Raw genomic sequence first — 144179 nt, 5'->3', positions numbered from 1 at the left:
GTGGTACCTCATAATTGTTTTGATTTGCATCTCCCTGATGATTAGTGATGTGGAGCATTTTTCCTGTGCCTTTTGGCCATTTGTATTTCTTTTTTGTCAAATTGTCTGTCCATTTCTTCTCCCCATTTTTTGATGGGATTAGATGTTTTTTACTTGTAAAGTTCTGTCAGTGCTTTGTATATTTTGGATATTAGCCCCTTATCTGATGGGTACTGAGTGAATAGTTTCTCCCACTCGGTGTATCCTGGGCACTATTTCCTTTGAGGTGCAGAAACTTCTCAGCTTAATGTATTTCCATCTGTTAATCTCTGCTTTCACTTGGAGAGTGCAGTCTCCTCTTGAAAATGCCTTTAGTCTTGATGTCATGGAGTGTTTTACCTACGTGTTGTTCTATATACCTTATGGTATTGTGCCTGATATACAAAGCAAAAGTTATCAAAATGGGGCCGGGCGGTGTCGCAAGAGGTAAAGTGCCTGCCTTGCCTGCGCTAGCCTTGGACAGACCACAGTTCGATCCCCCGGCGTCCCATATGGTCCCCCAAGCCAGGAGCAACTTCTGAGCGCATAGCCAGGAGTAAACCCTGAGCGTTACCGGGTGTGGCCCAAAAACCAAAAAAAAAAAAAAAAAAAAAAAAAAGTTATCAAAACATCATGGTATTGGAATAAAGACAGACCCTCAGATCAGTGGAATAAGCTTGAGTACTCGGATAATGTTCCCCAGAAATACAATCACCTAATTTTTGATAAAGAAGCAAGAAATCCTAAATAGAGCAAAGAAAGCCTCTTAAACAAGTGATACTAGCATAACTGGCTAGCCACTTGCAAAAAATTGAACTTAGACCCCCAGCTATCATGTAGAAAGGCAAAATCCAAATGGATAAAAGACCTTGATAAACCATGAAAATCTTAACCAAATGTATTCCACAACTTCCATCACTTGGGAACCAGTTTCCTTTATTCAATCAGGTAATATAAAAAGAATAAATAAGTCCATAAATGTTAAGAATAACTAAATTTATACATTAACTTTAAGATTACTGTAAATTTCTTTGTATTTCTTTACTCTCCCACCTGCAAACTTTTTTCTCTTCATTTTTTTCTTTCTTTAAACATCTTGATTACATAAATGATTGTGATTAGATTTCAGTCATGTAAAGAACACCTCCTTCACCAGTGCAATATATCCACCACCAATGTCCCAAATCTCACTCCCTCCCATCCCACCCCACCTGTAAACCAGACAGGCTTTCCAGTTCCCTCATTCATTCACATGATTATGGTAGTTCTCTGTGTAGTTATTTCTATAGCTGTACTCACCACTCTTTGTGGTGAGCTTCATGAAGTGAGCTGATGTTCCAGCCCTCCTCTCATTGTCTCTGAGGATTGTTACAAAAATGACTTTTATTTTTCTTAAAACTCATAGATGAGTGAGACAATTCTGTGTCTCTCTCTCCCTCTGACTTATTTTACTCAGCATGATAGATTCCATACACATATATGTATAGGAAAATTTCATGACTTCATCTCTCCTGACGGCTGCATAATATTCCATTGTGTATATGTACCACGGTTTCTTTAGCCATTTGTCTGTTGAAGGGCATCTTGGTTGTTTTCAGAGCCTGGCTATTGTGAATAGTGCTGCAATAAATATAGGTGTGAGGAAGGGGTTTTTGTATTGTATTCTTGTGTTCTTAGGGTATATCCTGAGAAGTGAAATAGTTGAGTCGAATGGGAGCTCAATTTCCAGATTTTGGAGGAATCTCCATATCGCTTTCCATAGAGGTTGGACTAGACGGCATTCCCACCAGCAGTGGATAAGTTCCTTTCTCTCCACATCCCCGCCAACACTGATTGTTCTCATTATTTGTGATGTGCGCCAATCTCTGCAGTGTGAGGTGGTATCTCATCATTGTTTTGATTTGCATCTCCCTGATGATTAGTGATGAGGAGCATTTTTTCAGTGCCTTTTGGCCATTTGTATTTCTTTTTTTATCAAAGCGTCTGCTCATTTCTTCTCCCCAATTTTGATGAGATTGTATGTTTTTTCTTGTAAAGTTCTGTCAGTGCCCTGTATATTTTGGATATTAGCCCCTTATCTGAAGGGTATTGGGTGAATAGTTTTCTCTCACTCGGTGGGTGACTCTTGTACCCTGGGCACTATTTCTTTTCAGGTGCAGAAGCTTCTCAGTTTAATGTACTCCCATCTGTTGATCTCTGCTTCTACATGTTTGGAAAGTGCAGTTTCCTCCTTGAAGATGCCTTTAGTCTCAATGTCATGGAGTGTTTTACTTATGTGTTGTTCTATATACCTTATGGTATCAGGTTTGATATCAAGGTCTTTAATCCATTTGGATTTTACCATCATACATGATGTTAACTGGGGGTCTCTGTTCGCTTTTTTGCAAGTGGCTAACCAGTTCTGCCAGCACCACTTGTTGAAGAGATTTTCCCTGCTCCACTTACGATTTCTTGCTCCTTTGTCAAAAATTAGGTAATTGTATGTCTGGGGAACATTCTCTGAGAATTCAAGCCTATTCCACTGATCTAAGGGTCTGTCTTTATTCCAATACCATGTTCTTTTGATAACTATTGTTTTGTAGTACATTTTAAAGTTGGGGAAAGTAATGCCTCCAATTTTCCTTTTCCCTAGGAGTGCTTTAGCTATTCGAGGGTGTCTATTGTTCTAGATGAACTTCATAATTGTTTGATCCACTTCTTTGAAGAATGTCATGGGTATTTTTAAGGGGATCACAATTAATCTGTATAATGCTTTGGGGAGTATTGCCATTTTAATGATGTTAATCCTGCCAATCCATGAGCAGGGTATGTGTTTCTATTTCCGTGTGTCCTCTCTTATTTCTTGGAGCATGGCTTTATGGTTTTCTTTGTATAGGTCCTTCACATCTTTGGTCAAGTTGACTCCAAGATATTTGAGTTTGTGTGGCACTATTGTGAATGGGATTGCCTTCTTGATTTCCTTTTCTTCTCTATCATTATTGGTGTATAAAAAGGCCATTGATTTCTGTAGGTTGATTTTGTAGCATGCTACCAAGCTATATGAATCTATTGTTTCTAGAAGCTTTTTGGTAGAGACCTTAGGGTTTTCTAAGTAGAGTATCGTGTTGTCTGCAAACAACGAGAGCTTGACTTCTTCCTTTCATATCTGGATTCCCTTGATATTTTTTTCTTGCCTGATCGCTATAGCAAGAACTTCTAGTACTATGCTGAAGAGGAGTGTTGAGAGCGGACAGCCTTGCCTTGAATTTAGAGAAAAGGCTTTTAGCTTTTTTCCATTGAGGATAATATTTGCCATTGGCTTGTGTTAGATGGCTTCAACTAGATTGAGAAAGCTTCCTTCCATTCCCATCTTGCTGAGAGTTTTGATCAAGAATGGGTGTTGGACCTTATCAAATGCTTTCTCTGCGTCTATTGATATGATCATGTGATTTTTATTTGTCTTTTTGTTGATGTTGTGTATGATGTTGATAGATTTCCAGATGTTAAACCATCCTTGCATTCCTGGGATGAAACCTACTTGGTCGTAGTGTATGATCTTCTTCATGATGCATTGGATCCTATTTGCCAGGATTTTGTTGAAGATCTTTGCATCAGCATTCATCAGGGATATTGGTCTGTAATTTTCCTTTTTGGCAGCATATCTGTCTGGTTTTGGTATCAAGGTGATGTTGGCTTTATAAAAGCTGTTTGGGAGTGTTCCCATTCTTTCCATTTCATGGAAGAGCTTGACTAGGTTTGGTAGTAGCTCCTCTTGAAAGATTTGAAAAAATTCATTAGTAAATCCATCTGGTCCTGGGCTTTTCTCTTTGGGCAGATATTTGATTACAATTTCAATTTTCTCAGTAGTGATGGGGGTGTTTATATATGCTACATTCTCCTTATTTAAATGTGGAATGTTATAAGTGTCCAAGAATTTTTCCATTTCTTCTAGGTTCTCATGTTTAGTAGCATAAAGTTTCTCAAAGTAGTCTCTGATTACCCTTTGGATCTCTGCAATATCTGTCGTGATCTCCCCCTTTTTATTTCTAATAGGATTTATCAGATTTCTCTCTCTCTCTTTTTTCGTGAGTTTTGCCAATGGTCTATCAATCTTGTTTATTTTTTCAAAGAACCAACTTCTACTTTCGTTGATCTTTCAGATTATATTTTGGTTTTCCACTTCATTGAGTTCTGCTTTCAGCTTTGTTATTTCCTTCTATCTCCCTATTTTTGGTTTCTTTTGTTGGTCATTTTCTAATTTTTTTGAGCTGCATCATTAAGTTATTCAGGTATGCCCCTTCTTCCTTCCTGATGTGTGCTTGTAGAGCTATAAATTTTCCTCTCAGGACCGCTTTTGCTGTGTCCCATAGATTCTGGCAGTTTGTGTCTTCATTATCATTTGTTTCCAGGAAAGTTTTGATTTCCTTTTCGATTTCATCTCGGACCCTCTGGTTGTTCAGTAACAGGGTTTTAATTTTCAATTGTTAAATTTTTTCTTTTGTGTGGCTTTGTAGTTCACATCTAATTTCAGAGCCTTGTGGTCAGCAAAGGTAGCCTGCAAGATTTCTATCCTCTTGATATTATGGAGGTATGTTTTATGTGTCAGCATATATTCTATTCTGGAGAATGACCCATGTACATTGGAAAAGAATGTGTATCCAGGTTTTATGGGATGGAGTGTCCTGTATATATCTACTAGTCCTCTTTCTTCCATAACTCTTTTCAGGGCTAGTATGTTTTTGTTGGGTTTCAATCTGGTTGACCTATCAAGTGTTGATAGACATGTGTTGAGGTCTCCCACAATGATTGTGTTAGTATTGATTTCTTCTTTCAGATTTGTGAGTAATTGTATTAGATAATTTGCTGGTCTCTTGTTGGGTGCATATATGTTTAATAGTCTGATTTCTTCCTGTTGCACATATCCCTTGTTAGTATATAGTGTCCATCTTTGTCCCTTACCACCTTTCTGAGTATAAAGTTGGTGTCATCAGATATTAATATGGCCACCCCAGCTTTTTTGAGGTTGTTGTTTGCTTGAATGATTTTCCTCCAGCCTTTGATTTTGAGTCTGTTTGTTCTGACTATTCAGATGTGTTTCCTGTAGGCAGCAGAAGGTTGGATTCATCTTTCTGACCCATTTTGCCAATCTGTGTCTTTTAATTGGTGAATTTAGTCCATTGACATTGAGGGAGATGATTGTCATAGGATTTAATGTCATCTTTGTAGATAAGTTTGCTGTGTTTGTTGGTCTCTTTTGTCTTAGAGTAGACCTGTCAGTTTTTCCTTTAAGGCTGTTTTATCATCTGTGAAGTTTCTGAGCTGTTGTTTATCCATGAAGCTATGTCTTCTTCCTTCAAACCTGAACATGAGTCGGGCTGGGTGCAGTATTCTCGGCGAGGCATTCATTTCATTCAGTCTTGTCACAATATCCCACCACTGTCTTCTGGCCCTGAGAGTTTCTTGTGACATGTCTACTGTAAGTCTTAGGGATCCTCCTTTGAATGTAATTTCCCTTTTTGATCTTGCTGCTTTCAGTATTCTATCTCTATCTGTGGGATTTGTCATTGTAATGAGGATGTTTCTTGAGGTGTTTTTCTTTGGGTCTCTTTTAGCTGGTACTCTTCAGGCATGCAGGATTTGATTGCATGTAGTCTTTAACTCTGGGAGTGTCTCTTTGATGATGTCTTTGACAGTTGATTCTTCCTGGAGATCTCCTTCCTGGGTTTCTGGGACTCCAATGATTTTTATGTTGTTTCTGTTGAGTTTATCAAATACTTCTATTTTCATCTGTTCACATTCCTTGAGTACTTTTTCCATTGCCTGTTCATTTGTCTTAAGGTTCTTTTTCAATTTCTTCTGTTGTGTTGAGTTTTTCTGCATCACATCTTCCAGTACTCCGATTCTCTCCTCAGCAGCTTATATCCTGTTGGTGAGGCTATCCATTGAGGTTTTCATTGAGTGTTTTCAGATCTGTTATTTCAGTTTGGAGTTTTCTGATTTCTGTCTTGTGTTCTGTTAAGATCGATCTATGCTTTTTTTGAGTTCTACGAACATCTTCCATATTTCTATTCTAAACTCCTTATCTGAGATGTTAATCAGGTGGTTGTAATTTATTAGGTCATCCGAGCTTTCATCTTCATTCTCTGTGGATGGTGTTTGCCTGTGAGGTTTCCCCATTGTCACGCTTGTAGTGTGGTTTTGCCTGCATGTTGTGGTGGGGTTCATTGGTTAGAAAGAGTGCACGACTCTTCTGCTGCCTCTAGTTGACAGTCCTCAGAGTGAACAAAGGCACAGAAGGGCAGAGCCTCCACAGGCCAGAGACCTCAGCTTATTGGACAGCAACCCCCGCAGCCAGAATGTACTTACTGGGCAGCTTCAAAATGCAGTTTTTTTGGAGTGTGCTCCCTAGGCCTCTGAGGAAATCTTCAGGGATTCAGAAACACAGGCAGATAGGCGCAGAAGAAGTTTCCCTTGAAGTCCTCAGCGTGAACAAACCTAACATTTTAAAAAATAATGTTTTGGGGTCGGAGCAATAACACAGTGGGCAGCATGCTTGCCTTACACAAAGCCAAACCAGGTTTTTTCCCTGGCATCTCATATGGCCCCCTGAGACTGCCAGGAGTTATTTCTAAGAGCAGTGCCAGGGGTAATCCTGAGTACCACTGCATGTGGCCAAAAAAAATAAAAATAAAAAATAAATAAAAAGCAAAAACCAAAATCAATGTTTTATATGAGAGTGAGCTAGCAAATATATGGTAATTAGACTATAATTTTCAAGAGCCACTATTTTGCAGACAGCAGCCCTCCAAATCCAGTCATCAGACAGAGCACCTGTATTGGTGGCTGGTGGAGAGCCAGGTATGGTAGAGAATCTGAACTTTCAAATAAATCTAGGTAAATGTGAAGAAATTATTATGATGATTTTAATATATAAATATATTTAGTCAGATAGGTTACTTTGCCTCTTTCCCAGGAGGAATTCAATCTCTAATACTTCATGTTCTCAGTAGAATGCATTTTCAATAGCCTTTTATGGCATAAATTAAGAGAGAAAAAAAAAACCTGACAACAGTTTCACATATGACAATTCTAGGAATTATGAGACAACAAGCCTACATAAAATGAAGACAAAAGGGAGAGCAATTCAATGACATCAAGTTCCCTATACTTCAAAGAACCATGCAACCTGTTCCAAAAGCAGCTCTACTTCAGCTTACTTCAATTCACGTCTCACTGTCATATTTGAGTCAATACACAAGGCTAAAACAAGTACTCACAGAAAGAAATGGTCTCATTGATTTTTTTAATCACAACTTTTACTCCACTCATTGCACACCAAATAAAATACCATAGGAAAAAAATAAATGAAAACTAACTTCATAGTCAGTATACTTCATAAGGTATACCATTGGAGAAAAATAATTCATAGAGCACATTGGTAATTAATGATTTATCTTCCTATCTAAATACAGCAAATACTGTCAAATAAAATCAGTCTGTCACTCAAATCTCAACTCTGACAAAAATGCACAAAAGCCACATAAACAAATTAAAATCCAAATTAGGAGCTAAATTCTACCACAGGCCATCATGTAATAAATATGTTAAGCCTGTGAATAGCCAATTAAATCATTAAGAAAAATAAATATATTCAAAGCAGATTAATAATAATACCCGTATATAATAATAATAATTTTAATACAAATCTTCGACAGCCCAGACAAAATGATTTCAGCAAATATTTAAAGAGCATTCTATGAAGCTCATTGGAACCTGAGAGATAAGATAGCAGGTAGGTGATTTGTTTTACATATGGATGATTCTCGTTTGATGCCCAACATTCCCACATGGTTCCAGGACTCCACCAGGTGTAATCTCTGAGTATAAAGCCAGGAGTAAGTCCTGAGCACAGAAAAGTGTGGCCCAAAATCAAAACAAAACTAAAAGTTCAATGAGTTTCAACTCAGACATCACCAAGGACCCTTGCTTGCCATTTGTCTCCTGTCTCCTCTTCTGTCCACTTGTACTCTACTTTTACCTGATGATGCATTATCATTAAACTTGGTTGACATGCCTCAAATAGGCATATAGTCATGGAAACATTACTCTCATGAAAATACAAGTGGACCTGTGTGTGAGATGCCCACATTTTTATCCTCAGGTCATTTTACCAAATTTACTTTAATGATTGCAACCACTCCCACCCCAAAAAAAGTAATTCACAAGTTGGTAATGGTCAGATAGAGTCTTGCTGCTAATTGTAGGATCTAACTCTCTCAAATTAAATGGAAATGGAGACTGTTAGGGAGAATAGAGGAGAAGAAAGGAATGGTTAGAATGACAACAAATTCCACCATGCCCCATTGCTCTTTTCTTCCACATCTGGATTTTCTCTGTATAAATTTTTCTGGAAAGATTCCACATTCCAGGACCACTTAAGTGCTCCATCTTATAAAGACCACAAGGCATATTTTATTCATTTAACTGAAGAGGCTTAAGTCCACAAAATTGTGGCATATTTTATTCAATAGCTGTACCATCATCAGAGTTTTGAAACCTGAAGTGTCCTCATTTGGCTCGGGAGCATGTTTTATGGCTGCAGAATCCCAGATAAAATATGTCACAGCAGTTTTGAGATTTGTGCTCACTGGACTGGAACCATTGCTAATCAAGCTTGGAGATTCAGACACAAGATGTGAGACAATAGCTGGGCTAAGTTATGAATTCTAAGCCAAACTGGCATGTGGATAATTTTCACTCAATTTCTTTGATTTTACTCAAAGCCCTCTGAGCAGAGCAGTCAACTAGTAGAAAAACCCAAGAACGGGGGCCGGGCGGTGGCGCTCGAGGTAAGGTGCCTGCCTTACTGCGCTAGCCTAGGAGACGGACCGCGGTTCGATCCCCCGGCGTCCCATATGGTCCCCCAAGCCAGGAGCGACTTCTGAGCGCATAGCCAGGAGTAACCCCTGAGCGTCACCGGGTGTGGCCCAAAAACCAAAAAAAAAAAAAAAAAAAAAAAAAAAGAAAAACCCAAGAACATGTTTCTGTCTGACCAGCCCCTAGCTGTAGCCCAAGACCAAGTAAAAGATTCAGGGATCCCCTCTTTCCAATGAAACATCAAGAATGGAAGAAAAAATGTGTAAACCATGACTAGTGGTCCAGAGAATGATCCAATTCTTATATGCCCAGCCTACCACATTCAATGAGTAACAGCAGCTGTCATTGAACAGGCTTGGTTTACTGTCTATGGAGGCTCACACTGGACAAATCACTCCAGTACTGCATAATTGGCTTGGGGTCTTCTAAGACTCAATTTCCTTCTCTGTAAAATTAGATAATAAAGCTATTGACATGAATTGCCTGTGCAATTCACAATTACCCCTCCAATCTATCTTCATTATGAATCTAGAAGATTCTTCTACCATGATCACAGTGATTGGACCAAGACAACTATCTGACAAATCCTGTTTACTACATTCTTCTCCTTGTCAATGCATGTCTGCTGAGCTCTCAAGAACATTTGAAAGAAGAAGGTGAATAACAAGGTTCTCTGTTTGTCAACCTACTTGCACCATTAGTAGATATACAGGGAACCTAGAAGAGAGAAGTCTCTCAACATTTTCCAGGTTTTTCACTCTAGCTCATCTATGAAGAGGTTAATTCCTTGTTCTTATACCAATCCTTCTCTCCCTTTTCCTTGCTGAAGTCCTGTTGGTTTTTCTGACTTGTATGTCAAAAGTGTTTATAAGCTCATACTCTCTAACTCACTGGCCCTTAACCCCCAAAATAACCTATAAATCATAACAACATAATACCTAAAGTCTAAAATAACATTTCCACAGGTGAAAACAAAAGGATAAGATAGTAAGTAATTCTAGGAAGGAGCCAATAGAAAAGGCCACCTTAAAATCAGTACCCCACACTATTTTGGCTTTTTGCTATGGTCACAAAACTTGGGAAGCAATCACATAACCTAAACTTTTTGTTGACTTGTTTGAGTCACACTCAGAAGGGCTCAAGGGGATACTCATGATGCAGTGCTCATAGAGCCAGGTGTTGCTAGGGATCAAACACAGGCCTCCCAGCATGAGTCCAGCCATTTGAACCATCTTCCTAGTCCATAACATGAGGATAAAAACCAGAGGATCCCTTTTTTATTAAGCAGATCAAATTGACAACACAAATATATTCAAAGCAATGGTTGACAAACTTTTTGTTACAGACCAGAGAGTAAACATGTTAAGCCTTTGGGGTCAGATAATTTCCTACAACTGTTCTAACTCATATTGTGTCAAAGATGCCGCCATAAATAAGTGTGCAAAAAGACAGGTGTCGTTGTATTTAAGTAAGCACAGATAGATTTAATGTCAACTTTATCCCAATTTACAATTTGCAAAATAAAACTATTCTGCTATTTTTAACCATCAAAACCACAAGGCGGGGGCCAGAGAGATAGCACAGCGGCGTTTGCCTTGCAAGCAGCCGATCCAGAACCTAAGGTGGTTGGTTCAAATCCTGGTTTCTCGTATGGTCCCCCGTGCCTGCCAGGAGCTATTTCTGAGCCAGGAGTAACCCCTGAGCACCTCCAGGTGTGACCCAAAACCAAAACCAAAACAAAACAAAACAAAACTAAAAAACACACAAGGCATTAACTGAGATTCTAAGCTTATACCTTGACTGGTAATTAGGAAATGACTCTGTCATTTGGCATGATTGATAAATGTATCAAAAGTTGCTCCATCAAACTGGAGGCTTTCTTTAGGGGATGTCTCCAAGTAATGTATAATTCTGGGGATATGAGAAATGGGAAGAAAGGCCTACAGCTCCCCTCCTAGAGAGACCACACTAGGATATTGCTGTTCATATAATGGATTTCTAAGTCAGTTCTGACTGACTCTCCTTACTAACAAGCAAAATTTGGAAATTCCTGCTATAGTTAGAAAAATTAATCAATAAAGAAAATGATAGATTCTAACTCGTCTTTTTTTATCAGCTGTGTTATCTTAAACAAGTCACTAAACTTCTTTGAGACCCAATTTTATTAATAAAAGAGTATTGAGTGTGATTAGATCATGTTCTGATTCTCACACAATTTTATTTCCTCATTTTAATCAGAATCCATTTTTTTTCTTTCTGCTTTGTGTTTTTCCCCTTGGTTCATTCTAATTTCTTTGCAATAAGCATGTATTTTTAATAGAAAGAAAAGAGTTATTTTCAAATACATATAAATTAAATTAAACTAAAAAATCCCTCCCAAGTATTCTCTGTATTTGCATGGCTTTTAACAAAAGCTAGAAGAGATTTTTCCACATTCTCACCTGGGGAGAAGAGAATGTAGAGTCATGCTGTAGGGAGAGCTGAAGCCTTCAAAAGCAAGTAATGCTTAATCTGTTCTATTTATGAAGCACAAAATAAAGCCAAACAAAAAAGAAAAATAAGCTACCGCTTGGCTGCTGCCAAGTTTCCTGATGCATAAATAGAGAGCCATCCAGAAAAACAGCCTTCTCAGTCGGGTGGGACAAATCCTCCTGTGCTTTTGTGGAAAATTCCCCAGCACACTGGCATCAAGGACACTGTCTAGAGCTGCCTCCAAATGTGATCAGAAAGTCCACAAAGGTTGTGAGATGTTAGAAGCTCTGCTGGAAAAGTGCTGGAGAACAAATGGGACCCAGCCACAGCCCATAGAGCAAGCATGGCTGATGTAAGTACTTGAGCTGATGGAAGACCAACCTGAGCAAGAACAGTTGGAGCTAGACAACTATAACCAATTTCAGTTCTTTTGTGTGAGTGGAGAGTGAGCGGGAAAGGATCCACACGCAAGGATCAGGCTCCAGGACTTTATGCATGCTATGCATGTGTTCTAGCACTTTCATCAATTTCCCATCTCTCATAATTAAAAAGATGTTTGTGGGAAAAATACTTCCAAGTTAAAAGAAAAAGACAAAAAGAATGATATTTGAATCTGATTTCTCTTCTACCAGATTGGGAAAAAACTTGAAAGTTTGGTTGACAGCACACTATGTTAGTAGGGTTGGGGAGCACCCATTGCTGCAGGGAATGCAAAAGATAAAATCTTTATGTTGGGAATTTTGTCAGCCTACCCACATTCTATACACAGTTCCTTTCAATTTCAGAGTCAAAACACAGAAGAAACCAGCCTGCACTTCCTATAGGCTCTTCAGAGTCTGGACAAATCAAAAAGCATAAGATAGAATGAGAAGAGATGGTATGGAGAACTTTACTAATAGCATGAATACCTCTCAGATGCATAGGTGAAAGCAGAGCAACCAACCACTGAGACACAGGTTTTTGGTACTCTTTTTGTTTTTTAGGGTTTGGGAGCTACATTCAACTGTGTTTATGGCTCCCCTGGCTCTGATCTCAGGGCTCACTCCTAGATAGTCGATTCTGGGGACCATAAGTAGTGCTGGGGTCAGATGTGTTTAGATGCTCTCTTAAATGGTATAACAAGTACAGAGGGCACTTGTAAGTAGAGAAAGGTCTGTTAAAGAGGTAGTCAAAGATAGCACAGTAAATCAACCTGCAATCCAGTTAGAAGAATGTAGAGAGGGACACAGTGAGAAAGAGAAAGAGAGAGAACAAAACGTTTAAAGTTAGTGACTAAGTAAATAATACTGAATTTCTTATGTACTAGTACTTTGTAATTATTCTAATTCTAGTAAATGTATTGATTTATTAGATGTAATGTATTTATTCTAATAGTTTTTATGTTGTTTTTTTGGGGGGCCACACCCTGATGCTCAGGGTTTTCTATTAGTTTTTAAAATGTAGGTTTCTATTTGAGGTGACCTAATGAACCCCTGCGATTGAAATAGGAGAACGTATTTTGAATCTCTCAAACATGCAAGACTTTAACCAAATCCAAAAGTGATTTCTATAACACAACAACACCCCAAAACACATACAAAAAAGTCAAAAGCTAAAAATAGACAATATCTATAAAAGAATTGATCCCAACAGCTACTCTTATGTTTGAGGAAGTTAGAATCTTTCATTGGTAGTTGTACAAAGGCAAAATTCAGAGAAAACAAAATGTTACTTAAACTTCTGTACTGAAAAATAAATTGGAATTCTAAATCATTCTAAGAATTGGTAGAATTGTAGTAATAGAACAATAAGAGACTGTTAACAACTTCTAACCAACATAGAAATTGTGGACAACAAACTAACATTACTTCATCAAATATGTGTTCAGACTTACAGAGAAATAAAATAAATAGAAACATCCTCCAAAAATATGAGGTAATAATTATGAATAAATGAAATAAGCCATAAGATCCATCATTATTAGGATACTGAAGTTGCCTTACTAAGGGTCCAACCTAATGCAAGTAAAATTTTGCTCATAATAGCAATGTTTCTCTTCAAAACCTGGCTGGGATTCCACGCATGTTACCAGGGACCTCTCATTACAGTCTCTGGTGTCTGTAAAATAAAAGACAGGTATTTTTTAAAATAAAATAAGATGAAAAATGAAAGGAGGGTCCTCTGCAATTACTGCCTCACTGGCTCTTGTTAAAGTGATTTCCAATCCTTTACTTCCTTCAGTGAATGATATTTAACTACTGTATATTGTCAGCACACATGTTTATTTACTATTAATGAAATCCTCCCAATCACAATCACTTTGGTTTTCATTTATTTTATTGTTATCAGTATTATTATATTATTGTACTTTAGGTAACATGGTTACAATATTGTTCATGTTTATGGTTTTGAGATACAAAGTGACTATATGCCCCCCCATACACACTCTACTACTTATCCTTATGTCCTTATATCCTTAGTCCACCTCTTCATCCCCAAATGTTTGGTAATCGAAAATTGTAATGGGAGGTCACTGTTTAGTCTAGTCCAGTAGTGGGCAACCTTTTTTTTCAACTGAGCTAAATCTCGCCAAAACCACGATTGAAATTTATTTTGAGAGCCACATTTTTAAAACTGAAAATACATAGGATGGTACACTGTTTTTAATTTCAATAAGTTTTTATTGAGAATATTCTGCATCCACATAGGTTGGGAGGATACAAATAACACAACTAATAAAACAAAAACTGTAGAACGATATTCTTTATTGATTATTTAATGTTATGTTAAATTCTGTGAAATTTGCCTTACAATGTCAGTCTTCTGAGGGCAGCAGGCAGAGAGAGGATGCTGCCTCAACACCACCACACAGAAAGTCATTCCCCCCCATACCACATGACCCGACTGGAGCTGTGTGGAGCTGGCCGCAGGGGCTGCACACAGGGCCCGCACTGACAGAAGCTAGGAGCAGAGTCCTGATTCTTAGAGCGGCCGACCGGCCCGGCACACAGAAGAGCCATACAATGGGACCTTACACCATGAACATTGGCATAATGACCTGGCACAGACCTCCAAAGAATGGGCATTCTCCATACACCCCTGAACCAGGGAAGCCATCTACAAAACATCCAAGTTTGTCTATAACATCACCTGGAAGACCCTACCGCTGCTCTGACATAGACCTGCTTCCCTTAATGCGGGTGTCCTGTAAGCCCCCCCAGGGGGCCCGACCAGCGGAGAGTGGATGAGAGGCTCAGGGACAGCCGCACCTTTATTTTGCGAGGCTCAGAACACAACCACACCTGTAAGAAATCTGAGAGAGGTTAATAACAAATGACCCAAGACAGAAAAACCCTTCAAAGGCACTTTAATGTAATTTTGCATCTTCTTATATAGACAAAGAAAAGAGGGGCAGGCAGAAGGCAATGTCAATCATTCTTTTGGCACACAGGCCACTCCATTATTCCAAATAAGGTATAAACACAGCACAGGTTGGGTGGAACAAAGAAAGTAACATCATTTCCCAAATATGGAAAAGCGGGCAGTGGGGCAGGGGGCAAAACAACTTGCAAGTCATGCTAGATTAGCAGTTTCCATGGAAACACCCTGTGACCCTAGGTAGGGTCTGCTGACCACATTCCCTAGCTCTTAACAGATTTATGATGGAGCAAGCTCTTAAGAAATAACTTTGTAAAAACAATGTTGCACAGAACAATAATGAATACCTTGTTAACTCAAGTATGCGGGCCAGGGGAGTATAGCTCCATTCCTGGGAGTGGTACCAGGCTGTGTTCCTCTCCCCTGGGCTAAGAAGTTATTTATTACTTTTGTGGCTGCTTTTTTTCTGCCAGCTCAGGGGCTTTGTAGCAAAACAGCACGTAGGCAGTTTGCAGGTGCAAAACTGGAAAATGGCAGAGAGGCTATTGCAAAAATGGCCACTGTCAAGTCACGGTAACCAACATCTTAACACTGAGAAGACTTAACAACAACAACAACAACCTGCTTACAGGACAGGGCTCTCTGCGTCGCCCTATAATTGTGAGGTGAAACTAGAGAATGCTCCACACCATCCTGACTTCAATGTAGGATATGAAGATTCCAGGATCTTTAATACAGAAACATGATACAAACAACAGAGACTGTGTGAAAAATAAAAGTGTACTGGCACTACACACAATGACTTGGATTGGACAAACAAGTTTGCCTGGAGCCTACAGTTGGTCTTATGCCAGGAAACTTCAGGGGTAGGGTCTCCTTGTATTTAGGCCAAGGCTTTTCCTTTCCATGTCCCCCATATTTTGATGAGCCTATGCAAATAATAATTGCCACTCTAACACCGTTTTTACTGTGCTTCTTTGACTCTAATCTTTAAAAAAAAAAACCCGCTTAAACTTTTGAGGTTAACTTAAACTAATATGCATGTGCATGGAAATGTAAAAAATACTATGCCTTCAATGTTTAAGGAGTTACATAAATTTTATGGCTTCAGATTGTTTTGTGTACCACTAAGAAATATTATAATGTATTACAATCTGGGGAGTTTAGGGACAAAGTAATTGTACATGGGTTCTGTTTTATTTTTCTTAAAGTTCTTTGGCTGAAAGTTCAAAATTAAGGTGTCAGCAAGGGGATTTATTCTGAGAATTCTGTTTATGGGTTATTGTCCTTCCACTGTAACTTTACCTTGTCCTCTTTCTTTGCATCTTTGTTCTCATAATTAAAAATTAAAAAAATACAAAAAATAAAACAATTTAAAATAAAAATAAATAAAAGTCTACTTGTGGGAAAAAAGTGTAAAAAACCACATGTGGCTCGAGAGCCATGGCTTGCCGACCACTGGTCTAGTCCTTTTTTTTTTCTAATTACTACTAGTGAGACCATCCTATATTGCCCTTCTCCCTCTATCTTATTTCATTTAACATGGTGCCGTCCAGTTCCATCCAAGTTACAGCAAACTGCAAGATTTCATATTTTTTATAGCTGCATGATATTCCATCATGTGTAGGCAAGAGCACACACACACACACACACACACACACTAAACTTTCCTTAATCCATTCCTTGTTAATTGGGCGTTTGGATCATTTCCATACTTATTGTTTTAGGAAATATAGTAGTACATATGTTTCCAAATTAATGCTTCATGTTTGAGCAGAATGCCAATAAGTAGAATCATCAGATTATATATAAGTATAATTCTTAATTTTTTAGAACTCTCCACATAAAAAATTTCTCCATCTATAGAGACTGGCTCTCTGTCTTTTGAGACTAAATTAGACAATATTTCTATCAACTGTGATTGAGGGTTCTCTGCACTACCAGCTGCTTATCTTCTTTTTTTATATATGCTATTATCACTGATAGTTTGCATTTTCCTGGTAATGTATAATGAGAAACACTTTTTCATTTGCCTACTGGTCATATGAGTATGATCTAGCTCTACCACTCCTAGGATAAATCTTAGGAACACAAAAACACAATGTAAAAATGCCTTCTACACACCTATATTCATTGCAGTGCTATTTACAATAGCCAGAATCTGCAAACAACCCAGATGCCTGACAACAGATGAGTGGCTAAAGAAAGTGCGGTATCTATACACAATGGAATACAATGCAGCCATCAAGAAAAATGAAATCATGAAATTTTCCTATACATGGAAGGAAATGGAAACTGTTATGCTGAGTGAAATAAGTCAGAGGGAGAGAGAGATACAGAATAGTCTCACTTATCTCTGATTTAAGAAAATAAAAGACATTATTGTAATAATACCTAGAGGCAATAGAAATGAGGGCTGGAAGGACCAGCCCATGGTATGAAGCTTACCACAAAGAGTGGTGAGTTCAGTTAGAGAAATAACTATGCTGACAACTATCATGACAAGGCAGAGAGAGAGAGAGAAATAGAATATCTGTCCTGAATACAGGCAGGGGTTGGAAAAGGAGAAAGATGGAGGAATTGCTGGTGGGAATGTTGCACTGGTGAAGGGAGGGTTATTGTATTATATTACTAAAACCAAAATACAAACATGTTTGTAATCATGGTGCTTAAATAAAGATATTAATTTAAAAATTAAAATGATATCAATAAAGAAAAAAATTCCTGTTTAGTTGTCATTTTCATAAACTATTTTAAACATTTCTGTCATTTTTATTTAGCTATTGGATGATAAAAAATAAAACCAACTAAAAAAGGGGGAAATCGTACGAATAAAAATGAGCTCCTGTCTACTAGGGATAGGAAGTCATACTTGTTTTCAATATAGGTGCATCTTCCACCTTGAAAATATGTCGTATGGGCCCAATTTTGACCCCAAGTGATTAGACACCAACCATCCAGCCTTGAACCCTGGATCCCAGACCCCAAAATTTAATGTGCCTGTGCAGAAGGGAAAAAATAAGGCAAAAAGCACAAAACATTTTTATTTTATTATAATTTTTATATATTTATCTAGTTTTTGTCAATTTGTTTTGGTGTGAATATTGAAGCTGTTGTCTCCATTTTTATTTATTTTTTTCCTTCTTTTTTCTTCTTCCTTTATGCGCTCTGCCATGTTTTTCATCTCAAGACCATGGCTTTTATGTGGTGCTTATCTTTATTGTTGGAGTGCTCATTGGATATTTTATTTGACACTTCTCTTTTTTACTGTTGTGGTGTTTCACCTTCTTTTTCCCCTTCGTCTCTCAAACCAAGGATGAGAGCCTCTAGAAGGACTCTGCCCATTTTCGATGTTTTTGATTTTTACCCCAGTTTATTACTTTTCTTCAAACAAAACCACATAACTTGAACTATCTAGTCCCGCCTACCAATTAGAGGGGGAAATAAGGGAGGTACCAAGACCAAACAGGTGTAAGATCACGAAGTAGTAAGCTAGGCACAGAGGGAATCACTTATCTAAGCAGCCCTGGGGATGAGGGTGGAGGATATGGGAGGCAGAACAGGAAAGGAGGTGGAGGGAGGACAATTTAGTGATAAAATTCCCCTGATTTTATGTTAATATGTACTAAAATATTATTCTGAATAATATATAAGCCACTATGATTAAAATAATATATTAAAAAAATAAAATAAAATAAAACCAGGAAGACTCCACATGCCAGGACTTCTGGGTGTCTTCTACTGGTATGTTGGGAGCTCTGGGCAGGACAGCTAGCCATAGGCCCCCTGGGCTGACCACTTAGTCCAGGGGACTGAAATCACCCACAGCAGACTGGTCTTCAGGGCCGGGCCTTGTCAATCAGGCCCTGGGTGTTGGATGGGGGAGAGAAACCTCTCCCCTATGCATACACAAACTACAGAGGCAGGGGCTGCACTCAGAAGACTCCACATGCCAGGACTTTTGGGTGTCTTCCACTGGTATGTTGGGGGCTCTGGGCAGGACAGCTAGCCATAGGCCCCCTGAGCTGACCACTTAGTCCAGGGGACTGAAATCCCCCCACGCCAGACGGGTCTTCAGCGATGAGCTTGGTAAATCGGCCCTGGGTGGTGGGTGGGGGAGAGAAACCCCTCCCCTATGCATACACAAACTACAGAGGCAGGGGCTGCATTCTGAAGACTCCACATGCCAGGACTTCTGGGTGTCTTCCACTGGTATATTGGGGGCTCTGGGTAGGACAGCTAGCCCACTGGGCTGACCACTTAGTCCAGGGACCTGAGATCCCCCCATGCCAGACTGGTCTTCAGGGCTGGGCCTGGTAAATCGGGCCCTGGGGGGAGGGTTGGGGAAACAAACTCCTGTTGTATGCATACTGGACCCCATTCAGGGGTAGTTTTCTTACTAGTATTCATTTTCAAAAGCCCATGGGCTCAAATGGGCCCGTGCGATATATATACTTTTTAACTTCACCCAAAAATGTTCTTAATTCTTGATTGTTTCTAAGAAAAAAAATGGAATGCTCTAGATTTGGAGGATAACATTCAAATAGGTTCCTAAAATCAGTGTATATGTAGACGTGACTTCCCTATACAGTGGTCCTCTCTGACTGCCATGCCTAATCCATAAACAATTCAGCTATACAATGTATATAGCCCCTCTGATATATTTCCCCTCCCCCACACCAGAGCCCCTTCTATTCCCTCATCTCCCAATCTGGATTCATTATCTTCCCCTTAATTAACCCTCTTTACCCTCAGTTCTTAACTTGTTAGGCACCAAAATGGACCTTCTGCCCCAACAGATTCTGCCCTTTTGCACACCCCTACAAAGCTCATTATTACTCCTGAACTCTCTCACCCCCAACCATCATTACCCCACATTTACTCTTTTTAACTTGAGTATTTTACAGTCTAATCACAGACCAAAGTTGTGCATTGGATTTAACAACCCCCAACTATTTCAAAAGACATAAAATGGACACATATGTCTTTTGAATATTTTATGTGTATTTTCTTTGACAGCTATAACACTAAGTATTCACAGTGACGATTCTACCCACTTTTTATCTTTTCTTCTCTTTGTGAGCTGTTCAATAAGGAATTTTGGTGAAAGAGTTCCTCAGTTTAATGCTTATGATTGAACCATGTCATGGGGATTGTTGGACTTGTTCTTATGGCCCCCATATGCGCCGATAACGCCACGTGGCATTGTTCCTTGTTTGCATTAAAATGGGAAAATACTATACATATAAATAAGTTCTTATCTAATAGAGATTGGAGCACACAAATCTTGCAATGCAATGGGACCTTACACCCTGAACATTGATATAATGACCAGGCACAGGCCTCAGAAGAATGGGCCTCCTCCATTCACCCCTGAACCAAGAAAGCTATTTATGAAACATCCAAGGTTTTTATAACAACACCTGGAAGAAATCCTCTACCAGGGACGACACTGCCACTGCTTTGACATCGACTTCCCTTAACACTAAGACTTGACAACAACAACAACCTGCTTACAGAAAAGGGTTCTCTGCACTGCCCTTTGTGAGGTGAAACGAAAGGACGCTTCGCATCATCCTGACTGCAATGTATGATATGCAGATTCCAGGATCTTTAATACAGAAACATGATACCAACAACAGAGACTGTGTGAAAAATGAAAGTGTACTGGCACTATACACAATGACTTGGATTGGACAAACTAGTTTGCCTGGAGCCTACAGTTGGTCTTATGCCAGGAAACTTCAGGGGTAGAGTCTCCTTGTATTTAGGCCAAGGCTTTTCCTTTCCATGTCCCTCATATTTTGGTGAGCCTATGCAAATAATAGTTGCCACTCTAACACTGTTTTTACTATGTTCCTTTAACTCTAATCCTAAAAAAAAAAAAAAAGAAAACACTTAAACATTTGAGGTTAACTTAAACTAATATGCATGTGCATGGAAATGTAAAAAAAAAAAACTATGCCTTTAATGTTTAAGGAGTTACATAAGTTTTATGGCTTTAGATTGCTTTGTGTGCTGTTAAGAAATATTATAATGTATTACAATCTGGGGACTTGAGGGATAAAGTAATTGTACATGGGTTCTGTTTTATTTATCTTAAAGTTCTTTGGCTGAAAGTTCAAAGTTAAGATATCAGCAAGGGGACTTCTGAGAATTATGTTATGGGTGATTGTCCTTCCACTGTACCTTTACTTTGTCCTCTTTCTGTGCATCTTTGTTCTCATAATTAAAAATAAAAAATTAAAAAAATCAAACCAACTTTTGTGTATTGATTTTGTAGCCTAAAATATTGTATTAATTGTTTTCAAGTACTTGTCAAAATATTGTCAAAATATCAGTTGATATTATCATATTTTTATCTTTCCTTGTTTTGATATGATATGTTACTTTAATTGGTTTGCATATATTGAACCATCCTTGTATCTGTGAAATGAATTCGACCTAATCAAGATAGATGATCCTTTTGATATATTGTTAGATGATTTATATATTCAAAGTACTGCAATTTTATAGAGGTTATTCTATAGGTTATCACTCAGATTTGATAAATCAGTGGAAAAAAACATTCTCAGACATGTAAAAGACGAGAGCATTCTTTTCATTAGGTATTTTGAATATATCATCCAATTATTGATTTGAGTTTCATTTGAGAACACTAATGCGAATATTATGGCTTTTTGCACCTGTATCTAAGTTCTTGCTTTTTCTACCTGTTTTAAAGTATTCATCTCTTTAATTGTTGGTAATCTGGTCTTGATGTTTTCTGTTTGTATTACTTTGGTATTCTATATGATCAATGTACCAATTAACATGGAGAAGATCTTCTTTTCTATTATTTCTCCAACTAGCTATTCTTTCCATTCCCCTTTCTCTATCTCCTCTCATTCTGGAGTTCCTGTGACTGATATAATTCCTCCTTACATTGTTAACAATAGCTTTTAGATTTGCTTCATTTTTCCCAATTTCCTTTTTAGTATTTCTATATGGTTGAGTTGTGCACCCTATCTTTAAAGTCCCTGATTCATTTATAGCTTCATACACTTTGCTGGTAAGACATTACTGTATCCTTTATTTCTACTTGAATGAACTCTTTAATTTTTTTTGCATCAGAGTCATTCCATGCTTATTCAATCTCTGTTGAAGTGATTCTTTCAAATCATTTAACATTGGGAGGATTGCTGTTCTAAACCCTTCTCAGGAAGTTTAAAAAAAATCAGAAGTAGTTGAGAATCTTCCTAGACTTTTCTCACCATCCACTGATGCAACGAAATTCTTTCATTTCTTCGGTGTTCAATAGAATCTGCACTCTGTGGATTGAAGCACAGACCACTGGTATCTCTGGTTCCAAAAATTTCTCTCCTGTTTGTGTGTGGAGGGATCTCCCCCAGGGTTTGAGAGACAAATCCTGGAGGCCTTGTGTGGTCTGTCCTCAGTCAGGGTGAGGAACTGCATAGGTGCTGGCATCTCCAGTCCAGAGATGCCTATTTAATTTAAGTTTTGTGTATCACACATGGTTGGATTCAGAGACTTGTCTTAGGTTGGTTCTTTGAGGTCATTCCTGGCAGTGATTAAAGTATATATATATATATATAGTATATATATATATATAGATAGATAGATAGATATAGATATATATAGATATATATAGATATATAGATATAGATATAGATATAGATATAATATAGATATAGATATATAGATATAGATATATAGATATATACCGGATCCTTGGGTTTGATCCCTGATCCGGTTTGCAATGCATATACTCATCTCATTGATTTTTTTTATTTAACCAACTTTATTACATACATGGTTGTATTTGGGTTTCAGTCATGTAAGAACACCACCCATCACCAGTGCAACATTCCCGTCACCAATGTCCCAAATCTCCCTCCTCCCCACCCAACTCCCGCCTGTACTCTAGACAGGCTTTTAACCAAGTCCTTCCTTCCTTCCTTCCTTCCTTCCTTCCTTCCTTCCTTCCTTCCTTCCTTCCTTCCTTCCTTCCCTTCTTCCTTCCTTCCTTCCTTCCTTCCTTCCTTCCTTCCTTCCTTCCTTCCTTCCTTCCTTCCTTCCTTCCTTCCTTCCTTCCTTCATCACTCTTGATGAGATTCAGGTAACCATATGTGCTATCAATGATCAAACTTAAGTTGTCCATTTACAAGGTAAGTACCATATCTGCTCTACTCTCTAGACTCAATAAGTTTCTTTAAAATATAAGCCATAAAGTAATGAGTGTACTGTCCATACCTTTTTGTTGTTTTGCAGAGAATTACTTTATTCTATAAACATGTTAGAACAGAGGTCTCAAACTCAATTTACCTGGGGGCCGCAGGAGGCAAAGTCGGGGTGAGGCAGGGCAACATAAGAAATTTTTCAAGACACATGAAAAAATGTTCCACATCACTAATCATCAGGGAGATGCAAATCAAAACAACGATGAGATACCACCTCACACCACAGAGAATGGCACACATCACAAAGAATGAGAATCAACAGTGTTGGCGGGGATGTGGAGAGAAAGGAACTCTTATCCACTGCTGGTGGGAATGCTGTCTAGTTCAACCTTTATGGAAAGCGATATGGAGATTCCTCCAAAAACTGGAAATCGAGCTCCCATACAATCCAGCTATACCACTCCTAGGAATATACCCTAGGAACACAAAAATACAATACAAAAACCCCTTCCTTACACCTATATTCATTGCAGCTCTATTTACCATAGCAAGACTCTGGAAACAACCAAGATGCCCTTCAACATACGAATGGCTAAAGAAACTGTGGTACATATACACAATGGAATATTATGCAGCTGTCAGGAGAGATGAAGTCATGAAATTTTCCTATACGTGGATGTACATGGAATCTATTATGCTGAGTGAAATAAGTCAGAGAGAGAGAGAAAAATGCAGAATGGTCTCACTCATCTATGGGTTTTAAGAAAAAAGAAAGACACCCTTGTAATAATAATTTTCAGACACAAAAGAGAAAAGAGCTGGAAGTTCCAGCTCACCTCAGGAAGCTCACCACAAAGAGTGATGAGTTTAGTTAGAGAAATAACTACATTTTGAACTGTCCTAATATTGAGAATGTATGAGGGAAATGTAGAGCCTGTTTAGGGTACAGGCGGGGGTTGGGTGGGGAGGAGGGAGATTTGGGACTTGGGTGATGGGAATGTTGCACTGGTGATGGGTGGTGTTCCTTTTATGACTGAAACCCAAACACAATCATGTATGTAATCAAGGTGTTTAAATAAAAAAAAAAAAAAAGAAAATGATTCTACAGCAATGCTCCAAATTAAATACATAAATAAATACATAAAAAAAAATTTTGCTTACCAAATATTCGCAATAAAAAACATCGCATTAGTAATAAAAAAATCGCAGAAAATCACATTAAACATTTGCATACCCCGAACGAAACTGCTTGGGGTATGTGAATGTTTAATGCTATTTTTTCTTACTAATTCTATTTTTATTGCGAATACTGCGATATTTGAAGGCCGGCTGTGGGCCACAAAATGTTGTACGGAGGGCCGCAAATGGCCCGCGGGCCACGAGTTTGAGACCCCTGTGTTAGAATAAATGAAAAGTGAACTATAAAAATGACCCTGTACAAAATAACTGTTAAATGAATAATATAATGAAGAACAAGGTGACAGGTGTATGAGCATCTGGTGTGGAGTTATCTTTATCACAAAAGGTAAAACAGACTAGTCAGCTAAAACAGATCTCATTGTACCAAAAATGCCAAGATTTCAATAAAAAAATCATTCCATCATAATAGTAACCATAAAGATATAAAATTGGAAACAAAAAATCAATTGTTTTCATGCAGTTTCCATGAGAGTCCCTTGGGTGGGTGATTATAAACACATGTGAAACAAATCACAAACTACAGACTTTAAGAAAATATAAAGCAGATAGAAAATGCCAATAAAAATTTAAAAGTTCATAATATATAGGCAAAATATATATCCTGTCCAATCACAGAATTGACAGAACAGGAAAATGTAAGAAAAACAAAGTAACTAGTAAATTAATAGAGACAAAATTCACTTAATTTGAACCACTGGAGAAAAAATAAACTGAAAACAATAATCAGAGTTCCATGGATTTATGCCGCTATAGAAAATCTCATAATAATTCAAAAAAAAAAAGGAAAGAAAAAGACATAAAAACTATATAATAGTTAATAGAAAATAAAGAAATATACATGTTTAAGTGAAGCAAGTTAGTTTTTATTGAACAAAGGTTGTTCAGTAAGATGTGAGAAAAGAAAAGGGGGAGAAATGTGTTCAAGAGAGAACACAAGCTTCTCTACAGTGAAAATAAGCTAGCAGAGACAAGCAAGTAGGATACCTGTTCAAGGTAGAATACAGGCTTGAAGAGAAAGCCAAGCAGTACCTATATTAATAAGAATTCTTGTTACTCTATTCACAATCTGAAGAAAAATATAGGCTAAATAAAACAGGGACAGGACTAGAGAGATAGTATAGTCAGTAGGGTGCTTGACTTACATGCATACGGGGCCGGAGAGATAGCATGGAGGTAAGGCATTTGCCTTTCATATAGAAGGACTGTGGTTCGAATCCTGGCAACCCATATGGTCCCCTGTGCCTGCTAGGGGCAATTTCTGATCATAGAGCTTGGAGTAACCTCTGAGTGCTGTCAGGTGTGACCCAAAACCAAAAATCAAAACATGTATAACCAATCTGGGTTCAATCCCTGGCATCTCATATGATCTCCTGAATTCCACCAGGAGCAACTCCTGAGCTCAGAACCAGGAGTAAGCCCTAAGAAGTGCTGGATGTAACCCCAAAAGAAAATACAAGAAAAAATAGGACAGAAAGAGACAAAACAAACAAACAAACAAAAAAACACCATCGGAAAAGTAAAGGATCCTGATCATGAGCAAAGTCTAGAGTTGATCCCATGACAGTATGCTCCAAGGACAGAGAAACCCCGTATCTCTTAGGCCAAGTGAATTCCTTTTCGAATGACCCCAATATTTACTGTGCCAGGGCAGGAGGGAAAAAACAAATACAAAAAGCACAAAATCTTGGTTATTTTTTATTTAAATATATATTACCTTTATTTATTATTGTTATTATTATTTTTGATTTATTTATCTATTTTGGTCGATTTTTCTGTTTGGGTGCGATTATTGAAAGTGTTGTCCCCAATTATATTTTTTTTCTTTCTTCCTTTCTTCTCTTTCGTTATGTGCTATACCATGTTTCTTAATTCAAGACCATGGCGTGATTTTTGTTTGTTTGTTTTAGTTTTTTTTTTGTTTGTTTGTTTGTTTTGTCTGTTCTTTGAGGTGCTTATCAATATAGCTGGAGCCCTCCCTGGATATTTAATACTTCTTTTGGTACTAGCGGAGTGTTTCACCTTCTTTTTCTCCATCTCCCAAATTGATGATGAGAGCCTTTAGAAGGACTCCGCCCATTTTCGGGGTATTAGATTCTTACCCCAGTTTATTATTTTTCTTTTTTTTTCAAACAAAACCACGCAACTTGAACTAACTAGTCCTGCCTCCAGTTAGAGGGGGAAATAAGGGAGGCATCAAGACCAAACAGGTGCAAGACTACTAAGTAGTGGGTTAGATACAGAGGGGACCACATATTCTAGCCGCCCTGGGGTGAGGGAAAAGGAAATGGGAGGTAGGACAGAAACGGAGGTGTAGGGAGGACAATTTGGCGATGGGAATCCCCCCTGATTTTATGTAAATATGTACCTAAAGTATTATTGTCAACAATATGTATGCCACTATGATCAAAATAAAAAAAAAGAGACACTATACAGTGGTAACATCTTAAAATGATAAAAGACCAAATGAAGGGGCCAGAGAGATAGCATGGAGGTAAGGCATTTGCCTTGCACGCAGAAAAATGATGGTTCGAATCCCAGCATCCCACATCCCATATGATCCCCCGAGCCTGCCAGGAGTAATTTCTGAGCATAGAGCCAGGAGTAACCCTGAGTGCTGCCAGGTATGACCCAAAAGCAAAAACAAAAAAGAACAAATGAAGATATAGCAATTCTAAATGTATATGTGGAAATATCACAAAAATGCAAAATATGGAAGGAAACAACAGAACTGAAAAGAAAAAAATAGGTAAATCCACAATTAGAGTTAAAAATTTTTAATTTTTCTCACAGGAAGTGATGTAATGACTAGACAGAAAAATTAGATTAGTTGTAGAAGAATTCAACCACATCAACAAGAGTCTAGTTATTTATGGGATGGTTCATCCAACAGCCATACAAAGCCTCTTCAAGTGCCAATGAAACACATGCATGCCCAGAAAACAAACCTTCGCAAATGTTAGAAGTATTTAAGTCAGAAGTTAAAAGCAGAAAAACAGATGGAAAATTCCTAAGGAACTTAGAATTAAAAAACAGACTTGTAAATAAATATCAAAGAGAAAGGTTAAAGAAATATAAAAAACATATTGAGTCGAATAAAAGTGAGAATCTAATATATCAAGTCTGTAGGGGCACGTTTAAAGCTATACTATGAGGGAAATTTATAGCATTAAATGTGTTCATTAGAAAATTGGATAATGTTAAATTTCTAGCTCAAAACCGAGATAGAAACACACTCCAAATAAGCAGATAACAGAATAAACCAAAAGGTGTAATATACAAAAAGCAATAAAACTGATAGTTCTTTGATAACAATAAAATTAATAAATGTCTATTAAGACTGAGACACAAATTACACACACCAGCAATAAAATTATCATTAAAAACAAGCAGACATCAAAGTGATTAAAACGACAGATATATAAATCACTCACTTTATTGACATGGACCAGTTCCTCTAAATATTCATACTACTATGACTCATCAACATGGAAGAAAAGTTGAATATCCCTTTAACTACTTAATAACTTATGATTGAAATAACAAATAGAAATGTTCATGCTTAATTAGCTTTACTGAAAGATCCTACCAAGTGTTCAAAAATTTTCTCTAGAGAATGTACAATATTTAATATAAGCTAGGCATGTTTTGTTGTTGTCTTGAACTCCTGCGTAGAATTTTATGTCTTTACCTCATTTAATTCTTTGAGAAAATCCTACAAAATATGTTTTCTATGTACTCCTTCCAATAGGAAGAAAATGAAGCTCAAAGAGCTTATGTATGAGCAAGGACATGGCAGACCAGGTTTCCAAGTTTAGCCATCTAGGTTATATTTGGGTTACTGTAAATCAGATGGCTTGTATTTTAGTCTAAATTTATTATTGGATTTACTAACCAGAAAATACTATTTCAACAAAAAAAAAATTGAAGAACTCTTAGAGCCTAGAGAGATAGTACAGTGAGGAGGGCAACAGACTCAGGTCCTCTCCCTAGTACCCAAGATGGTCCCCCAAGCATCACCAGGAGTGATTCCTGAGTACAAAGCCAGAAGTAGTAATCCCTGAGCATCATTGGGTGTGGCCCTCAATATTTTTAAATGAGGGATTACCAAAATTGGCATTCTTAGTAAGATAAGCCTTTAAATAAAATTAAAGGTTATTCCTGCTAGCAACTGGCATACAATTTCCATCTAGATGACAGTTAAAGTATATCAGAGAGAGTAAATCAGAAAAGAGGGAGGTTGTTATTAGAAATAGTAAGAGCTTGACTATAACAGAACTGCCGCACCACTATAATTACAAGAATCAAAACACTACTTCATTAATTTTTCCTTCTGTTTGTTATTTTACTCATCAAGACTAATTATACCCCTTTCTACTGACTTTACCACGTACCCTGGAAAAATACAGGCTGGTAAGAGAAAACTGTGGTTTAGAGGTATTTGAATCGCCTCCCCTTGGGAGAAACAAATGACATGTTAAAAGCATTATACTAACAAATAAAATTTTCCTGACTAAGTGCTTTCTCTGAACAATAGGGTGAAACCTGTCTGTTCACCCAGAGCAATTACAGAGGAAAACATTATATTTTAATATTCCATAAATGCTCTTCAGATATGTGTACTCCCTTCACATAACTAAGTCTCAAAACATTTCACAATGCCCCAATGGCAAGGCTTGTCCCACTTCACAGACTGCCTATTTTGCATTATAAGCTTTTAGCGGGCAAAAACCATATTGCTTTACTGTGAGACTGAGGCATGTGAGGCCAACTCTGAGGGACATGAGAACTGAGAGTTTTGAGGCTTCTCCAACTTTTCTTGGAGGGACCTGACTCCCTCAGCAGAAGAGGTCTTAAGTCAGTTGACATATACTAAGTACAAGTGTTGGGCTAAAGAAACATAATTGTTTTTCTTTGGTATTTCCATTCAATTCAACCTTATGCATGACTGATTATATATCACACTAGGCAGCAAGTACACTTTGTTGCACAGTATTTCTTTTCTTTTCTTTTTCTTTTCTTTTCTTTTCTTTTTTTGTTTTGTTTTGTTTTGTTTTGTTCTTGGTTTTTGGTTTTTGGTTTTTGGGCCACACCGTGTGATGCTCAGGGATTACTCCTGGCTATGCACTCAGAAACTGCTCCTGGCTTGGGGGACCATATGGGATGCTGGGGGATCAAACCACAATCCGTCCTAGGCTAGCATGGGCAAGGCACCGCCTTACTGCTTGCACCACTGCTCCAGCCCCTGCACAGTATTTCTTGCTTGTTGTGTTTGCAGTGCTGGAGACAGAACCCAACCAAGGCTTCACACATTTGAGGCAAGTGCTATATGGCTGAGCTACATCCTCCTCCCCTGGAAAGTGTTTTCTTTAAAAAATGTTTAAGGAGTTATTCCAATTTTGCATCCTACAAAGGATGCATATTTACTTTAATATAAAACAACTCTTCCTAAGAAACTTCCCAGAAACCTTCCTACAAAACTTGGGGAAATGCTCTCCAAGAAGAACATTGTGTATCTCCAACTTCTCAGATATGGCCACATATTTCAAGGCCACATGTACCTTGTTTTGAGAATTGCAGGTGACATACACCAAGAAGAGATTTCAAGGGCAAAAAAAGGAAAAAATAATGCTTGACTCTTTTCCCTTCCCTGACTCTTTGCTGAAAAATCTTTCTAATAATGCTCTAAAACATTGTTAGTGGTTTTTTTTTTCCCCCTCAGGAAAGAAATGGTTCTCATAGCATTTGACAGAACAATTAACACCTATGGAAACAAGTTATAATGCTAGCTTCTGACTTCACACGTACAAAAAGACTACTTTCCATACTGGAACAGTTCCAATAGTAATCTGGTGCAGAGTTTAATCCAATTTAAAACTAAAATTAAAATTTGTTGCCATCTAATGCCTCAGATGTGACTCCAATTTCTCCAAAGGCTTTAGAGCCAATTTCCAAGACACCAAAGGAAAGGCTGCATTGAAATTTTTCTGTTATCTAGTGCTATATAACAGGGTGAGAGCAAAAGCAGACATGAATAAACACTCTAAATCTCCAAATAATATAATATATATATCCTCCAATTCTCCAATCTTTGAAAAAGAAATGTCAGACAATAAAGAAAGGTCTCTTCAGTCACCCCAACTCATCTGTGCTATGTATGACCTTGACAGCTCTTACCTCTTCTTTCTCCCCCTGCTTCCTTGCTTTATATATTCTATTTCTACTTACAAATAGAAATAGAGGTAATCCATTCATTTTATTCTTTCTGGCTACTTTTTGTAAATCTCCTCTCTAGAGATTGGGGAAACTTTTTGACTTATTGATAAGAATAACTTCTATATTGAAGAGAATATGTATTATATCCTTAAACAAACACAAATGACATGAGGCTTTCCGTCTCAAAAATCATTTTCCTCAGATCTCAAAAGAGCCTAGCAATGTGTTATTGTCAACATTTAGACAGTTGATGGACTTTAAAATTCAGGAAGCACCCTAAATTCAAAATGGGAAAACAAAAACATACGATTGGACAGTTATCATTTTCTCTTTTGTCATTAGATCTAAAAGTTCATTCTGGCACCAACACAAAGAAGTAATGATTTCATCAGCAGCCTAACAGATGGCAAGTACGAAATGGCTCTAACCTTCTCTGAGAAAGCCAGAGAATAGCTCCGTGGAGCTTAATTTAACAGGATGGTGGCTGCTGTTTTCTTCCTACTGCCTTTTGCTCAGCACGTCTGTCCAGAGTTTGGAGAGCTACATCTTCAAGTCCAGCAGTGCAGTTGCTGCTCATGTTAACCCTTTAAAACAAGCAATGGTCTTGAGTTATAGTGAAATCACTTCTCTGCTTGGGTTCAGTCCCAACCAAGGTGATTCTTACTAATCGGACTACACAGGGTGAAGTATTTCTAGCACATTCCATTCCTCTAACATTTAACAGCATTTAACAGACACCAGAATATTATTTTTTCCCTTGGACAATGGCTAACATTTTTCTGATGGATAAAATGGAAAATACTAGAGAGGGGAGATCTCTAGAAGGACATATGAAAGGATATGTACTACCAACATAGATATTCCCTTTTTCAGCCAGCTCAAGCTTTGCCACTATGGTGAAGGAAACATCACTTCAGCTTCTAAGTTCAGGATCTTCTGGAAGCTTTATAAAATCCTGATGCCAAGGCTATAAACGAGAATCTCTGAGTAGTAGTATTGTTTTTTTTTAAGCTTATAAGGAATTTACATTGGCATTCAAAAAATAAAACACTACACTTAAAATGTTAAATACCACATTGTAAATGCTTTTAAACTATTTCTATAAATAAACCTAATTTCTATTGAGTTCCGAATGCACTGGATTTGTCCTTCTTGGACTGTGACCCTGTGCCTTCCTTATTCCAAAACCTGTGATAAGAAATTGGGAGGAGGGGTGTAGGATGAACCCACACTACTTAGCTCATCCCTCAAAACCAGCAGAAAAACATTATGTTGATATTGTGGCCTTGTGCACATGTCCTCAGACAAGGCTGTAATAGTCAGTATGGTGTGAAAGGACAGTCATTGAGCCCTGGTGGTTCATGAGGTTGGTCTAAGCAAGTCAAACCTCTAAATGGGGCTGGAAAAAAAGGTAAATCATCTATCTGTCTTATGCAGGCAACCACAGTTCAATCTCATATGGTCCCCCAAGCATTGCCAGGAGTGTTCTTTGAGCGTAGAGTCAGAAATAAGCCCTAAACACAGTTAGGAATGACCCAATATTCACATAATAAAATAATAAAAATAATAATAAAAAATAAAAGTAATAAAAACAAAGAGCTCAGCAATGGATAAAAAGGCTACAGGAAACTAGCTAACATTTCAAAGGCATGATGTGGTCCACATTAATTCAGGTATTATCACACACAACCATGTGATCTGCTGGGGAGGCAAGGGACCACTGAGGGTTGCATTTTCTCCTAATGTCTCTCCTATGCATTCTATGCTATGATCTGTATTTTTTTTTCATGTTTTCCAACCTGATTTGTTTTTTATGTAATTGAAACTATGTGATTTAGAAAGTCCTTCATGGTGGATTTCAGATATACAATGAATCATGGCCATTCCCAAACATCAGTGTTGACATGCATTTTACACCACCACCCTTTGACCTCTAGCCTGCCAATACAACAGGCCCATTTTAAGTTTAGATTGCTATAGTTTGGGTCTCTTGATTCTATTGTTGTTGACTTTGACTTCGATATTTAATTGCCCCCCTTTTTTTTCTACACCAATGAACCTGAGACCACTTGGCCCCTGCCCTCCATCCTTAATTTTTTCTTTCTTAATTTTATAGAAAAATGTAGAAATATAAGGTAAAACAAAATAATCTATGTCCCAAGGTTCTGTGGAAAAGGTGGGAGCTCCTATCTAAAAGATATAAAAAGCAGGGGATGGCAGGTTTTTTTTTTTTTTTTTTTGCATAGGTGTAGCTAAAGTTGGGTAAAATAGAAAGATAAAACTTTTGGCCTAAAACAGGGTCACCCAGGCCAGATAGAGCAGCATTAGCACATTTTCCTTGCACTCGGGTGATCAAGAACAGACCTTGGTTCGATCCCAGGTGTCCCATATGGTTCCCCAAGCCAGGAGCGATTTCTGAACGCATAGCCAGGAGTAACTCTCAAAGGGGGCAGGGAAATGGACTGGAATTATTAATACAGATAATAAAGACAAACTCCACAGAATTAGAATTCACACATAAATATGAATTGTGCCACCTTTATTTCACATGACTGTAAAACATTGGATTTCCTAGGTAGACACCAATTTATTGGTCTACATAATAATAACACTAAATCCTGTACAAAAACTTGGTCTGAGAAATAGTCATTTGAATTTTTATCGGCTTACTTTTTACATTTTACAGAAATATAAAGATAAAATACTAGCATGGCTAGAGGAAGACCATGATTTACATATCAAAAGATATCAATCATCTGCAACAACAGCTCACTTATCTTGAGACCAGGATTCTGGTAACTAACAGCAGCTGAGGATAAGGAAGAAAGTGAGAGGAAGATAGTTGAGTCACTCTAATATAATGTCACCAAGTCAGTAAAGCAACATTCATTGATTTTACTGCTGAAAAGGCCTCTCAAAAAGTCATACTCAGGTCTATTTATTGTGTGCTGACATGGAGTCTGTAGTAATATGAGTTCTTAATCCCATGCAGCAAACAGGAGGGAAAGCTCTAAGAGGCAGGAAGGGAAAAAGACAGGCCAGAGTGAGAAATGAGAAAAGCTACAGAGACTAGAGTTACCAAACTCAGAGAGCAGAGTTATTCAGGGGACATTAACAAATCTGAAGAAAAGTATCTAATAGAAAAATGTCTGGATATCCCCTAGATGTCTTCCTTATCTTCATTAGATTTTCAAAAGCAGGGAACTAACTACATTACAAGAATTTCAAGTAAATGGTTGATGTAAAACAAACAAAAAAATGTGTTTGACTTCAAAGAATAACGGTTGTCTTATACCATACACCCACAATGTCTCATAAATGATGTATGATTATATATACTGTTCATAAAATATGAAAAGCAATTTTTATAAAAAAGACAACAGTACCTTTTTTAATCCACATGATTGAAAAACCATAAAAGCCCCTGTAAGATAAAAGCACCTCAATCATGTAGGGTGAGCTTAAGTCAGCTTCTCACTGCTTGAGATTTTATATTGTGTCTTGAGTAATCAACTGTATAAATCAATGACTACAAACCCTTCTTAAGTGATGAATAACACAGAGGGTAATGGCACCTTCCCTTCATCAGTGTTTCTCAGAATAAGGATTGTGGAACAACCACAAACAAATTTCCCAGTGAATATGTTTTAAAATATTGACTCCTTGGGCTGGAGCAATAGTAAAGCAGGTAGGGCATTGCCTTACACATAGCAGACCCAAGTTCAATTCCCAGCATCCCAAAAGGTCTCTTAAGCACTGTCATGAGTGATTCAGGAATGCAGAGCCAGGAGTAACCCTTGAGACATGCTGGAGGAGGCCCCACAACAAACAAAAATTAAAAAAATATATAAAACGTGGATTCCTACTCCTAGCTAACATTTCATGAACCAGAATCAAAGCAGGAGCCTGAGAAACTACAGGTTCTCAAGGGAGGTTTAAGAATCACATCCCGGGGCCGGCAAGGTGGCGCTAGAGGTAAGGTGTCTGCCTTGCAAGCGCTAGCCGGCATCCCATATGGTCCCCCCAAGCCAGGGGCAATTTCTGAGCACTTAGCCAGGAGTAACCCCTGAGCATCAAACAGGTGTGGTCTGAAAAACCAAAAACCAAAAACCAAAAAAAAAAAAAAAGGAATCACATCCCACAAGACCAGACTCTTAAATGAAAAATCTGAGAAAATAAATGTGTATAAAATGTTTTATTAAAAAAAAAAAAAAAAGAATCACATCCCAGAGATTTCTGTTCAAAATAAAAGTTTAGGGATCACCTCAGGGAACCAAACCTTTAAAATGAGATTCAGGAACCTGAGGAGGAGATAAACCTGGGCTGTGTGCAAGTCTTTCCAAACTTTGGGCCTCAGGTGTCCAGAGTCTGAGCACCTGGTTCTGGAATTTCTGACATTAAACCTGAATAAAAGAATACAGCTTTAATGGGAAGTCCCCATGTTTTATCACTGTCAAATAATAAAAATAAACTTGAACAAGACCCAGTTAATTTTTAAAGTAGCTTAATATTTCTTTCCTACAAAATGTGAAGTGAATACTACAAGAAAAAAATTAAAACACTGAGTGAGGAACAGTGTTTGGTGCAAGTCCAGACAATTATATGGGAATGGAGAAAAAAAATACATTGAAAATCATGTTGGAGAGGCAGAAAACCCATTTTCAGATGAGGAAAAGGAAAAACCTATTAAACATTGGCTGGGATGTTTTAGGCTGGTCCTTAGCTATGCAAAGTCTGAGAATTACTGGCAAATAGGTTTGGTTTGGCCAGCACAATGTTTTAAGCAATTCTAAGTTCAATGCCAAAATGAAAAATTGGTAAATATCTCCTCTTTTTAGTTCCTTCTTTTCCTGGAAACCTGAAAATTGAAATTGAAAAACAAAATAAGACAGCCACATAGCACTGCTGGGCAAAATCTGGGAAACTATGCAATCCTTTCAGCCCAGTGTTCATCAGTTCTGCCAGACTCCCACAGACATTTGCATCAGTCATTCCAGCTCCCTCTTTGGGTCTTATGTTCTATTTCAAGCAAACATTATTGTCACAAAAATCTTTTCTTAGTGAAGGAGTATTAAGAAAGAAATAAGACAGGTATAATCTCAAGTGAAAAAAAAAATGCTGCTAGGCTCATGATATAATCTCAAGTGAAAAAAAAAAAAGAAATAAGACAGGGACTGCAGAGACAGTAACAGCAGGTAGGGAGCTTGGTTTGTATGCAGTTGACCAACTTTGGCCTCTGGCACCACATATGATCCTCTGAGTCACACCAAGAATGAACCGTAGGGACAGAGCAAGAAATAATACCTAAGCATCACTGGGTATAATTCCCCAAAAACAAAAACATTTAGAAAAGAAAGAAATCAGTTTTTGTCTTCAGATTAACTAGAATTTGGTAGGCTTCTTAGCTTCCTACTAGAATCACCTGAGGAACTTTAAAAATAAGACTTCCTGGATTCCACTCCCTGAAGTCCAAGATACTGGGCATCAGGATGGCTGTCAGTTGACCATAATATGGAGAGTCAACATTGAGAAGTCCTGATTCCAAGGGTTGCAGTTTGTTGAATATAATTTATTACATTGTCATCCTCCAACTAGAAATGTCTTGCCTTCGTCTCCATAATTCATATACCATTTGCTTTTAAAAATGGGCTTTTAGTCTTCCAAATGCAATTTGCAAACTGGAAAAGGAAGTCTAAGTGTTTTCTGATTTCTATCACTCATTTTTCTTCCAACACAGGTGGAAAAAAATGAAACACTAAAGAAATTAAGGGAAATTATCTTAAGAGACAAAATTCAGGCAGCATAAATAGCTCAAATACAATAAAAGGCTCAAAGAAGCAGGCATGTTTTTTAAAAAAAATACAGCTGCTTTGAAATTCATCAATGGAATAAGTGGGAAATGTTTTATTATTAAAAAAGAACAATTTTCCTACAACTTTCCAATAATGGCCCACTTTTTATCTTAAAAAGATGAATTCCAAGCATTCTTCAGTCTCACAGGTAGTGGCACTTATATTTTGGCTCCTGATCATGATAAATGCAAACTACTGTCATCTAATTTTGATACAGTAATACTACTTTACTTTACATTTTAGAAGCACATTTTAAAAAATTGTTCCACATAATAAGAATGGCTATTAATGAACTTCTATAATGAACCAGGTTGCATGCCAGGCACTTTACACATAAGGTGTCAAATCAGTCTGATAATCTCAGAAAGTTTATTCCATCGCATTTCCCATTCTACAACTTTAAAAAATGGGCTTAGAACAACTGAGATGTCTCTCTCAAAAAAAATGTCAAAGATTATTGAGTTGGCAGAATTTGGCACTTGAGTTCAAACCAAGGTCTGTCTGTTTGATCCAAATCTGTGATTTTTTTTTTTCACATCAAACCTGTATAATCACCATGACACAGACAGGAAGCTCTCACCCTACTTCTGTCCATTTGTACAGCAAAACCACAAATGGTCAAATGTCTCAACACAGGAGTTGGTATGCTTCTCTTCCCAACTCTTAATTCCATTCTTTTTGAAGACTCTCCACTTCATGTTCTCTCAAGAATCCTAAAGCATGGAGCCAAAGTGGTAACACAGTAGGTAAGGTATTTGTCTTGTACACAGCCAACCCAAATTCAATCCCTGGAACTCCAGATGATCCCCTAAGCCTTACCAAAAATGATCTCTGAGCACAGAGTCAAGAGCAATACCTGAGCACCGTTGGGTGTGGTATACCACCCCCCCCCCAAATCATATAAGCAATGATGCTAGTGACTTAAGAACATACACATAAATTTTCAGTTCTTTCTTTGTCCTTGGCTGACCTGACATGTTGTTAGGAAGTTAGCAGGATATCCTGAAGAAGGATGAATTCAGTTTGCATGGATATTTGCTTTATTTAGAAAATCATAAAGAATCCAGATTATAAAATTCCAGCTGAAGTGAATGCTGCTGTTTGAGGCACAATCCAAGGTAGTTTCTTATTTCAGTCCTGGCACAAGGGTTCCTCCTTTCCTTTATGCTGCCAACACTGCATCTTTAAAAGTGTATTTGCAAAACTGGATCTATAACGTAAGTGGCTGGGAAGTGATTCTTGAGCCTAAGTAGATATACCACATATATCTCCTGCAAGAGAAAACAGAGTTTATCACCTAACAGTGTCTCTAACCAATACTTATTTGCCTCTTCTCTAAAACAACTCTTAAAAACTCAGTTGAATTCTAGCACGATGGATAATTCTTGAAGAAATTGTATTTCTGCTTCCTAATAATCTCCAAAGCAAGCAAGCGCCTCATTTTAGCAAGTCCCTTTTCCCAGAGAAGTTGATTCAAAGAACAGTTAGGACAGAGCTAAAATTGAAGTCTTAATCATTCCAGCAGAAAGAACACAGCTATGATATCAAACTTAACCAAGCCCCATTTCCAACAGCCAGCAGCAAGAACAACCAGACATCAGGGCCATTTGTTTTATTCAAAAAATGACAGGAAATCAAAAATCTATCAAGTGGACTGGCAGCAGAAACACAAGCATATTGGTTAGTGAGATTTATGCACCTCTACTTTAGCTCAGGATAAAATTCCCTTATAAACTTTCTAATTTCAAACACACACAAAAATATACATGCCAATTAGTTCTGGTGAAGATCATCAATTCTCCATCTAGTGTAGTCACATTCTGTATAAATTTCAACTAAGATCAGGTATATATGAAAGACTAAATTCTGTGTACTTAAGCACATCTGGACCAGTCCCACAAAATGTGTCATTAAAAAATTAAGAATTGGGGACTGGAATGATTGCATAGTGTGTAGAGTGTTTGCCTTGCATGCAACCAATTCAAGTTTGATCTCTGGCATCTCATATCGTCCCCAAAACCTGCCAGGAGAAATTTCTAAGTGCAGAGCCTGTACATGGCCCTGAGCATCTCTGGGTGTGGCACAAAAGCCAAAAAGAAAATTAAGAATTGTGGAGCCATAGCAATAACAGAGAGAACTGGGATCTCGCCTTGCACATAATCAACCCGTGTTCAATCCCTAGCAACCAGTGTGGTTCTCCAAGCCCTGAGTATAGAGCCAGGATTAATCCCTGAACACTGTTAAATGTGGCCTTAACACAAAAACAATAAAAACAATAAAAAATTATGAATTGTAAGCTTCAACCTTAGCAATTTGTCTAAGTGTAGATCCATCTCTTCTACCAACTGTCATACCTTGGGGCATTCCCTAGTAAACAAATGCCTACATATATTTCTCATGTTTTTAACTTGGTACATTATGATCATCTTAAATTTTTGTACCTTAATACAACATCATCCAAGTAATGATGCTGAAGCCAGTGCTGAAAAGTAAGCTGCCACCCTACTGTCTTTAGAAAAGTGGAAGGGTGTGATCTTCCGGCATTATTTAAAAGATAAATAATGGCATAAGACTCCCTTGATGTTCATTTAAGAGACACTATCCCCTGCTCTAACACAGGGGGTAGCACTTTTCTTAATGGATGAAGCAGAACGTATTTTTGGCTTTGGGGACTGAAAGCCTCTGTCACAGCTGGTCACTCTGCAGTGAAAGCTGTTGCATGCCTGGACACTGGTGCATACAGAGAAAACCACATTCACAAAGCAGGCAGTAGGATGAATTTGGCTTGTGGATTAGAATTTGCTCAGCCCTGCTCTAGAGCTCATTTCACCCTTTTATCTTAATATAGCATTTTACTCCACAAGAAAGCCATCAATTCAGGCCAGAGAGATAGTACAGAAGGGATGGTGATCGCCATGCATGCAGTTGTAGGACTACTATGACCTGGTTCCAATCCCCAACACCACAGATGGTTCCATCAGAGCTAGGAATAGCCCTGGCTAACTGCAGGGTGTGCCCTGCAGTTCCCACAATTCCTTAATAAAATAAATAAGTAGATTCCCACACCTACAATTAGGCTTCTATTTTCCAGACTACTAACTCTGAAGGGAAAAAAATGTTTAATTCCATGAAAACAGGCACACAAGTTGGTAAAGTCTAAAAATAGTTGAAAGAAGGGGTGAAAATAGAAAGAAAATGAACTGGCAACTACATTACAGTATTTCCAAAGTCTCAAAACTTTCTTTCATTTCTTTTTTTTTTTGGTGATGCTTATATTTCATTATTTCTCAAATAACTATTTCTCAATCACTATTTCTCAAATATGCTTATAAACATATTTCTTATACTTATAAGAGGCAATTTAATCAGATGTAAATAATAACATGCAAAAAGACAGATTTAGGGAAAAAAATCAAGCCTCTTCAACAGCATCTAACTTTCAGTAATTGTATATATATTTAGGTAATAAGAGAATGTACCTCTTACATTTTACCTTTGCTGTTCTAAGAAAATTCATGTTAAATTAGGGGTTTGGAATATTCAGTCTTGTGGGAACTCAATCCCATTGTTTGTCACTTCCCTTCACTGAAGTCCTGACTCTGTTCCAGACCTAAACTATTTTACAAAAGAGTGGAGAAATAATTTTCAAGGTCTTGAGTTCATTGTTTAGCTCTCAACCACAAATCGAACAGTGGAACAAATGGAACAAACAAATAATGGGTCATTTAAGACAACATAATACTCATTTTCACCATCAACACCTTCCATCAGACTCACAAGCTAAAATTTAAAACAAAAGTAGGTGTCTATTTACAATAGTCAGAATATGGAAACAACCCAAGTGCCCAAGACAGATGAGTAGCTAAAGAAATCATGGTACATCTACACAATGGAATACTATGCAACAGTTAGGAAAAATGAAGTCATGAAATTTGCTTATTCCATGGATGGATATAGAGAGTATTATGCTAAGTGAAATGAATTGAATATATGGGGATAGACAAAGAATCATCTCACTCACTTGTGGGATATAAGAAAATAAAAGATAATATGGTAATAATATCCCAAGACTATAGAAATAAGGGCCAGGAGGACCACTCCATGTAGGAAGCTTTCCACAAAGAGTTAGGCAGAGAAGGGTCCACCATGACAATGATAGTTGGAACTGATCACTCTGGACAAAAACGGGATGCTGAAAGGGGATAAAGTGATATACTTGGTAGGACTTCATTAATAATAGTTAAAACCATAGTGTCTAAAAGGGGAATAAATGGTGAGAGAGAGACAGAGAGAGAGAGGGCAGGCATAGGGGAAAGTAAAAGGGAATTTGGGGACATCGGTGATGGAAAATCTGTACTGGTGAAGGAAAGTATATGTTGTTTGACTGAAACTCAATCATGAGCAATTTTTGTAACCACAATGTTCAAATAAAGTAATTATTAAAAAAATTAGACATGAGTCCCTTTGCTTCCTTTCTCAGTAGTTTTTAGCTCCAGTGTGGTGCTTATCAAGATTCAAGAAGCACAGAGGCAAACATAAGAGGCTGTGATGATAAAATCAGGGGAAAGTCACACAAAGACAATCAGTTCTCTGATTAAAGTCATCAAATATGGGGCAAAGCCCCAGCGATTAGCTTCCTATGCCCTTGCACTAATCTGTTTCCATTCAGAAGTCAAGCCCCATGTCATGAAATAGTTTTCCAGGCGCTGGAGTAATGGCACAAGCAAGAGGGCATTTGCCTTGTATGCACTAATGTAGGATAGACTGTGGTGCGATCCCTGCATCCCAAGTGGTCCCCTAAGCCAGAGGTGATTTCTGAGCACACAGCCAAGAGTAACCCCTGAGTGTCACTGGGTGTGCCCCTCCCAAAAATAAGCAAAAAATACTGTATTTTCCGGCGTATAAGACGACTCCCTACTTTTCCTGTTAAAATATAGGGTTTGGGCTATATTCGTCATATAAGACTACCTCTCTTAATGCACACAAAGTGGAAATTATAAAAACATAAGAGAAAAAAAAAAGTAGAACCCTCAGAGATTAACAGTATATAAAGCTAGACTCTGGAGTGCCAACAATCATTTTACATTTGTCATTTGTAGTAAGTGTGATTTTTTTAATTGTGATATACATTGAGAGCAGGGAGAGGGGGCTCCTCCAAGAGCAGCTGGCTGGGGTGCAGTGATTAATAAGACCTCTAGAGGCTCATAAAAGCTGAAATAAGGACTGAGCACTGGAAAACTGCATACTCCTTGGCTGGATGAGATGCGGCGCTCAGTAATTCAGCTCCTCTGTGTGGCCTGAAAGATGAATCAGGACAGGCAGAGGACTGAGCATCAGAAAGCCACATACCAGCGATGACACCCAGCAGCTAGATGGGAAGCAGCACTCAGTAACTCAGCTCCTCTGTGTGCCCTAAAAGATGAATCAGAACAAGCAGAGGATTGAATGATGACGCCTGGCAGCTGGATGGGATGCAGTGGTAAGAGGAGGGCAGATCACTCACTCATCCCTGAAGCTGGAGTAAGTTTCAGCATACCATATACCAGCATATAAAACGACTCCTGACTATTAAGACATTTTTCATGGATTAAAACAGGGGTGGCGAACAAGTTTGCCACAAAGAGCCAAAATTTTAAGCTGTGAGAGTCAGAGAGCCACACCACGCAGTGACCTGCCAAAACAGACACACACTCACACAAAAGCATATAATTTTAACAATAATATATTAAACACATATTGCATTTTGCCATTTTGAGTGAGGGTTAAAAATCCTGTTCACCACCCCTGGGTTAAAAAGTTGTCTTATATGCTGAGAAATATGGTAGTTTTCCACATACTATCTCCAGACTGGCAGTAGCAACTCCTGGGAACTTATTTTTAAAATTAATTAATTAATTAATTAATTAATCAAACAAGTTCTTGCCTCATTCCAGACCTACAGAATCAGGGACATGGGCATGGGCACTTCAACAGTTTCCTTGCCACCACCAACCTGTTTTATAAATTTCCCCTTTACTACAGTGTCAAAATCACAATTCTAAAGTTTGAAAACCAGTAGATATTTGTAAGATGAGTACCCTCATTCTCTTCTTGTACTTTGTGATGACTTTGGTTCTCACTCTTCAAGGTGAGATGAAATCTGTTCCCTGGTGTGTGCGTACTAGAGCTACTTAAAGAAGAGACTGGGAAAAACAAATGTCTCCAAGTTCTACAAAACAACACAACAGTTCTGCAGCACAACAATCTTGACAACATATTTAAATTCCACTTCTATTTTTTCTGATCAACTACTGTGCCATGCCCGTGCTAAGTGAAATTATCTTAAATAGAAATGAACAAATCTATCAATATATTAAGTATACAGAGGCTTAACATTTATTAGAATGTTCGGTCTAGCCTGTGAATGTGAATTTGAATTTTTTTTTAATTTTTTTGTTTGCTTTTTATTTCTGGGCCACACTCAGTGGTGCTCAGGGGCTACTTCTGGCTCTGAGTTCAGAAATCATTCCTGTCAGACTCAGGGGACCATATGGGTCTGGTCAGTGAATGAAGACACACTTTCATATAAAGTTCCTTATAACTTCTAATTATATCACAATTAGATCTAGGGTACTTACAGCCAAAACATGTGTAATTCTATAGATTTAAACCAGCATGGAGAAGCTTAGGGCATTTGTGAATTAAGACATTATTTGCTTTTCTCACAGGTTTCACCTACTTCAAGATGTTGAAAATCTAAGGTCTATAAATTTTGTAAGATACAGGTCAGCTAGACTCATTTATTTTAGGTTTTGTTCTCCTTGAAATAACTTTGCACTGCCCTTTTCACTATAAAGACCAATCCTTGATGTAGATAATAAATCTTAAGGATCAAATGAAGTAGTTCTAAAATCCCCCTGCTATCTACCCATTCAACTGTTAACTCTACATCATATGGCCTAAATTAGAGGGGACAGGTCCTATCTTTCTTCCATTCTGCCACTATGGTAGATATTATCAATCAATCGAGACTGTTAACAAAATCTGAAAATTCTTCATAAGTCTTAGAATCCTTCTCCATAGCATATCAGGCAATCTTTCCCAAAAGAAGGTGAATACACATATGAGTGAAGAAAACTTTTTCACAGTAAATCAACATGTCCATTTCTTTGTTTTCCTTCCTGCTCTAACACAACTTTTAGGATATCTTTCATTATGCTGGGAACATTCTAGTTAAGTTTCAGTTAATCCTGAATTTTTGACCCTATGACTCTATAGCATCTTGAGACTCAAGATCATGGTGGAGTGTGCTAAAAAGTTTAAACAATTTTAATATGGTTGTAACCCAGCACAGTGTAGAAAATTACTCTGAAAAAGCAAAGAACAAAGTAAATAAAGGTACCAAACAGACAAGAAAATGTATGTGAGACAGGACACTGCATATGGCTGGGCAAAGTCCAGCACAAATAGCCCAGAAAGGCCCAGTACATAATACCTGGTTTCTAACCACGAAAACAGGGCTTTTGTAAATAATTCCGGTTTTGCTTTGATACTCACTGATAATTTTTATTCCACTAAAGGGGCACCACACTGTTCCTTTAGCAGCATCTCCATTATTCGAATTCCCTGGGGAAAGAAGAAAAATCAAAATGCCATATTTCATGGACAAGCCTTTCACATTTATCACAACCTTTTCACTCCAAGAAATCCATGATATTCATTGCAAAAAGTAGGCTCATAGCCATGCTTTAAAATTTTTTTACAATATTTCACTCAAAAATTTTACATGCATTATCCCCGCAGGTGTTCAAAATATTCAGTGAGAAAAGCAAAGAGAGCTTAGGATTTCCATTTTCCACACAAGAAAACAGTCTGATACAGGTTCATGCCACCATAAAAGGTAATAAAACCATGGCAAAATATGAATAAGTAAATAAAACAAATGCACTGACCAAACTAGAAGGAAAATAAAAGGAAGAAAGCTTGAGAGAAGTTATATAATTTCATGAAAGTGGTCCAGCTATTAAGTCCCATTGCCAGATCAAGCAGCACAGCAGAAATAATTAATATTTATTGACCACTTTACAACAGTGCAACATTCATTGCTATGGCTTTTATGTTCATTAAACTGGGTAGTGGGTGCTGGGACACACTATGAAAAGTCTTTAGCATGCAGACATCCATTCTTCATCTACCTAAATTAAAGGCTGCTGCTGGCAATTATACTCAACCAAAGCAGCTGCCTTCCCAGACATTAGGCTATCTCCTCTCTGGGATAATCCACAATCAGCAATTGGAGTATATCGAAAAGCGCCCATGTTTCTACTCTTATTTCATATTGACCTGGAAGGGCATCCATCATCACAGCTGCCCATGACTTCAACAAAGACTGTTCCTGGGACTGCATTAAATTTGGATCCTATCTTCTGCCTAAACCTGCTCGCTCACTCCCTTCAGAGGAGTGAGACCTTTCCAGTAGTGTATTGCATGTTGATGGCCATTTCTGAGTCTGTCCAATCAGAAAGCTGGCCACAAAATCTGATCTCAGACTAACCTTGGTGGTTTTGTTCTATTCTTGCTTTTTCTCATGTTACTTACTGATGAGGATACAGAAATTCAAAGGGGTGTAAGTAATTTGTTTTGACAATTTTATTTTTCCAAGATACATTGTATTTTTTTTAAAAATTTAATTTAAACCATTTTTATTTACAAAGTTATTCATCATTGGGTTTTAGACATACAATGTTTCAGGGCCAATCCCACCATCAGTGTCAATCTCTCTCTACCAATGTTTTCCTCCCCAGCCTAACATCATATCAGGCCCATTTTTAATTTTGTTTGTTAAAGTTTAGGTCTCTTGATTTTATTGTTAACTCTGACTTAGATATTTAGTTCTGTCCTTTTTTTTTTTGCTTTTGTTTTTGTTTTGGGGCCACACTCAGAAATCACTCCTGGCAAGAGAGATCATATGGGATGCCAGGGATTAAACCTAGGTCTGTCCTGGGTCAGCTGCATGCAAGGCAAATGCCCTAGCACTGTGCTATCGCTCCAGCCCCAGTTCTGTCCTTTCTTTTTTAACACTACCATTGTATCTGTGACCCTTTGGCCTTTCATCTTTCATATTTGTGTTTCTCCTTGCTCACTCAATTTCTTTTTTTCCTCACTATACTCTGGGTCCTAGAGTGTTCTCAACAACCCCCCATTAAAACCATTGCATTTCTTCATGCAGTTACTCTAAATACCACATATAAATGATATCCTTCTGTATTTATCCTTCTGGATTACTTTATTTAACATATCTTCCAGTTCCATCCATGTTGTGGCAAATTACATTATTGAATCATTCCTTACAGCTACATAGTATTTCATTGAGTGTTTGTATCAGTTTTTAAGAAATTAGGTCAAGAAGAAAACAGGAGCCTTCTACTCAGGTTGTAGAGCACCTTTCTAACATTTCTTCATTACCGTAGCTACCAACCTTTCTACCAACTTAGTCCAGTCAAATTCTATCCTGGAAAAAAAAAAGGCAGAAATTCCCACTTTCCTCCTTCTAAGACAAATTCTGGACTCCAGAGAATCAACATTCTGATGGAAGGACAGAATTTGAATGTAATTTTGAATGTGGGTCTGAAGGAAATCCACATTGAAGGGGAACAGGGAGTTGCATATATTCACAGAGCATAAGCATGATTTAGATAATAATGCAATCAAAGCTGAGACAGTGCTGCACATAAGACTCTTACTTTGCAGGAAGCCAAACCCAGATCAATTCCAGCTCTACGTATTCCCTTATATCCAGGGTGATTCATACTTGAGCACAATCAGGAATATCCTAAGAGTGATCCCAACACCTGCCTTCCCAAATAGGGTCACTGTCAGGAAGGTTATTTTTTAATACGTTTCAAACCCTTCAGTTCTGTACTTTCAATAAATACCCCAGTAGTACAATGATAGGACAAGATAGGAATTAATGAATGGGTTAGAAGGATAAATAGAGATTTTACTCGGGGTTGGTATTGAGCTTAGGGATGGAGAAGAGCCGTAGATCTCTAGAGAATATAATCAAGTCTACCAGATTTAGCACTGAAGAACACTCAACACAATGTAGCATTTCTTGAGATTTCAGAAAAGTCTCAGAGCCTGCATAACCATTCCCACAAATGTTGTCACTCTCTTCAAAGGAAAACACACCAATTAAGGCAGAGGTTTACCACCAGTCAGCAGAAACATTCTGCCAGCCTGTGAAAAAGGTATTGTTGCTTAATGACACCTGGTATGTCTGGATAATTCTTTTTTTAAATATTAAGTTTAAAATGAATACACCAAATGCTATTATAAATAATGTTTTTTATTTCTGCCTTAACAGTCCATAAAATTCTTCTATTTTTACCATTTCACAGGTGTAAAACGTTGGAAACTACTGAATCAAAGGATCATACAGATGCCCACAGAGTGCTGTGTCTTGGCTGATCAAACCAGTAAATAACTGGCAAGAGTCAGAGGCCTGATTCTGGTAACCACCCTGCCCGTCACTGTGCTGGGTGCCTTGGGCTGACCACATTTATATCCAATAAGCATTATACTCTTGAACTTTTATTTTTTTTGTCCCCCAATTCACAATACAGACAGGCAAAGGGCCTGGGTTGAGGTGTATATGGGGTGCATTTACTGTACCTCCTCTTTCTATACAGTCAGGGTAAAGAACTCAGCCTGTGGTAAGAATTGGGAGGCCTTATCTTTTCTTTTCTTCTTTTTTTTTTTGATTTTTTAATACACACACACACACACACACACACACACACACACACATATCATTCACCACTGCAACATTCCCATGACCAATACCCCACACCGGCCTGTACTCTAGACAGGCTTTCTACTTCCCTCATTCAGTCACATTTTGTTATGATAGTTCTCAGTGTAATTATTTCTGTGACTGCACTAAACAATCCCTGTAGTGAGCTTCATGTCAGGAGCTGGACCCTCCAGTCCTCCTCTATTTTGTCTCTGAGAATCATTACACAAATGTTTTTTCATTTTTCTCAAAACCCATAGATGAGAGAGACCATTCTGTGTTTATCTCTTTTCCTCTAACTTATTTCACTCAGCATAATAGATTCCATATACATCCATGTATAGAAAAATTTCATGACTTTATCTCTTCTGATTATTGCATAATATTCCATTGTGCATACGTACCATAGTTTCTTTAACTATTCATCTATTGAAGAGCATCTAGGCTGTTTCCAGAGTCTGGCTATTGTAAACAACGCTGCAATGAATATAGGTGTGAGAAAGGGATTTTTGTATTGTATTTTTGTGTTCCTAGGATATATCCCTAGGAGTGGTATATAGCTGGATCATATCGGAGCTCAACTTCCAGCTTTTGGAGAAATCTTCATATCGCTTTCCACAAAGGTTGGACCAGACGGCATTCCCATCAGCAGTCAATAAGAGTTCCTTTCTCTTCACATCCCCGCCAGCACTGCTTGTTCTCATTCTTTCTGATGTATGCCAATCTCTGTGGCATGAGATGGTACCTCATAGTTGTTCTGATTTGCATCTCCCTGATGATTAGTGATGTGGAGCATTTTTTCATGGGCCTTTTAGCCATTTGTATTTCTTTTTTGTCAAAATGTCTGTCCATTTCTTCTCCCCATTTTTTGATGGGGTTAGATGGTTTTTTCTTGTAAAGTTCTGTCAGTGCCTTGTATATCAATAGACACAGAGAAAGCATTTGATAAAGCTCAACACCCATTCTTGATAAAAAACACTCAGCAAGATGGGAATGAAAGGAATCTTTCTCAACCTAGTCAAGGCCATCTATCACAAGCCAATGGCAAATATTCTCAATGGAGAGAAACTGAAACCCTTCCCTCTAAACTCCGGTACAAGACAAGGTTGCCCCCTCTCACCACTCCTATTTAACATAGTACTGGAAGTACTTGCTATAGTGATTAGGCAATAAAAAGATATCAAGGGAATCCAGATAGAAAAGGAAGAAGTCAAGCTCTCACTGTTTGCAGATGACATGATACTATACTTAGAAAACCCTAAAGATTCTATCAAAAAACTTTTAGAAACAACAGATGCATATAGCAATTAGCAGGCTGTAAAATTAACACACAGAAATCAATGGCCTTTTATACACCAATAATGATAGAGAAGAAATGAATATTAAGAAAACAACCCAAAAAAAAATAAAAAAAAAAAGAACAGAAAGGGCCGGGCGGTGGCGCTGGAGGTAAGGTGCCTGCCTTGCCTGCGCTAGCCTAGAACGGACCGCGGTTCGATCCCCCGGCATCCCATATGGTCCCCCAAGAAGCCAGGAGCAACTTCTGAGCGCATAGCCAGGAGTAACCTCTGAGCGTCACAGGGTGTGGCCCAAAAAAAAAAAAAAAGAAAAGAAAACAACCCCATTCACATTAGTCTCACATAAACTCAAATACCTTGGAGTCAACTTGACTAAAGATGTGAAGGACCTATACAAAGAAAACTATAAAACCCTGCTACAAGAAATAAGAGAAGACACACAGAAATGGAAATCCATACCCTTCTCTTGGATTGGCAGGATTAATATCATTAAAATGATAATACTCCCCAAGCTTTGTACAGATTTAATTCAATCCCTCTAAAGATACCCATAACAGTTTTCAAAGAAGTGGATCAAACACTTCTGAAATTCATTTGGAACAATAAACACCCACGAATAGCTAAAGCAATACTTGGGAAAAGGAATATGGGAGGCATTATTTATCCCAACTTTAAACTGTATTACAAAGCAATAGTTATCAGAACAGCATGGTATTGGAATAAAGAAAGACCCTCAGATCAGTGGAATAGGCTTGAGTACTCAGAGAATGTTCCCAGATATACTGTCACCTAATTTTTTTATAAAGGTGCAAGAAATCCTAAATGGAACAGAGAAGGCCTCTTTCATAAGTGGTGTTGGCACAACTGGCTAGGCACTTATAAAAAAGTGAACTTAGACCTCCTGTTAACACCATTTACAAAGGTAAAATCCAAATGGATTAAAGACCTACATATCAGAACTGAAACCATAACATGTAGATCAAACACTCCATGACATTGAGACTAAAGGTATCTTTTGGTTTTTGTTTTGTTTTGTTTTGTTTTGTTTTTGAGGAAACACTACTCTCCAAACAAGTGAAAGCAGAAATAAATAGATGGGTGTATATTAAGCTGAGAAGCTTCTGCACCTCAAAGGAAATAGTGCCCAGAATTCAAGAGCCACCCACTGCGTGGGAGAAACTATTCACCCAATACCCATCAGATAAGGGGTTAATACTCTTTAACTTTTAAACTTATTCATCTTTGAAAGAACAAGTAGGTTAAATAAAGGCAGGAATGAACAGACCAGTGGATAAATTCAATCTAATCCCTATCCATGATGCATTCATTTCTGCTCCCATACTTTCAACAAAAGAGCCCATTTACATTTGCATACTGAAGGTAATATAATGAAAAATACAACAGTTCCTGGCCTCTAGGAGTTCACAGAGGAGAAGCAGTACAAACTACTTCAAACTGTGGCATCCCAGCATACAGAGGTATTTTGCTTAAAAGTGATTAAAACTCAGCAAATTCAGAACAAGCTTTTTTAGCTTCTTTTAACTACCTAGAAGATTTTAGATGGGAGATATGTGATAAGAAGGGAGCTGCTCCCAGGCATAACTTTTTCTATCATAAATACTGATCTGCCTGGCAAAGTAAACACAATTGCCCTTCTCCTCTTGCAGTGTAGGTAAATATCTGTGGATCAGCACTGGAGCTTCTCATTTTACTGTGAATTATCTTCCTCCTAAAAATGCCCCCAAATCCAGCTTCTTTTCTCCTTTGCTCAGATGATAAATAATCCTCAACAGCCTGTCATTAGTCTCAAATTCACTGATAATGCCCCCAAATGTGTAGAATTATATTTGATGGGCATCTATCTGATATTAATCAATTAATTTTTGTGTGGTCAGGAAGCAAGCCCAAATTCTTTTAAATGTTCTACTGCTGGATCACAATTGTTATAGTTGTGTACCTCAGCACTACCTAATAACTTTCTTTTCTTCTTTCAACAGCCAGTTGGTTTGTTGTTTTTACAAACCTCTAGAAAATAATTAAATGTTCTCCTATTTTCAGGAAGAATAACATCTACATTGTTCATTCTATTTCAAGCTACTTATTGCCTAGTGGGCACATAAATCTCGAGGATATTTCTTTAAAACCTTTCTTGGGAAGTGAGCACTGAAGTCCCCATCAGTCTAAATTAAGAACGCCACCACTTACCGTTCTGAACACTAATTGACATAAGTGAAGACTCTAAGGTTTGCCTTGGGAATTGAAAGACATTATTTATTGAATCAATTATGTTCACAATGTGACAGATAATTTTTCTTTCCCTTTTTTCCCCTTCTCTCATACCACTTTAGTCATTTTTAGCAGAACTATTAGAATGCAGATAAAGGGGGCAGAGTGAAAAACCTAGAAAACGAATTAAAATTTTAAGAAAGAAAATAGGGATAGATACCAAACCATTATTTAGTGCCTCTCTTGAGTAAGGAAAGACTGAAAAAAGCCCAATTGACTGACAGTCATTTCCAATAAAGTTTCAATGCTTAAAACTCAACCTCCAGGACAGCAGGCCCGAGGAGGCTCAATTTATACCACTTATCATCCAATGATGCCTTAAAATGCAGAACAAACATGAAGTGGATCCATTTATAAGCTAGGACTTAAAAGCTTTTTGGACTGACAAATTATAAGCCAGCCTGATTTTATTATTCCGTCCCCCTCTGAGATATTTCTCTCACTCTGACAATGCGAGCTTTCTCTTTTTGCCTGTGTACCCAGCAGGGAGTTAGTTCAATCTGGAGATTCACTTGTTGGCAGGAACAAATATTTGTCATTAATACCTAACTTCTGGTAAACACTCAACATATGAATGGTGTTATTTTACTCCTTCATGATCATCTAATTGCACTGAAAAGCACCACTGTTCAACTCATATCTTTTAGAACAATAATGACTAATGCATAACAGGCAGAAAGCAAATGTCCGCCGAATGAATGATGGAATGAATTGGTCTGTGGATGAACCAATCATCACCTTTCATTCATCACCTTCCCACATTAAATGGCAAAGTGTTCAGAGAAGAAAATGGAAGTTACTTTTATTGAAATTCTTACTATCGGTAGTGCAGAACTTACTATGCAGTAGGTACTCAAATGTGATGGATTATAAGATTTGTCAACTGATTACTTTGACTGCAAGACTGATTAGTCTGAATTTAGAAACTATAGTGCTGTAGGCCCCACAGACAGGATATATGACTAAATGTTGAAGAAGTCAGAATGAGGGCTGCCATAGCAAATGAAATAAAGACAAGTAAAAAGGTGAAAGATAAAAGTAAAAGAAAAGATGGAAAGAACTGGTGGTAAAGGTGGGAGAAAATATGGGTCCTGAAGAATGTGTGATGCCCAAGAAGACATAGAAGGTGGGATCACTCAACTCATTAGGATTTGCAGGCTCAAACCTTCAAACCTGTATCTTTTGATATGAGATTTGCAATAAGTTGGTTCTTAAACAAACCTCACTTCATTTTTTGATTCTAATTTTTTAGTTGGTTTATAAAAAATTTCCCAAAAATGTCTGTCTAGAGCAGGGGTCTTCAAACTTTTTAAAGTGGGGGCCGGATTACGGTCCCTTAGAGAGCTGGAAGGCCGGACTGTATGAGCTACTAATTCCTACTCACACTGCATATATCTTATATAAATAAAATGAAAACCATTTATAAATAAACAGATCACGCACCAGTATTTCAATGGGAACTGTGGGCCTGCTTTTGGCTAAAGAGATGGTCAATGTCCGGTTCCATATTTGTCACTGCCAGTCGTAACAAGTGATGCAAGTGGGCATCAGTTAATCTTGATCTGGTTGGAGATTTCAGATGTTTCATTCTTGAAAAAGTCTGTTCACAGGCATAAATGCTACCAAAGATGGTTACCATTTTGAGTGCATGGTTCCTGATATTTGGATATATACTGAAGGTATATGCTGACAGGTATCTTGGCAACCAAACAGCGCTCACTGCCGGATCAGACTCCTCTGCGGGCCACATGTGGCCCGCGGGCCGTAGTTTGAAGACCCCTGGTCTAGAGTATAACTAATGCTGGAGTCAAACTGCCACTCCCTGCAGCTGGGTCCCTTGCTTAGACTAAAACCCATATTTTATCACAGCTATGAGGCTCTGTGGGGACTATCTCCAGCCCATTGCCATGACACTGCCTCTCCTCTAATAGTTCACCAGGGACACCATCTCTCCTCTCCACACAGGACACCCTTGGCTCATTCTTCATTCACTGTGCCCACTGGTAAGAATGTCCCAGATCTAACCTCACAGTGGCCGGTGCTATTTTCTTGCAACATTTAGATTAGACTCCCAATTGGCCCTGCTACAACAGCTGGGACATGGTCTAGAAAAAAATAGTTACTGTCTGTAAAGCATAGAATGCTTCAGTGGACCTTCCTTCCTCTCCTCCTTCCTTCTTTCCCTCCTGTTCTCATTTCCTCCTTCCTTTCCTCTCTCCTTTTTCCCTCTTTCCTTCCTTCCCACCCTAGCTTTTCCTTCTTTCCTACATTTTCCCTCCTCTTCCCTTCATTTTACCCCTTCTTTCTTTCCTCCTTCCCTCCCTTCCTTTCTCCTGTAATCTCACAACATATCTCACAATCTCAGAACAAAGAATCTCTCAAAATAAGAGATCCAAAAACTGAAAATTCTGGGACCAAGATGGAAACAAAGTGATGCTCTAAGACACAGCATAGAATTTACCAGAACAAGCTATGGAGAGGGGGTATTCTGCTGTTCAGGGCACAATAAAGGTACTATTGGCCTTTTAGGGACCAAGAAAGACTGAGGAGGAGAGTGGCATATATAGGCAGCAGGTGAGTGAGAAATATGCAAAGACTTCAGTTAGATTAAGGAACACATGTCTCAGAAAAGCCAATCTAGAATGGTCCTGGGGAGGGACACAGCAAAAATGGTGGCATAACCACACACCTTGAACCAATATGCAGCCAATACAGAGATGCTACAGTGCAACACATAGGTCTGGACCCTGGTAAGGAAGAGCCTAGAAAGACTATGGAGCCTGGACTACCCACTTGCACACCTCAAAACGGGTACTGATCTTGAGAAGTATGGCAAGCAGACAGATACTTGAGTCTCAGATCTGGAACCCCAGGAATATTATCAGAAAAACAACCACAAAACAGGAACCTTCCTCTTCTGAGCATGCTTTCATCAGAAACTGACTCTCTCCCCCTCTCATTCCAACTGAGCCAGCAACTCTAAAAATAAATCTTAGCACTACAGGGGCCAGCAAAGGCCAAAACAATTCAATCTAATCTACTACAGTGCCTTGCGCCAAAAAAAAATAAAAGTAGATTAACTCTCAGAGTTACTGATCCAGAGCTAAAAAAATTAATTTGAAAGTATAAAAAAAAATTTCAAGTACGTAAAAAAAATGGGCACATTACAAAAAGTCTAACATATGGCAAGTTGAGACTTGAAGGGACTATAAAGCACAAAGAAAGCACAATTCAGCAGAATTCAACTTCCCAAGATATGGAAAAAGGGCCATAAAGGAGTTAAAATTGCTCTGATAAAGAAACTCAAAGAGGTAGAAGAAAGTCTTCAGATTAGTAAAAAAAAAAAATACATTTAGAAATTCTGCACTTGGTGAACTACAAAATTGGGATTTCTATTCAACGACAAGTGCTGTAAACACTTCTACCTAAAGTGCTAAAATTGATGAAAAATCCTCAAGGCTTGGGGGACAACTCCAACTCACATCTTATTTTTAGAATGTGGTCAACAAATTGAGGCTCCCTGGGAAATAGTCTGCCAAATTAACTGAAGGAGGAACCAGCTGGAAAAGTATAATAAGGGGAGGGGGCAACTAGTCATCGGAGGCCTACTGGGTCTGAATGTGGGTTCTTTCTCAACATCTTTGTGAATTTAGAAAACTCAACTCTCCCTTCTCTGCCTCTTCACCTAGCAACTTTGGAGAAGGTGATGCATGTAACAGACTCAGGATGATGTTTGGGATATAGAAAATACTTGATGAATATTATCTGTCATTGTCAACTTTCTATTACCCAACGACTAAGCAGGTCCTCTGTTATTGACTCTTTCCAAAAGATAATAGAATGGACATCTAAATAGTTCCTCCTACTTTTGGAGATAATTTTGGAGATAATTGTATTTGTTTCTTAATTCAATCAAATTTTATTGAATAATGATTATATGTTTGTGCTGAAGATGAAGTGCTTAGCTCCACTCAGAGCAAATCGTTCAGTGAAAGACAAAAAGCACACTAGTAGAAGAGTGAAAAATAGACACAGATGGGACCACTTATACTTAGAGCCCAGGGAGCAAAGGAGGATATGGGATACATGCTGGGAACACGGGGAGAGGGAGGACAACATTGGTAGTAAGAATGTCCCTGATTCAATGTCACTATATACCTAAAATTTTACTGTGAATGATTTGTAATCCACTTTGGTCAAAATAAAAATTATTATTTAAAAAAAAAAGGAGAAAAAAAGAGTGAAAATGGCTACATACCAATAAGAGTACTTCAGGGAATATTGTGGAAGGAAGTGATACAAAATACACAAAGCTAAGGCTTTGTGCCATAGCTAAAGATGCTTCACCTGGTCTCATTTATAAAGGTGAAAATTAAGAACAACCTCAGTGGTCAATGCTAAAGAAATGATGAAAAAATCGGGGCTAGATCAATAGTAGCAGGTAAGGCGTTTACCTTACAGGTGGCCAACCTAGTTTTGATTCCTAGCACTGCAGATGGATCCCTGAGCTCAGAACTAGAAGCAAGGCCTGAGCACCACCAGGTGTGACCTCCCAACCAAAACACAAACAGTGAACAAACAAAAAGGTGAAAACAATTATTCTATAACTACTTAACAAAGTATTATGTAGTCATTAACATGAGGGATTTGCAGTTTATGTCATTATTGTACAAGGCACTTGTGATATTACTTGAGAAACCAAGATGTGATTTTTACTCATACTGTAATTATGACTGTTTCAAATATGCATATAAGAAACTAAAAGGAGTATACCAATTTTAACTATAGTAGGAAGATAATTATCATTTATGGAATATTTCCTATGTGCCAAATATTTTATTTTAAGCATTTCTTTACATTACTTCCTTTCATTCTTAAACTCATAATTTAGGTTCTAGTAATTGTATTTCATTTAGAGCGGTTAAACATGGAATTTCTCAGGTAGAGCACTGAGACTGAAACTCATTTAGGTTAAGATTAAGCTGTTTCCAAAATAGGCTCACCATAACCAATAAGTTTTATCTATAGTGTCATAGGGATAAATTTTTGCTTAAAATTTCCTTTGTAAACCATATTTGCTATTTTCTGAGTCATGTCTTAAGCATTTTGTGAACTTAACTCATTTACCCCATGTACTCCTGAAGCAGGTTCCAATATTATCAGGTTAGAGATGAGAAAATGAAACATGGGAAATGAAAACTGATTTGTTCTGGGTCACATGACTGATTAGTACAAGGTATTCTGCTGGTTTCAAAGAGCTATGGCATAAGAACACAACAGGTTCACAGAAAACATTAAAAATAAACATCATTAAAAATCAAATATGCAGGGCCAGAACGGTGGCACAGCGGTAAGGCGTTTTGCCTTGCAAGTGTCTGACCTAAAATGGACCACGGTTTGCTCCCCCAGTGTACTATATGGTCCCCCAAGCCAGGAGAGATTTCTGAGCACATAGCCTGAGCATTACCGGGTGTGGCCCAAAAACAAACAAACAAACAAACAAACAAACAAAAATCAAATATGCAGACAGTGCCTATCCAAAAGTATTTTAAAGAAAAACTTTTTAAAGTTTTGTTTAAAGAAAGCCTTTATTTTTTTTTAAAAGAATTTGGCAATTTTTTTCAATCGTGAAATTTTTTAACATATCAAGAAGAGAATGGGGCTTTACCAAATGTTAATATCATTTAAAGTAACAAAAGCTACATCCTTACCTGATTAAGAAAATTGTTAATTATAGCCTTTAAATCCTTAAGTGGGGTATCAATATGAAAGGACTTAATTAACTCTCAGGAAGCCACCATTTTCCATTACTAAAGAGATGCAGAGAAAAATAAAGAATAGGTTTTGCTAGGAAAGCTAAGCACAGAAGTGAACAAATGCCAAGGAGAAAATGTAACTCCAAAGAAATTAAACACGTGACAAAGAAATAATCCCGAGACAAATCCAACTTTAAGAGACACCAGGCTTAGGATGCAGATTTTCTAGCCTCCTATGGTCACCTTCCTGGCTGCTGCCTGCTACTAAAAGTCCCACAAAGGATAAAAACAGCTAAAGGGGTCCTTCAGCTAAAGATGAAATTCTCCCCCAATGTGAGGAGAACAAGAAATCAACAGAGGGGAAGAATGATCAAGAGGGACAATTGAAGCCCTCAGAGATCGCAAGGATTTAATTAGTATTCTGCTGTGTTTAAACAAACAACTATAGATAGCTTAACTATTAAATGTACCACTAAGAAATTACATTTGCAATTTAAGTTGCTATATTCAAAATTCTATACAAAGTACTAAAGTAGAATGAGTCAATGACATTTTTTTCCTTTGACTTTGTTGGTCAACAGAAGAGCCTTAAATTAGCACCAAAAGTCCGACTGAGTCCAAGTCCAATCCGACAACAGAGTTTATCCACAGATGATTTGCTTCAAAGGCTCTTAGTCCCCACAATTTTCAAACATGGCCCCTATTTTTCTGGTATTTCAGCGTGGCAAGGCTGCTACTGTTTTCTTTTTTTTTTTTTTTTTTTTTTTTGGTTTTTGGGCCACACCCTGTGACACTCAGGGGTTACTCCTGGCTATGCGCTCAGAAGTTGCTCCTGGCTTCTTGGGGGACCATATGGGACGCCGGGGGATCGAACAGCGGTCTGTCCTAGGCTAGCGCAGGCAAGGCAGGCACCTTACCTCCAGCGCCACCGCCCGGCCCCCTGCTACTGTTTTCAATTCAATGTCTGCCTTAGGTTTACTGAAAGTACAGGGAGATTTATGGTGCTTACAAATTCTTAATTTCTCGCTATCTATGTCTTTCGGTTCAGCAGACAGAGTGAGAGGGAAGACTCAGAAAAATAACATATTGGCTGAAAATTCCACCCAAAATAGTGGGAAGAACAAGGCTCCCAAAATACTGAAGATAACTGGGTTGGGTACGAGACTAAGGAGCATTAGGAAAACAAATAATACAGTAAGAGATATGGAAACAAGACATTTCACCATGTTCAAACAAGTGTCTACATTACATCAAACCATATGTAGATTATGCAATGCTGATGAATATGACTCATGCATTTGTCTGCTGTCCTGACACAATTTTGGGGAGAGAAGATTCTACACTCTAGGTCAGGATGTCAAAGAGTAAAACAGTTAAGAGTGGTATGCTTTTGTCTAGAGTATATAGTTGATCTTATGACAGTGTGCTTCAAAGGTGGAGGCAGTTTGTATCTCTTAGACCAAGAGAATTTCCTTTCTAATGTCCCCAATACTTTCTGTGTCTATGCAAAAAACTAAACAAACAAAAACAAACAAAACTAAAGCAAATTTTCCACATCAGCCCCCTCCTTTTTTCTTTTCTTTTTTCTTCTTATTTTCTTCTTTTAAATTTATATCTATAGCTTCTATTTGGGGGCTCCCGTCAACTTTCTTTTCTTTTCTTTTTTTTTAACAGAACCATAGAACATAAATCATTTTGTTTGGCCTCATATATCTATGGCTTCCTACAAATTGAGGAAAAAGGGGGGGGAGTATAGTATCAGGGACAAAGTGGTCTCATGAGCATTGAGTGGAAATAAAATATTCTCAGACCATGAGGCTGGAGCGGCGGCACAAGCGGTAGGGCATCTGCCTTGCATGCACTGACCTAGAATGGATCCCAGTTCAATCCCCCAGCATCCCATATGATCCCCCAAACCAGGAGTGATTTCTGAACGCATAGCCAGAGTAACACCTGAGCATCACCAGGTGTGACCCAAAAAACAAAATAAATAAATAAATATTATTTAAAAAAATTCTCAGACCTAAATACCCAACCAAAATTCAATGACAATAGAATCAAGAGACCCTGACTACAACAAGCTATACACAAAAGAGACCTGTTACACTAGCAGTTCATGGGGCTAAGGATGGAGGTATAGAATGTATGCAGGTAACTATGGTGAAGGGAGGTCAACATTGGTGGTGGGAATTGCTCTAATTCACTGTCACTATGTACTTTAAATATAACTATGAAAGACTTGTAATTCAAATTGGTCTCAATAAAAATTTAAAAAAGAAGAATGGTATGCTTTGAGGCCAGACCATCTAGAATTCTGGCTTGAGCACTTAATGGCTAATGATCTAATCTGTTACCAATTTTATTACCTATGTTTGCCCCTATTTTCTCATCTACAAAATCAAAACATGGAATAAGAATGGTTCTCTCTCTTTTTCCTTTGTTGGGAGAACTCAATATTCATAAAATGGTACAGAAATACTTAAATAACAGATAGCTGCTATTATTATATTTGGCTTTTCCCCAAGTTTCCAGAATGGTCTGTGTTTACAGAAGACATGCATTATATATAAGTCACCACGATAAAATTTGTCACCAATTCCTGGATGGCCTACAGACCTTTGTAATATACAGTTTATTTAGCTCACATATACAGTATTAAAAATAAAAATTTAACATGCTTATAAATCTTCTTGCTAGCCTGTATTTTATAAAATGCCACCTAAACCTGTGACTTATTATATGTATTACCTTGGATACTTCTTAGTCCCATTTTTAGTTTAAACACCTCAACTCTTATGTAAGCTTAAAGACTATTTGTCACACAAACTTAATAAATCTTCACATCTATACATTGTGGGAACAGTAAAAAGGTTTAAAAAGAAAGCATAAAGTGTCAGCATTGAATATGATCTACCAATCCTTGATTTTATAAACATAATACCTTTGTTCAGGAAGAAAGTTTTTATTGTAACTTATTGAGAAATTGGTGAGTGGAGAGGGAGAAGTGTATGTTCAATACCGAACAGGCTTTCCAGAGTGAAAATGGGAAAGCTCAGAAACAAAGAGACAAGCAAGGAAGACATATGTTCAAAAAAGAACATGGATTTGAAGAACAAGCCTCTTAATGGTTTTTTCAAGACAGTACATTTAGGAGCAACCAGTCCAAGCAACATGGCTTCCAGACTTCCTAACTGCTGGCCCAAGCGTTCCACGCAGGACTGTGTGGAGACAAGACTTCCAATCACTATGCAAAAAATAACATTGACACACCCAAAATGCAATAAGCCACTTTCTATCATTTAGGTGAGAGCTTACCTTCCAAGGTTTGGTCTAGTTTCATAGACAGCGGCACACCAGAATTTCAACTGTGATTTAAGGGAGTCCCAAAAGTTTTACCTCTGAGCAAAGTCTGTAACAACTCCAATGAATTCAGATGAGTCACTGAGGGATTTGGAATTCCAAAGTCTCACCATCAAGGTAAAGGCACAGATTTAAACTTTGTGGAAGGAATAAAAACCATATCGCTCATAGAATACTCATTTATACCAAGGAGACATTGTTATGGAGCCCAAATTCTAGAGGTAACAGCTGCTGAGCTGAGAAGAGAGGAGGGGAGATTCCATTACTTAATTAAGTTAGAAATAAGCAGTTAAAAATCAAAATTCTTGGTCATATTTCCACAGCTTAAATGAATAAATATCAAGTTAGTAAATCCATTTGAGCACTCAAGAGTAAGATTAAAAAGTATTGCCAACAGAGGTAAATTGAGAGTTGAAAATAAGTCTGCAGCTGAAGGAAAGGAACATATTTCATCAGTTTACCAGAGTGATGCAAGTAATGTAAAGAAGCTTAAAAGAATTCAAATATGCTCAAAAGCAGGAAGGATAAGTCCTAAAATACAGTTAGGAGAATATTAGACTGATGTTCTTATGTCATCTGTGATTTTTATTATTGCTTCTCTTGAATGACATTTTTATTTGCTTTCTTTCTTCTACTTGGAATTACTGAGTTTTGCAATAACAAATATTGCATTTCCCTGGACTAGTTGTTTTGAATGTCTGCTTCTTTTAGGGGCGTCAATGTTAAGGATGTGTATACACTACACATTCAAGTCACATATAAAAAATTGAGACTTTCTGTGCAACTTGTCCTTAGTAGTGCAATTAAAAAGTCTGGAGGAGGATGGAAACCAAATAATCAATAATTGATCCAACCACAAACTTTCAATGTCTTTGGCATAGGAGTAAGAAGACTTAGAGGAAACAATTTCATTTTTATCTTTCTAACAATTCTAGGAGGTGAGAATAATAAGCCCCATTTTCCTAATGTAGAAGTTTTACAAGGTTAAGTTATTAATTCAAGTCATACAGGAAAAGAACCATCTGGTGATGGAAGCTATAAACTGGAAGAATTTCTTTTATATTGGCCAAAAATTATTTTATTTTTGGCAAATATTATTCATGGGTCATTTTTTGGTAATTGCCAATCATTTTTTATTTCATACAGAATGGGCAAATACATTAATAAAGGTTGGCAAAGGTATTAAAATATAACAAGAGCAGACTAAAGAACATTTAAAAGCAGAGCTTTTGTTTTCAGGTGAAAAAATAGAGGGGAAAGTGAGAATGTCAAGGATAAATCAGTTTACTAGTAAAATGAGAACTTTGGGAAACCATAGGACACATATCAATATTCTCACCACTAATGTGTCCACATCTTCGATCAAAAATAATTTTAAAAATAGAGATAAGTTTCCTATCCGTTAACTTCCAAAACATACTCCTTTCTGTTTGACTGGTATAACACTTTTTTAACTGTAGGTCACAATATCCATGTAATCTTGAATATACAAAAACAAATGCAGTATAGTGTAGAGACTTCTTTGATTAAAATTACACAACTAAGTATATTTCAGTTCACAGGTCTTAAAAATGTGTGTACTCAGGACTGTTGCATATGTATAGTGGGTAGGGTAAGGAGTTTGTTTTGCAAATGACCAAATTGGATTCAATCCATGGGATCCCACATGATACCCTGAGCCTGTCAGGAGTAATTTCTGTGCACAGAGCCAGGAGTAACCCCTGTTCATGGCCAGGTGTACCCCCTCCCCCAAAAAACAATGGTGTGCTCTTGTCTTGCACTGCCCATCCTATGTCTGATTCCTGGTATCTCATGTGGTTCCCCAAGCACTACCCAAGTTGATCCCTAAGCACAGACCCATGTCCTGAGCACAATCAGTTATGGCCCATAAAACAATGACAACAACAACAACAACAAAGGGGGGCAAACTACTTAGAAGGCAACCTAAAATTTATGCAATTATTTATTCTACTACTGGATAACATCAATAGGATTGCATCAAAAATCATGTTTTCAAGAAACTTTGGGGCCTCTTTAAAAGGAAGGCAGGCTGAGTCCCAGCCCTGCCAAAGCCCCAACAGCCAGACCAATATCCCATTGTCTCCACCATATAAATGGTCCAGCTTCATAGTTTTACAACTAATCTCTCTCAGAAGGGAGAACAAGTCAACAAAACTCCCAGGTACACTAAATCTTTGGGCTGATACCCTGGGGCCTCCTCAAGAGGACATGAGTCAATAATTGTCCCAGTTCTGCAGCTTTTGGAGCTCCTAATGCATGCGGCTGCATATGTGGCTGTACAGTAAATACCTCCAAATTCCACAATACTGAAAGTCCAACAGAAGCACAATAAATTAGATGAGAAAGTAGCACAGAAGCTCATTAAGCAAAACAAGCAAAAACGATGACACAGAAGCTCAACAAGCAACTATTAGCTCAGTAAATCCTTAGTATCAATGATTTTAATACTACCATTATGAGATATAAAATTTTCATGAAGCTTCTTTTACTGAATTATGTTTTAATCATTTCATTTACTATTTTGGAGCGATGATTTTAGTTTTTGTTTAGGTTTGGTTTCTGGGCCACACCCAGCCATGATCAGAGTTTGGCTCTCTGCACTCAGAAATTACCCCTGGCAAGCTCAGAGGACAACAGGGATGCCAGAGATGGAACCCAGGTTGGCAACACACAAGGCAAACACCCTCCCTGCTGCACTATTGCTTTGGCCCCTTATTTATCATTTTAACTAGCAATGGTGATGGGAAAGTCACATTGGTGGTGAGATTGGTGCTGAAACATTGAATGCCTAAAACAACTATATGATGAACAACTTTGTAAACAATGGTGTTTGGGGCTAGAGAGACAGCATGGAGATAAGGCGTTTGCCTTTCATGCAGGAGGTCATCAGTTCGAATCCCAGCGACCCATATGGTCCCCTGTGCCTGCCAGGAGCAATTTCTGAGCATGGAGCCAGAAGTAACCCCAGAGCACTGCCGGGTATGACCCCAAAAGAAAACCACACAAAAACAAAACAAAACAAAACAAAACAATGGTGTTTAAATAAAGTTAGAAAAAAATCGTGTTTTTATGTAACAAAAATGTTCACATTATATTCATTAATGAAAAAAGACTTAGATTAAATTTTTTTAAATGTCAACTTTGTTTTCCTTTACATATATATGCAAACATGCATAAAGACATGTAAAGATCTCTATTAAAAGTCAAATATAAATGTATTGCATATTAAAATTATAATTAAGGATATAATGTTAAAAATAAGTTCTTAAGGAATACAAATTTTACTTCCTTTTTTCTAGTAATATTCTGATTAATTACTAATTAAGAGTCTGTTTAAAATGTAATTTTTATCAATGCTAACATATCTCAGTGCTAACAATTACTGAAATGCTTCATATACCAGGTATGTTTCATATACTTAACCTCAATAATCCCTGAAATTACCCTAAGAAGAAAAGCTTTTAACAAGCCCCACTTGAGAAGTGAAATCAAGGTACCAAGATGTAAAGTATAATATCTGAGAATATCAATTTTCATCTAAAGATTTACATTTAATCCTACATTAAACACAGAACCAAAACTCTTTCATAAATAATAATATTACTAAAGACAGAACATACTAGGTTTTTACTTCAGCAGTAGATATTTCATAAATATTAGAAGGTTGTCTTTAATTTGTGACAAAATATTTCAGCAAATGCAAAATTATATATTTGTGTGTGTATATATGTGTGTGTATGTCTAGGTACACATTATATCCTGAGTATAGTCAATCACTCAAAGTAAACCTTAACACTGCAAAGATTGGCAACAACCAAGTTTCTTCAGAAATGCCAGATAAAATTGCAAATTTTCAATGGTGAAATCAATAACTTGCTAATCAGCGTAATGGACATCAGATATGTACTCATTAATCTAATTAGAGGGACTTCATTGTGTTAATTATTAACATAATCATGGATTGGTTAAATATCCTAGAAACAGACTCATCATTTAAAGATCTAAACAGAGCACACCCTTCACCAAGCAACCTTAGGAATGTTACCCATCTTTCTAAGCAAGTTTCATTCAATAGAAACTTTTACTTCACAGGCACACACACAACATTCATATTTCTTTAGAATGAATATGTCTTGGCCAAACCTTTATCAGAGACATGTTCAAATCACTTGACTTGTCCACATTGTTACTATGGTATTTCACAAGAGGTTGAATTCCCTTCCTCCTTGCTTCACTTCCTGATCAACACAATCCAATAACGCTGTAGCTCATAATGAGAAGTTGCCAAGAGAGTGGCTGAAGTAACAAGTTACTTTATAACACATTGAAAATGTATTTCACAAAGTAAAACAAAAAACCCTTCGTGTGAGTGCATAATGAATGCATGCCACAGCATTGCCACTCACTTCTGAGTATTCAAACAAGCTAAAAAGGAACACTTGCATGACACGATTGTTATTACACATATTATCTGCTCAGCTTCTCCCAGAAAAATAAAATACGACATTTGCAAGAGCCACATGAAGGTTTAATAAAAAATTCTTTCAATTTTGCTTTGGAATTTTACCTTTTTTCTTTTTATAGGGAGAAAAAGTAGGAGAAAGAAACTGGTGGTTGGCTTTGTTTTGACTTGGAGAAATGGAGACAAAACTCAAAAAGATATTCTTATTCAATGTTGTGTATGTACAATATGCTTTGCTTATAAAAACAACATTAGAAGGTAAAATGTGTTCTTCAGAGTAAAAAGTTCTTTACATTTTAAATGTATTAAGCAGATCCAATATATATATACTTATGTAAAAAAAATAAGCATGTCTAGAATATTAAAAGTTACTGGGAAGCGGCATTAGGAGAAAAATATGCCTAACAAGGCTTCTTGACAAGTGATAGTAGAAAAACAGTAGAGAAAAAACAGTAGAGAACATTGGCCCCCAAACAAACAAAATTAAAGGCATGTGAGGACTTCTAGGTAATACTCATCAGAAAGTAATTCTGGAAACCAATGTGTAGTCTGTCTCCTTTCTACTAGTTCCCATGTACAGGCACTACACACTCTATATTGGAAGATTGGAAATAAAATTAATGAAAGGCTTTCTCTGCCTTGAGCAGTATATACTAAAAGGTAAGCTCAAGCCATACTTTTTACAAACATTACCCTGTCCATCCCACCACTGTTTCTCTGGGATGTACCAGCCCACCCTCAAGGTCTTAGTGGAGAAGGAACCATTTTTGTACAAACTATCTGTAACCCTCCTGGCCACACAGAGCCTAACAAAGGCCAATAAGTATTTCTTCCAAAAAAAATTACAAATAATGACAGTATAGCTTAAAGTCATTAACAGAATCAAAGTAATGCAATAGATAGATAGGTCAAATCCATCTAGGTCAGGGGTCTCAAACTCGCGGCCCGCGGGCAGTTTGCAGCCTTCCATACAACATTTTGTGGCCCACGGCCGGCCTTCAAATATCGCAGTATTCACGATTATTCGCTTACCGAATAAAAATCGCATTAGTAAGAAAAAAATCGCATTAAACATTTGCATACGCCGAGCAGTTCCGTTCGGGGTATGCAAATGTTTAATGCAATTTTTTTGCGATTTTTTCTTACTGATGTGATTTTTTATTGCGAATATTCGGTAAGCGAAATCCCTTATGCAGCCCTGCCTCACCCCGACTTTGCCTCCTGCTGCCCCCAGGTAAATTGAGTTTGAGACCCCTGATCTAGGGTAAGCAACATTTATTCTTGGCTGTCAAGAATCCTAGTTAAATGTATTCATGGATTGCAGGAGGCCACCTAACACTACACAGCTTGTGAAGAAAAAAATAAGTAGCCACCCACCATCTTTTTCTGGTGGAAGAGTTCTTGCGGAAATGCTTAATAACATTTAAAACCCTAATATTTACAGTATTATAAACCTGATATAATAATGTAAAATACGTAAGTCCTTGTGCCAAACTGATAGTATAGTGTGTAGGGCACTTGCCTTCCATGCACCCAACCTAGATTCAATCCCCCGCACCACATATGGTGCCTTGAGCCCAGCCAGGAGTGATCACTGAGTGCAAAATAAGGAGTAATATTTGAAAATTACCAGGTATGGCCCAAAAAACAATAAGTCAGTCAACCAATATGTGTGTGTGATGTCCTAAACAAATACTAGAAATATGTGACTATGATCATAATTTACTAATATTATATCAAATTAATAATCAGTGATAATATTCCACCTTTAAGAGGCAGACAAAAAAATTGGACTGTAGGACTTAAGAATTATGACTCTGACTCAAGGGAGCTTTGAAAATTATGCTGTGAAGGCAAGAAAATAGGACATACTGAAAAATCTCATGTGTAACATTATATAAGGCAGATTAAAAATAAATAGTTCTGCTTAAAACAAGGTATATGGGACTTTAAGATCTCAGTCAGATCTATGGTAACCTCTGAATCACATTCATAGAATCCTAGACCACCATCTCTCACACTTCATAAAGCATAGAATGAACAAACTGGAGCTCTGCATCCTCTGCCTTCTTCACCCATTATAACAGAGCATCAATAATAATTATTTCAAAGGTGATGGTAAATGGATTAACATATAGTAAATGAAAGTTAGTTTCTTAATGAGCAACACATAGTGAGCTTTAAATTTATATAAGCCATCATGACCTTCTTATTAAATATTTGTCAAAACCAGGAAGACATTTCAATGGGCTGGAACACAGACTATTCATGCTGGCGTCCTAGCCTGGATCTCTAGCACTGCATAATGTGCTGAGCATCCTTTGAAACAGCACTGAGCACCAAGCCAGAATAGCCCCAAAATAGCCTTCTGTCTATGACCAAAACCCAACTACAATAATGCTTGTAATCACGGTGCATAAAGATTTTATATTAAAAAAAGAGCCCTTCCATATGTGGCCCTCCCAAAAAAACAAAATTAAATAATTGTCAACATATTATAGAGCCTAAATATAATAATTTCTTCTGATTATTTCTAGTAAGTATTTTCCATATTCTCACATATTTTATTGACATGTTTTCAATTTAATGAGCTTTACATTGATTTATATTTATGTAATAATCAGTGAGACCATTGTTGTGGTTTTTTGGTGGGAGGGGAGGGTTGAATCATACCAAGAAGTGCTCAGGATTTATTCCTGGGACTGCACACAGAAATTATTCCTGGCAGTGCTCAGGAAACCAGGAATGCTGGAGATCAAAGCCAGGTTGAGCAGGTGCAAGGCAACACCTTCCCTGCTATAGTGTCTTTCTATTAAAAAAAAAAAAAAAAAAAGACAGTGCAGTAGATAGCGCATCTGCCATACTTGCAGCAAACACTGAAATTGGTCATTTTTAAAGGAAATTATTTTTACATTGACTTATTAATTCGTTTTTCTCTATTCATGATCAATTTATTTAGTAACCTCATGGGAATCTCTCGGCTTTCTGAAAACTAGTGTTAGTTTAAAGTAAAAATAGCTTACCTTCTGTGCTCCCTGTCTTAAAAATGTGCTAGCAAAAGTTTCCAAAATGCAGTTGAAAAAACCAGCCCCTGTGATAGAAATTCTGCCTTTTTGGATGAACTCAGTCCTATAAAAACAAAAATATGGGTACAAATGTCATTAAATTCAGAGATATTATTATAATCAGTATAAAATAGTATATAAGTTAATACTTTCATATATGCACAAACTATTTTGTTAAAAAAGAGTTTCTGTCACATAAATAATCATCTTATTAAATTAAAAATGCTATTTCAAGTTCCTAAGAGGGTAGATTTAAAATTTCTTATGTTCCCATCCAAGATATTGTTGTTATGTAAAGTGATGAATGTGTTACCTAACCTTATTGTGGCAATCATTACACAACATGTAAGTAAACCAAACCATTATGTTTAATACATTAAACTGACACAAGATAGATTATCAATTACATCTAAAAAATATAGGGGAGCAAAAAATTATATGGGTGAATTATTCTAATTAGAACAATTATACAGGGAACAGGATAGTTAGTCATACATTAAAAATTTTGATATAAGATTGTGGCAGTCAGAACTTCGGTATGTCTCTAGCATATTGCTCTATTTTGACCCACAGTAAATAAAGATAACATGATATTAAAATATTACATGGTTGAGGCCGGTGAGGTGGCGCTAGAGGTAAGGTGTCTGCCTTGCAAGCGCTTGCCAAGGAAGGACAGTGGTTCGATCCCACGCATCCCATATGGTCCCCCCAAGCCAGGGGCGATTTCTGAGCGCTTAGCCAGGAGTAATCCCTGAGCATCAAATGGGTGTGGCAAAAAAAAAACAAAAAAAAATTTTTAAAAAAATATTACATGGAATTCCCATTCCATGGCAACTATCCAAAGAAAACTAAGCTATTGCTTTGAAGATATATGCACATTTACGTTCACTGTAGGACTATTTATAGTAACTCAAATCTAGAAGCAACCCAACTTCCAACATTAGATGGCATCATGAATAAAGAAAATGGTGTTGTGTATACATGATGAACTACCATTCAGGTAAAAAAAAGATAAAATCTTGTCTACTGCTACAACATGGATCGAGATAAAAGGGATTATGCTAAGTGAAACAAGTCAGAAGACAGTGACAAATACCAAATGAGCTCCCTTATATGTGTTATATGAACAACGCAAGTGAATGAATACTATCCAATGATAACAAACCCTTGGACTCTGAAATAAGTCAGAGGGAGAGAGACACAAACTAGTCTCATTCATCTATGGGTTTTACGAAAAATAAAAGACATTATTTTAATAATGCTCAGAGATGAGGGCAGGCAGGACTGACTCACGATATGAAGCTCATCATAAAGAGTGATGAGTGCAGTTAGAGAAATAACTACACTAACAACTACCATGGCAATGTTAATGAGTGAGAGAAGTAGAAGTAGAATGTCTCAAATACAAGCAGAGAGTGGGGAAAAGGGAGTTGAGGGGCATTGGTGTGGGAATGTTGCACTGATGAATGGGGGTGTTCTGTTTATGACTGAAAACCCAACTACAATCATGTTTGTAATCATGGTCCTTAAATAAAAATATTATAAAAAAGAAGTTAATAAATAAATAAATCTTTAATGAATAAAGATGATAGAATAAAGATGACAGTTTCTGAAACACAACACACACACACACACATTAAATATTAGCCACCATCACTAAAGAGGGACAGAGAAAGGAAAGCCAGAAGCAAGGAATGGTTTCTTGAATCCTTGAGTCGAGAAGGAGAAGGAAACTGATTAGATGTATACTAATTATATGTCCCATTTAAAGTATTAATATCTCCCTTTCATATAAAAGTTTTATTATTATTATTTATTATTGTTTGGGGTCATGTGGTTACAATAGTGTTATTAGAGTTTAAAGTTTTAGTGTTAACGTACATACTTTCAATCACTGAAGCAACCAGAGTCCATCAATCTGGTAATATTACTTCTAGTCTACCTCATTATTTCCTCATTCACCATACTACCCCTTACTCAGTATTCTCAGTTCTGTAGTCCAGGACCAAGGGTTTGTTAACATCTAATACTATTTCCTTGCCTTTTTTTCTCTGTAAATAAAGATAAGTGAGATCATCTGTATATTTGTCCTTTGCCCACTGGTTTACTTCACTTAACATGATACCCTCCAGTTTGAACCATGTTGAAGTATACTGAATGAGTTCATTCTTCGGCATGGTTGCACAGAATACTATGGTGTGTGTATCACAATTCTTTATTCATTCACATGTTGTAGGACATCTGGGTTGTTCTATATTCTATAACAAAAGAGTGTGCATGTATCTTGTCAAATTAATGTTTCTGTGTCAGGGTACATGCCAAGAAGTGAAACTGCTAGATCACATGGGAATAATTGTTTTTGATAAATCATTATACTGTTTTCCACTAATATTGAACCAGATAACATTCCCAACAACAGTTAATGAGGCTTCCTTTACACCATACCCTCACGTAAACACTAAAGAAAGTCTCTTCAACAAATAAGGTTGGAAAAATTGAATACACACATGCAAAATAATAAAATTTGATTTATATTTCACACCTACACAAAAGTTAATTCAAAGCAGATTTAAGGAGCCTGAGAATTCACAAACTATGTTGTTGAAAACATAATTAGAACACTCTAGGTCTTGAACCTCAGAGGCATTTTCTAAATTTGATCTGTTCGCAAAGATAACAATACAACAATAAACAAGTGGGACTTCTTTTCAATTTCAAAATTTTCATAAAACAAAAGAAGCCAAAAGCCAAAATTAAAGATGCTCTATCAGATACAAAAATACATAATACATCACATAAGGGCAGATATCTAAGACTCACAAATGTCAACAACAAAAACCTAATTACCCTATCCAAAAACAGAATTCATGAACAAACATTTCCACAAAGATATCTGAAGTTGATAGAAAAAAAAAAAAAAAGAAATAGCCGGCTGTGGCGGTTGCCAGGTGGAGTACTGATTGTTCTACCTGCAGAGACTCTGCCCTGCTGTGCTTCTCCTGAGGAAACTGAGGACCTGAAGGGAGCTCTGCCCTGTGCTTCTCTGTCTTTCCTGAATTCTTGAAGTTCTCCTCAGAGCCCTGGGAAGCGAACCCCCAAAAAACTGCATTCAGAAGCTGCACAGCAAGCAAGTGAGTGAGTAAGAAATGGCTGGCTGTGGGGATTGCCAGGTGGAGTGCTGATTGCTCTACCTGCGGAGACTCCGCCCTGCTGTGCTTCTTCTGAGGAAACTGAGGACCTGAAGGGAGCTCTGTCCTGTGCTTCTTCTGAGGAAACTGAGGACCTGAAGGGAGCTCTGTCCTGTGCTTCTTCTGAGGAAACTGAGGACCTGAAGGGAGCTCTGTCCTGTGCTTCTTTGTTTTTCCTAAATTCTTGAAGCTTTCCTCAGAGCTCTGGGAAAGGAACCTCCAAAAACTGTCACCGAGAGGCCCCAGAAGAGTGAGGCCTCTCCCCTTCGCTTCGCTGCCGCGCACTCTTTCTAACCAACAAACCCAACCACAACACACACAGGAAAAAAATACACTACTAGCGTGACAATGGAGAAAACTCACAGGCAAACACCATGCACAGAGAATAAAGATAATAGCTTGGATGACCTAAAAAATTCAAACCATCTGATTAACCTCTCGGATAAGGAACTTAAAATAGCAATGTGGAAGATGTTTGTAGAACTCAAAGAAAGCATAGATCGATCTGAACAGAACACAAAGACAGAAATCAGAAAACTCCAAACTGAAATAGTAGATCTGAAAAACACAGTAGCTCAACTTAAAACCTCAGTGGATGGCCTCGACAGCAGGGTAACAGCAGTTAAGGACAGAATTGGCGTGCTGGAAGATGAGATGCAGAAACACTCAACACAGCAGAAGAAACTGAAAAAGAACCTTAGGACAAATGATCAGGCAATGGAAAAAGTACTCGAGGAATGCAAACAGATGAAAATATAAGTCTTTGATAAACTCAACAGAAACAACATGAGAATCATCGGAGTCCCAGAGGCCCAGGTAGGAGATCTCCAGGAAGAATCAACCGTCAAAGACATCATCAAAGAGATACTCCCGGAGTTAAAGACTACATGCAATCAAATCCTGCATGCCTAAAGAGTACCAGCTAAAAGAGACCCAAAGAAAAACACCCCAAGACACATCCTCATTACAATGACAAATCACACAGATAGAGATAGAATACAGAAAGCAGCAAGATCAAAAAGAAAAATTACATTCAAAGGAGCATCCCTAAGACAGCAGACATGTCACAAGAAACTCTCAAGGCCAGAAGACAGTGGTGGGATATTGTGACAAGACTGAATGAAATGAATGCCTCACCGAGAATACTGCACCCAGCCTGACTCTCGTTCAGGTTTGAAGAAAGGATATATAGCTTCATGGATAAACAACAGATCAGAAACTTCACAGATGAAAAACCAGCCTTAAAGGAAAAACTGACAGGTCTACTTTAAGACAAGAGAGATCAACAAACACAGCAAACTTATCTACAAAGATGACATTAAATCCTATGACAATCATCTCCCTCAATGAAATGGACTAAATTCACCAATTAAAAGACACAGAGTGGCAAAATGGGTCAAAAAGACTAATCCAACCTTCTGCTGCCTACAAGAAACACACTTGAATACTCAGAACAAACATAGACTCAAAATCAAAGGCTGGAGAAAAATCATCCAAGCAAACAACACCCTTAAAAAAGCTGGGGTGGGGGGCCAGGAAGGTGGCGCTAGAGGTAAGGTGTTTGCCTTGCAAGCGCTAGCATGGGAGGGACCACGGTTCGATCCCTCAGCGTCCCATATGGTCCCCCAAAGCCAGTGCCGATTTCTGAGCGCATAGCCAGGAGTAACCCCTGAGCATCAAACGGGTGTGGCACAAAAAAAAAAAAGCTGGGGTGGCCATATTAATATCTGATGACAACAACTTTATACTCAGAAAAGTGGTAAGGGACAAAGATGGACACTATGTACTAACCAAGGGATATGTGCAACAGAAAGAAATCAGACTATTAAACATATATACACCCAATGAGAGACCAGCAAATTATCTAATAGTTACTGACAACTCTGAAAGAAGACAACAATAACAACACAATAACTGTGGGAGATCTCAACATGGCCCTGTCAACACTTGATAGGTCAACCAGACTGAAGCCCAACAAAAACATACTAGCCCTGAAAAGAGTAATGGAAGAAAGAGGACTAGTATATATATTTAGGACAGTCCATCCCAAAAAACCTGGATACACATTTTTCTCCAATGTATATGGGTCATTTCCAGGATAGACTACATGCTGACACATAAAACATACCTCCATAAAATCAAGAGGATAGAAATCTTGCAGGCTACCTTTGATGACCACAAGGCTCTGAAATTAGATGTGAACTACAAAGGCACACAAAAGAAAAAATTTAACAATTGGAAATTAAAAACCCTGCTACTGAACAACCAGTGGGTCAGAGATGCAATCAAAGAGGAAATCAAAACTTTCCTGGAAACAAATGACAATAAAGACACAAATTGCCAGAATCTATGGGACAGAGCAAAAGTGGTCCTGAGAGGAAAATTTATAGCTCTACAAGCACACATCAATGAAATGGAAAACCAAAAAACTATCCAAGAGATCAATGAAAGCAGATTTGGTTCTTTGAAAAAATAAACAAGATTGATAGACCATTGGCAAAACTTACAAAGAAAGAGAAAGAAAGAGAGAGAGAAAACCTGACAACCCATACTAGAAATGAAAAGGAGATCACGACAGATATTGCAGAGATCCAAAGGGTAATTAGAGACTATTTTGAGAAACGTTATGCTACTAAACATGAGAACCTAGAAGAAAAGGAAAAAAAACTTGGACACTTATAAACTTCCACATTTATTAAGTAAAGAGGATGTCGCATATCTAAACACTCCCATCACTATTGAGGAAATTGAAACTGTAATCAAACATCTGCCCAAAAAGAAAAGCCCAGGCCCAGATGGATTTACTAATGAATTCTTTCAAATCTTTCAAGAGGAGCTACTACCAATCCTAGCCAGGCTCTTCCATGAAATTGAAAAAACGGGAACACTCCTAAACAGCTTTTATGAAACCAACATCACGTTGATACCAAAACCAAACAGAGATGCTGCCAAAAAAGAAAATTACAGACCAATATCCCTGATGAATGCAGATGCAAAGATCTTCAACAAAATCCTGGCAAATAGGGTCCAATGCATCATCAAGAAGATCATACACTACAACCAAGTAGGTTTCATTCCAGGAATGAAAGGATGGTTTAACATCCGTAAATTTATCAACATCACACACAACATCAACAACAAGAAAAATAAAAATCATATGATCATATCAACAGACACAGAGAAAGCATTTGAGAAGGTCCAACACCCATTCTTGATCAAAACTCTCAGCAAGATAGGAATGAAAGGAACCTTTCTCAATCTAGTTGAAGCCATCTACCACAAGCCAATGGCAAATATTATTCTCAATGGAGAAAAACTAAAAGCCTTTCCTCTAAATTCGGGTACAAGATAAGGCTGTCCGCTCTCACCACTCCTCTTCAACATAGTACTGGAAGTGCTTGCTATAGCGATCAGGCAAGAAAAAGATATCAAAGGAATCCAGATAGGAAAGGAAGAATTCAAGTTCTCACTGTTTGCAGATGACATGATACTCTACTTAGAAAACCCCAAAGACTCTACCAAAAAGCTTCTGGAAACAATAGACTCATATAGCAATGTGGCAGGCTACAAAATTATCACACAGAAATCAATAGCCTTTTTATACACCAATAATGATAGGGAAGAGATGGACATCAAGAAGGCAATCCAATTCACATTTGTGCCACACAAACTCAAAAACCTTGGAGTCAACTTGACCAAAGAGTGAAGGACCTATACAAAGAAAATATAAAGCCCTGCTCCAAGAAATGAGAGGACACACAAAAATGAAAATACATACCCTGCTCATGGATTGGCAGGATTAACATCATTAAAATGGCAATATTCCCCAAAGCATTATACAGATTTAATGTGATCCCCTTAAAAATACCCATGACATTAATCAAAGCAGTGAATCAAACACTTATGAAATTCATTTGGAACAATAAACACCCTTGAATAGCTAAAACACTCCTAGGGAAAAAGAAAACGGGAGGCATTACTTTCCCCAACTTTAAACTGTACTACAAAGCAATAGTTATCAAAACAGCATGGTATTGGAATAAAAACAGACCCTCAGATCAGTGGAATAGGCTTGAGTTCCCAGACAATGTTCCCCAGACATACAATCACCTAATTTTTGACAAAGGACCAAGAAATCCTAAGTGGAGCAGGGAAAACATCTTCAACAAGTGGTGCTGGCAAAACTGGTTTGCCACTTGCAAAAAAGCGAACAGAGACCCCCAGTTAACATCATGTACGAAGGTAAAATCCAAATGGATTAAAGACCTTGATATCAGACCTGATACTATAAGGTATATAGAACAACATGTCGGTAAAACATTCCATGACATTGAGACTAAAGTCATATTCAAGGAGGAAACTGCACTTTCCAAACAAGTGGAAGCAGAGATAAACAGATGGGAATACATTAAGCTGAGAAGCTTCTGCATCTCAAAAGAAATGGTGCCCAGGATACAAGAGACACCCACCGTGTGGGAGAAACTATTCACCCAACACCCATCAGATAAGGGGCTAATATCCAAAATATACAGGGCACTGACAGAACTTTACAAGAAAAAAACATCTAATCCCATCAAAAAATGGGGAGAAGAAATGAATAGACACTTTGATAAAAAAGAAATACAAATTGCCAAAAGGCACATGAAAAAATGCTCCTCATCCCTAATCATCAGGGAGATGCAAATCAAAACAATGATGAGATACCATTTCACACCATAGAGATTGGCATACATCACAAAGAATGAGAACAATCAGTGCTGGCGGGGATGTGGAGAGAAAGGAACTCTTATCCACTGCTGGTGGGAATGCCGTCTAGTCCAAACTCTATGGAAAGTGATATGGGGATTACTTCAAAATCTGGAAATTGAGCTCCCATTCGACCCAGCTATTCCACTCCTAGGGATATACCCTAAGAACACAAGAATACAACACAAAAACCCCTTCCTCACACCTATATTTATTGCAGCACTATTCACAATAGCCAGGCTCTTGAAACAGCCAAGATGCCCTTCAACAGACGAATCGCTAAAGAAACTGTGGTACATATACACAATGGAATATTATGCAGCTGTCAGGAGAGATGAAGTCATGAAATTTTCCTATACATGGATGTACATGGAATCTATCATGCTGAGTGAAATAAGTCAGAGGGAGAGAGAGAGATGCAGAATAGTCTCACTCATCTACAGGATTTAAGAAAAATAAAAGTCATTTTTGCAACAATCCTCAGAGACAATGAGAGGAGGGCTGGAACTTCCAGCTCACTTTATGAATCTCACCACAAAGAGTGGTGAGTGTAGTTATAGAAATAACTACACAGAGAACTACCGTAATCATGTGAATGAATGAGGGAACTGGAAAGCCTTTCTGGAATACAGGTGGGGGTGGGGTGAGATGGAGGGACATTTGGGACATTGGTGTTGGGAATGTTGCACTGGTGAAGGGGGGTGTTCTTTACATGACTGAACTCTAATCACAATCATATTTGTAATCAAGATGTTTAAATAAAGAAAAAAGAAAAATTAATAATTTTAAATTTCTATGTGTGTAAAAAAAGAAAGAAGTTGGTAGAAAAAGAAGTTCTAGGAACCCTCATTTATCCATGTAAACAAGGACATAAGAATAATATATGAACTAAATTTCTTTTCTGAAAACTCCAGAAACCAGTTATGAGGCTAGAGAATTCCAGTTAAGTACAACATCAAGAAGAAAAACCTGATTAACAGAATATGATGATTTACTTGTCATACCTCCCACCCTCTTAGTTAAGTGCAACAAAATTAAGAAAAACCTCTCAAGACCTCTCCCTTGAAAAGAATGGAATTTACATCTAGCATTTTGGTTTACAGGGAGTGTGAGGAGAACTACCCAGGAGACTGGTTATTCAGCAGCTTGACACAGAATGCTGAGGAAAAAAGCCTATAAATTGGATACCTGGAGACTGCTAAGAAAAAAGTCTAAAGTGTTGACATGTTACAGTACAGAGAGTCTACAGTACAACCAAGAAAAGCAAGAACATATAGGCCCTTGAGAACAGTTCCAAATCTTTTATCAGGAAAGTTAATTATACTCATAAGCCCAGATAAAATACATATTCAGAAAAAGGTTGAAAGACCCAAGAATTACTAGTGAGGGTATTTTAAAAGTCTTCCTCTGTATGAAGCAATCTATAAAGACTGGGAGAACTGGGTGTCTTTCCAAAGGCATGTATCTTAACAGAAGATCACAGAGTATTATGCAACAGGAGCACATAGCTCAATGAAATAAACAAAAAATAATAAAGATGTAAACAATCATTTAAAAAAGAGATCTATTAATTATCTGACAAAAAATTTTACAATGACCATATTAAAGATCCTCAGTGAGCTAAGAAAATATAGATAGACAACTAAACAAAATCAGTAAAATGATTAATCAACAAAAGGAGAATATCAACATTGAGATTAAAAACTAGACAAAAAAACATAAAAGATAGTATTTAAAGTATGTAATCATTGAACATTTAAAACCACAAAAAGGGATTCAACAGAAGACCTAAGCAAGTAGAAGAATGATCAGAGAGCTTGAAGATGAGTCATTTGAAATTACTGAGTAAAACAGCAAAAATAAAAAGAAGAGAACCTTAGAGATATAGTGGGAAACATCAGGTAGCTCAGAGCAAACACTTGGAAGTACCATAGAAAGAAAAGAGAAAAGGCATCAATAAATCTACTTGTAGAAATAATGGATGAAAACTACCCATATATAAAGAAGACACAGACATTCAAAGTTAAATTATCAGCTAGGTTAACTATCACATCAAAATTTATTATAAACAAACCATAAAGTCATAAATGAGAATTTAGAAAGCAGGGGAAACAAAGTGATTTATCACATATACAGGAGCTCAGAAATTTTATTTTTAGAAAAACAATAGGACAGAAGTTGAAATGGTATTTACAAAATACTAAAGGATAAAATCCTGCAAACCAAGAATACTGTATTAGCAAAACTACCCTTCAAATAATGAAAACAAAGTTCAGAATTTGGGGCTTGCCTTGCACAGAGTCAACCAAGGTCAGAACAATCCCTGATACCACATATGGTTCCCAACCCCCATCCAGGAGAGATCTCTAAGCATCAAGCCAAGAATGGAGATTAAAAAAAACTACGAATTATGGCCCCAAAACAACTTGCCAAATAAAAAAATGAAAGAGTTCATCACCACAATAGATTTTAATTATACTTAGCACATCATTCAGTTCAACATAAACTGACATAATGGCTTTGACATGTTAAGACTCTCACTGAGTGCTAGAGTCTCACAGGTAAGGAGGCATTTTCTGCCTATTTTCTGCCTATTCTCACTGAGAATAGTAAAGGATAAATATACAAGCAGTGACTATCACATCAGCAAATCAACTCATCAAGAGGGTAATCACAGGCCCAGACAGTGTGCATGAAGGAAACAGCAGGTGCATAAGTGGACAGAGGAGATAATAAGAGATGAAGATAGAAATACTTCCTCAAAAAATGAAAAAAAGAGAAAGAAATAGTTCCCCAATCTTCTTATAGTTCTATGGAAATATGATGATAAACACTTTCCTTTTTATGTGCTTTAAGGGTGTCTCTATGTTTAATATAAGACTATTCACTAATACTAAGAAATATTAGAAAAATATGAATTCCCTGAGCTGCTAATTTGATGTTTAAAAACTAGTTACAATGTCCATTAGAATTTCTCTCTAATAGCAGTAGTCACTACATAGAAATCATGCACACAGTAAACAGGACATCTGCAAAATGAGAGAGACAGAGAGGAGAGAGAGAATATGAGAGAGTCTTAAACAAGCCAACATAAATACTAGGCAAATAGTGCAGGTAAAGCAATTTCCACCTCTCAGATTTAAGCCTATTTAAAATGATTTGCTCATGTAAAGCTATATCCTGGTGACACTAATCTTTCCTGTCTTTATTCCATATTATTCAGAATAGAATTTACAGTAACATTAATATTTAAAAGTAAAAGTTGAGCCATCTCATACTCTTGGGATATACACTTTTCAGTCCTCAAGGCAAGTTTAGATAAGGGATTAATAAAAAAACTGTTACATCACATTCTAATCAATATTCACTTCACTACTTTTGGGAGAAGTAAGAGCTCAGAAAAGCACTTCTCAGGTTTTCTCCCGCATAGCAAAGAATAAGAAGGCAGTGAGGAAAAATCGTGCGCTTGTCATCAATAAGATGAGTTTATCCTATTGTACTTAAAGACTGCTGGAAGAAAACACTGCACTTTTTCTCAATAAGTCACTGACAAAGCACGTCAGATATTTCTTCTTACTGAGTGTCACTAAGTAAGTCTTGTGTGTTAGATAAGCTTCCATCTAATTTCCTATATAACATATTTCCGGTTACAGAACAATATACCTTCATTCCAGCTCTTCAAACATTTTTTAAGGCTGGAGAGATAGTACAAAGAGTACAAAGATAAGGAATTTGCCTTGTATGCAACTGGCCCAGGTTCAATCCCTATATGTTCCCTCAAGCCTTCCAGGAGTGATCCCTGAGCACAGAACCAGGAATAAGCCCAAAGCACAGCAGGGCATGGCCCAAAATATCGAAGAGAAATAAAGGATTGGATGGGAAAATGAAGACAGCTAAAAAATGATTACATATCGCTCATACACACAGTAAACAGGAGATCTGCAAAACAAGAGAGAGAGAGACTTATCTTAAACAAGCCAAAACAAATTGGCTATCCAGGCAGAATTTCCAGGCATTAGAATTGTAGATATTCTTTTATACTTTTACTTTTACTGTGTTTTATATAATCAATGTATTACTGAGCAATCACCAGAATATTTATAAGGTAATAAGGATCATTTTATATAGTTATTCTTTAAAATGTTCTATGCTGCTAAAAAATCACTTTCAGCAAAGGTACATGCTCACTTCTGACACTTTTTTTTTTTTTTTTTTTTTTTTTTTGTGGTTTTTGGGTCACACCCAGCAGTGCTCAAGGGTTTTTCCTGGCTCCAGGCTCAGAAATTGCTCCTGGCATGCACGGGGGACCATATGGGATGCCGGGATTCGAACCGATGACCTTCTGCATGAAAGGTAAATGCCTTACCTCCATGCTATCTCTCCAGCCCCTACACTTTTTTTTTTTAAACTCTCCTTATCTACCTTCTTGGCTTTCCTTTTCCTACAGTATTATCTAACCTCAATCCTTTATGCCTTTTGTCCTAAGACTTGCTCCAACTCCCAAACTTTCACTCAAGAGACATCATGTGGAAATCCCAGTTCAAACCTGTCCACCCATTTTGGTCCTCTGAATGCTAATAGTAATGATCCCTGAATGCAGAGCCAGGAGTAAGCCAATGGCCCAAAAATGAAAAAAAAAAAGTTTTAGAGAGCCAGAGAGATAGTACAATGTGTAAGGTGCTTTCCTTGAATGCAAAGGACGCAGTTTTAATCTCCAGTATCACAGATGGTCTCCTTACCACTGCTAAAAGTGATTTCGGAGTGCAGAGTTAGGAATATCCATGAGCATTGCCAGGTGTAACTCAAAAATAGAACCCAAAAAAGAGAGAGAGAGACAGGGAGAGACATAAAGATATCACTAACTTTCCTATTTTTGTCTCGTATATCTGTTTAGCCCTTAGGAAGGACTATCACATAATATTCTATATTCAGTGTCATAATGAATTCTCCAAAATACTGGATAGCGAGGGTATCAAACATATTTTACTCTAAGGTTACTTCCCTATAGTTCCTCTTTTACACATGATATATGGTATAGTTAAACAATTTGGCTATCGTTGCATGGTTTAACGTATTCAAATTCATTATTTACCACCTCAAAACTGTGGTCCTCTCTTAGCTAATGGCACAACAGTCCTCCTTGCCAATGGGATTAGAAATCTGAGCAATATTTTATGTAATTCTCTTTCTAATTAGTCCAAACTTTCCATCATTTACTAGACATGGGAGGGTTTTTTATTGTTATTCTAATATCCCTCAAAAGTCAAAGTCAAAGCCCCTCTTGCTACTGTTACTCTTGGGTTCAGTACAGCATACTGTAAAGCAGATCTGCACCCCTCACAAATTTTCCTTGGGGTCATTATCTCCCTCATATACTCCCTAGAATCCACAAAAACTCAAAGTCAGCATCCAAAGCACACACCCCTCTTGTCATTGAATGCTCAGTGTTTGCTAAAATAAAGGATAGTGCCTATGTGCTCAGGTGAAACTCATCTATATTGTTTCATGTATCTAATGCTTGTCAAGTTTCATCACAATTCTATTGTTTAAAAACACTACAAATTCCACACTATTAAAGATAAACATTTAATATGGAACTCATTTGTGGCTTTTACTAACAGGACTAGAAGGAAAATATTTATATTGATATTTATCATGAACCCAGGAACATAAGTGCGCAAGTGTCTCTAAAGTATCTAGCTGTCAAATATCTGAACCATAGTCATGTAGTCTTAACTTCAGTAGACAATGTCAAATGGACTCGATAGTTGTGTGTTTATTTTTACTTACTGCATTTTCAATTCCAATGGCAATAACTAACACATGGTGGGAATTCAAAAATTCAAAAAAAAAAATCCAAAAATGGCCCAGCTCCTCTACCAAGCTCCAAAAGAAAATAATGGCCACCAACTCATCCCAGGTCCTCTGGTCAGGGGCATTCTTAGAATGGATGGGGGGCGGGGTGGATGGAGCAGTGGCACAAGCTATAGAGCGTTTGCCTTGCATGCACTAACACAGGATGGACTGTGGTTCGATCCCCCCCAAGTCCCCCAAGCCAGGAGCGATTTCTGAGCAAATTGCCAGGAGTAACCCCTGAGTATCTCAGGGTGTGGCCCCAAAACAAAAACAAACAAAAAAGAATGGATGGGGTCAGATTCCCCTTACTGCCTGAAGCCATAGCAGCCCAGCATCACACCCTCCACCCTCTAACAGAAATAACTCCATGACTAAACTTTGAACTGCTGAGTCACCAAATTTGTTTCAGACCTTTAGATCCTAGACTGTGCGGCTGCAAGAGACCAAAACCCTCAAACATTTTACAGACATGTCAGCCCAGTAGTATCACAGAAAATTTGAAAAAGAAAGTTACATAGAGATCTACCATGCTCAGTGAGCCTGAACAATAATACAGATATCTCAACTAGCACCAATCACAGCTCATTAAATCCTTAGACCAGGGATATATACTTAGGAATATATACTTAGGCCAGGGATACTATAGCCCTCCAGGTATGTATCCAGGCCCCTAGCTATTTTTGATGATGATGCCTATCCTGCTTAGTAGTCAACTAATTTGTCCAGGGCCACAGTGCTCAAGTGTGGGATATGTGCTGCGCTCTCTGACTCCCCATCTTCTCTCTGTCTCAAGTTCTCTTCTCAGTCTCAGACAGGAGTCCTCAGACTAGGGCCTGCAAGCCACTATTGTTCATAGTGTTTTTTAAACTGTAGTTTGGCCCGCCAAAGATCTGAGGGACAGTGAACTGGCCGCCTCTTTAAGAAGTTTGAGGACCCCTTCCTTAGACATTGACTTTAGTAATACAATGGAGAGATGTAACAATTATTTCATCTTGAGCTCTGTTCTTCTTTTTCTGTTGTAATAAACAATATGAAATAAATTTGGGTTTGCCTGAAAGGGGGAGGGTTAGGATTGTGAGTGGGAAATTGGGGACACTGGTGAAGGAAAGGTCACACTGGTATTTGAACACTTAACACTATTATGAACAACTTGGTAAACATGGTATTACAATAAAAAATGCATTATAAACTAAAGGAGGGAGAGGAAAGAGCGTAAGTAAAAACAAAATAATAGTTTGTTTATTTTTTTTTTACTGTTTCTCCAAACTTTTTAGAAACTAGAATCCAAATGTCTCAAAAGTTCCAAATGCTCAGTAGGGGGCAGCCTTCACCTGGCTGAGATAAGAGTTTAAACAGTGGAGCTGGAGAGATAGTGAAGCGGTAGGGTAGGTTTTCCTTATATGCTGAAGGACGGTGGTTCCAATCCTGGCATCCCATATGGTCCCCTGAGCCTGCCAGGAGCGGTTTCTGAGCGTAAAGTCAGGAGTAATCCCTGAGCGCTGCTGGGTGTGACACAAAAACAAAAACAAAAACAAAAAAACAAAAACAAAAAGTTTAAACAGTCTCCTAAAAATAAAATACTAAGAGGAGGCCCAATCACTCAGTGCTCATATCTGCTTCACATCGATGTCTCTGTCTAGGGGTGGACATAATTCATCACAGACACAATGGAATCACAACAGAGAAAAAATGCAGCTCAACTCTGGAAACCCTTGTGAATGAAAATAGCTCTTTACAAAATTAGTCTCTTATTTTTGACCCCCTTAAGAATGTGTTTCCTCTAGGATTTAAGTTGAGAGAAAATGCAGATCAGGAACTAATCCTAAAGGCACACAGTCACCAACTCTAAATTCTCAAAAAGGCAGTTTCCAGGAAACTAAAAGGTCCTAATGAGATCCTGTCCCAGAATTATTGACTAGTTAGGTATGGCAACTCTTGCCTAATTGTTTTCATGATGGAAATTTAATTAAAGTGTAGTTGAGAGAAAGAGAGTAAAGGATTCCACATTTCTTCTGGTAATGACATTTCAATTCTAATCACGATGTTTGGGGAATTCTCCTGTAACTACATAGAGGTGTATCCCAAAGGCCAAGCCAGGTCTGCAGATCCAACTGCCCACCCTCTCCTATTTAACTGCCCCCTCTCTTCATTCAGTTCAGAGTGAAAATATGTGCATTCAACACATCAGAATTTTGCAAAAAGGAAGCAGTTATTAGTCTTTACACACACACTCATACAGACACTCACACACACATATGTATAAATACAATCAGAGATCAAGATAGATACAGACACACATATGCATAAAGGTGCTTTCCAGAGTCAGATGTTAAACATTCCCATCTCATCTCATCTCTACACACAACAGGCATATGGCAAGGCAAGTTCCTTAAGTCTGTGAAAATAGTCTCCTCTGTAAACTGGATATAGTAATAATAATAATAATTATAATAAATTACTATCCTGTAGCCAAGGATAAATAAGTAATATGTGTAAAGGACTTGAGGTAATGTGGATCAGCACTTAATACTTCAGTGAACACTAATTCTCATCATCATCATTACCATAATGTTATCCCCTACAACCCCATTATTTCCATTTAAAGAGAAACACTATGTCTGAGAAGACAAATGCCCACAGTCCAAATCCCACTCTAGTGAACCCCAACATCTCTGGACTTCACGGATTTCAAGGTGTCAATCAATCACTATAAATCATTGGGCAGTAAGCCCTGCCCCCCCCAATCTGGCTTCCAAAGCCTTCAGAGACCCTCCCAGCTTTCTCTTCTTTCCCACTCTGCTGCCACATCACAGGCACTGTGAGAGAGGCACCCTGCCTGACTCTCTAACCTTCTCTCCAAAACAACCCTTCAAACCCATTTCAGGAACCACTGGGTGGCTGCTGGAATTATCAACAAGCAGCAAAAAGTCCACAACAGTAAGAAATAATCAAATACTGAGACTCAACTCAAGATCCCTGCAGCCCACTGTGGGTATAATAGAGTAGAGTAACTGTCTTATATAAGTCATCTTTAAGAATTGATTATAGGGGGAGGGAAGGAAAAAAAAAGAATTGATTATCAGGGGCCAGAGAAATAGTACAGTTAGGAAGGCAATTGCCTTGCATGCAGGTTCAATCCCTGGCAACCCATATGATCCCCATAGCCTGCCAGGAGTCATTTCTGAGTGTAGAGTCAGAAATAAAGCCTGAGCACTGTCAAGTGTGGCCCGAAACCAAAATTAAAAAGAAAAATCGATCATTACTAATACGATCATCAATAATAGTGATGAACACTTAATACCAACCTTCAGCAATGCGCTGTTGAGTTGTTTAAAGACAAACATTTCATTTATTTCAAACCACAAGCCTTTGAAGCAGGTATTAAAAACCCCATTTCACAAACTTAAAAAGAAAATTCACTGAGGTGTGTTAGCTAAGGTCACACAAATGAAGTGGTAGAGTCATTATTCAGGCCCATACCATTAACTTCAGTTCACATGTCCCTTCCCTTTCAATCCTACTACCTCGAAAAATAAAATGCCTCTTGGGTGCAATTCACTGGCATCTGAAGTGGTAGAGAAAGTCTCAAAATATAAAGACTGTTCATGAACAAGCCTAACTGGCACTTCTGGGTTATTGGGCCCATTTATGCATAGAGCCCATTCAGTGCTGGCATCAAGTACTTGTGAACAACAGATAATTGTCAAAGGGTTCAACTCTCTCAAGCTGAATACTCTGTTCACTGCTTCAAAATTCTTCACCAGTTTAAAACAAAGGATTCCTAGGGCTGGAGTGATAGTAGAGGGGTTAAGAACATGTATGCATGTTTTACATGCAGTCCACCCAGTTTAATTTCCAACAGTGCAGATAGTTCCCCAGCACCAAGAGTGACCCGGAGCACCACCATGTATCCCCAAAACTAAGGATTCTGCCTTTTAATTTTTCGTGAACCCTGCTAATTATGAGAGGCCCCTCATTCCACTTACAATGGAAGTTGGAAGGACACTGTCCACTGCCATGTCCTGCAGATTTTTCTGAGATGCTCTAACATGCTCCCATTTAGTATTACAACTAACTGTATAAACATCATAACCAAGTGTGTCACCCGCCCACCCCCTCACTGTGTCCCCACTTCACTAACAGCAGCATTCATCACAAAGGAGAAAACATTTTTAGGAAATAGTGAAAGAAATCGTGAGTGAATGAAAGAATATAACAACGAAAGGCTCTATCCCAGGCTCCATACTAGGACCAGCGCAATGACCAAGACCACCAACTACAGAAGACGGATTAAAACGACAGTGAAGGAATAGAACTTCTAGAACCACTAAGAAAGACTTCATCATAAGCTCCATTCCTTGACCTGTGCAGATAATAAGATCTCTAGATACAGAGGTCTGATTGTATCACCCATGATAGACCAGATACACCATAAGGGCACAGAGGGGAGAGTAAATGAACATGCAAGGAGTCTATAGTTATTTCCATGACAGTATACTTCAAAGGTAGAGAAACCCTGTATTTCTTAGGCCAAGGGAATTCCCTTTCTAATGCCCCCAATATTTACTGTGTTTATGCAGGGGAAAAAAAAAAACCAGCACAAAATAATCTTATTTATTTATCTATCTATTTATTTTTTTGATTTCTTTGTTTTGGCTTGAATATTGAAGTTGTTGTATCCATGTTTTTTGTTTGTTTGTCTTGTTTATTTCTCTTTTTCCCCTTTTTTAGGCTCAGTTATGTTTTTATTTCAGGACCGTGGTTATTATGTGGTGCTTATCTTTATTGCTGTAGTGCTCACAGGATTTTCTATTTGATATCTTCTTTTGTATTGTTATGGTGTCTCACTTCCTTTTTCCTTTTCCTCTCTCAAACTGAAGTTGAGAGCCTCTATAAGGATTCCACCCACTTTTGGCTAATTTGATTTTTTTTTTTTTTTTTTTTTTGGTTTTTGGGCCACACCCGGTAACGCTCAGGGGTTACTCCTGGCTATGCGCTCAGAAGTCGCTCCTGGCTTGGGGGACCATATGGGACGCCGGGGGATCGAACCGCGGTCCGTCTCCTAGGCTAGCGCAGGTAAGGCAGGCACCTTACCTCGAGCGCCACCGCCCGGCCCCGGCTTATTTGATTTTTATCCCATTTTATTAGTGTTTTTTTTTTCTTCAACCAAAACCACATATCTAGAACTATCTAGTTCCACCTCTCAAATAGAGGGGGAAATATTGAAGGCTACCAAGACCAAACAGTTGCATGATTACTAAGTAGGAAGCTAGAAACAGAGGGAACCACGTATACTAGCAGTCCGGGGTGAGGGTGGGGGACATGGGATACAAGATGGGAAGATGGGAATGGGGGTGAAGGGAGGACAACTTTGGTGATGGGAATTCCCTGATTCAATGTTAATATGTACCTAAAATATTACTGTGAAAGATATGTAAGCCACTTTGGTCAAAATAAAAATTATAATAAAAAAATAAAGAGAACTCCAAAAAAAAAAAAAAGAATATAGCAAAGGTCTAGCACTCATCAGACTCGTCCTTCTTCCGGTCTTTCTTTCCCTGAGAATGTCTCTCTCACATCAATTCTAGAGGGACCCTCTTCAGAATATCATTCAACTCTGCATGAAAGCATGTCAGCTAAACGTATTTTCTAGACAACCAAACCATTATACTTAATAGGATTCACAGACACTTTGCAAAACTGAAGTTCCCAAGGAACTCCTAAATCTGCTTATGATGAGGACCTCAAGAAATTGACTACATAATCCAATCTCACTGTTCAACAGATTCATCTAGAGAACTTAAAATCTTACTAACCAGGAGCAGTCTGGGACAACAAAATTAGAAACTCAATATAAATACATGGACTTAACCTTCCCCCAGAACCATGGGCACATCTCAAAACCTAACTAATCATCAGGGAAATGCAGATGAAAAGCACAGTGAGATGCCCACAGATCTGTAGCACTGTTATCCTGAAGGTAGGACACATGTTGGCAAGTATGTGGAGAAAGGGAATTGGGGGGGGGCACTGTTGGTGGAATATAAATTGGTACACAGCTACAAAATTAAAAATCATGGGAGTTCCTAAAAATTATAATTAGAACTATCAAATGATCTCTAAGCATATGTCCTTCCAAAAAACTAAATCAAGATCTCAAACCATGCATCTAACATTCAAGTTCACTGCATTATTTGCAATAATCAAAGAGGAAACAGATTGTTTTTCAAGGGAAGAATCTGGAATAGACAATATGGAAAATACATATACAGATATGTACTCTTCAGAAAATTATTGTCTTCTTCCTGAGGGAAGAAGACACTTTATGTGTGCAGTAGATGGACCTCATGCATGGGATTGTTAAAGTGTTACCCCTCCTTCAAAGCCATATGCTAATCTCACCTGGATGGTGAGACCTACCCACAACTGGGAGGGGTCTATGATGGGTAATTGAGGGGTTACCTGGGGGGAGGGGTGAAAGATCTCACATAGGATGGATGCAGAGCAGCAGGAAAGAGGCTGCTTAGCTTAGAAGCCACACATGAAGATTAAGGTCTCGTAATAAAGCTGGACACCTCCTGAAACTTCATGTGACTGCCATGGAACATTTCTTCGCCCTTACCCTGCTACCTACAGACCCACTGGCCGAAGGGGCTACAAGAGCCAGGCTGAGCCGACAATGGCCTCACCATCCACACCACTAGGACTATATATTTAATAATTAATATAACATAAAGTAAGTCATATAAAAACCAACTATGGCATTATTTCACTTATATGTGATATTTGAGAAAACATACGCAGAAAGAACAGATTGGGGGCTGTCAGTGGTGGGGTGAGAGCTGCAAAAATGAATCAAGGAAATGAAAAGGTACCACCTTCCATTTATAAGAAAAATTAATCCTGGGATGTCATGCAGCACAGTGACTGTAATTAACAAAACTATATCGTACATTTGGAAGCTGCTGAAATAATGAATCATTGTTGTTTTGAAGAGCCCCACCAGTGTGTGCTCAGGGTTTAACCCTGGCTCTGTGCTCAAAGATCACTCCTGGTAGTGCTCAGGGAAGTATGTGTGGTACTGGAGATTGAACAAAGATTGGCTATGTGAAAGGCAATTGTCTTAACTCCTGTAATATCTCTCCAGCCTGATTCCATAAACACAAACATAAAAGACAAATGAATATCTTTTGAAGGTCAGTTTTATTAAGCCAAAAAGAAGAATTTGGGGCCAGAGCAATGGCGCAATGGTAGGGCGTTTGCCTTGCAAGAAGCTGACCTAGGACGGACCACAGTTTGATCCCCCGGTGTCTCAGATGGTCCCCCAAGCTAGTAGTGATTTCTGAGCACGAAGTCAGGAGTAATCCCTGAGCATCAACAGGTGTGGCTCCCCCCAAAAAATAAGAATCTTGTCCAGAAGTCGTATTAGTACACATGGAAAAAAATCCTGCTTATTGTTTTTCATTATGTTATCACTACTGTAGCACTGGAAATCAAGGTCAATATGAGTACAGGAATGTTTGGAATGAGAACAGTGATATTTATTGAGATTATTAGATAACTCTACCCTCCAGCTATTAGACTGAAGCTTAGAAATAATTCCTATGTAAAGTTAACAAACCTAGTGTATTTTAGTGCTTCAGTAAAAGCAAGTTTGAAGGTCAACTTAAAAGCCCTATATGAAACACACAGAAAACACCAGCCTGTCAATCTACTCCTGGAAAAAAAAATTGATTTCAGGACAGAGAAAGAACATACAGGCAAAACAAAAAAATAGCCCAACAGTATGTCCTTCAAAACATGGGAATCATGCTATTTTTGATTCACTGAAAGAATACTCCAAGGTTTGGGATAATTTGACCCTGAAATTGAAAAATTAAAAAATGCATATCTCTATGTATTAGAATAAAAACTAGTAACATGAGAGAAACTTCAATAATAAGAGAACTTTATTGAAGAGCGCTGTATGTCATCCCTGAATCCTTACCAGGCCTGGTCAAAGTATGACCCAAACAGAGAATCCCAAATTTGGGGAACTCAGTCCGCACCAAATGCACATTTTGGCCCCTGTATGTTCTTCTCTCCAAAGCTGAAGTTTCACCCAGGAACTGGAACAGACCAGTAGCTCGCACATGACTTGAATTAGGCTCCTAATCCCAGGCTCTACGCACTAATGGTGTGCAAAATTTCAAGAGGGAAGACATTCCTGCAGCATAAATATCAACTTATGAATACCATTTCTTATTTATTATTTATTGTTTGTTTGGGGGCCAGACCCAGTGGTGTTTAGGAGAAACTCTGGGTGGTGTTTGGGGACCATATGCAGAGATGGGGATTGAACCAGGATTGCGTCACTGCAACCACATGGAAGGCAAGTGTCTTCTCTCCTGTACTATCTCTCCAGCCCTCAAACACCATTTTTATTCTCACATCATGCACAATAAGAATTAGAATCAAAAGTCAAGAAGATTTTTTCAATGATAAGAATAACAGTAAAAGGAATAAATAATACACATGAATGCTCATTGACCTCTTAGAGCAGGTCCAAGTTTAAGTTCTCAAGAGGTGTTATTTCATTTCTTTTATTTTTATAATAACATGATTACAAACATGTTTATAGTTGGGTTTTACCAGTACAATATTCCCACCACCAATGCCCCTCATCTCCCTCCTCCCCAACCCCTGCCTATATTCTAGACAAACATTCTATTCTATTCCACTTACTATCATTATTGTGATAGTTGTTAGTGTAATTATGTCTTTAACTGCACTCACCACTCTGTGGTAAGCTTCATATCTTGGGCCGGTCCTTCCAGCTCTCATCTTTATTGTCTCTGGGTATTATATCTTTCTTTATGCACCATGATTACAAACATGTTTGTGGTTGGGTTTCAGGCATAAAAAGAACATCCCCCTTCATTAGGGGCCACAGAGATAGCACAGTGGTAGGGTGTCTGCCTTGCATATGGCCAACCCAGAACTAATGGTGGTTTGAGTCCCAGCATCCCATATGGTCCCCTGAGCCTGCCAGGAGCTATTTCTGAGTGCAGAGCCAGAAGTAACCCCCGAGTGGAGCTGGGTGTGACGCAAAAACAACAATAAAAAAAAAGAATACCCCCCCTCATCAGTACAACAATCCCACCACCAAAGTTCCCCATTACCTCCTCCCCCAACCCCTTCCTGTATTTGAGACAGGCATACTACTTCTCTCACTCACTACATTATCATGATAGTTGTTAGTGTGGTTATTTCTCTAACTGCACTCACCAGTCTCCATGGTGAGCTTCATATCATGAGTCGGCCCTTCCGGGTCTCATCTCTGTTGTCTCTGGGAATTATTACAATAATGTCTCTCATTTTTCTTAAAACTCATAGATGAGTGAAACTATTCTTGGTGTCTTTCTCTGCCTTTGACTTATTTGGTCCCCCTGTATGTTCTTCTCTCCAAGGCTGAAGTTTCGCCCTGGAACTAGAACAGACCAGTAGCTCGCACATGACTTGAATTGGGCTCCTAATCCCAGGCTCTATGCACTGATGATGCATAATTCAGCATAATATTCAGCATATTAGTTTCACATAATAGTTTCCATGTCAATGCATGTATAGGAAAATTTCATGACTTCATCTCTCCTGATAGCTGTATAATATTCCATTTTGTATATGTACTACAGTTTCTTTAGTCATTCATCTGTTGAAAGGCATCTGGGTTGTTTCCAGATTCTGGCTATTGTAAATAGCACTGCAATGAATATAGGTGTGCAGAAGGCACTTTTATATTGTGTTTTTGTGTTCCTAGGGTATATCCCTAGGAATGATATAGCTCCATTTCCAGTTTTTTGAGGAATCTCCATATTTTCCATAAAGGCTATACTAGATAACATTCCAACCAGCAGTGAATGAGAATTCCTTTCTCCCCACATCCCTGCCAGCACTGATTGTTCTTGTTCTTTGTGATGTGTGCCAGTCTCTGTAGCATGAGATGATACATCATTGTTGTTTTGATTTGCATCTCCCCAATGATTAGTGATGTGGAGCACTTTTTCATGTGCCTTTTGGCCATTTGTATTTCTTCTTTTGGGAGTGTCTATTCGTTTCTTTTTCCCATTTTTGATGGTGTTAGATTTTTTTCATGTTAAGTTCTGTCAGTAACTTGTTTATCTTAGATTTTAGCTCCTTATCTGATGGGTGTTGGATGAATAGTTTCTCCCATTCTGTGGATGGGTTTTGTATCCTAGGCATTATTTCCTTGGAGGTGCAGAAGCTTCTCAGCTTAATGTAGTCCAATCTGTTTATCTCCGCTTCCACTTGACATTTCCTCCTTGAAGATGTTTTTAGTCTCAATGTCATGGAGTGCTTTATCTATGTGTTGTTCTATATACCTTATGGTTCAGGGTTGATATCGAGGTCTTTAATCCATTTGCATTTGACCTTTGTGCATGGTGTTAGGTGGAGGTCTGAGTTCTATTTTTTGCATGTGGCTGACAATTGTCCCAACACTACTTGTTAAAGAGGCGTTCCTTCTTCCATTTTGCTTTTCTTGCCCCTTTATCAAAGAGTAATTGATTGTATGTCTGGGAACATCTTCTGAACACTGATCTGAGAGTCTGTCTTTATTCCAATACCATGCTGTTTTAATGACATTGCTTTTGTAATACAATTTAAAGTTGGGGAAAGTGATGCCTCCTATATTCCTTTTCCTAAGGGTTTCTCTAGCTAATTCATGGGTGTTTATCGTTCCAAGTGAATTTCAGGAGTGTTTGATCCATTTCTTTGAACAATGCCATGGGTATCCTTACAGGGATTGCTTTAAATCTGTACAATGTTTTTGAGAGTATTGCCATTTTAATGATATTAATCCTCCAAGATTTTTTACGTTTCTTAAATTCCACAATGAGTGAGACTTTTCTGGTCTATCTCTCTCCCTCTGGTTTATTTCACTTAGCATAATAGTTTCCATGTCCATCTATGTACAGAAAAATGTCACGACTTCATTTTTCCTGACAGCTATTCCATTATGTTTATATACCACGTTTCTTTAGCCACTCATCCACTGTCGGGCAATAGTCTTCCAAAGTAAAGCTACTATGCCTGCCTCATACCAGACTTAAAGAAATGAAGACAATGTGCAAGGTTACACAATTATCCCATCCAGAGGTGAGATTCTAGCCCCAGAGTCAGATCCATTCCTGTCGCGGAAACATGAGAGCCATTATAGGGATACTGTATGCAGAACAGAGCTACATAGAAGACAAATGAGCCTAGTATGGAAAGCAAGTCTAGGGTTATTTCAGTTCCTACCAGTTTTCAGTTTCTCACTCCTAAACCTTTGGAGGCACAATCACTGATACAGAGATATTCCTGGATTCTTGGGCAGAGACAAGTTTCTTTCACTTGCAAAGCATCACAAAGTAATAAGCGCCATAGTGCAAAGGAAGAGAGGGGTGCAAGCTCACCTTCTTACTCTCCAGATGCTCTGTTCTGGTACCCTTTCCTCTCCCCCACAGCCTATGTATTCCAGAAGTTTGTCAACCCAGTCGGCCAGCGAGGGTCAACTTCTATTCTCCCAGTACATTTGGGACTGAGAACATTCCCCTCCCCCAAACTGATGATAGGAAAAGAACAAGTCTCAAGCTGATGACTGGAGATCCTTTATTACATTCCAACAATGTTTATATAGACAAGAGAAACTGGTAGAGCCACAAAGCAGAAGCATAACCAAGGAGGGGCCAGGGAGAAGATAAGAATGAAACAATGAAGCGTAGTTTTGTTAGCAATAAATGGCCTGTTGTCTCCCTTAACCAGTTTACTGTGAGAAAAAAGGGATGGCAGAATCAAGCCTGAGAGTAATAACTAATCATGGGGAGATGGCACCCTTCTCTAGGGTCCATTTCTGAAGCAGTCTCCAATGCTTTCAATTCAAAGAGAAACCCCAGAAGAGTTGCTCTATGTGATTCCACCTGCCAGGCAGTTCGAGAAGTATCAAGGGGGGAATCCATCAAGCAATGGATGCCACTCCGGCTTAGGATTCACTCTTTCCCTAAGCCTACAAGGAAGCAGGTAATCTCAGCTAATTGAATTTTTTTTTTTTTTTGGTTTTTGGGCCACACCCGTTTGACACTCAGGGGTTACTCTTGGCTATGCGCTCAGAAATCGCTCCTGGCTTGGGGGGACCATATGGGATGCTGGGGGATCAAACCACGGTCTCTCCTACGCTAGCGCTTGCAAGGCAAACACCTTCTCTCTAGCGCCACCTCTCCGGCCCCTATCTCAGCTAATTCAAACAGCGTAAGGGAGTCCTCAGAGAGGAGAAAAGTTCTCTCCCTCAGGTCTCTCAAAACCAGCAAAAATGCTGACCAGATCCTTGTTCCTGGTAGCCAGGAGAAAGCCTAACTCAAAGAGGAAATGACTGATACACAGGGAAGGAAAAGCCCACAGAACAATGCCAGAGCTAGAGGTCCACTAGGGCATGAGACCAGAGTCCCTCACAGACAGAAAGGCCAATGTCACTGGCAGCTTCTCAGATCCTGGAGCCCAGTTGCCATCCATACATAATGTGGCTCTAATAATGAGTGGCCAAATTGCCTTGTACAAGTCATTCAACCTCTCTAAGCTTCAGTTCATATAATGAGACTACTAATGGTACCAACTTCACAAGGACACTATGAAGAAGGACACCATGAAGGACACAACAACATATGTACACATATGCATACATATATCAAGTACTGAAAACAATGCCTGACCCTTGTGCCATGTGGCTGCTCTCGTTAGGGAATCTGCCATATGCTACCAAAGGCAACCTAACTGGTATCAGAAAAGAGACACAGTAAGCAAGAGGACTTTGCTTTCACCAAGTCAGGCTCAGAAAAAAAGTAAGAAAAGAGGGGGAAAATCACATCTCTGTTTTCTAAAAAGAACAATATCACTCCTTTCTGAAAGAGTCTGATGAATCTAATAAGGAAAAAAAGTGCCTCAGAAAGAGCATGCTGTGCAACATCAGATTGGGGGCCGAGACATGCGTCACTCTTGCCCGAGAAGGAAGGTGTCATCAGGGAAGCAAAAATGCTTCTACGAAAAGAGTACAGACTCGTCATCCTACGTAACCCACCTGGAGGCCACCCTGATGAAGCTGACAAGCCAGACACAGAACAGCATGACATCTGGTTTCTGGTTCCACAGCCACAACTTACCAACACATGGCTGAAAGTCCAATTTTAGACACAACAGCCATGACAAGTTTTTTATTTCTTTATAAAAGAAATCAAGAAAAAGTAAGAATTCATATTTCATCTTCAGGGATCAGAAATTAGTTAATTGGTTAGTACCAGTACATTCACTTCACTGACAAAGGAGGAAGTATAAAAACAAAATTATTGTTTAATAGGTACATTCCCATCAAAGATCTCTTTAGAACAGCTGTTTAACAATGAAATACTATGCAGCTGTTTAGAAAAATGAAATCATGAAATTTGCTTATACATAGATACGGAGAGTATTACACTGAGCCAAATGAGTCAGGATCATTTATGGGATATAAAAACAAAAGATGGTATGGTAATAATATACAAAACAATAGAAAAAAGGGTCAAAAGGATCAGTCCAAGATAGGAAGCTTGCCATAAAGAATGAGGGGGGGGCAGTCAGGGACCTAACTATGAAGGGACCACTATAATAATGACAGCTATAAATGATCATTCTGGACAAGAATTGGATGCTGAAAGGAGGTAAAGTGATATGCATGATACCCCTTCAGTAACAATATTGCAAATCACAGTGTCTTAAAAAAAAAAAGGAAGAGAGAAACGGAGGAAAAAACTTCTGCCACAGTGGCAGGCAGGAGGGGAGTAAAGTAGGGAGAGCCAAAGAAAATTAGGGACAAAGATGTCGGGAAATGTGTGCATTGAGTGGCTGAAATTTATGAACAACTTTGTAACTGTATGTCTCACAGTGATTCAATTAAAAAATTTATAAACAAGAATATTTTCTTGGAGATTCCTCCAAAAACTGGAAATCGAGCTCCCATACGATCCAGCTATACCACTCCTAGGAATATACCCTAGGAACATAAAAATACAATACAAAAAACCCTTCCTTACACCTATATTCATTGCAGCACTATTTACCATAACAAGACTATGGAAACAACCAAGATGCCCTTCAACAGACGAATGGCTAAAGAAACTGTGGTACATATACACAATGAAATATTATGCAGCTGTCAGGAGAGATGAAGTCATGAAATTTTCCTATACATGGATGTACACGGAATCTATTATGCTGAGTGAAATAAGTCAGAGAGAGAGAGAGAAAAACGCAGAATGGTCTCATTATCTATGGGTTTTAAGAAAAATGAAAGACATTCTTGCAATAATAATTTTCAAACACAAAAGAGAAAAGAGCTGGAAGTTCCAGCTCACCTCAGGAAGCTCACTACAAAGAGTGATGAGTTTAGTTAGAGAAATAACTACATTTTGAACTGTCCTAATAATGAGAATGTATGAGGGAAATGGAGATCCTGTTTAGAGTACAGGCGGGGGTCGGGTGGGGAGGAGGGAAACTTGGGACATTGGTGATGGGAATGTTGCACTGGTGATGGGGGGTGTTCTTTACATGACTGAAACCCAAACACAATCATGTATGTAATCAAGGTGTTTAAATAAAATAAATAAATAAATAAATAAAAAACACCAAAATATGTCAGAAATAATTAACACTTAGTCCTCATGCAGAAAAATGTTTTAATTTTTTTATTTAGTTAGGTATTTAACCCTCTGGGCCTACCATTCTGCCAGAGAAGAGGAATCAGTTTCAAAAAGCTTCCCTCATAAATGAAAGACCTTTGAAAAGGCTCTCTGCTTTGATTGAGAAGGAGCAATGTTTAGAGGTCAAATAAAAAACAAAATTAAAAAAAGAAAAAAAAAGAAAAGAAAAAAGAATATTTTCTAAAAGGCCAAAACAAACCAACAAAAAAAATTTGAAATTTGAGAGCTATGAAAAGGAAGTTTTCTTGAATTGGAGTCATGGTTTCCAACTCATCATGCTCAGCCAAAAATTCTCAGAAAGTTTAAAGGAATAAAAGGAGGAGGAGCTAAAGCAATAGTACAACAGGTAAGGCACTTGCTTGCCTTGCATGTGGCCAATCTAGAATGATTCCAGGCATTAAGCCTTGCCAGGAGTGATCCTTGAACACAAATCTAGGAGGAAGTCTGGATGTAGTTCAAAACCCGGGGGTGAGGGTGGAGATAACAAAACTGTCTCTATAGCCTGGGCTCCAAATCATTGCTTGTGTAAAGACAAAAGTGCCTTTCAGAAATGCCTATGGGCCTTTTTCAACACTTCCGCTGACACCCAGATTCACATCTTAGCTCAGCAATTTATTCAATGTGTCACCTCAAGGAAGTTATTTAACCTGAGTTTCAAAACATCACAGGAGAAAGGTCTAGCACTAACCTTTTACATGGTCGGTGTCACTAAATACTGGCATGCTGGGTGAATAATCTATAAGAAGTGTTAGGAAAGGATAAGAACATAAACCGGAGGGAGAACAAAAGTGTCATCTGTCCAATTTATTTACAAAGGAATATGATAATATGTATAAAACACAATCTACATAAGTTCTTTAACCGCTACCTTTAAAAAAGGCATTGGAATAAGTGGGGGAAAGTGTACTTCTAGGGATCTTCATCATAATATTGTTTGTAAGAGCAAAAATAAGATCTAAAAACAATCCAAACACCAATTTGGAATGGTCCAGGACATATAGAAGCACACTATTTTAAGGGAAGAAAACTCTTCTCCTTTTTTCCCAAAAGGTATTTAATATTTTTGACAAGATATGTACCATTGTTTTCCAGAATCATTAGTAACAAAAATATTTAAAAAAAAACATTAAAATTGTTTCTGAAAGATGTTTTTCTTGGATACTGAGGACCAATTAACACACTAATCACTGATGAAGGGTCAGTTCAGCTTTTAAGACTAATTACCCAAAGATTTGAAAAAAAAAATTAGGCTGGGGGCCAGAGTGGCCCAAGTGGTAAGGCGTCTGCCTGCCTTGCCCGCACAGCCTAGGACTGAGGTTCGATGCCCCAGTGTCCCATATGGTCCCCCAAGCCAGGAGTGATATCTGAGTGCATAGCCAGGAGTGGCCTCTGAGCATCACCGGGTGTGGCCCAAAAATAAAAAAAATTAAAAATCAGGCTGGAATGAAAGACTGTTGTGGGTTTGTTGAGGTTTCTATTGTTGTGTTATTTTTTTGTTTTGTTTTGTATAAAAAGAACGTAAGTTCTGTTCTTTTGCTACTTTGTGAAGAAAAGAAAAACTCTATTTTCTGGCCACAGTCTTCACACCTAATCTTCAATCTCTAAAATCAATGTGAAGTTCTAATCATGAAGGTAACCAATAAGTGTTTCAGAATAGAATCCCTCTAATGCCAAAGAGTTAGCATTATCTCATTCTATGTGTTATTAGAGCACCCTAGAATTATCACCAGAATGCTAAAATGATAGGAGCTGGCATGGTTTAGATGATGTTTCAGAGTGGATTCTAGATTTTTCTGTTATCAGGAGTTTGAAGGGACTTTCCATTAGAAGACATTAAAATAGTGTCTGTCCAGAGAGAGAACTCTAAGTATGTGCTAGGTCCTGAACTCAGTCCCTGACACAAGGCCACCTGCCCACCACAGACTGTTAACTGGCAAGTGTGGGCCCAGTCACACCAGCTCACCCAGGGTGGCCCTAGGAATCCCCATCATTGCTGTTCCCCCAGCAACATCAAATTCCAGGACACAAGCATTGAACACTCAGGTCAGCAATAGTCACACTGAGTAGGAATATGAGTAGACTAGTAGTGACGTAGGGGTGCCAAGCACTGCTGTGGATAGGGAGGAATATTTTTAGCAAAGGAAAAAAAAATTAAACATTAAACCATATAACAAAATAACAATAAAATAGTAAATTATCCCCTGAAGTCATAAATCCACAATAATAACCACAAATGATGCTTATTGTATTTGGCTTTGTTTTTAAAAACTATTTCAAAGGAATCGATCATTTCTCACTGTGTTAGGACACACTTAAATATATATTAATATTAAATGATGGCACAATAAAGGGGAATAGACACTCAAGAGCTATTTTTAAGTGTAAACTGTTGCATTCACTGATCAGAAGACAACAGGATAGAATCTACATAAATCAAAACATGTATGTACTGAGAACTGTGTACATAACTCTTTTCACTGAAATATGATTAACATACCATAAAAATAACCCTTTTAAGGATACCATTTGGTGGGTGTTAGCATAATCAAAGTTATGAACATCAATACCAATTCCAGAATATTTTACCGCCCCCCAAAAATCCATACCTAGAGTTGACCCTATTACTCTTACTTTATCACTGTGTCCAGGGCAACCACTCATCAGCTCTAGATTTGCTATTCTGGATACTTCAGATAAACTGATTCATAAAATAATTGCTCTTCTTTCACTTTGTATGTTTGTAATTTTCATCTGTATTGTAACATAAATTACTACTATTTTAATTTCTTTTTGTGATTGAATACTATCCACTGTTTGTTAAATACCACCAATGGACCAACATTTGGCTTGCTTCTACAGTCTGTTATTACGAATAATGTGCTATAAAAATTCCTCCACAAGCTTTTGTGTGGACAGTTTTCTCCAATAGCCAACACTACTTCTACTTCCATCAACAATGTGTAAGGGTTCCAGTTTCACTCCATTCTCACCAATACTTGCTATGGTGTGTCAATTTAATGTATAGCAATATCATCAGGTATAAAATGACAACTTATTATAGTTTTAATTTGCTTATCCCTAATGACTAAAGATGATGACTAATGCTGAACATCATATTATGTACTTACTGACCATGTGCATATCTTTTGAAATAAATGGCTACTCAAATCCTGTGCCCATTTTTGTTATTGCTTTTTTTTTTTTTTGCTCTAGGGGTAGAGAGGCACACCAGTAGTGCCGAGCGGTCATGAGGTCAAACCTCTGGGTGTTTGGGGGACCATACGTGGTGGTGCTGAGGACCAAATCAGGTTCTGCTGCATATAAAACAAGTGTCTAAAACCCCTGCACTATCTCTTTAGCCCCCTGCCCTTTTTTTCTTTTCTTTTCTTTTTTTTTTTTTTTTTTTTTGGTTTTTGGGTCGCATCTGGCAGCACTCAGGGGCTACTCCTGGCTTTAAGCTCAGAAATCGCCCCTGGCAGGCTCGGGGGACCACATGGGATGCCAGGATTTGAACCACCATCCTGCATGCAAGGCAAATGCCCTAGCCCCTGCCCATTTTTAATTGAATAATTTTATATGATTGAATTGTAATCGTCCTTTATATATTCTGGATACTAGATTTCTGTCAGATAAAATTTACAAAGGTTTTCTCTCATACTCTGGATCCTCAATGTCCTGTGAAAGATAAAAACTTTAATGAGATGAATTTTACTTAGCTTTCTTTCCTTTATTACTGATGATCCTGCTACCTAATCCACCACCACTATCATCACAAGATTTACACTTGTGTTTTCCCTCCAAGTGTTCTATGCTTTTACTTATCCCATATAGTTCCTTACACCAGTTTGAGTTCATTTTTCCATTGGGTGTGATGTAGAGATCCAAATTTATTCTGTTAAATAGGGGTAACCAACCAGCTGTTCCAGTTTCATTCATTGAAAAGAATATTCTTTCCCTATTCCATTGTCTTTGAATATGGTTTTTTGTTCGATACTACAAATGTTCTATACCTTATTGTGGCATTAACTCCATAACTGTATAAGTGTGTTTGTTATTCACAAAATTACACTCCAGGAAAAACAAATTCTATCATATGTATTATCTCAATAAACCTGGTAACTGAAATATTATGTTAAAGCTGAACAGTTAGTACAGGGGTTGAAGTATTTGCCTTGCATGCGTTTGACCTCTTTTAATCCCTGGTACTACATATGCTCCCTACATACCACCAAAAGTGATCCCTTAGCCCATAGCTAGGAATAAGCCTGACAACTTTTGGGTGTAGACAAATAATAATAATAATAGTAATAGTAATAATAATACTTGTGTAGTTTTACATTAGAGAAGATGGAAGTGGAAGATGGCTCAGAGAACTGAAGTGTATGTTTTGTAGGTGAGTGTCTGGTTTGATTCAAAACACCTTATGGTCCCCAAGCACCACTGGATATTCCTTAATTTAAAAAAAAATCTACTTTAGAGAAAGTTCTAGATATAGTACATACATAAAGGTTATATGCTTCCAAATGACTGCAGTGTTGTTTATCATAATAACAAAATGCATGCCATATTAGCATCTATCAAAATGCAGCCAGCTCAAGAGAATATAGGACAGAGAACTTAAACAGCAGTTCAACTAATATGCTAGTAAAGCTTATTAAAGCTAATAAAGCTAATAAGCTTTAATATGTCAAATAGATCAACTTTAGAAACATTCTACTAAGTAAAAATATAAATATAAAAATGAAGACATGTATATAAAAAGATGAACAAAGCCACACTCTGCAAGCCTTATGATTATACAGGTAAATATATACCTTTAGGATAGAGGTAAGTACACATTTAAGATACAGGTAAGACCTTTAAAGGTTGATCTTAAAGGTCAAAAAGAAAACTCTGCACAATGCTAGTCATAGTCTCAGGAGGAAAAAAGGTACCAGGATTGGACAGTGTGACAAAATATGAATACTATTATCTTACTGAAAAGTAAAACTGATTCATTAATTACTTATGGTTAAAAAATTTAACCATAAAATTTACTTTATTATCATGAATTACTTATTTATATTTTACATTATTTACATTATTATTTTTATGAGAGTTACAGAGTTTGTTCAGTGTAAAATCTTATCTTCTTTCAGGTGCCAGAAATCAAGGTCAGCGCCTCATAGCAAAGCATACCGGTACTCCCTTGTTACCCAGTCCCTACTAGAATCCTAGATTTTTAATATATATGTGCCAACATTTAATACATGCATGCCAAAATCCCTGCATTTAACCTATACACACACACACATACACACGTGATCTTACCAATTTGGATTTTCTCTGCTTTCCCGGAAAACAGACTCCTCCTTCATAGATGCATATTGTGTCCACGTGAGGCAGTGACTCTGGATAGCCATGTTTCTCTCCCTGGGATTCAGCCATGACTCCTCTTCTAATTGAATATTGGGCACCTTCAGAATGCTCACCTATTCAAGAGAGGGAGAAATGTTTTCTCTCTTGAGGAGAAGCAAACTATTTAAGTTCTGCCCCAAGACTGACACTCACTCTGGGCTAATTAAGAAAGCACGGGATATATGGATTATCAAGTCACCAGTGACTGTAAGTTCTTGGTAATCAGACACACTATGACCTTATTAAATGCTAGAGAGGACATGCAAATGGCCCTGGATTTATGAAAACTCTCTGGTCTTTGGCCTGATTTCCCAAACTGCTAAACAGTCAGCAAATTATCAGCCTCCTTCATGTTCCCTCTGGAGCTGGTGATGGTTCTCTTTAATTGATAGGTTCTAACCAGACCCCCATGCAGGTCCACATGTCAGGCAGAACCAGGTAAAATAAAATTCTTCGTTTTCATTTTCAGTTTTAATTTCAATTCCATTTTAATCTTTGATTCTTCCATCACCTAGAAAAGATGTTTTGCTAGGTAGAGGAGATAAGGAAAACTATAACAGCAGAAATGTACCAGTCAGAGGTTTCCTTAAATTATTGAAGACTTGAGGTACAAGACAAAGTTGAATGCCATTTTAAATAATAGATTTCAAGTGTGTATATAGGGCAAATAAGAGGATATGCTCTGTGGAAAAGCCAGTTCAAATTGGCCAAACACAATGCAACACATTTTATCACCTGGAAAATAAAAGAAAGTCCATTTTCTTTGTCATTGTGGCTTTCTTTCTAGTAAAGAATAAGACAGCATCATCATCCACAACAAAGAAGTCAATGAAAGCTGCCGTATTTTCCACAGACAGCCCTGTAATGTCATTTGCAGTCCAATCAGTAGGAGCACAGCTAGGATCCACAACACGCACACAATCAGTTCCAGGCTAAAACCATCGAAGACATTTTTTAAGTGTACATCAAGATGCTCTCCTTGATTTTGCTAGAAATTATGAAAGAGGTTCCCTGATCAATCCTCTCTGGAGCAAGCAATGAGATGAAAAAATTTGCACTTACCTATTTCCAACCATCACCAGAGTGCTAAAGGTGTTCAGAGAGAGAAAACAGTTTGCTATCATAAAGATTTCATCATCAAAGCCATTAATATGACAGCAGAAACATACACAAGAAGAATTACAGAGAGCATGGAAACACTCTACTCCCTGAAAGGAATGTTCTGACAGGGAAACAGAAATGAAGTTTACCTTCACTACTCAAGAACAGACTAATATTACAATCTACCGGTACTCTCTAACCTTTATTACTGAAGAGTCATTTCTATCCACAGCTAGGTCAAAAAAAGATGGTGACGGGCAACTGGGAACACTAGTAGTGATAAATGTGCACTTGGTGAAGAATTTTACACACTATATGACTGAAACTCAATCATGAACAACTTTGTAATTGTGGCAAAAAAAAAACTGTATTATGAACAACCTCTTAGCCATGATGTTTAAATAAAATAATTTGAAAAATGATGGCAACTTTATGCAAGGTGTATTTTTTAAAGTTGTTAGAGCACCGCTGAGAGTACTCAAATTCTCCACAAAAGAAAAATTACAAAAGAAAAATTAGATTAAAAAATATCTCCATCTGCCAGAACTGAATCAGGGATGAGAATTTTCTTCCTCTAAAAGGTTTAGAAGTAGGAAAACAATTCCTTACACCCCTTGCCATCAGAAAGTGTGGTTCTCAAAAAGGTTTTAAAAGAAAACACTGTGTGACATTTTGAAAATGACCAATTTTATGCCAAATCTAGTTAAATTTTAAAATAAGCTTACCTTTCTTAAAATTTCTGGGATCACATTCTGACAGATTGCAATCCTCTTTCTATAGATGATTCCTGTGGACACATCTAGAGAGAGAAAAGTTTTACACTCAAATAAAAATAAGGACTTTTATTTTAGTTTTCATACATATTTTAATGTCGATTTCAATTTTATATATGAAGACCTCCTAGAGAAAATGGTAAACTCAAATCTCAAATAAAAATATATTTATCTGTCATCCAGGAATAAGAGGGAAACAGCTTTCATACAGTTCACCCAAAGTCAAGGATTAAAGAGTATTAATCAATCGCTCTCTCTCCATCTCTCTCACTTGTGTATACATGCAGTACAATGAGCAATATCAATGCCCCAATGCCAATGGCCAGTGGCCACTGAGCCTCCTGATCAGTTCAAATAAGAATACATTAACAAGATGAAGTATCTAGTTCTGTCCCCTTCTTCACCAAAAATGTTACCATGCTCATTTTTCTAGCTGCAAAATTAAATCCCATAATAATTGCATAAGTCACATTCTTCTTTCATAAAGAAACAGGTTCTCCCTGTGACTGGAACCATTCAGTTTTATCTAGTATTTTAATTCTTTACTGGAGTATTGTGATTCATAATATAACTGTTAATGATGGCTGCATGTGTGCATCTTTTCAATACCACAACCACTATCAGAGTACCATCTTCCCACCACCAAATTCCTCTCCCTTGCAGGTCCCTTATCTCCTACTCTGCCCCACAAGCTCAATCCCATGGGCCAACTCTCCTATTCTGTTGTCTTTGACCATCTGTTGTTCCCTTGACATGTATCCTATATCCCAGATAAAAGAAAGATCATTTTGTATCTGTCCCTTTTTTCTCACTTGCTTCAGCAAGACAGTTTGTTACATCCATGTAATCCAAAATACATTATTTTGCCCAGCTGTTTAGTATTCCATATATGAAGCACAACTTCATGATATATCTATAGTTGGGTATTTGGTTTGTTGCGATGTCTTGGCTATTATATTAAGTACTGCAGTGAACAAAGGTGTGCATATGTCCTTTTGTATTTATGTTACTATGATTTGGTGATAGACACCACCAAAAAAGCTTAAAGCTTAAAGCTCGTGTTAGAATATCTTTGAATCTTGGTGCAACCTCTTTGCTGCCCAAAAATCTACAGAGTACTGGTACCTATCCTCTGTGATTTGGGACCACTCATTCTGTGTTGGCAGCACATGGCTTCCAAATGCTCCTGGTGCAAACGATCCTTGTCAAAGATAGGAATTACACTTAACATTGCCAAGCCACTTTGGAGCATGCACATTGGTCTCTCACTGGTCCTTCACAACAAACAGTCTAAAATCACAACTGTTATTTATTATCTTCCCATGTAACAGTTGAAGAGACTAGTCAAAAACTTACAGAGTCAGACTCACCTAATGCCAAATAATACATTTTCTTTACACGAAGTTCATGAGAAAGTGGAATTCAATGCAAATTTAGAAATTATAGAATAATAAAAATGCCCTCACAAACACAGAAAAGCACAGAGGACACCTCAAGTATAGAGCAAAACCTCTCTTTCATGTTTTCTCAACAGAATGTCAGACCTGAGCACGGGTACCTCCAAAAGTTTGTTCATTGATTATTTACATCTGGATTGTTTCCTGCATTGCCTTATTCGGAAATTCAAATCCATATAGTGAAAAAACTTCAGCTCAAATGGAAAGGAAAAGACAATGGTTTCCCACACCAAAGGTTGGAAAACATGTTCATTAAAGAACAAGATGAAAAATATCTTAGATTTAGGGGACAATACAGTCTGGAGTGACAGCTCTAATCTGCTGCTGTTGCAAGGACCATCTGAAATAACAGTCATGTGTCAGATAATGACTCTCACTATAGGTTATGTATGGAAGAGAGGACCTCAGATTCCAGTGACCTACTAACACTGAGCATTTCCTGCCTGTATAGTATAAAAGCAGCAAGCCAGATGGAAGAAACACCTCCTGAACTTCTATGCCAAATAAATGACCCACTATTTGTGCAATGTGCCCAGTGATTCATTTCTGAGTGAATCCCAGTTATTCCATTGCAGGTGACTGTATATAAACAAGTGAACATGACTGCATGCCATTAAAACTTTACTGACAATGGGCACACTGAATACAGTTTGTCAACCTGTTCTAATCAGTGCTGAACCACTTGAAGTAGTTTTACTTCACTGATTAGCCACTGTTTGGTCACATCTCATATGGGGAGATGTGATCTACCATAACAATACTGTCACCGATAATATGAGATAGGGAAATAGTTATGTGATCCTGGTTGTTATTTAACCTGTCTTTCATTACTTTTTAATTTATTCACTCATTCATATGAGTAGGATCAAATCCTATGCCTTATAATGTTCTGAAGATATGGTGAGTTAATTAGAGAGTCTGGCACATAGTAAGGATTTTTAAAGAAATGCTATTAAGACTGCTATCAATTATTATCTAAGAAAGTGGCAGGGGAAGTTTGGACAAGTCCACTGAGACAGGAAATACTGAGTTCTCTCTCTATCTCTATCTATTTATCTATCTCTCACACACACTCACACACACACACACACACACACACACACACACACACACGTGAACATCTACTTAAAGGTCATTATCACTTAATGATCATCACCAAAGTGAAGTCGGTTCAAAGCACTTACCTCTCTTTTCCTCCACAGTATTCACAGAGATGACATTTTTATCCATGGAGTTGGGATACTAAATAAAAACATAAAAATAATTATCATTCACCATTTTTGCAAAATGAGTTACAGCAGTAACCACAGCTCTTGGTAAGACAGAAAATATTTTCCAAGTAATCCCTAAAACTAGATTTTAATAAAGGATCTTAATGTTAAAATTTGTATCTCCCATCACCAAAATCTAGATGAAACCATGTTTTATTATTATTTCATAAATAATATTTCATATTATTTCATAGATCATTTCATATGACTTTTTCTATTTGATTGGGAGACCTTTTGTTTTTGCTTCAGTAGCATCATGATTAACAGCATTGCTCATGACGAGGTTTCATGTGTACAAGATTCCGGCATCATATCCTCCTCCACAAGTGAATTCTTCCCCCACACTGTCTCAGTGAGGTTGCTCCCATAAGTAGCACTCCTGCTCTTGGTAAGCTCAACTCTAAATATGATATAATAAAGGTCTATTACTGTTTGATCATTTAATATTCCCATACTATGTTTCTTTAGAGCCTACATTAAACCTTCTTCAGTTCTGGCCGCACCCATGTTAGAGTGTGGAATGTGAGGTTAAGCTGATTAATAAAAGATATTCTAAATAAATAATCTGATTAATAAATAAACAATAAGCTAATTTAGCTAATTAATAAACATTTAATAATTTATTGATGAACTAATTGATAAATATATAAATCGTGGATACTGAGCTCATCTATGGCCTTTGTGGCTTCTGCTTGCCTCTAGCCCCAGTTCCCTTTCACAGATAATCACCAAGATCCTGCCTCCTCTTCTTTAATCAGCCCAGGTTCTTCTTGCCTCCCACCCAGCAATAACCAAACTCCTGATTTCTCCTCCTCACACCATCACTTTGCCCCTCAGAAATGCTCCCCCACCAGTCCTCTACTACTTCCCTCATGTGGAGGGAAGCCTGTTCTTCTCCAATCTTCTTACATACTCCCTCCCAACACACCAAAGCCACAAATTCTTGCCATCCCCCATTTGAGTGCATAAATTGAGCAAGGAAACAAATGGCTTTGGATAAAATAAGAGTTCCCAGAACTTCTAGAACCACAAAGAAAGACTTCATCATAAGTTCCACTCCTTGACCTGTGCAGAGGCCGAGATCTCTAGATACAGAGGTCTGATTTTATCACCCAGGATGGAGCAGAAGTCTTCCACACACCACAAAAGCACCAAGGAGAGAGTAAATGAACCTGAAAGGAGTCTATTGTTAATCCCATGACAATATACTTCAAGGGTGGAGAAGCCCTGTATCTCTTAGGCCAAGGGAATTCCTGTTCGAAAGACCCCAATGCTTACTGTGCCTATGCAGGAGGGGGGAAAAAAAGACAAAAAGCACAAAATAATCTTTTTTTTTATCTATCTAGTTTTTGTCGATCTCTTTGATATGCTGTGGATATTTTAACTTGTTTTTCCCCTTTTTATTTATTTACTGATTTTCTTTCTTCTCTTCTTCCGTTTTGTGCTGTCATGTTTTTTATGTCAAGAACATGGCTATTATGTGGTGCCTATCTTGATTGCTGTAGTGCTCACTGGATATTTTATTTGATACTTCTTTTTATACTGTTGTGGTGTTTCGCCTTCTTTTTCCCCTTCGTCTCTCAAACCGAGGATGAGAGCCTCTAGAAAGACTCCGCCCATTTTCGGCATATTTGATTTTTACCCCATTTTATTACTTTTCTCTTCTTCAAACAAAACCACATAACTTGAACTATCCAGTCCCGCCTCCCAATTAGAGGAGGATATAATGGAGGTACCATGACCAAACAGTTGTAAGATCACTAAGTAGTAAGCTAGGAACAGAGGGGACCACTCATTCTAGCAGCCCCGGGGGTGAGGGTGGAGGATAAGGGAGACAAGACGGGAACGGAGGTGGAGGGAGGACAATTCAGTGATGGGAATTCCCCTGATTCAATATTAATATGTACCTAAAATATTACTGTGAACGATATGTAACCCACTATGATTCAAATAAAAATTATATTAAAAAATAAAGAGTTCCCACCAAGGGCCAGAGCAGTGGCACAAATGGTAAGGCATCTGCCTTGCCTGCCGTAGCCTAGGACAAACTGCAGTTCGATCTCCTGGCATCCCATATGGTCCCCCAAGCCAAGAGCGAGTTCTGAGCTCATACCCAGGAGTAACCCCTGAGTATCACAGGTATGGCCCAAAAACCAAAAAAAAAAAAAAAAAGAAAAGAAAAGAAAAGAGTTCTCACCAAACCAAACTGGAAGAGATATTTGTACATCACAGATCATATCAGAAGCTAATATACAAAACATAGAAAGCACTTGCAAAACTCTGTAACAACAATAACAATAAAAAAAACTGATAACCCCATCCCAGAAAAGTAGAGAGGAGATGAATAGACATTTCCACAAAGAGGACATCCAAATGGCCAGTGGGCATATGAAAATTTGTTCGTATTATTACTTGGGAAATACAGCTCAAAACAACAAGCTAAGACCTTACACTGTTCAGAATGTCATATATCAAAAAAGATTGGAAACGATCAGCCTTGAGGGAATGTAGAGAAAATGGCACCCACATCACTGTTGATGAAAATGTTTTCCAGTTCAGCATCGGTTGAAAATAGTTAAAAACAGTAAGGAAAAACCTCAAAAAAATTAAGGATTAAGTTTTCTTGTGACCCAATAATTCTACTTCTTGACACCTATCCCCAAGCATACAAACATCAATTTAAAAAATATATATGCATACCTATGTTAATTGAATCCATGAGTACAGTAGCCAAGATATTAAAATAATATATGTCCAATGACAGATGAAAGAATAAAAAAAGTTGTGGTATATATACACGGTGGAATACTATGAAGCTAAAAAATAAAATGAAAGCATGTGTTTTACTACAATTTGGAGGGTACTGGAGGGTACCATGTTAAGCAAAGGAAGTCAGAGAGAAAAGGACAAATAATGAATGATCTCATGGATTTCATCCATGGTATAGAGAGAAATAAGACAAGAGAATGAAAGGTATCAAATGTTGGCAAATCCTTGGCCCTGAATTACAGAATTGAGAATACTAAATGTGGGTGTGAGGAAACCATAAATTTGGCTTGACATAACATAAGAATGTTAAGAATCAGGGGCACACTAGGGATGGTGATCAAAACCTTAACATTAAAACCACTGTAAATATGTGAGCAAAATTTAAAATTAAATTTTTAAGAAAAGTAAATTTATGCAGTCAGAGTGATAGTAAAGCAGGTAGGGCATTTGTCTTGCACACAGCTGACCCACGTTCAATTTCTAGTATCCCATATGGTCCCCAGAGCACTGCCAGGAGTAATCCTGAGTATAGAATCAGGAGTAATCCCGGAGCATTGCCAGGTGTAGTATCCCCCCCCCCAAATAAGTTTATGAAGGCAGTAGAATAAGGTGGAGGGACATTGACATTGGTGGCACTTATGGAGCTGAAACATATGTCTGAAACCCCATGACAAATAGTAAAGTAAACCACAATGTCTGGATAAAAATTGAAGGGAAAAAAATAAACTATGCTTTGTGCCAGAAACTGGGAGAAAAATTTCACTTACTTTTCTTGTTTAAATCCCCAACAGGGTCCAGGAAGATGGCTCAGAGGACTGGAGCATGTGCTTTGCAAATAGGAGACCCAGATTCTAGCCCTTACCATACCACAGTGCCCTGAGCACCACTGGGAGTATCCAGGAAACTACCAGACATGACCAGAAAAATACACAGAAGTGAATTTTAAAAAAAATCCAATTTTGATATGAAGCTTACCACAAGGAGTGGTAAGCACAGTTAGAGAAATAACTACACTAACAACTACCATGACAATGACAAAGAGAGAAATATGCCTTTCTGGAAGACAGGCAGGGGGTGGGTAGGAAAGAAATAAGGGAAACTGGTGTAATGAAAGCTACACTGGAGTAGGGGGTGTGTGCATATTAAGGCTGAAACCTGATTACAAACATGTTTGTGACCATGATGCTTAAATTAAAAATTATTTTAAAAAATAAAATAAAAATATAAGTCCTTAAGGCCAGAGTGATAACAGAATGAGGAGGACATTTGCCTTGCAAGCCACCTACCTGGGTTCGGTCTGTGGCATCCCATGTGGTCCCCTTAAGCTGCCAGGAGTAATTTCTAAGCTCAGAGCCAGGACTATACCCTGAACACCACCAAGTGTGCCCACCATCCAAAAAAAACACATAAACATAAATCCCCTAACAGTCTTTCTGAAAGGATTGGGTCTCATGATAGCAAATCCTATTAGAAGTGCCCGAGAGACAGTGCAGGGGTAAAGAGTCTGACCTACATGTAATTGAGCCAAGTTTGACACACTGCACCACATATGTTCCCCTGAGTACTACAAGGTGTCACTCCTGAGAACAGAACCAGGAGCAGTTCTGAGCACCACCAGGTGTGACTCCAAGACCCCAAACGTATTTTTTTAACCTTTTCAAAAAGTGAAGCTGAATGCAGATCAGAGATTTTCAGATCATCTAGCTACTCCGTGTAGACCCAGAAAATGAAGCCCAGCCTAATAAACAATGTTCATTCACAAGGCCCCACAGCATTGTCTATATTAACGTCACAGAAATAGTTATAGATGTAAACTATGACAGAGCTCAATTAATAGGTTTATTATTGATTTAATTCCTCTGGAAAAAAAAGGATGTAAGAGAGCTATTTCTGTCCCGGGCAGTTTACATACATAATTTCAGTTTAATTCTCAAATCTCTCCCATGAGGTAAAAGCAGTTTTATTTTCTCATCTCACATATAAGAAATAAAGTGCTGATAAAATCAGTCAATTTGCTCAAAATCTCCCAGCTAATGAGAGATAAGACCGGAGTATACTTCCAGATACCTTCTATTGCTGATGCAGTCTGTCCACCCCACCCACCCTCAATCTCTCCATGAACTCAAATTCAACTGATTCCACTGCTCGGTTGCAAAAAAGGGAGACTTGGAAGGTCAAATGACCCCCTAATGTCATAGGACAAGACGGCTGCGGAGTCAGAAGTGCTGAGCCTAGGGTGAACCCTTTTCTTAGAGGTTACAGCATCATCTTGTGAGTACGTCTGCTTGGAACACAGTGTTCTGTGTTCTGGAATCCACAAGAGCTTGGGGACCATACGGGATGCCAGGATTGTACCCAGGTCAGCTCATTGATAGGCAAGTACCCTCCTGCTCCCTTTGTGATCAAGTCTGAAAAGAAATGGAGATAGAAAACATCTTAGATGCTGAGGAGTTGGAGTAGCAAACAGGATAGGGAAGGTGACTGGGGAACAGAAGAAATGGGGATCTGCACATGGTGTTAGAGTGCAAATGGGCCTTCTCCATCTGCCACAGCAGCATAGGATGTCAAAACAAAGTTGTTTTACAATACAAAATTGTGCGCGCGCGCGTGCGTGCGTGTGTGTGTGTGTGTGTGTGTGTGTGTGTGTGTGTGTGTGTGTGTGTGTGTGTGTGTAAGAGAGAAAGACAGAGACAGAGATCAAAGGTAGCATACTGACATCCCAAGAAAAAGGTTCACCAGTTTCACACATCCTTAAAAATATGCGTGCCCCTCTTTGGAGCCAGATAGTACAGAATGTTAGGGCACTTTTTAGGGAGATGGTAGGATGTTTTCCTTGCACACAATCCCTACCACCCCAAACAGTACTCCTAGCACCAAACACCGATAGAAGTAATTCCTGAGCACAGAGACAGGAGTAACCCAAGAGCCGCCAGGTGTGACCCAAAATCAAAACAAAGAAACACACAAAAAAAAAATATATATGTATACCAAGGACTCAGGATTTAAACAGTATCTTCATGCAGGCAGGAACATGATCCATTTCCATTATTCCTGTATCTCTACCACCAAGTATGATCCAATGAACACTGGTTGAGTGAATAAATCATTGGGATGAGAGACCTCACTAACTTCAGGGATCAATAAGAAAAAAAAAAATTGATGGGGACCAACCTGTGAAGACACTGTGGGATCAGTCTTCAATCTCCTCCATACCCCAGAATGGCCTGTACTATAAATTTTGTCACTCACTCTGAACCTGACAGCAGCCATCTTGGTAATGAATCACAAATTCTTCATTCTTCATTCTTCATTCATTCATTCATACTCGCTCCAGAAAGACTTGCAGGAATTACAATTACTGCTCTCCTACAGTTTAACCATCAGTATTTCTTGTCTGGAGGCCAGGTTGGGATGCTATGAAGCTCAGCATCACCTCCACCCCACACACAGTACCCTTTAAAGCAATAGGGTAGAATCCCAGTTGCCATGAAGGGCATGGGTGGGTGGGTGTATGTAAATTAGAACTTTTACACTAAGGTAATATATGAGTTTTCCCTCTACTATAATTCAGTTCGCACATTTGAGAGCCATAAATATATTCTAGCTGAATATTATAAATAAACCAGACATTGAAGGAAGATTGCTGAGCTGAATTGCAAAAGAGGTTCAAAATAGGATCTACAAGAGAAGTTAGAATGATAAAAGTTTACAGCTTCTGATTACTCCACTAAGTTAGAGCAACATTTCCTACAGATTAGAAACTCAAATGCTTCATAAATATATGACTTTCACACTAGGATACTGGTTTAAACAATAGATTAAATGGATTAAAAAAATTTAAATTTAACATTTTTAAGTTTGGATTAAAATAAGATAAAATACATAACAAAAATAAAATAAAATTTTAAATTTAGATTTAAAATTTTAATTTTTTAAATTAAAACTAATCTGAGTAAAAAAAATTTTTATTATTTATATGCCATGCACTGTTCCAATACCAAGCATATGAACTGAAACAAGCAAAACTTTCATACTCCCAGAAATTTAGTTGTAAGTTGAGGAAACAAATAACTATATCAGCAGACAATAAATCATACCATGGTTTAAAAGAGTGCTGGGAGCTAAAGGAGAGACCATTGTATAGTACTGAAGGGCCACCCAATAGATAATTTTCTTTTTTAAAGAAACGGCCCTGAGCTATTTATTCATTCCTCCTACAAAATTATTTGCAATGTTCAGGTCATTTTCCTACACTTTTAGAACTCTGTAGAAACATGTTTCAAGTTTTCATCTATGAATGGGAGAAAAGAAACTAGTTAAAATAGCATAGTTAAAATAGCTCTATTTCACGTTATTTATGAAAGGCTTTGATTTTTAACTCTTTAAAAATGAAAAGATTAGTTGTGCTAAGGCTCCCCCTACCTGCGCTCCTGTAAATGAGCTGTTGCCATCTTGTGGGAACCCAAAGGGAGCTGGTTTCATTCACAAAAATGCATCTCCAAGAGGTGAGGCGAGATAGCCAGATCCAGAGGGTCCCCATAAAACAGGCCAACTTGAGAAGATATGAAGCACACAGCCAGGTTTTCCTAAGCACCTTCCCAGACACAAGGTGGCCATGTTTTTGGTCAAGCTAAGGCCGGATGGAGCCAAACAAGGACTTAATGAGTATCTCTGAGCCTGAGGCTAGAGGCTGCATCTCTGTTCTCTTCCTTCACCTCCTCCAAATGAGCAAACCTATCAACAAGTAGTAAAAGAAAAGGAACCTTTGCAGTAAATGATATCATGGTACAAAGGCTGAAACAGTGCAGTGGTCTGGGAGTCCCTACCCAGCTCCATACTAGCGGTTCTGACAAAAGCAAAGAGGTAAAAGGGCCTCGACCGGGCCTACACCTTGTTTTCCATGGACCTGGCTCAGTGGATCAGAAGCATAGCAGCCTATGAAGCACCACAAAGGACTGTGGGAATCCATCATGCGTGCCACATGTCATGATGTGACTGGAACTCTCTCTTTCTTCACATAATAGAGAAATTAACTTCCTTTCTCAGACAGAACTAGGAGCAATAGTACAGCAGGTAGGGTGTTTGCTTCCTCCGGCTGAGCAGGGCAGCTGACCAGGGTTCAATTCCCAGCATCCCATTTGGTCCCCTGTGCCTTCACAGAGTAATGCCTGAGCACCACAGGGTGTGCTCCCCCACAAAAGAAGCCTATTACAAATATCCTTAATTCTGTCCTAAGTCTATACCTTGTTTTCACTTGTTTTTGAAGGCCAAATATTATAAAATACTGAGTTAAAAAAGTTGTGTTATGCTAAACTATATATATTCATATATACACAATATAATATAAATACATAACTATAAAAACTAAGTGGTCAAAATTTGTGTCAGCTAATCAAATGAATAGCACTCAATCAATATATGGGTTGGGGGAACTTCATGAAGATAGGACATTTATCTGTCACTCACAGGAATTAAAAACATATAAAGAGGGAGGGGGGAGAGAAACTAGGAAAATTGGTGGTAGGAAATGTGTTGGAACATTGATTGAAACTGATCATGAACAACTTTGTAACTGTGTATCTCACAACAATTCAATTAAAAAATTATTAATAAAAATAAAATAAAAACATTTTAATTAAGAAATCCTAGGGGCTGAAGAGAAAGCATGGAGGTAGGGTGTTTGCCTTGCATGTGAAAGATAGTGGTTCAAATCCCAACATCCCATATGGTTCCCCAAGCCTGCCAGGAGTGATTTCTGAGCGTAGAGCCAGGAGTAACCCCTGAGCACTGTGGGGTGTGACCCAAAAATCAAAAAAGAAAAAAAGAAAAGAAATCCTACAAGTCAAAAAGGAAAGTTAGGGCACAGAAATAGTTTAGTGGTCTAGAGTGCTGGCTGCAATATCCATCATTGGGCACCACCAGATATGGCCCAAAATCAAAAGGAAAAGGAAAAGAAAGTTATTAAAATAGAAACTCTCCAAAAAGTTGAGAAGGCATTTCTGCTTTTGATGATATCCCCATGAAACCTCTTCTTTCAGTGCCCTGTATTTAATCAGTTTAGTAACTTTCAAATTCATTTTCCAAGACAGCAGAAAAAGAGTGTGGAGCTAGGTGATCTGCATGAATGACCTAAAAGGAGAACTGAAAGGATCTAAGGTAAGTCTGGCAAACTGACCTCTTTTTCTAAGCATTAAGCGAAACTGCTCACACTACTTCTCAGCATGCATGTGGAAAGAGCTGTAAGTCCTGAAAAAAAGATTTTGCAGTTGAATTACACAAAATCATACTGGTCTTTGAAGAAAAAGCAAAGTTGATTTCATACCAAACCAAATGAGTTATCAATCAAAGTGTCAGTGGCCAAAATCTCAACCAGGCAATGTGGAGAGATAGTCTGAATATCTGCTTAATGACCTTTAGACCAGTAGGAAGATAAAGAACAAAAAAAAAAAAAAAAAAAAAAGCAGGAAGTTAAGATAAAGAATTCCCTGTTGCTATCTGCAGGCCAAGAGGTCTAGTAAACCACCAGGGATCCCAAAGGTACTTCTCACAGGAGTAAACAAAGGTAGTCAATGTTCTATCATCCTCTCTCTTTCAAATATGTTCTAATAGGCAATGACATCATGACAATTTTTAAAAAGAGTATCTAATTCCAGCACAAAAGAAAATCCTCTTATCTCAACACTAAATGCTTGTATGAACCCGACATACTGAAAACACAATCTCTAACAAATAACTAGCTGATCAGTATTCTTCAAAAGTACCAAGATCCTTGGTCCAGAAGACTGAGGAAAATGCAAAGTGGGAGTTGGCCTAGATCCCAAGCTCCAAGAAAGACACTAAGTGGACAGCTGCCAAAACTTGACTATGGTCTATTGCTTTTCCTGGTTTTAAAATGGTCTTGTGGCTTGGGAAACTGAAAAAGTGCCATTTAGAAATTCTTTGGTTTTCTTTTGCAAAGTCAAATTATTTCTAAATGAAGATTAGAGATTGTCAAAAGTGAAAAATAAAGACAAAGTATGAAAAAGCAACGTTGAGTTTTAGAATCCAAGAGACCTCAACTGAAGGGCAAATCACTTATATTTGAGTCTGCCTATGTTGCTTCATTTTTAAAGAAAAAAATATAGTTATTTTTAAAATCGGCTCTAGAAATTAAAAAAGAAATAATTGAGTATAAAGCAGAATGCCTTACTATGAAGATTCTCTGTTCAATCAAGGCTACCTTTGCCTTCACTGAAAAAATTAATGTTTAAAAAAACTTACACACTTTGGGCTTTACCTCCTAAGTACTACTATTATTGATCTGCATCCAAAAATACTTCAATGATAAGAGAAAAATATTTTTCATTATTCTACACCAGAACATTCTCACAAGCTCATGTTACCAATCCAGAATATTGGTGTTATGACTCAGAAATGTGGGCTCAACCCCCATTTCTATACCACCACCATTGCATACACACTAATAAAACTCAAATAATCAGAATTCTTATAAGCCACAGTAACTCTCTCTATACTCACATTAGGGAAAGCATGTAGCAGAGAAGTATAAAATATAATTTCTTGTGTTAAGGCAACCTGGACAGAGAGATGGTTTTAAAGGCTAATATAACTGTTCTGCATGCAGAAACAGTGATTCAGTTCCTATTCACCACTTTATGGTCCTCTAAGTAACACTAGGAACAGCCCCTGAGCACTGTAAAGTGTGCCCCCAAAAAATAAACAATATTTTTTAATTACAAAGTCAATTTCAAAGTCAACCAACTTTTTTTTGTTTGTTTGTTTGTTTTGTTTTGTTTTTGGGCCACACTCGGTGATGTTCAGGAGTTACTCCTCGCTATGTGCGCAGAAATCGCTCCTGGCTTGGGGGACCATATGGGACTCCAGGGATCAAACCGCAGTCTGTCCTAGGTTAGGTGCATGCATGTCAAACGTCCTACTACTGTGCCACTGCTCAGGCCCCTCAACTATTTTTTAAGAACTTTATAGGCTCTCATGGGTTTATAAGGAAAATATGAACCTTGGGAAAATAAAGAATACAGCAGTAAGAATAAGAGTAACAAAGTAAGACTATAAAAGTAGGACGCTTGCCTTTTACCTGGCCAGCCTGGGTTTGACCCAGACACTTCTTATGGTTCCCTAAGTGCCACTAGGAGTGATCCCTAAGCACAGCCATGTTTGTCCCCTTCTCACACAAAATAAATAAATAAAATAACCTTGGGCTGAAAAGCTAGTTGAAAGAACAGCAAAACAGGTTTTGCATGCCAGAGACCCAGGTTCAACTCCTTGCACTGCATGATCCCCTGAACACTGCTGGAAGTGAGCCTTGAGTAGCAACAACATTCAAGTACTGGTAGGTATGACCAAAAAAGAAAAAGAAAAAGAAATAAAGCAAATATTAACTACCCCATATTGCAACTGGTTGTGTTGGATAGTTAAAAATCTCCAATCCTGGGGCTGGAGAAATAGCATGGAAGTAAGGTGTTTGCCTTTCATGCAGAAGGTCATCAGTTAGAATCCCTGCGTCCCATATGGTCCCCAGAGCCTGCCAGCAGCGATTTATGAGCATGAAGCCAGGAGTAACCCCTGAGCGCTGCCGGGTGTGACCCAAAAACAAATAAACAAAAAATCTCCAACCCTTTAATTAGTGATCAATGCAGAACCTCCACTAAATAAATTACTAAGCAAACTTCAAAAGTTTTAAGTAGCCTTTAAACAGTAAGTCACGGGGCTGGAGAAATAACACAATGGGTAGGGCATCTGCCTTACACAAACTGGGTTCAATCCAAAACATTACATATTATCCTCTGAGTCCCAACAAAAGTGATCCCTGAGCACAGAGCCAGGAGTAAGCCCTGAGCACAGCCAGAGTGCCCTCCCCCCAAAAAACAAATATATAAACAAACAATAAGTCATACTTCAAATGTGCATCTTAGCTCATGGATACTCTCCTCTTATTACTCCAAGTTAGTCAAGATTTCTGCAGACTACTTCTCTCAGCATTTTATTTTCACATGTGCAGATATACGTAGTAACTTCTTATTGTATTATTATTTAACAGGTACTTTAAAGCACTTACTACCATTAACTAAGCTATATGTTACAAGCAAGATATGCATTATCCAATTTAAGTTCCCCTCCTGACTCATTAAGACCATTGTTTTTGCTCTTACTTCTTACTTTGCAGATAAGAATAGTGAATAAATGAGTAAATAAATTAATTTGCCTAAGTTCACATAACCTGCAGCACACCAGCTTAGCTGTCCACAATCAGAGCCTGCTCTGCCCATTGGCTTCTTCCTCTTCCTGGCCTGACCACAATTTTGAAATAAATGTGAGGATGGGGAGATAAGAGGGGGAAAGGCTGTTCCTTAACATGATCAAAAAGATAAACAGCCATTATGTTAAACTGGGCCTGTCATACAGTAAATCATTTATTTTTATAAAATATAGGTTCAGCCCTCCCCAACTATTTCAGGGTCTCTGTGGGAGATGTGTTACTCACATGTAAGAGTCAGATTTGTGAGGGAGAGATAGAATCAGAAATGAAAACATTATTAATTACCCAACCAACTTTCTACTCTAAATGGAAATAGCCATTCATAAATCCTCTTTATGTGTGTAAGGGTAAACATTCAAACCATTTTGTTCAACACATCAGGCTCTGGGTGGTAATGAATAAAATGTAAGACTGTTGTGTTGAAGCAAAGAAATTATTTCAATCTGTTCATTTTACTATAATACCTTAACTAAAGTCATAACTTGGTCTCTCAAGTTATGTAGGTATAATTCTCACTAGTGTCTTTCATTCACTTATTCACAAGGATTCATTCACTTAGCATCTACTATGTGTCAAGGCTGCTTTAGATCTTAGAATCTATTAAGAAAAGTCTTTGAAGCCTCTTTACAATGACACTTTCATTTCTCTCTCTATATCTTGACTATTGAGACAACAGTGCCATTTTATACACAGAGAGAGAATGAGAAGGGGGGGGAGCATTTGAGGGGCTGAGGAATAAATAAGAGGATGTATAGGGATTAAGGCATTTACCTCACACATGGACAACCCAGTTCAATTCCCAGCACCACATGTGGTCTCCTGAGCACAAAGCCAGAAGTAATATTTGAGCATCACTAGTATAGCCAAGAATCTTATAGCTAAGACAGATAAGTAAATATCAAAAGAAAATCACCTGAACAAGTTGATGGTAAGGAAAAAATAGAATTTTTCTGTTCTTATTCAAAATAAACAAGACTCAATAAAAATCAGAAAAATAAATAAATAAGCCCTGGAGCCTTCCCTGGAGGTGTCTTGATACACCCCGAAAAGGGGGAAGCCCCTGAAATCTGCTGGAACTCAGATGCCAGCACCTATCTCTGACTGTCTCCTGTGCTGTGCTGCATTCCTGGCCTGATTTCATCCTATGTGTGGCTTCATCTGCACACGGCTATCCTTCCCTGGAACCCTCCCTGGAGGTGAGTTGATACGCCCAGAGAGGGAGGAGCCAGAGGAGCCTCCACTTCCCTACACAGAAACGCACATCATTTAGCCAATGAATACAACCACAACACGTAAAAAAAAACCCACAATACAAGTGTGACAAGAGGGAAACAAAGCAGGCCAGTGCCAGACATAGAGAATGAAGAGGGCAAATCAGATGACCAGAGCATGGCCAACCATCTAGTCATTCTCTCAGATAAGGAGTTTACAGTCGAAATATGGAAGATGTTCAAAGAACTCAAACAAAGTATAGAAGAGAACACTAATAAGAATCAAGACAATATGAAGATAGAAATGAGAAATCTCCAAACTGAAATTTTAGGTCAAATAACAGGTCTGAAAAACTCAGTAGATGAATTGAAGAAAAACATGGATGAACTTTTCCATGGGTTAACAGTAGCTGAGGATAGATTTAGTACACTGAAGGATTGAGATGAATAACAAATCAATACAGCAGAAGAGATTAGAAAAAAGCCTAAAAGCAAATGATCAAACAATAGAAAAATTACTCAAAGAATGGGAACAGATGAAAATAGAAGTCTATGATAAGCTCAACAGAAAAAAATTAAGAATAATTGGAGTCCCAGAGACCCAGGAAGAAAATCTCCAGGAAGAATCAATGGTCAAGAACATCATCAAAGAGAAACTACCAGAGCTAAAGAATGCATGTGATCAAATCCTGAATGCCCAAAGAGAACCAACTAAAAGTGACCCCAGAAAAAACACCCCGAGACACATCCTAGTCACAATGACGAATCACACAGATAGAGACAGAATTCTGAAAGCAGCAAGACTGAAAAGAGAAATTACATTCAAGGGAACATCCTTGATATTTACTGCAGACCTGTCACCTGAAACACTCAAGGCCAGAAGGCAGTTGTGGAACATAGTGACAAAACTCAATGAAATAAATGCTTCGCCTAGAATACTGCACCCAGCAAAACTCACTTTCAGGTTTGAAGGAAGAATACATAGCTTCACAGACAAACAACAGCTCAGAAACTTCACACACTCAAAATCAGTCTTAAAAGAAAAACTGAAAGACCTACTTTAAGATAAGACTGACCAACAGACACACCAAACTTTGATATAAAGATGGCTAAATCCCAGGACAATTCTTTCTCTCAATGTCAATGGACTAAATGCACCAGTTAAGAGACACAGAGTGGCTAAATGGATCAAAAAACTAAATCCAACCTTCTGCTGCCTAAGAAACAAACCTGAATAGTCAGAACAAACATACACTCAAAATAAAAGGCTGGAGGAAAATCATCCAAGCAAACAACACTCATAAAAAAGCTGGAGTGGCCATACTAATATCAGATGATGCAAACTTTTTACTTAGGAAAGTTGTAAGGGACAAAGATGGACATTTTGTATTAATCAAGGGATACGTACAGCAGGAAGAAATCACTCTCCTAAACATATATGCACCGAATGAGGGGCCAGTAAAATATTTAATAAAATTGTTGACGAATCTGAAAAATAATATCAATAACAACACAATAATTATGGGAGACTTCAATATACGGCATTGTCAACAATTGATAGGTCAACCAGACTGAAACCCAACAAGAATATCCTAGACCTGAAAAGAGAAATGAAAGAAAGAGGTCTAGTATATATATATATATATATATATATATATATATATATATATATATATATATATATATATATATATATATATATATGACACTCGACCTCCAGAAACCTGGATACACATTCATCTCTCATGTACATGGGACAATCTACAGGATAGACTACATGCTAGCACATAAAATATACCTCCATAATATCAAGAGGATAGAAATTTTGCAGGTACTTTCACTGATCACAAGGCCCTGAAATTATATGTGAACTACAAAGGGAAACAGAAGAAAAACTTTAATACCTGGAAGTTTAAAAAGCCTAATACTGAATAACCAGTGGGTCCGAAATGAAATCAAAGAGGAAACTAAATCCTTCCTAGAAACAAATGACAATGGAGACACAAGCTATCAGAACCTATGGGACACAGCAAAAGCAGTACTCAGAGGAAAATATATAGCTTTGCAAGCACACATCAGGAAAGAAGAAGGGGCATACCTGAATAGCTTAATGACACAGCTCATAGAATTAGAAAGTGCTCAACAAAAGGACCCAAAAATAGGGAGACAGAAGGAAATAACAAAGCTGAGAGCAGAAATCAATGAAGTGGAAACCCGAAAAACAATCCGAAAGATCAAGGAAAGAAGAAGTTGGTTCTTTGAAAAAATAAACAAGATTGATAGTCCACTGGCAAAACTAACAGAGAGAGAGAGAAACGAAAAAGGAGAGATCACTACTGATATGACAGAGATTCAAAGGGCAATCAGAAACTACTTTGAGAAACTCTATGCCACCAAATATGAGAACCTGGAAGAAATGGATAAATTCTTGGACTCTTGGGGCCGGGCGGTGGCGCTGGAGGTAAGGTGCCTGCCTTACCTGCGCTAGCCTAGGAGACGGACCGCGGTTCGATCCCCCGGCGTCCCATATGGTCCCCCAAGCCAGGAGCGACTTCTGAGCGCATAGCTAGGAGTAACCCCTGAGCATCACCGGGTGTGGCCCAAAAACCAAAAAAAAAAAAAAAAAATTCTTGGACTCTTATAATCTTCCACGGTTGAACGAAGAGGATGTAGCATAACTAAACACCCCCATCACTATTGAGGAAATTAAGACAGTCATCAAATGTCTGCCCAAAAACAAAAGCACAGGCCCAGATGGATTCACTAATGAATTCTTTCAAATCTTTCAAGAGGAACTACTACCAATCCTGGCAAGACTGTTTCATGAAATTGAAAAAACAAGAACACTTCCAAATAGCTTTTATGAAGCCAACATCATCTTGATACCTAAACCAGACAGAGATGCTACAGAAAAAGAAAATTAAAGACCAATATCACTGATGAACAGAGATGCAAAGATCCTCAACAAAATCCTGGCATATAGGATTCAATTCCTCATTAAGAAGATCATCCACTACGATCAAGTAGGTTTCATCCCAGGAATGCAAGGCTGGTTTAACATTTGTAAATCTAACAACATAATACACAACATCAACAACAAGAAAAATAAAAATCACATGATCATATCAATAGATGCAGAGAAAGCATTTGATAAGATCCAACACCCATTCTTGATCAAAACTCTCAGCAAGATGGGACTGGAAGGAACCTTTCTCAATATAGTTAAGGCCATCTACCACAAACCAGAGGCAAATGTTATCCTCAATGGAGAAAAACTAAAAGCCTTCCCTCTAAATTCTGGCACAAGACAAGGCTGTTCTCTCTCACCACTCCTACTCAACATAGCACTGGAAGTCCTTGCTATTGTGATTAGGCAAGAAAAAGATATCAAGGGAATCCAGATAGGAAAGGAAGAAGTCAAGCTCTCGCTGTTTGCAGATGACATGATACTCTACTTAGAAAACCCTAAGGACTCTACCAAAAAGCTGCTAGAAATAATAAACTCATATAGCAATGTGTCAGGTTACAAAATTAACACACAAAAATCAATGGCCTTTCTATACACCAATGATAATAGAGAAGAAATGGACATTAAGAAAACAACTATTCACATTAGAGCCACACAAACTCAAATATCTTGGAATCAACTTGACTAAAAATGTGAAGGACCTATACAAAGAAAACTATAAAACTCTGCTCTAAGAAATAAGAGAGGACATGCGGAAATGGAAGCACATACCCTGCTCATGGATTGGCAGGATTAACATCATCAAAATGGCAATACTCCACAAAGCATTGTACAGATATAATGCGATCCCTCTAAAGATACACATGACTGTCTTCAAAGAAGTGGATCAGGCACTTTTGAAATTCATTTGGAACAATAAACACCCTAGAATAGCTAAAGCAATCATTGGGATAAAGAATATGGGAAGAATTAATTTCCCCAACTTTAAACTTTACTACAAAGCAATAGTTATCAAAACAGCATGGTATTGGAATAAAGACAGGACCTCAGATCAGTGGAATAGGCTTGAATACTCAGAGAATGTTCTCCAGACACACAATCACCTAATTTTTGATAAAGGAGCAAGAAATCCTAAATGGAGCAAAGAAAGCCTCTTCAACAAGTGGTGTTGGCACAACTGGCTAGCCACTTGCAAAAAATTGAACTTAGAACCCCCCCCCCCAGTTAACATCATGTACGAAGGTAAAATCCAAGTGGATTAAAGACCTTAATATCAGACCCAAAACCATAAGATATATAGAACAACACGTAGGCAAAACACTCCATGACATTGAGACTAAAGGCATCTTCAAGGAGAAAACTGCACTCTCCAAGCAAGTGAAAGCAGAAATTAACAGATGGGAATATATTAAGCTGAGAAGCTTCTGCACCTCAAAGGAAATAGCGCCCAGGATACAAGAGCCACCCACTGAGTGGGAGAAACTATTCACCCAATAACTATCAGATAAGGGGCTAGTCTCCAAAATATATAAGGCACTGACAGAACTTTTCAAGAAAAAATATCTAATCCCATCAAAAACTGGGGAGAAGAAATGGACAGGCACTTTGACAAAGAAGAAATACAAATGGCCAAAAGACACATGAAAAAAATGCTCCACATCACTAATCATCAGGGAGATGCAAAGCAAAACAATTATGAGGTACCACCTCACACCCCAGAGATTGGCACACATCACAAAGAATGAGAACAAGCAGTGTTGGTGGGGATGTGGAGAGAAAGAAACTCTTATCCACTGCTGGTGGGAATGCCATCTAGTTCAACATTTATGGAAAGCAATATGGAGATTCCTCCAAAAACTGCATATCGAGCTCCCATACGATCCAGCTATACCACTCCTAGGAATATACCCTAGGAACACAAAAATACAATACAAAAATTCCTTCCTTACACCTATATTCATTGCAGCACTATTTACCATAGCAAGTCTCTGAAACAGCCAAGATACCCTTCAACAGATGAATGGCTAAAGAAACTGTGGTACACAGCTATCAGGAGAGATGAAGTCATGAAATTTTCCTATACATGGATGTACATGGAATCTATTATGCTGAGTGAAATAAGTCAGAGAGAGAGAAAGAAAGATGCAGAATTGTCTCACTCATTTATGGGTTTTAAGAAAAATGAAAGACATTCTTGCAATAATAATTTTCAGACACAAAAGAGAGGAGAACTGGAAGTTACAGCCCACCTCAAGAAGCTTATCACAAACAGGGATGAGTTTAGTTAAGAGAAATAACTACATTGTGAACTATCCTAACAATGAGAATGTATGAGGGAAATAGAAAGCCTGTCTAAAGTACAGGTGGGGGTAGGGTGGGGAGGAGGGAGATTTGGGACATTGGAAATGGGAATGTTGCACTGGTGATGGGTGGTGTTCTTTACATTGCTGAAACCTAAACACAAGTATGTATGTAATCAAATTGTTTAAATAAAATATATATTAAATAAAATAAATAAATAAGCAAACAAACAAGCAAATCCAATCCCATTTTGTAGGACTTTAAATTTCAGGGAGGAAAGGCTTAAGAACTTATCTTTGAGGGGCTGGAGAGATAGCATAGAGATAGGGTGTTTGTCTTGCATGCAAAAGAACTGTGGTTCGAATTCCAGCATCCCCTATGGCCCTCTGAACCTGCCAGGAGCGATTTCTGAGCTCTGAGCATACAGCTAGGAGTAACCCCTAAGGGCTGCAGGGTTTAACCCAAAAACAAAAAAAAAAGTTATCTTTGAATCCAACTCAGAAAGATAAGCCAGCCCATTAAGGCCAGGATGAATCCCTCAGTGTCTTGCATCTCAGAGCCTTGGTATGCAGGCTGACATTAGATGATGGAAATTTCCTGAATGATCACCAAAAATCAGACACACACACACACACACACACACACACACACACACACACACACACCAATCACGGAGGATCTCCAAGCCACAGCAGATGTGACAAAGCTAAAAAAAGTACAATTTAAAACACTGGGTTGGAGCCCTAGTGATAACACAGTGAGTAGGGAGTCAGTCTTGCATGCAGTTGACCTGAGTTTAATCCCTGGCATCCCATATGGCCCACCAGGAGCAAGCCGTGAGTGCAGAGAGAATAATAATTTCTGAACACAGCTAGAACTGTATGACTCCAAAAGAACTTTATTTAATAAACAAAATTACCACCTACATTCTATTTCACAGCCCACCTATGAAATATTTCTCCTATTGTCTATAATATACAGGAGTCAAAAAAGGTTGACAACCATTAGCTGAGATCACCTGCCTTGCAGGAGTATGATGGTCACAAGTGCAAATCCTGGAATCTCACATGTATGGAGCACAGTCATTGTCCCTTTGCAAAATGAGCCTGGCAGCTCTGCTTCTGTACACTGCAGAGGCACAAGCAAATGTTAGACATATCACACCCAGTTATGTGTCAGAAAAAAAAAAAGGCATATGACCATACAACCTCCAACAGACACCACAACTAAAGACAGGTACATGGACTAGGCCCAAGACGTTGCAGCCCTTGAGGGCACTGTGTAAGCACCACAGCAAACTCTGGGTAGCATCACAATCTTTTTTTTTTTTTTTTTTTTTTGGTTTTTGGGTCCCACCTGCAGCGCTCAGGGGTGACTCCTGGCTTTGCATTCAGAAGTCACTCCTGGCAGGCTTGTGGGACCATATGGGATACCAAGATTTAAACCAGGGCCGTCCTAGGTTGGCCGCGTGTAATGCAAATGTCTTACAGCTGTGCTATCCACTCTGACCCCAGCATCACAATCTTGGACCCTCAATCAAGACCATAATCTCACTAAGTGCCTTGGCTAACAGCAGACAGTCAGCACCGGAATGTAGACAGAAAGCTCAAAGGCATAGTGAACGGCTTTTCCAAGCCAGAGGCTTCCAGTACATTATGGGCAGCTCTGAACACCAACCACCATGTGTAACCCCAAAACTAAAAGAAAAAAATGGTTATTAGGTAAGAGACAGGTATGTGTGTACAAACTCACCTCCCATCATTATAACAATATTGAGGGGGGATTCAAGAAAGTGAGGGTTGGAGAAGCATTAATGGGTCATTATAGATTATGCTATTTTCATCTATGTAATTTCATGGTCTCTTTGCAGTAAGTAAAAGGAAACAACTGCAATGATGAGAACTAGAAAGCTAAAGGTCCTATGGGGAGAGACAGAGATAGACAGAGGCCAAAATACACCATCAAGTGCCTTGAAAGAGCAGTTTGTCAGTACTAGGTTTCATGAATTTCTCCATAAAGAGCTCAATAATAGCACTGTATCCCATGGAAAAAGAGTGTTGTGTAGCTTGTTTCCAAGGAACCTCTTCAGTTGAAAACTATGTAGCTAATCTTTTTCTTGTGGTATCAACAGGCAGGTGTAGGAAGCACAAACATGGGTTTTAAAAATAGTAGCATAGCATAACTTGGGTATGAGTGCTCAACATGCCAAGAGCCACAGATCAGTAGACAATTTAAAATAGTACATGCTCAGTCCTGATACAGCTTTAAACACAGCCCAGCAAAAAATCAGATTAAATGTTTCCTATAGATCCTCTTATTAGCGCTTCTGTTTTCCTTTGGGAAGAAAGAAACAATACATGACTAGAAGAAAAAAATGAAAGTGCTGTTTGCCCAAAGTTCTTAGTACATTAACACTTCTTTTCAAAAGCTTGTGCTTGCATGACACATGTGATCCTCACAACAATCCTGGGAGAAGACAGGGCATGACCATGTGGCAAGTGAGGGCAGGAGAATTGTCTTACACATTTCCACAGATGAGCACAGCACAAAGGCTGGCTGAACACTGTACAAGAACTCTCATGCAGGTCAGCAGGCATCTTTTCATAATTTTCTCTACTCTACTGGCCCCCTCACTACAAGATCGTGAAGTAGCACTCCTAGATGATACCTTTTCTGCTTGGCACAAGAGCACAGAGTAGGCCAGTGAAAACAGTGCCTGAGTGAAATAACATGTCTAGAATCTATGTCTACATATTCCAGCTCATCCAGTGAAAACTCTCCCAGCATCTTAGAAAATTACATGTAACCCCTTGAAGAGATCCTGAAGGGCAGCTCTGTATGTAGATGTCTAGTGTCTTCCAAGGAGTTAACTCTGTCTGGTTACCAGAGTTTCACCTGTCAGTACATAACCCTCCTTCCCCTAATCCAGTCTTCCAAAGTGTCTTTCTCACTCCATGTTTACTATGTTCTAGGCATTATGTGAATTATTTTCTAAAAGTGACGCCAGGTCCAAACTAAATCCAGCTATATAAGTGACCTCAGCTAAAAAATATGGCGTACAAAATTCACCCAGTCTGCTCACAGAATAAGGAAAATAGTTTCTCACTGGACCAGAGCAATAGCACAGCGGGTAAGGCACTTGCTTTGCATGCAAACCACCTAGGTTCTATCCCTGGCATCTCATATGGTTCTTTGAGCCTGCCAGGAATGATCCTTGAGTGCACAGCCAGAGTAACCCATGAGCACCATGGGGTATAACCCTACAACCAAAAAAACAAATGTTTAAGTCTCTCAATGGTGTGGGTCATGAAATTGCAGGGAACATAGAGCAGTGAGCATCTAAAACACTTTCTCGGTCTAGCATCCTTCCAAGTGATTCTCTTTAATTGGACAAAATAGACTCACATGGCCAAGTTAACCTGAGGGAAAAAACCAAGAGCACAGCCAAGTTTCTGAGTAAGCAGTTGGTTCCCTCCATAAAACCCAAATAGCCTATTACATGCAAGAGAGCCCAGCCGGGTGAAGAGGACTCTGAACTCTGGATTCCAAAGTCCTCAAATCCTAACTATCCCACCTGCTGGCTGTGCCTTTGACTTAAAGTTTCCGATCCTTAATTTCTTCAGCCAGTGAAATGTAGGTAAATACATCTTTACCACCTGCTGGAAGGAGTAAAGATGACTGAGTGCCTCTTCAGACAGCATCAGTCCACAAATGCAAGTGTTTTCAGAAAGCCTGTACTGAGGAAGAACCTCGGGAATTTCAGCAGGGCCATAAACTCTGCATGTGTAAATAAGCATCAGCTACCTGAAGCTCATGTTCAGCAGGACAGGACTTAGGAATGTCAGCCCCACCCTCTACAGGCCATCAGTCCTGGAAGATAAGGATCTTTCTCAGGAAAGATCATGGAACCTGATACACAGAACCAAAATACACACACACACACACACACACACACACACACACACACACACACACACACACGTATAATAACCGAAGCCAGAAAATGCTGCATGTCCAGTAGGCCTAGCATGGAGCCTGGTACACAAAACCAAACACACACGCGCGTGCGCGCACACACACACACACACACACACACACACACACACACACACACACACACACACACACACACACACACACACACACACGTATAGTAACTGAAGCCAGAAAGTGCTGCATATCCAGTAGTCTCTAGACAGGGGAATCTGGCTTGTCTATGCTAAAAGTTTCAGCAGGAATCCTACTTGGAAAAGTTTAGAGATTCATGGCCTACCTGTCAAAGCCATTTGAAAAATGATCATTGGAGTTTTAAGATGACCTCCAGTTCTGAACAGCAAGAGATGCCTTCTAGTGAGGACAATCCAGGAAGACTTTCCAAAGAAATCATGGCATGAGAAAATCCACTTCACATACCAGGAGCCCTTGATCACCCTGCGAGCTCCAGAACTCTCCGGATATGAGTCCCAAGCAAAAGAATGTGAAAGTGGAACTTAAAGGCTATTCCAGCACAAAATTCATATGTTCCGGATGAAGAAACTAAGCCTTGGTGGCACTGCCTTGAGCAGCACCCAGGAGAGCGAATTGAAAGGGCAAGGCCAGAATCCAGGCCACCCCACCCCACAAGGCCTGGTGCTCTCTAAGAAATGTCCAATTCTCTTACCATGAGCCCAGACCTAAGAGAAAAAGTTGGAGGTGGGGAGCTATAGCACAGCAGTAGGGCATTTGCCTTGTATGCTGCTGACCCAAGATGGAAGGAAGGAAGGGAGGGAGGGAGGGAGGGAGGGAGAGAGAGAGAGAGAGAGAGAGAGAGAGAGAGAGAGAGAGAGAGAGAGAGAGAGAAGGAAAGAAAGAAAGAAAGAAAGAAAGAAAGAAAGAAAGAAAGAAAGAAAGAAAGAAAGAAAGAAAGAAAGAAAGAAAGAAAGAAAGAAAGAAAGAAAGAAAGAAAGAGAGGAAGGAAGGGAGGGAAAAGTTGGGGCTCGCGAGGGAGGCTCCAGGAGACTGACTCCTGGCTCAGTGCTCAGGGATCTGTCCGACTGGGGCGTGGGATGGAACCATATGGGTGCTCGGGTTTTGAACCCGGCTGGGCCCCGTGCGCGGGCTCCTTTCCCCGGTCGCTTTTGCTCTTTTCCCCACTTTGCACAGGACAAAGCAGTGCGGGGAATTCGGGACGGAAACCGGGGACGCCCACCATCCGCCCCAAATCTCAAGTCTACAGCTGTTTAAAGCCAGGAAACCGGGCGGCGGCAGGAAGAGACGCAGAGAAAGAAAGCTGTACCGGGCCGCTTCCACCGGCACCCCAGTAGCTGCGAGGGCCCCTCGAGACTTCTGCAGCCCCCCTGGGGAACTCGCGCCCCGCGCCCCCTGCAACCGCGGAGAAGCAGCGGGCGGCGGCGGCCCGGGATGCGAACGTGCAGCGGCGCACGGAGCGTCCCCGCGTCCCGCAGGGGGGAACCTCGAGGAATTGCAGCCCCGGGCGCACGCCAAGTCCGTCCCGCAGATGCAGCGGGATCGATCGCGCAGCCTCCGGGCCCGGGGGTCCCCGAGCGTGGTTGGTACCTTCCGCAGGAAACTGGCGACCACCTGCTCGAAGGGGTACTGGTACACCTGGCGCACCTCCACCGTGACCCCCATGCCCGCGCGCGCCCAGCCTCCGCCAGCAGCGCCCGGCGCTCCCGGGGCGGGGTCGGGGGTGAGGCTGGGCTGGGGTTTCCTTTTTATTTTCGTTTTGTTTCCTCCTTTTTCAAACTTTTCTAACTTTATTATCCGCCCCGAGCACGGACAGTCCCGCGCCCGCGCTCTTTCGCCCATGCCCGGTGGGGGCGCCAGGGCGCGGAGCCCCAGCCAAGCCCTGGGTCCCTCCCAGCTGCTGGGTGGGTCCCCCCGGTTCCACGTCCCAGCGTCTCGGAGCCTGAGGCCGTTTCTGGGGGTGACTTTTTAATTTATCCTTTTTTAGATAGATAGGTAGGTAGGTAGGTAGGTAGGTAGGTAGGTAGGTAGGTAGGTAGGTAGGTAGGTAGGTAGGCAGGCAGGCAGGCAGGCAGGCAGGCAGGCAGGCAGACAGACAGACAGATAGATAGATAGATGATGGATAGATGGATGGATGGATAGATAGATAGATAGATAGATAGATAGATAGATAGATAGATAGATAGATAGATAGATAGACAGACAGACATATTTTTCTGACAAAATTCCAGCCTTAGCTCAAACATCAATCCACTTACTGCTTCACTCAAACCTGAAAAATACTAGAGAACCAATACCTCTATTCTAATAGATTTCCTCAACGAATGGGGTAATAGGCTGTTGTATATGAAAATATTTCCGTAAGATTGTTCTTTGCCTGTTGTCCCACCTTGACCTTCCAGGTGGGGGCGCTGTTAGAGCCGAATAAATAGCTTGGGTGCCAGGCTTCGGGGTCTTTTGCCAGAGTTGGCTGGCTGGCTCGAGGTGTGTTTTGGAGCTAGCAGCAGGCTGACAAAAGACTCTCTTCATCCAACCTTTTACCCCTTAACCCTCCTGTCTGTGTGGATTATTTGCTGCGGATAAATATTACCAAGAACTCCCCACCCCCATTCCTCCTGTGTAATCTTACCTGCTAATAGATCTCCCATTTCTGGGAGTGGCCTTTGGTAAATAGCAAAAGGCTTGGGCCAGAAGGGCAAAGAGAATTTGCATGGATGGAGAAGGTAGCTGGAGGAGAGGTGGCTGAAAGACAAGTTAGGATGCAGGGCTGAATAAGGATCCAGCATAAATGGTTATGGTGAACACGGTCACATGTTGGCCAGGGCAAATAAATTTGTTTTCTTCTAAAGAAGCCTGCCTGTGAGTTTTCTACCTGCTGCTCTCCTGAACCCAGATACCCGCTGGCTGGAGAGGTTTGGAGCCACGTGGCCTGGGACAGCAGAGAAAGGCCTCCATCACCATCCACCACCATCCAAGCCTATCCTAAGGGCTCTGATGCAATAGGCCTTTTTTTTTTTTTTTTTTTTTTTTTTTACAGTTCTCATGATCTCTATTCAGTCCTGAGGCACATACATTTAAAAATTCTGTATGAAGGGGCCGGAGAGATAGCACAGCAGCGTTTGCCTTGCAAGCAGCTGATCCAGGACCTAAGGTGATTGGTTCAAATCCCGGAGTCCCATACGGTCCCCCATGCCTGCCAGGAGCTATTTCTGAGCAGATAGTCAGGAGTAACCCCTGAGCACTGCCGGGTGTGGCCCAAAAACAAAAACAAAAAAAAATAATAATTCTGTATGCTGTCGGCATATTTCATATTTACCCTGAGTTGACTAGTTGGATTTCACTGGCCACATAAAGTGGCACTTGGTAGAACTTAGAAAATGGAACAATATCAGAAGATCGTTTTCAGAAAATGCCCAAAGTAGTTTATGCTTCCACTAACAGGAAAGATATTCTTTTCTGTGGTGTGCTCCCCTGAAAAAACATACTTGGTGTTTTATTACCAGTTGATAGCCAAGAAGTGTGAGATCTGACTAATTTACTTTAAAATGAAAATCATGGCTAGTAACCACAATGACTGTAGTATGAAATTCATAACCACTAACCTCAAAGAGGCCTTTTAATAGTGTCAGATAAAAACACTACATTTCTCTTAATCCATTTATTCTCCTATATTTCTTTCACCTCAGACCTCCAGCATATCCCCTCCTGATTTCTGCTGCCTTTAACACTTTGTAAGAAAGTAATAACGGTTTCTCTTCCAGATGCCCAAGTGCCGTTTCCTTTGTGTTTGTACATGAACCATCAACACTTAGTTGAGGGCCAATCTCCTTACTCATGCATCAAATACTATGGTGGACTGATAAATGAGTAACAAGTAGCCCTGGTTTTAAATAAATAAAGAAAACAGGGGATGTAGCTCAGCTATAGAGCTTTTGCCTTGCTTGTTTGAGGCCCTGCAATCATTCAATCCCAAGCCCCCCTCCCCAACAAAAAAACATTTTAAAGAAGGCCATGCCTTGTACTAATTGTGATTTCATGGGATAAATATGCCCCCCCCCAGTGGCCAATTTCAAACTTTCCAGAAATTGTCATTAAACATGGGACCAGTTTCAACAACCAGAAAGGACCACACGTAGGAACAGTAGGAACATCGGTAATGGTGAATGTGGTGATTGGGAAAGATCACATTTTTAATATCTACTACCATATTTTATGTTGCTCACTGAATTTCCCACTTGCATAACTTAATATTTAATAATAGTTGTGCATAATCGTAGAATAAAAATAAAGATGATGAGTTGGATGAGCCACCCCAGGCACTGTGTTTCTTTTTTTTTTTTTTTTTTTTTTTTTTTTTTTTTTTTTTTTTTTTTTGGTTTTTGGGCCACACCCGGTAACGCTCAGGGGTTACTCCTGGCTATGCGCTCAGAAGTCGCTCCTGGCTTGGGGGACCATATGGGACACCGGGGGATCGAACTGCGGTCCGTCCAAGGCTAGCGCAGGCAAGGCAGGCACCTTACCTCTTGCGCCACCGCCCGGCCCCAGGCACTGTGTTTCTAATCCCTCAGGCCGACCGGTCTGTTGAGTAGAGCTGGAGTTAGTCTGTATTTTGCCTCATGGCCGTTTCCTGCCATATGCAGCAGATCTATGTGCTTTCTCTCTCCAACCCCAAAGCCAGACTCTTTCTTTATTATCTAGAATCACACCCACAGGGGTGAGAGGTGGGGGAGGGGGAATATAATCCTATAATCCTATAATCAAGTGGGCTTTTACATACCAAAAAAAGAGGTTAGGGAAACAGGAAGTTGGGGAAGGGTTACACATAATGACCAGCTGACAGGGTTCAGAACTCAGCATCTCATACTCAGGCATGCTTATGTTGTATATGAAAGGCCCTTGAGGAAATAGAGGTGAGGAGAGTCTCCCTTCTGTGTCTTCTTCACACAGAATGCAGGATGGAGGCCCTCCTGAAAGACATGTCCTCCATCTAGTCAGAAAGGAAGCAGGGCCAACCGCATGTAGTGTGTGTACTTACCACCTCTCTGGAGTCTCTACTGCTCAAAGACAACCTTGTCTTATCTTATCTTTTTCATTCATCTTAAATTTTTTCCAACTAGATTACTCCAACCAATATCTCTAAGTATACTGTAATTTTTCCTCACTTTTAAGAAAAATGGAATTTTTCCTAACAGCTGCTTAGTATTTCATTTTGCTAATACGTGGATGGATTTGGAGTGTATTATGCTCAGTGAAATGAGTCAGAGAGAGGGATAGACATAAAACGGTCAAACTCATTTGTGGAATAAAAAAAAAAAAAAAAAAAAGACCTAAAAGGCAATAGAGTCAAGGGCCAGGACCAGTTCATGGTAGGAAGCTTGCCACAAAGTGTGTAGGAGGGTACTGTTAGGGCAGAAAAGGTACCATTATGCCAATGATAGTTGGGAATAATCACTCTGAATAATAAATGGGTGTTGAAAGGAGGTAAAATGATACACTTAATACCTTTACAATAACAATATTGCAAACCACACTGCCTAAAAGGACAACGAGGGGGTGGGGAGAGAAGAAAAGCAGGTTGGAGTGGGGGAGGGAAACCAGGGACATTGCTGTGGGAAATGTGCGCTGGTAAAGCGATACCCGGGTGTTGAAACATTGTATGACTGAAACTAATCATGAACAACTTTGTAACTGCATTTCATGGTTATTCAATTAAAATTTTTTTAATTAAAAATAAGGAAAAACAAAGGAATCTACTCTTAACCCTTTATCTTTCTCTGGCAATATTGCAATTATCTCCTTCATTTTATAATCTCTCTAGTCCATTCCGAACAGTGTGAACCGCCATTATGCCAGAGAATAGAAAACAACTCTTCTCTAAATAAGTGTTTCCCAACTGGGACCATATAAACCCTTCCCCCACACCATTGGCCCTCAGACTATTTCAAGGGTGAGAACTACAGGTGAAAAGCCATATAAATGGTTAAGAGCATGAGACTTGGGGCCAACCAATAGAAACATGGGAAGGGCAGAGGGCAACGGAGAAAGAATACAAGGTCCAAAGAGGGCTATGTCAGGAAGAGGCTGAGAGAAACTGGCCTAGATCAGTAGTTTTCAACCTCTGGACTACACAAACCTATGCCGATCTGCAGGCATAGAAAGGTGGAAACCAGATCAGAGCGATAGTGCAGCAGTAGGGCATTTGCCTTGCACGTAACTGACCCAGGATGGGGTGTACCTCGGTTAGATCCCCGACGTCCCATATGGTCCCCCAAGCAAGGAGCGATTTCTGAGCGTATAGCCAGGAGTAGCCCCTGAGCATCACCGTGTGTAGCCCAAAAACCAAAAACAAGAAAGAAAAAAAGAGAATAAAAAGGAAGAAAGGGGGAAATCACTGTTCCGCCTCAATGGTCCAAAGAGCAGTGCCTGGACAGTCCTCAACCTTGCTTGGGTTAAAAACCACTGTTCTAGGCCATTCAATCCCGTAGGTAGCCCTTAATTTCACCAAACCTGTGGGTAGCATTTTGTTGAACTACTACTGAATGATAGATGAGGACTGGGTAAGGGTCTGGTGCCAAACCCACTTAATGCTAAACATCTATTAAAGCAATTCTACCATATCATTAACTATCTCATATAGGGAAAACAAGCAAGCAAATAATAATCCCTCTCAGGATTCACACAGGAAAAATGGACTTGTGGAATTTGGGACATAGTTTATCTGTCTCTGCTTCCAGAGAGTAGCCAGACACTGGGTGTGAAGCAGAAATTCTCTGCCAGGCTGGGCCCTGTGCCCACATTCCATGCTGACTCTATTTTCTATATCTTCTAGAATGTACTAAAATTTGGTTGTTCACCTTTGCCCACAAAAAAGCCAAGGTTGTCTCCCATAAGGTCAAAGGACCTGGTGGTTCTGTGTAAGAGCAAATACCACCTGTCCATTCCAAGGACCATTAGGGCATCATGTGGGCTGAAGTGGGTGCCAGGCCTGATTAGATTACCACTGCCAAGTAATCTTCTGGCTCAGACTGCCAACCAGTTTGGGCAAAAATGTTCATGTTCTCTGTGTCACTTGGAGGGAGAAAGAAAAGAAAATGATCATCAAACAAATTTCTATTGCTTTGAAGTCAGATAGTTTAACAAATCTAGGACTAGTTAATAATCCAGGGGACTCACTGCCCTCTCCCCACAAGTTTCCACAAATATTTAGATTTTGAGATATCAGATTTATCTGCCATTCTTCAAGGTGAGACAGTGGTTTACACCTATCAGAGTCTTTTATGGAAAGAGTGAACAATTGGCCTTTTATTAAATGTCTTGATTCGAGTAGGCACAGAGCTCCAGCTCTGGCCCACTCCCCTCTCTGCCTTTCTCGCTCTCTTCATGACTTGTTTCTTTTTGACCACCCTGACCATTTATTTATCTATTGCTCATCTTTTTACCCATTCTTGTAATTGCCTGCTGATGTGAATTTTCTACTGGTTTGGGAGGTTCTCTAGATTAAGAGAAAACTATGTGCTTTTCACTCCTCTCTATTTAAAGAAAACATCTTATACATATGTTGAGTAAATTCATGATAGTACCAAACATAGTAGATGATTTTGAGCAGTGTGTCCCTGAACATCAATTTCCTTATCTACAAAATGACTGAGTGGATCAAGATTAGATCTAAATCCTCTTCTAAGTCCCTGAGTTTTCAAATGTTGTATAGAAAGTCGAGGTTGACTACAAGGTGGTCATTCATGGAGACAGGATAAAAACTGGAATTTACAGGAAAAACAAGACACAATTTCAAAACAAGTTCAAAATACCAGAGCATTTTGTAGCATTTCTTTCCCAGATGTTTCTTCCTACAGTTAAAAATTGATGAGTAAAAAATTGATTGGTCCTTTAATAAACAGGAAGTGAAAGCAGCTCAGGGCAAGGAGCCAGCTGGTCATCATACTACACATTACAAGGGACCTGGCAGATCTACAAATTCCAGTGCATAAAGTTAAATGTGTGATATATCTAGTGTTACATAAGTCCAGTGTGAGTGCAAAGGATTAAAATATATCATGAAAGAAGAATGATAAGTGGAGATGGAACAGAAGGAAAGAGACTCTGAGAAAGTGAGTTGAATTAAATAGTAGTAAAGAGAAAAAAAAGGAAATCTTGTTCATATTTAGAGCATAATTGTCCTGCAGAAGGTATGGTACGTTCAATGGCCCTGAGACAGTTCTTAAATACTCCCAAATTTGCCTGAAACCTCTGAGCAGGCCAATATGGCTGAAGCAGAGTTCTGGGAAGTGAAGTCAGTGAAAATATCAATGCTCTAGTGCACTATGAGTTCAGTGAAGATGCTAACTTTATGTCTGTGGAGGAGAGGTTATGGAGAACTTTGAACAGGGCAATGTGATCATCTGAACTCTATAATTTAATCTGATGACTCAGACTACTAACCATATGGAAGAGAAGCTAGACTCATTATAAAGAGGCAGAGGAGAAAAAAGAAAGAACTACTGAGTGAAAGGTATTTTACACTATATGAGAGAAACTCAATAATGAACAACTTTGTAACTGTGAAAGCAACAATTGTATTATGAGCAACCATGTAATCCAGGGTGTTTAAATAAAGTAATTTAAATACATATAAACATATAGAAGTAAAATAAAATAACAAAATACAAGTGAAAGAAAAGAAAGCACCTAAGAGGTTACTGCAGTTATTTGGACTAGAGGCCACAATGGGGTCAGCGGAGGAGTAAAAACTTTTTGGATTCTGTATCTAATGTGAATATAGCAATGATAATGAGAGCTGAAAGTTGATAAAAGAAAAAAAAAAAAGATAAGATGGCCACACGTGGAGTAATTTGAAAATTGAAGGAAATGTATACAGATATTTTTACTTCCTAGGACTGATATAATAATGTCTCACACTGGAGGGCTTAAGCAACATAAATTTTATACCAAAAAATATACATATTTTGTATAACTGAATACCATAAATTCCTAGGCCTTTTAGTAGTCATAGTCATTTCCTGTGTTCACACTTGCCCTTTGCTATAGACACCAATCCTATAGATTGTGAGCTAGGAGGACCAGTCATGGGAGGAAGTTTGCCACAAAAAATTGAAGATGTAGGTAGGGCATAAAGGATCTCTGACCAGGATAGTTGGAAATGATCGTTCTGGATAAGAACTGGGTGCTGAAAAGAGGTAATGCGATAGGCATGATATCCCCTCAGTAACAATATTGCAAACCATAGTATCTAAAAGAAGGGAAAAAGAAAGGGATCCAGAAAGAGGAGGGCAGGAGGGAAGGAGAGAGAGAGAGAAAGAGAGAGTGAGAAAGAAGAAAAATATATCTGCCCTAGAGGCAGGCACAGGGTGGGAGGAATATGGGGAAAATGGGAACATTGGTGGCAGGAAATATATATGCACTGGAATATTGTATAACTGAAACTCAATCATGAACAACTTTGTATCTGTGGGTGAAAAAAACTGTATCATAAATAAATTATAAATAACCTTGTAACCACAGTGTTTAAGTAATATCATTTTTTAAAAAGCTACGCACTAACCCCTATTTCCTCAGTCACTGAATATGACCATGTTGAGAGAGAGGGGTTTTGAGGAAGCAATAAAGGTCAAAGAAGGCTTTGAGGGTGGGCACTAATCTCTGCTGGCCAGTGTCCTCTTAAAAAGAGATATTAGCACAGAGACTTGTGAAGTAGGAAGCCCAGTGAAGATACAATAGGACAATCATCTGCAAAGGTAAAGAATGAGGCTCAAATGAACCAACCCTGTTACTCCTTGATCTTAGACCCCCTCCAGAACTATAAGAAAATTCATGCCTGTGAATTAAGACCTCCAGTAAATTCTGGTGATTTCTTTTAGAAGATTTTTTTCATCAGTCCTAGCAAAACATATTGTACCATCTGAATTTGAATTTGACCATATGTTAAAATCTTCTTTCAAATGAGGTCACAGTCCCAGGGCTTGTGACTATAACATCTGTTCAAGACACACTTCAATGCATAAATACCAAACACAAACAGCAGAGATAAAAGGACAAGAGCCTGGTGGTTCTAGGCACCCAGTTCTGCTCCTTAGTCCTATGAGTTGCCCTATTTCCTGCTGCTTTAGAATCTTCTGAGCTTGCCTGGATCCTTTTCCATTTGTGCATAAAGTAATTAGAGTTGGGTTTCCATTCACTGTCCACTGAGATTCTTACCTAGTAAGATGTGGAGGAAAAGAATCTCTATTATGAGTGCAGATGCCACAGGACAAACAGAAAATGCTTAATTGCCAGATTGTTTCCATTTCCTAATGAACCCATCTCCTGAGATCTTAGGAAATTGAGCTTCCTTTTAGCTTTATATTTTGAACTCTCTTTTCATTCTTTTTTCACCCTGATTGTTTAGAAATCCAATACGAATTTTATGCATTTTAGTTATGTGGCAAAATTACATCTATAAAGGCCAATTCACCACACAATGTTAGTACAAAAGAGAAACTTCTCTTTTTAATAACAGTAGCATCTAATGACATGCATTTTCAAGAAATCTATGAGTGATACTGTTTGTCTGGGAAGAACAATTTCAAAAGATTGACCTCATATCAAACTGAAGACCAGAAATTGCTAAAGGACAGATGTGATCATAAAACAGAAAGTAATAATAGTAAAAGCAAAGGCACACAGGGACAAGTCCATTGAAGTCAATATAGAAAGCAAGGGTAGCATATGAGGCCTCAGAGTGGATCCATTTTCCAGATACTTTCCCTTCCCACATATTGAACTAAAGAAAGAACATAGGAGCAACGAGATAATGTACTAGAAGGACAGAATAACAGCATTTAGTTAAGGATATTAAGGAGGGAAAAGGTGAGGAAGGGGGGCACTATAAGGAATCCCAGGATAAAAAAAAAGGGTGACTTGAGGGACAAATCAAAGCACAACTTAACCATGTGGTGATTTTTTATATTATATCCTCAAAGAATTGAATGATGATTGAATGATGAACCAGATGATGACTGGAATATAGTCAATCAAAGGCATACCTTCCAGGAAGAAGAATAAATGATAATTCCATGAATATTGCCTTCCAATATTGTCCATTCCCAAATCCAAAGGGATATTTTTCCAAATGGTTTTACAATATACATTCAAATTTAGCAAAAAATATGAAGAAGTTGTATTTATCTGAGATTGGCTTTCCTGGAAACAGACTTTGAGACAAGGGGTTACAGGAAGATTGGGAGACTATGGAAGGAGGTAGATGATAGATAGATAGATAGATAGATAGATAGATAGATAGATAGATAGATAGATAGATAGATAGATAGAGAGATAGAGAGATAGATATGTGTGTATACACCCACACAAAACTATGAGAATAATGTAGGATAAAATAATCTGTGTATTCAGTAGAGCCTCAGTCAAGCCTATAGGATCACTCTGATGGTGGATTAGCCCACTGAGGGGGAGGCATTTGAGTGAGACAATTCCCATCACCATAAAGGATCATTTCTAGTTTGGAGATTTGGGGGAAGAAATTAAGGCACTGAAAAGAGGACTTGGGTGAGATATTACCACTATCTGTAGATTACTATCTGTAGATTACACATGCATAAAATGATACTTGGAGAAATTCATTCATGCATTCAAAGGGAGTAGAATCCAGTCTCACTTTATTACCCTACAGAAGTATAAACTACGTAAAGTTATAGAAAAAGTAAATATATATGGACAGTATATTTAAGTTACTATAAAAATAGAAATAATTGATCATAAACATGAAGATGCCCATATCAATTTCTTGGATTTTTGGTTGTTGTTGTGTTTGTGTTTTCTGATTTGGAGGCCACACTTAAATATACTCAGGGCTTACTTCTGGTTTTGTGCACAAGGATCACTCCTAATGAGGCACAAAGAACCATAAGGGGCTCTGCTAACCAAATCCAAATTGCCATGTGCTATGCTACTGTACTATCTCTCCAGTCCCTCATGGATGTTTTCATTTGTTTGTTTATTTGTTTCTGTTTGTAAGTTATGCCTGACTATGCTAAGGAGTTATTCTGGATTTGTGGCAGAGAATAAATAAAGTGCCAGAAATTGAACCTAGATTAGTTTCCTGCAGGGCAGTGACTTACATACTGTACTACCTCTCCAGCTCTAGGTTGGACATTTTTCTTTTTTTTTTTTTTTTTGGTTTTTGGGCCACACCCATTTGATGCTCAGGGGTTACTCCTGGCTAAGTGCTCAGAAATTGCCCCTGGCTTGGGGGGACCATACGGGACTCTGGGGGATCGAACTGCTGGCCTTCCTTGGCTAGCACTTGCAAGGCAGACACATTACCTCTAGCGCCACCTCTCCGGCCCCTAGGTTGGATTATTTTTTTAAAGGAAGAATAAGTCAACCAGAAGAGAGACTGGTGTCAGGTAGCTTTTACCCTTCCACAGAGAAGTCATAGATGGGGTGGGGGAGTGATAACACAGTGGTAGGGTGTTTGCCTTGCATGTGGCTGACCATAGATGGACTTGAGTTCGATCCCCAGTGTCCCATATGGTCCCCCAAGCCAGGAACAATTTCTGAGCGCATAGCCAGGATTAACCCCTGAGCATCACCGGGTGTGGCCCAAAAACCCAACCCCTCCCCCAAATAAAAGAAGACACATATGGGCTGTGAATTGTTCTTTCCTCATTGGAAAAAGAAATATTCTTTTTCTAAAGTGGTCACATCAGGGTAACCTGGGTCATCAGGTAACTGCCTAAATTTGATCCTAATGCTTGCAAGTGGACTAAGCATTAGTATTACTCCATAATCAATACAAATATTTCTAATTGTTATAGTGAAAATGTCTCAGTAAATAAAATGGATTAAGATTTTGCTTAGGTTCCCAATAGCTTAAATGAATTTTCCCATTGGATGTTATGTAGTAGCTGTGTCTGCTTGGTTACATCTAGCTCCTTAAAATATGGAACTTCTCTTTATTAGAGATTAGTTTACAGAACAGAAGCTCGAGGGGCTGAAGAGATAGCAAAGCTGGTAGGGCATTTGTCTTGCATGTGTCTTGCCCAGGTTCAGCCCTCAGCATCCCATAGGGTCCCTTGAGTCTGCCAGAAGTGATACCCGAGTGCAAAGCCAGGAGTTACTCCTATACATTGCTTGGTGTTGGCCCAAAACAAAACAAAAACAAAAAATAGAAGCAGGAAAAAAATCTTAGTGATATAATTAAAATCTTCTATGTCTCTCACACACACACACACACACACACAACATTATCCTTTCATGAGACCATGAAAGGTCTGCCTTTTTGCTATAGCTATTACCATTTGGTACAATATGCAACAGGAGATAAGGCCAGTGTGCAGTGTTTGTATAAGTAACAACCCAATGATGCTCTCAGAATCTTTGTGGGAGATTAAATCTGTGTTAAGGGATGAGTACACAGTTTCTAGTCCTCCTTAGATACTAATTAGTCCATCAACAGCTGCTTTCCAAACCTCAGAGTTGGAATTAAAAAAGCAAGCTTGAATGCCAATTTCTCTGGATACAAATCTTAAAAATTGATTCATCTGCCACAGCATATGATACCAAGAAGCCAAAAGCTGTCCCATAACCTAGGCATAAATTATGACTCTCACAGTTCATGATTAATCAACAAGGGACTCGAACAAAATTTCACTCCAAATTGCCTCTCTAGCTTCCCTCTGATTAGATGGAGCCCATAGTCACTGTGCCAAGAGAGAAGGGAACTGGATACTAAAAGACTGGTCATGCTACTTCCTGAGACAAGCATTTCTAGGGCACAGGAGCTTCTAAAAGATGAACAAACACAGCTGTTAGGAAAAAAACAGTCATAAAATTCGTTTATACATGAATGGATATGGAGAGTATTATACTGAGTGAAATGAGTCAGAGAGAGAGGAATAGACATAAAATAATCACACTTATTTGTGCAATATTTTTTAAAATATGATATGACATCTAATATCATATATGATATGATAATACTATCTAAAGACAATAGAGATGAGGGCCAGGAGGACTAGTACATGGTAAAAAGCTTGCCACAAATAGCAGGGAGTGCATTTAGGACAAAGGAACCACTATCATAATGATAGTTGCAAATGATCACTCTGGACAAGAACTGGGTGCTGAAAGAAGTTAAAGTGATAGGCATTATACCTTTTCAGTAATAATATCGCAAAACCCAGTGCCTAAAGGGAGAAAAAGGAAGAGAAAGAGAAGGAAAAAGAGAAAAGAAAGAGGCAGGTAGGGGAGAGGGTTGGGGAGGGCAGAAGGAAAGTGAGAGATTGGTGGCAGGAAGGAGCATTGGTGAAGAGTTGGAAATTGTATTACTGAAATTCAATTATGAACAACTTTGGGATTTTTTTTATGTCCACTTGTGAAGGATGTTGTACATTGTATGACTGACACTCAATCATGAACAACTTTGAACAGTGAAAAAGACCCAAATGTGTTATGAACAACTTACAAATCACGGTATTTGTTTAGGCCAAGCTTCTTTATTAAATAAGATTATTTAAAAATAATAAATCAAACCATAGCGAGATCTTTTTATCTAAATGACTATAAAATAAGACATACAATAAATTATAAGCTAGAAAAAATTTGCAGTTCCTGCTACAGATAATGGGATAGCCTTCTTACACATGATTTCTACAACATCAATAGGGAAATCAATAGGGAAAATAAGTAACAATTCAATAGAAAGGTGAGGAAATACTATGACTAAAATTCACAGAAAGGAAGATATAAAAAGCTCTTATATATTAAAAATTTAAAGTTACAGCTTAGTTAATAATGGCATGATAGTTTTAAAATTTGGAGTATTGAGGTATAAAGTTTCTATATCCCTCTTCCCACCAAAGTGCCCCTGTCCCTCTACGCTAGTCCAATCTGTATCACCTCTCCCTTATTCTTTGTTAATCAGTTTTGCAATCCAAAGCCAACTCTTCCATATTTATATACATATATTATTTTTATTTTGACCATATTGGCTTACATATCTTTCACAGTAGTATTTTATGTACATATTAACATTGAATCAGGGGAATTCTCATCCCCAGATTTGTCCTCCCTCCACCCTCATTCCCATCTTGCATCCTACATCCCCCACCCTCAACCCCCGGGCTGCTGGAATAAGTGGTCCCCTCTGTGTCTAACTTACTACTAGTGATCATATATCTGTTTGGTCCTGGTATCCTCCCTTATTCCCCCCTCTACTTGAGAGGCAGAGCTAGATAATTCAAGTTATGTGGTTTTGTTTGAAGAAAAGAAAAGCAATAAAATGGGGTAAAAATCAAATAAGCAGAAAATGGGCAGAGTCCTTCTAGAGGCTCTCAATCTCACTTTGAGAGAGGACAGGAAAAAAGGAATTGAAACACCACAACAATACAAAAAGAACTATCAAATAAAATATTCAGTGAGCACTACAGCAATAAAGACAAGCACCACATAATAGTCTCGGTCCTGAAATAAAACCATGCCAGAGCGCAAAAAGAAAGAGAAACATAAAATAAAATAAAATAAAATTGGAGACATCAACTTGAATATCTACACCAAAACAAAGAAGTCTAGATAGTTAGATAGATAGGTAGATAGATAGATAGATAGATAGATAGATAGATAGATAGATAGATAGATAGATAGGTAGATGATAGATAGATAGAGAGAGAGAGATAGAGAGATAGATAGATAGATAGATAGATAGAGATAGATAGATAGATAGATAGATAGATAGATAGATAGATAGATAGATAGATAGATAGATAGATAGATAGATAGATAGATAGATAGATAGGTAGGTAGGTAGGTAGGTAGGTAGGTAGGTAGGTAGGTAGGTAGGTAGGTAGGTAGGTAGGTAGGTAGATAAAAAAGATTATTTTGTGCTTTTTTTTCCTGCATAGGCAGAGTAAATATCGGGGGCATTAGAGAGGGAATTCCCTTGGCCTAGGAGAT

At 38.5% G+C, this 144179-nt stretch overlaps 1 protein-coding gene and 1 non-coding gene across 2 annotated transcripts; both read right to left on the bottom strand.

Moving 5' to 3' along the window:
• Window positions 1–37242: 37242 nt before the first annotated feature.
• On the bottom strand, window positions 37243–129929 carry PRELID2 (PRELI domain containing 2). Its single transcript, XM_049786962.1, has 7 exons — window positions 129804–129929; window positions 105635–105692; window positions 102946–103019; window positions 101033–101193; window positions 67129–67234; window positions 43685–43753; window positions 37243–37419 (listed from the first exon to the last, which is right to left on the bottom strand). Exons 1-6 carry the CDS (start codon window positions 129876–129878, stop codon window positions 43694–43696), a joined length of 534 nt encoding a protein of 177 aa, XP_049642919.1. The 5' UTR covers window positions 129879–129929; the 3' UTR covers window positions 37243–37419; window positions 43685–43693.
• LOC126028753 (small nucleolar RNA SNORA51) lies at window positions 46728–46859 on the bottom strand. Its single transcript, XR_007502469.1, has one exon. It is a non-coding gene; the product is annotated as a small nucleolar RNA SNORA51 (small nucleolar RNA).
• Window positions 129930–144179: the final 14250 nt, after the last annotated feature.

This window comes from Suncus etruscus, chromosome 14 (assembly GCF_024139225.1).
Source record: "Suncus etruscus isolate mSunEtr1 chromosome 14, mSunEtr1.pri.cur, whole genome shotgun sequence".
Lineage (NCBI taxonomy): Eukaryota > Metazoa > Chordata > Mammalia > Eulipotyphla > Soricidae > Suncus > Suncus etruscus.
Note: the sequence above shows the minus strand (reverse complement) of the source record. Positions and strands in the feature narration are given on the sequence as shown.

Bases quoted from the DNA above. Each gene is read 5' to 3' on its own strand.
- PRELID2 (XM_049786962.1), bottom strand. From the start codon at position 129,878: ATGGGGGTCACGGTGGAGGTGCGCCAGGTGTACCAGTACCCCTTCGAG. The intron at 105,693-129,803 runs GTACCAACCACG...GTTTTTATTTAG, and splicing joins TCGCCAGTTTCCTGCGGAAG to TATCCCAACTCCATGGATAA. The intron at 103,020-105,634 runs GTAAGTGCTTTG...TTCTCTCTCTAG, and splicing joins TACTGTGGAGGAAAAGAGAG to ATGTGTCCACAGGAATCATC.